The sequence below is a fragment of the Megachile rotundata genome, chromosome 7 (genome assembly GCF_050947335.1).
Source record: "Megachile rotundata isolate GNS110a chromosome 7, iyMegRotu1, whole genome shotgun sequence".
In the NCBI taxonomy this organism is placed as follows: Eukaryota; Metazoa; Arthropoda; class Insecta; order Hymenoptera; family Megachilidae; genus Megachile; species Megachile rotundata.
In genome coordinates this window covers 12,434,077-12,542,977 of record NC_134989.1, presented here as the reverse complement: position 1 = coordinate 12,542,977, position 108,901 = coordinate 12,434,077, and the positions used below count along the sequence as shown (strand labels likewise).

At 34.5% G+C, this 108,901-nt stretch overlaps 7 protein-coding genes and 2 long non-coding RNA genes across 22 annotated transcripts; 3 read left to right on the top strand and 6 right to left on the bottom strand.

Moving 5' to 3' along the window:
• Window positions 1-16,238: 16,238 nt before the first annotated feature.
• Window positions 16,239-27,150, bottom strand: LOC100878673 (glutamyl aminopeptidase). 2 transcript variants are annotated; one of them, XM_012286724.2, is made up of 16 exons: window positions 26,997-27,150; window positions 23,919-24,169; window positions 21,918-22,332; window positions 20,726-20,870; window positions 20,350-20,620; window positions 20,057-20,227; window positions 19,849-19,946; window positions 19,371-19,505; window positions 19,001-19,299; window positions 18,760-18,845; window positions 18,511-18,638; window positions 17,934-18,137; window positions 17,665-17,744; window positions 17,440-17,588; window positions 17,242-17,374; window positions 16,239-17,075 (listed from the first exon to the last, which is right to left on the bottom strand). In XM_012286724.2, exons 2-16 carry the CDS (start codon window positions 24,127-24,129, stop codon window positions 16,694-16,696), a joined length of 2,907 nt encoding a protein of 968 aa, XP_012142114.2. In that variant the 5' UTR covers window positions 24,130-24,169; window positions 26,997-27,150; the 3' UTR covers window positions 16,239-16,693. The 2 variants fall into 2 exon arrangements, with proteins under 2 accessions (XP_012142114.2, XP_003703933.3); XM_003703885.3 differs by lacking the exon at window positions 26,997-27,150 and adding an exon at window positions 22,468-22,667 and having other exon boundaries at window positions 23,919-24,060.
• Window positions 27,151-30,928: 3,778 nt separating this feature from the next.
• On the bottom strand, window positions 30,929-69,339 carry LOC100881498 (acyl-CoA Delta-9 desaturase). 3 transcript variants are annotated; one of them, XM_076533167.1, is made up of 7 exons: window positions 69,293-69,339; window positions 41,188-41,456; window positions 39,416-39,546; window positions 39,125-39,330; window positions 38,651-38,833; window positions 37,803-38,039; window positions 30,929-36,153 (listed from the first exon to the last, which is right to left on the bottom strand). In XM_076533167.1, the coding sequence occupies exons 1-7, from the start codon at window positions 69,322-69,324 to the stop codon at window positions 36,036-36,038; spliced, it is 1,176 nt and encodes a 391-aa protein (XP_076389282.1). In that variant the 5' UTR covers window positions 69,325-69,339; the 3' UTR covers window positions 30,929-36,035. The 3 variants fall into 3 exon arrangements, with proteins under 3 accessions (XP_076389282.1, XP_012142118.2, XP_076389281.1); XM_012286728.2 differs by lacking the exon at window positions 69,293-69,339 and adding an exon at window positions 55,999-56,176; XM_076533166.1 differs by lacking the exon at window positions 69,293-69,339 and adding an exon at window positions 51,271-51,420.
• A 3,475-nt stretch (window positions 69,340-72,814) lies between these two features.
• Window positions 72,815-83,547, top strand: LOC100878781 (acyl-CoA Delta-9 desaturase). Of its 3 annotated transcripts, none has more exons than XM_003703886.3 (6): window positions 72,815-73,175; window positions 78,092-78,365; window positions 80,680-80,810; window positions 81,841-82,046; window positions 82,168-82,353; window positions 82,845-83,547. In XM_003703886.3, exons 1-6 carry the CDS (start codon window positions 73,140-73,142, stop codon window positions 83,155-83,157), a joined length of 1,146 nt encoding a protein of 381 aa, XP_003703934.3. In that variant the 5' UTR covers window positions 72,815-73,139; the 3' UTR covers window positions 83,158-83,547. The 3 variants fall into 3 exon arrangements, with proteins under 3 accessions (XP_003703934.3, XP_012142117.2, XP_012142116.2); XM_012286727.2 differs by lacking the exon at window positions 72,815-73,175 and adding an exon at window positions 76,919-77,186; XM_012286726.2 differs by lacking the exon at window positions 72,815-73,175 and adding an exon at window positions 77,265-77,587.
• Window positions 80,482-82,800, bottom strand: LOC143264848 (uncharacterized). The gene is made up of 2 exons (XR_013038817.1): window positions 82,430-82,800; window positions 80,482-82,361 (listed from the first exon to the last, which is right to left on the bottom strand). It is a non-coding gene; the product is annotated as an uncharacterized LOC143264848 (long non-coding RNA).
• Window positions 83,548-84,919: 1,372 nt separating the features above from the next.
• On the top strand, window positions 84,920-89,183 carry LOC100881714 (acyl-CoA Delta-9 desaturase). Of its 2 annotated transcripts, none has more exons than XM_012286749.2 (7): window positions 84,920-85,069; window positions 85,763-85,926; window positions 86,499-86,629; window positions 86,699-86,904; window positions 87,134-87,316; window positions 88,300-88,498; window positions 88,831-89,183. In XM_012286749.2, the coding sequence occupies exons 2-7, from the start codon at window positions 85,803-85,805 to the stop codon at window positions 88,939-88,941; spliced, it is 954 nt and encodes a 317-aa protein (XP_012142139.2). In that variant the 5' UTR covers window positions 84,920-85,069; window positions 85,763-85,802; the 3' UTR covers window positions 88,942-89,183. The 2 variants fall into 2 exon arrangements, with proteins under 2 accessions (XP_012142139.2, XP_076389886.1); XM_076533771.1 differs by lacking the exon at window positions 84,920-85,069 and adding an exon at window positions 85,076-85,438.
• On the bottom strand, window positions 86,001-88,868 carry LOC143264847 (uncharacterized). The gene is made up of 2 exons (XR_013038816.1): window positions 88,777-88,868; window positions 86,001-87,941 (listed from the first exon to the last, which is right to left on the bottom strand). It is a non-coding gene; the product is annotated as an uncharacterized LOC143264847 (long non-coding RNA).
• A 230-nt stretch (window positions 89,184-89,413) lies between the features above and the next one.
• Window positions 89,414-95,410, bottom strand: LOC100881605 (acyl-CoA Delta-9 desaturase-like). The gene is made up of 6 exons (XM_076533768.1): window positions 95,265-95,410; window positions 93,356-93,578; window positions 92,204-92,334; window positions 91,885-92,090; window positions 91,493-91,678; window positions 89,414-91,174 (listed from the first exon to the last, which is right to left on the bottom strand). Exons 2-6 carry the CDS (start codon window positions 93,564-93,566, stop codon window positions 90,850-90,852), a joined length of 1,059 nt encoding a protein of 352 aa, XP_076389883.1. The 5' UTR covers window positions 93,567-93,578; window positions 95,265-95,410; the 3' UTR covers window positions 89,414-90,849.
• A 3,068-nt stretch (window positions 95,411-98,478) lies between these two features.
• On the top strand, window positions 98,479-101,191 carry LOC105662632 (uncharacterized). 7 transcript variants are annotated; one of them, XM_076533775.1, is made up of 5 exons: window positions 98,479-98,557; window positions 99,223-99,386; window positions 99,762-99,960; window positions 100,390-100,475; window positions 100,839-101,191. In XM_076533775.1, exons 3-5 carry the CDS (start codon window positions 99,950-99,952, stop codon window positions 101,051-101,053), a joined length of 312 nt encoding a protein of 103 aa, XP_076389890.1. In that variant the 5' UTR covers window positions 98,479-98,557; window positions 99,223-99,386; window positions 99,762-99,949; the 3' UTR covers window positions 101,054-101,191. The 7 variants fall into 7 exon arrangements, with proteins under 7 accessions (XP_076389890.1, XP_076389887.1, XP_012142132.2 ...); XM_076533772.1 differs by having other exon boundaries at window positions 99,223-99,394; XM_076533773.1 differs by having other exon boundaries at window positions 98,488-98,568; window positions 99,223-99,394.
• Window positions 101,192-101,421: 230 nt separating this feature from the next.
• LOC100881824 (acyl-CoA Delta-9 desaturase) lies at window positions 101,422-107,023 on the bottom strand. 2 transcript variants are annotated; one of them, XM_076533769.1, is made up of 6 exons: window positions 106,873-107,023; window positions 105,250-105,472; window positions 103,894-104,024; window positions 103,589-103,794; window positions 103,197-103,382; window positions 101,422-102,861 (listed from the first exon to the last, which is right to left on the bottom strand). In XM_076533769.1, the coding sequence occupies exons 2-6, from the start codon at window positions 105,458-105,460 to the stop codon at window positions 102,537-102,539; spliced, it is 1,059 nt and encodes a 352-aa protein (XP_076389884.1). In that variant the 5' UTR covers window positions 105,461-105,472; window positions 106,873-107,023; the 3' UTR covers window positions 101,422-102,536. The 2 variants fall into 2 exon arrangements, with proteins under 2 accessions (XP_076389884.1, XP_076389885.1); XM_076533770.1 differs by lacking the exons at window positions 105,250-105,472; window positions 106,873-107,023 and adding an exon at window positions 104,272-104,332.
• Between the last annotated feature and the right edge of the window lie 1,878 nt (window positions 107,024-108,901).

The following is a 108,901-nucleotide window of genomic DNA, read 5'->3' as shown; positions in this document are numbered from 1 at the left end:
AAACTTAAATTGGAGTTGTGATTTATGGTGATGTTTTTACTGTTTTTATTTGGTTTTTTGTTTTAGTAGGGTTATGGTATATGGGGATAATCTTTTTTGTGATTTATGGAATTTTTTGGGGGGTTTGAAGGTGAGGGGTAGGTTAGGTTAGGTACAGTTTTAAGGTTAGAGTTGGGTTTGGGGTCTAGGTTATTGGGGTGTATTATTGAATATGTTTGTATTGGATTTAAGTTTTAATAAATGTAATTCGTTGTGTTGGAATTTTTGAAATTGTGAGATTGCAAATTTGCAAGTTGAAAGTTTGTAATTATTAAATCTGTCAATCCCTAAATTCCAAATTTGCCATTTCCCAAATTACCAAATTCAGAATTTCTCAATTTCTCCAATTCCCAATTTCTCCAATTCCCAAATCCCCCAATTCCAAATTCCCCCAATTCCAAATTCCTCCAGTTTCAAATTTCTCCAATTCCCAAATCCCCCAATTCCAAATTTTCCTAATTCCCAATTCCCCCGATTTCAAATTCTCCCAATTCCAAATTCCTCCAGTTCCAAATTTCCCCAATTTCCAATTTCCCCAATTCCAAATTCCTCCAATTCCAAATTTCTCCAATTCCCAAATCCTCCAATTCCAAATTTCCCTAATTCCCAATTCCCCCGATTTCAAATTCTCCCAATTCCAAATTCCTCCAGTTCCAAATTTCCCCAATTTCCAATTTCCCCAATTCCAAATTTCCCCAATTCCAAATTTCTCCAATTCCCAAATCCCCCAATTCCAAATTTCCCTAATTCCCAAATCCCCCAATTCCAAATTTCCCTAATTCCCAAATCCCCCAATTCCAAATTCCCCCAATTCCAAATTCCCCCAATTCCAAATTCCCCCAATTCCCAATTCCCCCAATTCCCAAATCCCCCAATTCCCAATTCCCCCAATTCCCAATTCCCCAATTCCAAATCCCCCTAATTCCAAATTCCCCCAATTCCAAATTCCCCAATTCCCAAATCCCCCAATTCCCTAATCCCCCAATTCCCTAATCCCCCAATTCCCAAATCCTCCAATTTCCAAATCCTCCAATTCCCAAATCCCCCAATTCCCAAATCACCGAATTCCCAAATCCCCCAATTCCCAAATCCCCCAATTCCCAAATCCCCCAATTCCCAAATCCCCCAATTCCCAAATCCCCGAATTCCCAAATCCCCCAATTCCCAAATCCCCCCATTCCCAAATCCCCCAATTCCCCAAATCCCCAAACTCCTCCACCAATACCCTCAAACGTTTAACCCCAAACCGGCAATACAACAAACATACATCTAAAAATATACACCTTCCACAACAATCCAATAAAACTCTATTACTTCCTATAACACCCGTTTCTAAGAACATCAAAACATCTCCACGATCATCTCCATCAACCTCTAATTTTCAACCTGAAATAACTGTTACAACATCACACACACATTATGTACACATTATAACATGTGTATTCAGTACATGAATCGATAGTCACGCAGTCGATTCTTTCAGATACATAGAGAAGTGTTTGTCCCGATGCACTGTGTGCAACAGGTGACGTACATCCTGTGTCTCGAATTAAAACTCTCGACAATAGGTCGCCACGATTCTAGGAATCGAGGAAAATCGATCACTATCGTTTTGTCCGGCGTTCGGGGTATCGTGCAGCAAACGAGGGTAGAAACTCCTCACGGATGATCGCTTTTATTCGATAAGACTCGGTGTTAAAAATGAAACGGGGCCTTCGGACGTGCAACAGGTGCTGCAACTTCTTTCTTTAATCCTTCGTTAACACGTTGGGTGTCACGGTGAAAAATGAGGTTTGTTTGATGGGTTATTATAGTGATTGTTGGTATTGGAGACACGGTAAATAGTGATGTTTGTCGTGGGGTATACTAAGGGTTGACATAGGGGTTAAGAGGTAACATTAATAATTAGACGTATTATTATTGACTGAGACACTTAATCTTTCGATTTTGTTTTTTATTTGTCAGGTTAGTTTGGATATATTATTTTTAAGAGTTAGAATCCTCAAGTGTTTGTTTGGTTTTTGTAGAAATAATTAATGTAAGAGAATTTGTAGTGGCCACACGTGACCGCCATATTGAATACTGACGTCCGTGGTAGGACACATTATTATATAAATTAATAATATTAAGCACATTCAATATTTCAATGTTGTCTCTTAATTTGTTATTGTATATCAGTGTCAACATTAAGAGTCTTCGATTTTCTTCTTGCTCTTTTTATGAATAATTAATTTAACTAACTTAGCAGCGTCCATTTCATATGAACGCCATATTGGAACCTGACGTCGAGACCCACTACAATACAGGTTATTAATAACAAACATAGTTAATCCTTCAATTTTATTTTTAGTTTATTACTGTACATTATTATGAACATTAAGAGTCCTCAAACTTCTTCTTGCTTTTTTTAAAAACAATTAATTTAACAAAATTTGCAGCGTCGATTTTATATGGACACCATATTGGAACTTAAGGTTCAGACATACTATAACATTATTAGTAACAAACATACTTAATTTTTCAATTTTATGTTTAGTCTATCACTGTATATTATTATAAACATTAAAAGTCCTCAAACTTCTTCTTGCTTTTTTTAAAAACAATTAATTTAACAGAATTTACAGCGTCGATTTTATATGGACACCATATTGGAACTTAAGGTTCAGACATACTATAACATTGTTAATAACAAACATACTTAATTTTTCAATTTTATGTTTAGTCTATCACTGTATATTATTATAAACAATAAAAGTCCTCAAACTTCTTCTTGCTTTTTTTAAAAACAATTAATTTAACAAAATTTGCAGCGTTCATCTCAAATGACCGCCATATTGGAACTTAAGGTTCAGACATACTATAACATTATTAGTAACAAATATTCTTAAATTTTCAATTTTATATTTAGTTTATCACTGTACATTATTATAAACATTAAAAGTCCTTAAACTTTGTTTTTCTTTTCCCGCAAATAATTATTTTTATGAAACTTGCAGCGTCGGTGCCCATCATGGTAATTAAAATGCTGACCTTTAACTTCTCAACCGAGCAATTGTTTTCAAACAATATCAATCGTCCGAGAAGTGTCGAATGAGAAAAAATGTATGAAAGTTTCATGAATTCCAGTGCGAACTGATAATCGTTATTCAAATTAATTTGTCCGGTTTTTTTTAACACGTTTCAGTGACTGAAATGAACGTCCACTATGTAAAAGTGAAAAAAACGTATGAAAGTTTCATGAAGAGGTGACAGATCAATGAAATTGTGATTGAGTCCTTTCTCTTGGATTTTGACTTGGGATTTCTTGTTGTTTTGTCCTTTTTAATTTATCTTGTCAGGAATAAGTAATTGATGCGTAAAAATTGGGTAAAATTGTGTCACTCGTTATTTAAAGCTTGTCCTCGTGAGAGAATGTAGGACTGCTTTAAGTTTGCGTTTTGGTTATTAATTTATTTGATTAATAATTCTTTTATATTTTTACTGTTTTATTTAGTAGATTGTGAATTTGTTTACTGAGCAAATTAGGTATTATTTAAATATTGTGTACATTTTGGGATGCAATGTAGTTTAGGGTGAAAATAAATATGAGGTCTTCCGCCATTTGCTTTTGGTTTTGGGTGACGTGAACAAAATGGCGGCGTAGACGCTTCATCGATATTGTTATATGAAATTGATGCATTACTAAATATTTTCTATACTTTCATCTACATTATATTGAAATCTTATAGTAGTAATAATTATAATAGTAAATAATAATAATTTAAGAGTAGTATTATTATAAAATAGTAAGAATAGTAATAGTATGGCATGCTAATATGAATGATACTAAATTTCCAATTTAATGTACACTAACCTATTATACAATATAATATTATTACCACAAGCTGAGGTTAGGTTAGTTTAAGGTAAGTTAGGTTAGATTATGTTACATTAACTTATATAATAAATGTAAAATTTCAACTATGAAAATTTTTTACATCACTGAAACTATTAATATAACAAATTATCCTCACTATTATTACTTTTAGTCTTCCTAATAATAATTACCACGTATTCTCTTCTCTCCACGTAATTCTCACATCGTCAGATCTTCATCCGAAGGAAATATCTCACTAACGACAATAAACAAAAGAGTTTCGACAAATGCAATAATTTTTCCTCAACGACGAACTAATATTTCTCGACAAACTGAATACTTCTTCCTCTCTGTTTGAATTATCTGGCCCACTCGTGCGAATAACTACGACTCAAACGCGTTTATAATTTGATAAGAAAATTGGATCGAAAAGGTGTTTGCACAAAGTTTCTTCGTTATTTCGGTAGGTCAATATCGGTGCTACGGAAGCAGAAACGATTCGATAAACCCTATATTTTATTCTTTTCTTACCTAATAATCTGCTTCATTAAGTACACAAAATTCCAACTTCATTGCTAATAAAAATTCTACGACTTCAAACATTTTATCGATGTTTCTTAAACATTTGTTTAACCAAAGACTAATTTCAACCCTTTCTTACATGACTATTTTTTAATTTTTTGTTGTGCAATTTAAGAGATGATTATACTGTTATGTTGCACTCAGGTAATGATAATAAATAAATATTTTCTGTTGTAAAAATTTATTTGAAGAAGAATTATCATCTTGCAAATCTGCAATATATGAAGAGACTATAGAAGACTATACTCATAGTCAACAATAAATAGTTTTTACATAATAATCTCATTATGTAATGAATTTTGTAGACATTCATAAAGAATTTATAACACAAACTCGTTATAAATAACAAAATAAATAAGTTTATAATAAAAATTGTTTATTGATAAAGAAAATAAAAATTCATCTTCACAAATAAATAAAAAATATCTCACTCAACATACATTACTAAATATAAATTACTAAACACTATATAATACAAATGATCCTCCTAAGTAACTAAATAAATAATTTTTTAATAAAAATTGTTTGTTAATGAAAAAAATACAAATTCATCTTCACAAACAAATAAAAAATGTCTCACTCAACATACATTACTAAATATAAATTACTAAACACTATATAATACAAATGATCCTCCTAAGTAACTAAATAAATAATTTTTTAATAAAAATTGTTTGTTAATGAAGAAAATACAAATTTATCCTTACAAATAAATAAAAAATATCTCACTCAACATACATTACTAAATATAAATTACTAAACACTATATAATACAAATGATCCTCCTAAGTAACTAAATAAATATGTTTATAATAAAAATTGATTGTTGATAAAGAAAATAAAAATTCATCTTCACAAATAAATAAAAAATGTCTCACTCAACATACATTACTAAATATAAATTACTAAACACTATATAATACAAATGATCCTCCTAAGTAACTAAATAAATAATTTTTTAATAAAAATCGTCCTCCACTTGCAAAAGTCCTGAATCTTGTTTAAAATGAGTGGTTAGTGACGTCTTATGGAATAAGATAGAACGAGTTACAATTTCAGGAAAAATAGCCAAAAGGTCGAATTCGAAAAAAGAAATTTCTTTTTCTGAAATCCAACGTCATCTCGTTAACATTTCTCCACGCCCATTGTCGTGGTTTATCGATCGATCTGCTTCATAGTTCGCCGAGTCCTACGAAAGGTTGGAAGTTCACGCGTTTTCGCGTTGATGCACCGGATTTAGACGAACGCTGGCCGAAACAGCGATTTGTATTCAGGAACTATGACGAACAACGGCAAAAATTTCCACGCGAACGGAATCGGAACTGGCAACGATCGCGGAATCAGGTTGGAAGATAGTCGAGATCGAAAATTGCACTCCACGGATGGAAAAATTTAATCCTCGAAATATCATCAACACTTTTTTTCTTTAAAGCTTTTCATTATTGTTGGCTCGTAAAAGAGTTTGATAAATCGGAGATATAGGGAAAATGTTCAGTTCGATACGGAAAAGGTGAAAGGCAAACCTTTAAAATGTCAGTTCATATTTAATCGAAACGCGATTCTTTTTGAAGGAACATTTGCTTTGTAACATAGCACTCTTTATTACGGGAACATTTTTTAATTAAAGGACTCTTCATAAACGCTTTTGAAAATGTTAAATATTAAATATCCTTCAATTTTGAAATTCTCAAATTACCAAATGTCTCTGATTATTTTAGTAAGTTTTCCAAAATGTTGGAAATCTAAAAATTCATAAATTCTCAAAAATCTAAGACGTCTCCGAATTTTTTAAATACTCAAATTGCACCAATTGCACAATTTCCTTAAACTTAATAAATTCTTCGAATTATGTTAATCTCTCAAATTTGTGAAGTTTCCAAAATTCTCCAAATTTCACTAGCTGCTTAAAATTCCTAAATTTTTCAGATTCCCTAAATTCCCCAAATTCTCTAAATTTGCCTAATCTCTCAAATTTGTGAAATTCCCAAAATTCTCCAAATTTCACTAGCTGCTTAAAATTCCTAAATTCTTCAGATTCCCTAAACTCCCCAAATTCTCCAAATTTGCCTAATCTCTCAAATTTGTGAAATTCCCAAAATTCTCCAAATTTCACTAGCTGCTTAAAATTCCTAAATTCTTCAGATTCCCTAAACTCCCCAAATTCTCCAAATTTGCCTAATCTCTCAAATTTGTGAAATTCCCAAAATTCTCCAAATTTCACTAGCTGCTTAAAATTCCTAAATTCTTCAGATTCCCTAAACTCCCCAAATTCTCCAAATTTGCCTAATCTCTCAAATTTCTGAAATTACCCAAATTCTCTAAATTTGCCTAATTTCTCAAATTTCTGAAATTCCCTAAATTCTCCAAATTTGCCTAATCTCCCAAATCCCTCTAACTCCCCAAATTCCCGAAATTCTTCACACTCCCAAAATTCCCCAAACCTAAATTTCCCATGCCTCCAAATTTCCAATATAATCATTCACCGCCCTGTACGCTGTATATAGCCATACGCATATATCGAATTTCCTGCTGAGCTACAGCATGCGTCCGCAAACATTTACCTTAACCCGTTCTTTATGGCGTTGTTACATGTGCGTACACGTTTAAAGATATGTTGATGCAAACAACCATTCAATTCGTTTGACCGACGGAATTACAAAACAGCATCGCTCATTAAACATGCATAGGAGAATTGCACGTGTCGCTGATTGCATTAAGCGGGCAGGAAAGAGTAGTACACCAGAAACCGTTGAAAACAGTTTTTAATTAAACGGACAAGAATCATCAAACTAATTAACCGCGGCGCGAAATCGCTTGTGCCGAACTGTTGAATAATTGATGCAGCGTTGGAAATATGGCCAATTGAATGGGCAGTCGAATGGACTACGCTGGAGATAAGAATAAAACCGATCGTGTTGTGTGCTCTTGGTAATCAATTTCATTACATTTCGGTTCAATGAGAATATTACATATGTACATCTATGTATGGTACGTTGTACTTGGTTTATTTTTGGTTGCTTGTTTTTGTTCATTTATCATTATTGCTTTGTTTGGTTGTGAAAAATTTGCGGAGATGTAACGTGAAATTTGACGAATGATGATGTAACGCGTGGCGATATGAAGGGTGGCGATTCGATGCGTAGTGAAGCGAAGCGTGGCGATAAAACGCGTGGTGGTAGGATGCGTGGCGATATAATGCTTGGCAATATTAGGTATGGCGATATAAAGCGCGGCAATTCCGTGCGTGGCAATATAACGCGAGGCAATTCCACGCGTGGCGATATAACGCGAGGCAATTCCACGCGTGGTGATATAAAGCGCGGCAATTCCACGCGTGGCAATATAACGCGAGGCAATTCCACGCGTGGCGATATAACGCGAGGCAATTCCACGCGTGGCGATATAAAGCGCGGCAATTCCACGCGTGGCAATATAACGCGAGGCAATTCCACGCGTGGCGATATAACGCGAGGCAATTCCACGCGTGGCGATATAAAGCGCGGCAATTCCACGCGTGGCAATATAACGCGAGGCAATTCCACGCGTGGCGATACAATGCGTAGCAATACAATTGTGTAGTAGTTCCACGCATGGGGATATAACGCGCGGTAATTCTACGCGTAGAAATATAACGCGTGGAAATTCCACTCATGGCGATATAACGCGTGGGAATTCCACTCATGGCGATATAACGCGTGGGAATTCCACTCATGGCGATATAACGCGTGGCAGTTCACGCATGGTGATACAACTCTCAATAATACAATCGTGTGGTGATACAACGTGTGTGGCCATATAACGCGTGGCGATATAACACGAGCTAGTACAAAAAATGCCGATTTAGTGCGTGATAATATAGCTCGAATTTAACATGTAACAATACTCCATTTTATATTATTTCTGCATTTTTTCGACGTTTGGTATTTGAATCTTATTTAAAGCAACAACTAAACTAGACGAGGTTCATTTTGCTTTTGGATGTGGCAAGCAGCCAATTATAATGCGTTCAAGCAATATTCTCCTATCTCCTATTTCGAGAAGTGACTGCGTTTTACAAATTCATCGGGAATTTCAAGTGCACGATGGCGCAGCGTAATTAAACAACGACCGCATTGATACTTGCTCCCTCGTTTAGGAGATATTACGAATCGCGTAAACTGTGAAAACATCTTGTTTCTACAGTTTTAACGAAAAGGAACCATCATATTCATGATTTATTCATAGAAATTTGAAAACAATCGCTGCCTGTTTATTCGATGTCCGCCATCAAAATTCATGGTATGCTGAAAAATGAATCAAGGTTAAATGATTTATCAAGTTATTACACGCGACAATGTGCACGAAAGCAGAAGATGAGATTGCAGAATAACGAGTTACAAATTGAACATACCATTTATTTTTACTATTGTTTAGTGAAAACAAAAAATTAAGCTCTGTTCACTTTTTACAAATTTTACATATTTCACCTAAGAAACTAACAACTTGCAAGTTAAACAATTTTGGTTATTTTGTAATTTCTATGTGAATAATTTCATTGAATATCAATTATTAGCTATTTGTTTAGTTTTGTATTCAGAAATAATTTGTTGCTTATTTTTCTTTATGTCTTTTCAAGTTTGTATGAGTTAGAGAATGCAGTAGATTTTTCAGCGAAATTCGTTCCAACCACGTTCGCAAACGATAAAGTTCGATTAACGCGATAAGTAATCGGTAAATTCGTGGGTGTACCAAATGATTCTGGAAAGTGGGCAGCTTTCATGCTTTCTTTTATTCCTTTTTTATTCATAGAAGATAGAGAACATTGATAAGAAGGTAATTGGGATAGCTTTCAGCACTGAAAGCCAATTTGTCTCTTTTCCGTTATCGTTTATTGCGATCGCAATTCACTGACGAAATTTGACCATTTTCTGTTTAATACTGAGCTGAAAAACTGTCGGCCTCCTGTGGACCCGTTTACGAATTTTTAAAAAGAAATTTTTTACTGGAATAATTTTTTGTTTTATTTCATTCTTTTTTAACATTATTATGGTTCATCATTTCACTATTTTATTACTTTGTCACTTTATCACATTAACATTGTACCATTTTATCATTCTGTCTCCTTATCAATTTATTTTTTCGTCGTGTCATCATTTTACCGTTTTATTGATTTACAATTTTACTGATTTACAGTGTTATCACTATATTCAATTTTATCATACCCCGCCAATCTTTCACCGTCCATTAAACATACCCCGTTAAATTTATTCGCTTTAAGACACTGCGAAATAAATGTAAAATGTACGAAGAACGAATGGAGTTCGATGAAAGCGGAATATTGATTGAATGATTCATGAAAACTGGGACAAGTTATTATTTCTCTCATAAAAATGACGGAAAAACGTCCGCGACGATAGAAACTGAATAATTTGTCTGCCTATCGTGTTTTTTCACCTTAACTAACAGAGGAGTGTCTCTTATATTACAAAATCGGTATACACAGCTGAATTTATTCGATAGGACCACAAACAGGAAGTCCCGACGCTCTTTACAATTCTGAATTGATTATTCCGTTAATCGAACAATTATTCAAATCAATTTAATTGCGATTCAATTGGAATGGCAAATTTCAATAATAATTTCGTCGTGTTTGATTTGTTCTCAAAAGAACACTTTAACTTTCTGCTATCAGATATATCACTGAATTTCTACGCGAGAAATCACCACGCGTCGAATTACCACGCACCGAATTACCACACGTCGAATTACACAGCGTTGAATTACCACGCATCGAATTACCACGCGTCGAATTACTACGCGTGGAACTCCTGCGTATCGAATTACGACGCGTCGAATTACTACGCGTGGAACTCCCACGTATCGAATTACCACGCGTCGAATTACTATGCGTGGAACTCCCACGCATCGAATTACTATGCGTGGAACTCCCACACATCGAATTACCACGCGTCGGATTACCACGCGTCGAATTACTACGCGTGGAACTCCCACGCTTCGAATTACCACGCGTCGAATTACTACGCGTGGAACTCTCACGCATCGAACTACCACGCGTCAAATTACTACGCGTGGAACTCCCACGCTTCGAATTACCACGCGTCGAATTACCACGCGTCGAATTACTACGCGTGGAACTCCCACGCATCGAATTACCACGCGTCGAATTACTACGCGTAGAACTCCCACGCATCGAATTACTATGCGTGGAACTCCCACACATCGAATTACCACGCGTCGGATTACCACGCGTCGAATTACTACGCGTGGAACTCCCACGCTTCGAATTACCACGCGTCGAATTACTACGCGTGGAACTCCCACGCATCGAATTACCATGCGTCGAATTACTACGCGTGGAACTCTCACGCATCGAATTACCACGCGTCGAATTACTACGCGTGGAACTCCCACGTATCGAATTACCACGCGTCGAATTACTATGCGTGGAACTTCCACGCATCGAATTACCACGCGTCGAATTACTACGCGTGCAGTTACCACGCATCGAATTACCGCGCGTGGAATTGCTACGTGTTGAATTACCATGCGTGGAATCACCAAGCGTCGAAACTGTCGCTCTCTCGTCTGCACACGCGTAATCCTCGCGCTCTTATTGCTCTGTGTTTTTCCTTAATAATTCAAAATCGAAGCTTCAAGTCCCATTTTCGCAAAGGGAAATCTTATTCAAAATCACGTCAACAATAATTTCTTTGAATCGCCTATTTTAACGAATTAATAATTCCTACGAGTTCAAGATTTTGAAAAATTCTTTCAAGCATCTTCATAAATAACCTTGACAGCAACTTGTATCCTTGAAAAGCGAAATCAAATATTTAAAGAAATGTCCATACAAAGCTTGTGTTTTTATCATATGAATCAATATTGTAATACTTGCGTCAATTACCTACTAATAAGCGTCTCGAAATCAATGAATAATAAAAGGAAACAGGAAAAGTCAAATGAAAATGTTGAATATATGAGTTTCGAATCGAATCATTGGTTAATTAATATAAATACCGGGTGTACTATACTTAATAGCCAGGCGTCAAATTACAAGCTCCTATATTGCATTATTGGAAAATTAAAAATCTGAAAACGTCATAAATCTTATCTGTCGATAAAATCCAATAAGTGCTGGAGCTTTTAATCGCTTGGGCTACGTATGTACATTTCAGGCATAAAAATTATTATCTCAGATAACGATCTGCGGAGCGTCACATCGGAAGTTCTTCGAATCGATACAGGTGGTCTATTTTTGTAAATAGACAGTGTTCGAAGCTTTATCAAACCCCTTGGGCAAACGGTAGCAGAAAGTGACAACGAATTTCGAACTTTTTCTTCGAGTAAGGAGCTGCGAGCTTATTTCCGTGATGACGCGTTATTACAGCTTTCTGGAACTTGTGATACTCTACGGACATTTTGTTCATTCCTCTCCCGTTTCTTTAAGGAGCTTCTTTTCTATTCTTTTTCCAATATATCAGTTTCGCGTTTTATTAAGGAAACCTTGTAACTGTTCTATATTTTCTTACTTACTTCTTTTTTTCTTCTTCTATCTTTTTTATTTACTCTTTTTTCACAGTCGAAGCTTGTTATTATTAAAAAAGGTACATTTGTTGATTCAACAAATATCTGTTTAATGTTAACGAATTTTTTACGAATGATCTAAATAAAATTAACTAACTATTTAGAAGTTTTTAAACAAATTTCTCTCTCCAGAAAATTGACTGAAAATTTAATTATGTGAAAAAGGGAAATTTTGAAATAATACTGAAAGTTAAGATTAATTTTGGGACACCTTCTTTGTTTCCTTATTAAATCAATGTTTAATCCATCTGATGGAAACGAAGAGTCGCGAAGTCCTCTCGTGTATATTATAAATTTAATTAACGCTTCACCAGCTGGGGATTATCACGATTAAACTTTGACTCTTGGAAAGGATCTTAAGAACGAATTAACTCGTCACGCGCACGATCAATACGATTCAATAGAATTGTAAAATGCGAAAGTTTTCGTGTTGTAAAAACAAAGCTGTTATGACATTTTTAGGTGTTAGAACATTACAAAATCAAGTTTAATTCAAAACCTAATCTAACCATCATTCAGAATAAATGATGTTCCGATCAATTTATGTATCCACAATCAACGATCAAGTTTTAAAGCAACTTTGATTACTGTTTGAACTGCGAAAACGCTCAGATTCCTGGCAGAAGTCCAAAGAAATTAAAACGTAGATGCGAATCAGTTAATTTACCACAAACTAGACTGAAAACGGGAGCTAGATTTATTCGACACGCGATTCGCGAAAGAAACCGAAGAGTAAGATAATAGCGAATGAAGATAAGTGATGAATTGGATGAAGAGAGTCGTGACGTCAACACGATTCTTTAGTGAAGAAAACGTTCGTACGTCACACGTTCCTTGGATAGCGATGAAATTGTAGGCAGGAGGTTGGCGGCCGAGAAATTAGCTAGATTACAAAGGCGATCGGTCGATGCTGCCTTTATAAATTATTCTTATGATAATACTGCTCTCAGACGGATGAATGTGGCTGGTTTTTAGATGAACATTGTGTGTTGAAAACCTTTACCCTTAAACATGATTAATAATCTATGTGATTAATTTTGATGCGATTGATAATTTTATTTGATGATGGCGGCGGCCATTTTGTTGTATGTTCTATACGAAGTTAGGTACTTTTGGGACAAGTTACTTTTGTGGGTATTTATGTAATTAATTTTTATGTGATTAATAATTTCATTCGATGATTGCATGGCGGCCATTTTGTTGCACGTTCTATATGAGGTTAAATACTCATGGGATAAATTAATTTTGTGGAATTAATTATTATATGTTTATTAATTATATATATTCATGTCTATTAGTAGAAGAGTTTACTTATGTGAAATATTTGTGAGATTATTTTTTTTAATTTAATTTTTTAATATTATTTATTTTAATTGGGTGTCTTGTGGGACCTTTGTGGAATATCACTACAATAGTTTCTATAAACTGTTCATGAGACAACTTCTTGTAAGATACTTGTGGGTCAATGTACAACTATGAAATATTTATGAGATGTTTCAGTTTCGTGAGACGTTTAAATACTTCACTATTAATGGTTATCTAGTATTTAGTTCAATAAATTGCTTTAGACAATTAATTCATAAAATGTTTTCGACAATTTAATTTATGAAGTATTTTAGACAATTTAATTCAATAAAATATTTCAAACAATTAATTCAATAAAAATATTTTAGACAATTAATTCAATAAAATATTTCAAACAATTAATTCAATATAAATATTTTAGACAATTAATTCAATAAAATATTTCAAACAATTAATTCAATAAAAATATTTTAGACAATTAATTCAATAAAATATTTCAAACAATTAATTCAATAAAAATATTTTAGACAATTAATTCAATAAAATATTTCAAACAATTAATTCAATAAAAATATTTTAGACAATTAATTCAATAAAAATATTTCAATCAATTAATTCAATAAAAATATTGTAGACAATTAATTCATAAAAAAGTTACATCGACTGATTCATCTTTAAGTGACATCTAAATAATTTTAATGAATTACCATAAACTTTCAGTACTTTATAAAATACTTGTAGTTTAAGTAATGTATGTATGCGATGTTAAAAGCAATCATGACACGACTTAATTACAAACTTCTCCAAGAGTCCCTTAATTGTCGGTCTATCTCGGGTTTCGTCCACAAATCTCACGGTCGAAACGCTATTCTTGTACAAACGAAATCGATGGGTGTCAATTTACTATGCTAATCAAAGGTCCATTCAGTGTCTGAATGGAGACCGCCCAAAAGCAGCAGTTATGAAGGCTAGTTACCGGCTTCCATTGAAATCTTTAGATACTTGTTAGTCCTCAACACAAGCTATTTATTATTCGACGAAGACTAATCGCCGATAATGGATGACTTTTCACGCGACAACTTTTCGACGAAAAATATCTCTGATGGTCAAGCATATTTAACCTTTCGGAGGCAAAGTTTAATTCGGTTATGACGTACATTTATTATATTTAATTAAGGATCGAATGCAAATGAAACATTCGACGCAAAAGATATTTGCGGAATTCAATTTTGGTATGAAGAAGGTTGAACTGTTTTCTCAACTCTCTCAGATAGCCCGAGGTCCAAATTCAACTATTAAAAGTCGACAAGCTTTTGCTCTTTCCGAACGATTGCCTTTAGAAATCTTTTGTTTCAAGTCATCGAAACGTGACCGAAGGATAATCCACAAGCGTCGATATTTGCGAAAGCTCCATTTCGGATGGTTTGTTCAACGAATCAATTTACGTGGTTCGTTTTGTCAATGACGGATCAATTGGCGGATTATCAGGTCTCCCGTGATGACGAAGCAATCGATTGAAGAGGCGGACTATTACAACCGGATGATTTCAAGTGTCGAACGATTCACATTTATCTGTTTACCTGGTTTCGATCGTCCGATGCATCAAATTCAATTGTCTGGGAAAAGTGAACAATTGCGGGCACTGCATGATATTAGTTGCAGTGAATTCACAAGGTGATAATATTGATCTATGTTTAATACAAATGATTTGATCCGACTACCTCAACTGATAGTTGATTGATTGGATCTTCGATTGAAGATTAAAGTAGATCTATTGTCTGATTAATTGTCTGAATAGGGAATTAGAATCAAAATGTGTTCGAAAATATATTTCAAAAGTAAGGTAGAAGAGAAACAAATTACCACGCGTCGAATTACCACGCGTCAAATTACCACGCGTGGAATTACTACGTATTGAATTACCACGCGTCAAATTACCACGCGTGGAATTACTACGTATTGAATTACCACGCGTCAAATTACCACGCGTGGAATTACTACGTATTGAATTACCACGCGTCAAATTACCACGCGTGGAATTACTACGTATTGAATTACCACACGTCGAATTACCACGCGTCGGATTACCACGCGTCGAATTACCACACGTCGAATTACCACGCGTCGAATTACCACGCGTCGAATTACCACGCGTGGAATTACCACGCGTCGAATTACCACGCATCGAATTACCACGCGTCGAATTACCACGCGTCGAATTACCACGCGTGGAATTACTACGCGTCGAATTACCACGCGTGGAATTACTACGTATTGAATTACTATGCGTGGAATTACCACGCGTCGAATTACCACGCGCGGAATTACTACGTATTGAATTACTATGCGTGGAATTATCACGCATCGAATTACCAAGCGTCGAATTACCACGCGTGGAATTACTACGCGTGGAATTACCACGCGTGGAATTACCACGCGTCGAATTACCACGCGTCGAATTACCACGCGTCGAATTACCACGTATTGAATTACTATGCGTGGGATTACAGCGCGTTGAATTACCTCGCGTCGAATTACCACGCGTCGAATTACCACGCGTGGAATTACTACGTATTGAATTACTATGCGTGGAATTACCACGCATCGAATTACCACGCGTCGAATTACCACGCGTGGAATCACTACGTATTGAATTACTATGCGTGGAATTACCACACGTCGAATTACCACGCGTGGAATTACTACATATTGAATTACTATGCATGGAATTACCACGCATCGAATTACAACGCGTCGAATTATACTTGCAAATAGATTAGCAAAGAAGAAACAAATTATACCTGAAAGTAGATTATAAAAATAAATATGCAAAACAGAAACAAATTATGGGAGTTTTTGAGAAGAAACTAGATTTACTTGTACCGTGTTTTATTCGTCGAAAAAACATTACAAAGCTTCTTGTATACAAACATTCTTACAAAATGTGTGAAGTAAAAAAGTTAAATGCATGTTTTATAAAGCATGTTCCTCGTTGTCCTGAGAACAAATATTTAAGTATATCTGTTTCCAAAAAAAATTTTGAACAAAGCTTTGATTTTTAACCTCAACTCCCAGAAAATTATAATTTATATGAAAATTTCAGTAAAATATGATTTAAAGAGATCAAATTTATAGAATCTTTTTTACTACTATTTAACTTAACCTTCAAATGAATTGGCTGGCTGTATAATTTTCAAATTTTTGTATACTATTTTTTAAAAATATTTAAGTAACCAATTTCAGTCGATTCTCAGTAAATTGCCACAATTGCCATCCTCCGGTTAAGTTTCTGTAAATATTTATAATCTTCAGAAATCACACATCTCTTCAATCGCAATCACATTGTCCATAAGCTTTCAACCAATTGTCCAATTTCTCCCGGTTCTTCACCAACCATTTGATGTTATTCGATACAGTTTCCAAAGCTTTCGCTCGGTTCATGGCGCCAGCGCCAGCGTCTGGGTACTTCGCGAAGAACGCCTTCATTTCTTCCAAACGAGTCTCCGTCGCGAAGGTCTTTGTGATCGATGGAATCAACGAACCGAGGTATCGATCGTTCAAGGTGTACCTGTTCACTAGGAAGTCCCAGTTGGATCGTACCCAGTCCCACACCAATGGTGTTCCCAGAGGATTCTCAGATATGGCGGTTAAGCAGTTTAAGAAGTCCTGAGAGCGGACGTAGTTCTCGTCTGTGGCTGTTGTGATGAATCTGAAACGAGAGAAGGTGAGGATTTAATAGATGAAGATGTGACTGCTACATTTAAGAATGTTCTAGTTCTAAACTTTAGATGTAGACTTGAATTTTTATGTTTTTGAATCACTAAATATAGCAAAACAAAACCACTTAAATAAATATATATCCAAAACAAAATTACTTGTTCAAAATCCAAACAGATCGTATGGCAGTCAGTCCCTTCAGCAGCATCAGCTTCTCCGCAGCGTCGCTCTCAGCGACAAACTTCTTGAACACGATGTTCCACGAAGCTTCATCGCCAACGTGATGCATTCCTGAAACAAAGAAACCAATAATTACCTGTTCTTAAAACAATATCAGCGGACTATAAGCAATTCACCGTAATAATAAACTAGGCTGCGAATGTCAGGATGCGGACGAACATCCTTGGGGTTCTCTGTCCAGTTCTTGAACAATTTTCCAGCGTCCTCCAGGCACTTTCCGTGCTCCACCGAGCAGGCCAGTCCGAGAATCGTCGTTCGAAGTTTCCTGAGTAAGAACATAGATGACGTGATGGAATACGCTGTTTAATTGTTAGAGAATGTTTTTTTATAAGGAAACGTACAAATGAATGCGATCCTCGCTGCTGTCCACGGTCCACCCTACTTCTTCGTAGATGGAGCTCACCAAATTTCTTACGTATTGCTGAATGAAAAAGTTTATTTAAGATATAGTTTAAGAAGTTTAGGCCAACAAGTTTAATTTAGTTTAACGAATTTAGCTCAACAAGTTCAGCTTAGTTTAATAAGTTTAGCTCAACAAGTTTAGCTTAGCTGCACAGGTTTAGCTTGAGAAGTTTGATGTACGTTGAAAAGGTGTACTAGAAAAATGTACCTTGAATTTTGCTGAGGAGGGGGTTGACGACAATAGGGTGTCGATAGCAGTCAATTTGGAGGACGCAACGCTCCACGGAATGGGGTGGCTTTCTCTGGAGAGATACCCTGTCATATTCATCGCTATTTCATATTCGAGCTCTCCAGCGCTTGCTAAGCTGAAGGAGTCTTCCAGAAGATGCGCTCTGTCCGACACCGACAATCTCTGTAAACGAGTATCATTGTAACATTTAAATATTTCAATCATACCTAATTTTATTTAACATTGTAGCGCAAAATTTAGTGGTGAAACTTCAGAAAAATACCATGCTCTGATATCGAGTAAATTTTGCAAATAAGCTCTTTGTTACAAAAGAAGATATTTCTAAATGTTTGCAAAATTTGATCAGAACTGAAACATGATGGTATTTCAAAATTTTCCCAAGTTATGTACTATTAAATAATGTATTGTATTTATAAGAGACGTTCATCCTTTTCAACTGATTATGTGTAACTGATAAATATGTGAAAATATGTAACTTGTAAACTAACTTAACCTAAAAGATATGTACTGTTGGTAAGTTAGGTAGCTACTTTACCGTGTGAGCAGATTGGAGAAGTTTGTTGAGAGCGTTCCATTCGCTCGTCTCGTAATTCACTCGATAATAGCCGACTTCATCCGCATTGAACTTGATCCATTCTTGTGGCTCCTTAAACTCGATCAGTACTGCAAATAAATAGCCACTTTTAGTACTTCGTTATGTTTACTAGAGGAAAATTCCTTCAGTAGGAATATATAGATGAAGCTAAAATGAAATAGCAAGATTTGAAAGATAAAGAATAATTACAGTAGCTGGCATCCTTGTTGAACCACAGAAGCGCAGGTTTGGATGTTTTGTTGGAGATGTAAGTGATGGGTATGGTCCACTTGTACCTTTAAAGTCAAATAATTAGTTTTCAATTAATACGTAGTTTAACCAGTACTCATTGTTAAAAATATAATGTTGCATTTATAAATCTTAACAACTGAATTATCAAATGGTCTTAATAAGTCCATTATGGTTTTAATAAGTTAGTATTAAATCTCACCCGTATTCCGATTCTGAAACATCGAACTGAGCATCCGGATCAGCGAGGAATCGCTTCTGAGTCAGCATGTAATTATTGCCCGTTCTCTTCACGTTAACAACCGGAAATCCTTTCTGTCTGGTCCACGTATCCATGATAGCAGTTACGTTCAATTTATCCGGAGAAGAGTCTTGCAATATCTTGAAAAGATCAGCGGTCTCCGCGTTGTGATACTTGAATTTGTTCAAGTAGGCAGTGATGGCACCGTAGAACACGTCGGGTCCTATGAAATTTTCCATCATTCGAATGACCGAGGAACCCTTGAACAAAATGGACGTGCAATTTAGAGCAAGGGAGAATTATTTCATTTAATTTTGGTGGGTGGAGTTACCTTTTTGTAAGAGATTTCGTCGAAGATCGCTGTTATTTCGTCGGGGTTGCTGACTGTTTGAACGATCGGGTGAGAGCTTAATTTCGCGTCTGTTACGAAGACTGAGTGCATTTGTTCGACGAGGAACATTTCCATCTATAAATAGTAACACAATTTGTACACTTTTTGACGATTAGGTAGAACAAATATTATTTCGACTTGCAAAATATACTGATCGTAATGAAACTAGAGGTTAATGACTTTGAGATCTGCAAATTTTGCAGATTGCAACTTGAGATCTGACAATTAAATTTATTTGGAAGAAAATTTATATTCAAATATTTAAAAAAATTATTTGTACTCTACTTCTTGAATTTCCAACATTTTAGCAATATCTAAGGTAATCTTTTAAATAAATTATAGCAGCAGTAGAAAAAGAAACTGCATAGATTTACAATTTTATTAAAGCTTGACAAATACGGTTAAATAAATAACTAACCAGACCCCAACCAGGGAAAACGCCATCAGCACTTTTGTATTGCATGAAGGACGCAAAACCTTCGTTCAGCCACAAATCGTTCCACCAGGACATAGTGACTGAAAAATGACCACAAAGAATATGAAAACCCCTGTAGAAGTTTAACAAAAACAAGTATTTTTTAAGTATTAAGTATTTGGGATTCAGAGACTTGATTATCGATGCTCACCCAAATTTCCAAACCACATATGAGCAAACTCGTGACTAATTATAGTGAGGATGTCATAGGTCTTTGAAGTGGCACTCGACTTCTCGTCGAATAATAATCTTGCTTCTCTGTATGTGACAAGTCCCCAGTTTTCCATGGCACCGGATACGAAGTCTGGAATGGCCGCCATGTCTGAAAAGATCAAAGTTTAGAATAAACATCAATTTATATTTCTGTTACAATACAAGAAGAAGTACAAACTTATAAGTCAAACAAAAAATCAATTAAAAAACGAAAAGTAGAAAAAGACTCACCAAGTTTTGGCAAAGGATAATCGATGCCAAACAGCTTGATATAATATTCGATAATCATCACACCAACATCGAGAGCAAACCAGCCTTTCTGTTGCTGATCTCTGGTCGTATATACGCTAACCGGAAACTGACGGCCATCGAGACCGTTCGCCATTTTGGTGAGCGCCACGAAATCGCTGACTATAAAACAAGCTAAGTACGTGGACATCGGCACGCTTTTAGCAAATGTCACCGTTGTTAATCCTTGGGATGGTTGATTCATTTCTGTACACTGAAAATTGAAATAAATATTGAAGTAAATTGTTAAACGTAAGTTGATGAAAAATCATAAGTTGATATGGTTGAAAGAAATGATGGGGTAACATTGCTGGTGTACCTCGGAATTCATGTTTGATAAGGCATTGTACTCTCCGGTTGGATGTACTAGTTTCACCGTGAATTCCGCTTTGAACGCTGGTTCGTCGAAACATGGAAACGCTCTTCTTGCGTATGTTGGTTCGAACTTTGATGTGGCGATGTATCTGTTGAAAGAGTAGACTGTGGTGAATTTTCAGATTGTGGATTTGTTGATGATGTACATTTGAGAATTCTTGTTATTCGGAAATTTGGGAAAATGGATGCTTAGATATTCGGGAATTTAGGAATTTGGAAATGTAGAAATTTGGAAGTTTGGGAATTCGTGCAATAAGAAATTTGGAAATTTAGGAATTCGTCAAATTGGAATTGTTAAGGAAAAACACGGATCAATCAGAGCGCGGGGATTGCGCGTGGAATTACCACGCGTCGAATTACCACGCGTGGAATTACCACGCGTCAAATTACCACGCGTGGAATTACCACGCGTCGAATTACCACGCGTCAAATTACCACGCGTGGAACTACCACGCGTCGAATTACCACGCGTGGAATTACCACGCGTCGAATTACCACGCGTCGAATTACCACGCGTCGAATTACCACGCGTCGAATTACCACGCGTCGAATTACCACGCGTGGAATTACCACCCGTGGAATTACCACGCGTCGAATTACCACGCATGGAATTACCACGCGTCGAATTACCACGCGTCGATTTACTACGCGTGGAATTACTACATATTGAATTACTATGCGTGGAATTACCACGCATTGAATTACCACGCGTCGAATTACCACACGTCGAATTACTACTTATTGAATTACTATGCGTGGAATTACCACGCGTGGAATTACCACGCGTCGAATTACCACGCGTGGAATTATCACGCGTCAAATTACCACGCGTCAAATTACCACGCGTCGAATTACCACGCGTCGAATTACCACGCGTGGAATTACCACGCGTCGAATTACCACGCGTGGAACTACCACGCGTCGAATTACCACGCGTCGAATTACTACGTATTGCATTACTATGCGTGGAATTACCACGCGTCGAATTATCCACGCGCCGAATTACTACGCATTGAATTACCACGTGTCGAAATTCAGGAACTCAGCAAATTTGGAAATAAATTTGCAAATATAGAAATTTAAAAATACAGAAATTCATCAATTAAGAAACTCTTGTTCGACCCCAAAATCCTCACCTAGTCCTATTCTGCGAGTCAGTATATTTGCTCGAATAGAACCCAACAATTTTATCAGGTTGCAAAGCGCCATTGAACTCGATACTCAAATTATAAAGTCCCGTATGCAGTTCATTCTTGGTCCCCACCACGAACATCTCGTGTTTCGGGATCTGTACAACATCCAGCACCTCCAACTCATAATTTTCCTCCCTATCATATGTCTTCAACACCGTAGACGTAATATTCAGTTCCTTCTGATGCAGCGCTATGAATCTCCTTGTATCCAGAACATCAATCAGTATAGTGACTTTGCCCTGGAAGGTGCCCTTGTTCAAGTCCGGATGCAAATATACATCATAGTGCAAGGGTTTCACTTCCTTCGGTAAACGGAACGACAAATCGGAGATGGTGTCCTTGTTCATTGTGGTAAAACCTAAAAAAGAAATAAAAACATACGGGATAAAAATAAGAGTGTCAGCAGGGATATTGCTCGAAGAGGATCAAGTAGTGTTTTGCATTCTTGTCGCAAGATAAAAATGTTTGAACGTGTGAGATAAGCTGACAATACCGGTGGAAAATTCCTGGGCAATGTGTTTGCGGCAAAAATAAACGGCCGAAAGTATTCTGCCTCGGGGCAGAAAGAAACATTTTAAGCTTAACGCCATTTGTGCACTGGGTTTATGCGATTTTAATTATAGAATCCATTCGATTCGTTGAGGCTCGTTGGCGGGCAATTTTGTTCCATAGACTTAATTCGTTCTGTGATCGCTAAAATAAAAAGGGATACTTCTGCTTTACATTGCTGGTATTTATTATTGTTGTGACATAGGGCTGTAGGTATGTGTAGGCTGTAGATATTGAGATCTAGGAGATCTGGGGATATAGGGACTTTTGGTGCATCGACTAATCCATAGTGATCTATGTATTCGGATCGAGGGATGTAAGGACATAGGGATTTGAGAATATAAAGCATTGTGGATCTGGGATATTTCATAGCAAGTTTTCGTTCCTAGGGAATTTTTCTCCCTAGAGAAATAATTAGGATATTTTCAAGTGTGGATGTGGAAGTCTAGGGGATTTTAAGGTCAGCAAAAATTTGCACCACAGTTTAGGATTTTAAGGAATTTGGAAATCTAGAGATTATGATCTGGGAAATTGGATGATCTAGGGAATTTGTGAATCTATGGACTGAAGATTTGTGGAGGATTTGAATATCTAGGGAATTTGAAGTTTTAGAAGATTTGATGTCTGATAAATTTTGAAGTCTAATTTAGATGTGTGGTAATTTGAGAATCTAGCAGATTTAGGATCTAGGAAGAATATGACTCTAGATATATTGCATAATGCAAACTTATGGATTTAGAAATCTAGGGATATAGAGATATTTAGAAATAAAAATAGTAGAAATGTAAAGATCTAGAAATATAGACATAGGAGATAAGGATCTAGAAATATTGATAAAAATATATGATATGTAAATTTAGCAATGTAGGTCGTTAGACATAGAAAGGTATAAAAATCTAGGGATATACAAAATAGTGTTAAAAAGCATCGAAATTATTTATAAAACCAATGAACTATCATATGGAAGTATTAATATCGTTATCAACATTCAACGTGTTATCATTAAACTGCCAATTTTCGAGCGGTACTCGATATTGGATAATACTTGATAATTTCTAAAACTTCAATCTTCATAAACTGGAATCTGAAACTTTGTGTGATGTATTAAGAAATATTAAATCAACATGTACATAAAATATTAAATAATATTCTGCTATAACACATTAAATAAAAAATTACAAATAAATATATTACAGCAAGTAATCCCTTAATATTCGATATTTAATAACAACTTGAACTACAAGTTAATCACAATCAATAATTCATGTTTCGGATAATAGTTACAAAGACTAAAGTAGTAATGGGTTTAAACGACTTTAAATTTCCCGCCAATGACAGACCGGACTGTGAGTCATGAGTACACTAGGCACACTTGCCGACACAAAATTCACTCACGGTATTGAAGGACGGCTGCCTCGACTTTTTGATCGACAAGCACCAGCAACGTGGCCAGACATGTGCAAATTAGGCTGAGGATACAGCAAACGCTGCAGGTGAAGCAAACGAGACCACTTTCGCGATGCGTCGTTTTCCTTCTTGGAGTTGAGTAGGCGACACCGCGGTACTCAGCGCCACTCGAGCTGCGTTTAGTCGCTTTCGTCGCCATTCAGTGCGCATGCGTCACTTATATGGAAAACGAACTATACCTGGAACATTGCGTCTCGTCTTTAATTAATTTATCCACGAAGCATCAAGATCACTGGAGAAAAACGTTATTACAGTGTCGGTTGCTTTCCGAACGATTCTTTTCGAAGGAGAAAAGAAACCCCGACTTGGCGGGAAATTTGAACGTGCGAATGGTGAAAGAGCGCGGTGCGAGCGAAGAGACAGAAATTGGCAGTGCGTTTAAATTGAATTCATTCGACACCTGTTGCTTCGAGTCTTTGCAACATTTTTTTTTTGAATATACTTTTTCTCGAATATACTAATATACTTTTTGAATATACTTGAAGATAAAAGGTGTTATGATGAGCTCAGTTTATGATGGGCTCAGTTATTAGACAATTTTTTAATCGATCATCCTTGATTGTACAAGAGTTTATGATCCATCACTTTAAACCGGTTATTTCTGTTCTAAGCCGTTCAAAAGTAACGTAACCGGAAAAGGAGGTCGAGCAAACGAGTGTTATTTAGAGCAGGAAAAACAGAACGGAACATGCATTCCGGAAAACTCACGCACGAGACACCATTGACGCAACCGTGACTGTCAACACTGAACGAGTTCACTTTGATTATTGAATTAGTTCTCTCTTTTCTTGCAGGATGCGTGGCCTCCAAGGTGACCCGCAAAATTGAATAATCGTCGACGGAAGACGGTGAACTTACTCGTGAACGGTCGCGTGACACCGTCGGTATCGATTTTTTGTTTCTTCGCAGTTATTTTATAGCGTCGGTTAATTTGTTACTCGAGATCTGTATGGAGATGATGTATTTTTGGAATTTTAAGGCTATTCAATTATCGATGTTCTTGATTTTGATATTACCAGATATCTATACTATGACTGGGATATTGTTAGATTTATAGATATTGTTAATCCTGTAAGATATGGTATCTCTTTACGATATTCACATATTTCTGTCTTTATATTTTTACGTTTTTGATTTTCTGAATATTTATGTTTTTGGACTTTTGTTTCCCTAAATTGGTCTGTCCCTAAATCTGGGTATTTTTAAATTTTTACATGTTCTATAAAATTTAAATATTCATAAATTCCTATGTCAATAAACCCTATATACCCAGATCTCTATGTAACCTAATCTAAATAAATTATTATAACCTATAATAATTACTATTAATAATAATAACCTAATCTTAAATTACTATAACCTATAATAACCGAACCTTAAGTTATTATAACCTATAATAACCTAACCTTAAATTAATATAACCTACAACAACCTAACCTTAAATTGTTACATCCTATGGTAACCAAACTTTAAATTATTATAACCTATAGTAACCTAACCTTAAATTGTTAAAACGTATACTAACCTAACATTAAATTGCTATAACCTATAATAACCTAACCTTAAATTACTACAACCTATAGTAACCTAACCTTAAATTAATATAACCTACAATGACCTAACCTTAAATTGTTACATCCTATAATAACCTAACTTTAAAATATTATAACCTACAGTAACCTAACCTTAAATTATTGTAATCTATAATAACCTAACTTTAAATTGCTATAACCTATAATAACCTAACCTTAAATTATTACAACCTATAGTAACCTAACCTTAAATTAATATAACCTACAATAACCTAACCTTAAATTGTTACATCCTATAATAACCTAACTTTAAAATATTATAACCTACAGTAACCTAACCTTAAATTGCTATAACCTATAATAACCTAACCTTAAATTAACATAACCTATAGTAACCTAACCTTAAATTATTGTAACCTATAATGACCTAACCTTAAATTATTATAACCTATAATAACCTAACCTTAAATTACTATATCCTATAATAACCTCACCTTAAATTATTATAACCTATAATAACCTAACCTTAAGTTACTATAACATATAATAACCTAACCTTAAATTAATATAACCTATAATAACCTAACCTTAAATGAATATAACCTATTGTAACCTAACCTTAAATTATTATATCCTTAACCCCTGCAATCTCCATATCCATAAATCTCTATATCTCTAAACTCTAATATTTCAATATCCCTACATCCCTAAATCCCAATACTCAAATCCTTAGATTCTTCTCAAAGATATTAATACTAAAAAATTTCTCAACAATTTAACACTGAACACGCTTGAAATGTGTACAATCGAACGAAACTGCCTATTTGTTTTAAAGTCCTAGTGCGTCTCGGTTTTTGTCCTTCGAGTTAGAGTTTCACCGTCGTTTCAAGGATGCTGGTTAAAATTCCTGTCAACGCGCTCTGCCGATCCGTGTCATTGCTTTTTCTGTGACCTTTTATTTTGCAACATTCAAAGATTGACAAAAATTTATTGGTAACATTTGTCAATTTTTGTTGTTGCTGAGCACCGTTTTATTTTTGTGATTATATTATTTGACACGTTGCTTGAGTCACAGGTAAACTCCACAATAAATTAAATATTATTAAATGGCAAAATTAAAAAATGTGAAATAATTGTTCAATAATATCGTATACTATATTGTACTACTAATCATGCAATATAAAAAAATTTATTAAATTAAAAATTTGAAGAATAAAGTTTTCAAATTTTTTACCCTTTATCTACACAAGAAATTTTCCTGCTAAAATACAAAATTAAATATTTATAATCAATTCTATGATTAATAAAATAATTAATTTTTCTTAAAGAAATTAAACGTCTTCAGTTTTCGTACGTTTTAGTCACCCTCGATTAAAAATAAGACCCTCGATTATAAACAATTATAACAAATTTTAACAAACAACATAATTGTTAAATGACATAATTAAATGACTTAATTAATTGAATGCACTACCTGATCTTTCAAGAAGTGGAAAAATCTTCACACGTTGTTTCACTTTCAATCCGATCACGAAAGCGGAGAATCGATCATCACTTTCGTTGTTCTTCGATCGGTTATCGAACAAAGACTGCCATAAACTGACCGGTGGTGAAGTGACCACTTCTCTTGCTCTTAATTGAAAGTAACGGGAATACTAACTGCATGCATATTCTCCAGTTAATTGGCTGAAATTGATAACGCAAAGTTTGCGTTCATTAACCAGCCACCAGTGATGTCAAGTAAAAGAATAACCTTGCTCGCATTAATGATAACCTCGGTGCGCAGTCGGACTGCAAAATGAATCTTTCTACATTTATTTCTTTTACAAAAATAATCACTATTAATTACCTCGAAGAAATGCAAAACATTAGTACATACTTTAATTTATAAAACGCTGCTTTACGACGTTTGTTTAAAATTAATTAACCAAGACTGACAGTGTTTACGTTTGAAAAATAAAAGAACGAAGATGAATGTTTGTACGTGTTTCATGTTTCATTATAATAATATGTAACTGAGTAATTGACAAATGTTGATAATTACAAACGTGTGGTTCAAAGTGAGATGTAATGTAGGTTTGGTTATTTTTTAATGGAAAGTGTTCGTTTAGATGGTTAAGTGAGTTATATATATAATGAAAGGTGATATAATGTGTTATGACATTATTTGCGATGATATAACGGGTTGATTACTTGATGTGATGGGTGGACAACGTGCTGACAGTTTGATGCGTGGTCTAGACGAGGAATTAAGTAGCTGATGCATTGAATATACAATGCGACGAATGTGCAATGCGTCGACTATACAACGCACTAAATATACAACACACTGACTATTCAATGTGTCGATTTTACAACGCGTCGAATATGCAATGCGTCGACTATTCAACGCGTCGACTGTGCAACGCATTGACTATTCAACGCGTCGACTTCTCAACGCGCGAACTATTCAACGCGTCGACTATGCAATGCGCCGACTATTCACGCGTCGACTACGCAATGCGCCGACTACTCAATGCGTTGACTATACAACGCGCCAACTATTCAACGCGTCGACTATTCAACGCGTCGACTTCTCAACGCGCGAACTATTCAACGCGCTGACTATTCAACGCGTCGACTATGCAATGCGCCGACTATTCAAAGCGTCGACTACGCAATGCGCCGACTACTCAACGCGTCGACTATTCAACGCGTCGAATTCGCAACGCGCCGACTATTCAACGCGTGGACTATGCAACGCGTTGACTATTCAACGCGTCGACTATGCAATGCGCCGACTATTCAAAGCGTCGACTGTGTAATGCGCTGACTACTCAGTGCGTTGACTATGCAACGCGTTGACTATGCAATGCGCCGACTATTCATCGCGTCAACTATGCAACGCATCGACTATTCACGCATCGACTGTGCAATGTGCCGACTATTCAATGCGTTGACTATGCAACGCGTTAACTATGCAATGCGCCGACTACTCAATGCGTTGACTATGCAACGCGTCAACTATTCAACGCGCCGACTACTCAATGCGTTGACTATGCAACGCGTTGACTATGCAACGCGTTAACTATGCAATGCGCCGACTATTCATCGCGTCAACTATGCAACGCGTCAACTATTCAACGCGCCGACTACTCAATGCGTTGACTATGCAACGCGTTAACTATGCAATGCGCCGACTATTCATCGCGTCAACTATGCAACGCACCGACTATTCACGCGTCGACTGTGCAATGCGCCGACTATTCAATGCGTTGACTATGCAACGCGCCAACTATTCAACGCGCCGACTATTCACCAAGTCGACTGTGTAATGCGCCGACTACTCAATGCGTTGAGTATTCATCGCGTTAACTATACAAGCAGTGACTATACAACGCGCCGATATTCAACGAAACAATCAATTAATGTTAACGTTAATATTAAATAAGTGCATACAGAGTTAAATGTACATATAGGGACTTCATACGGCAATATAGTGAGACTTCACTATATCTGCATCTTGTGAATGCATGTAAAATGTAGAAATGGAACAGTGATTTATTTTTAGTGCAACAAATAGTATATTTTTGCAACAGGAAAGTGGAAAATTTAAGTATTGTTGTTTTGTTTAAAAGAAAGATTTCTAATAAACCCTTATTGATCTCGAACGGATTTATCATGATGAATGCGATATAAAAGAATTAACGTATCTTGAGAAAAACTTCCACACCCATAAAGAATGATAAGTTTCTTACAATTTCAAGATAAACTGAGATAAACTAGTTAATTATATCGTTTTCCAATTGGATCGTTAATATGAATTAACGACACGAGAAATTACTTGAACGATAAATTTAATACGTTTTCTAGTTTATTGATCTGGAAATGTTTAGCTTGGAACCATTGACGTAACTATAATTTTTTTGCAAATATAATTAGGTCTTTTACCATAATTTTTTACTTATAATTTAAAATTTGGATTTTTTAGCTATAATGTTAAATAAGAACAGTATTTTATTTTCTTTATTTTGTATCGATTGTCCCGGAATAATGGGTTTATTTGTATAACAAAATTTTACGGAATTGATTAAGGTTTGTTTAGCTACGCCAATGTTCGAAACTGTGAAATGAAAGTCACGCTGCGAGAGATCACCGCTTTATCTTTCAATTAATCATGTTTTATCGGGTGTTCGATAGCAGATAATCACAATTTGAATCTAAGTAAAAAACATCTATCTCAGTTTTCTAGATTCGTCTTCTATCGTTCAGTATTTGTCAATAAACTTTCTATCGCTGAAAAAGTTGGTTCACTTGCTTTTTTCCTTACTTCGTTACTTCACAACGTTACAAGTATCCAGGGAAAGTAATAAAAATACAAATTGAAACATTTGCAAGTGTCTGAAGACAAACACATAACTTCAAACATCATAGAGAAGTTTCATAACGTTGACATTCGTTTTGAGCAAATAAAACACATCTGAGTAGACACAGAAACTAATCCACGAATATTATGAAATCTTTAAAACTATAAATTTTTATTGTAAAATAAAGTTATTTTTAGCGTTGTTTTAGTTTTACTGAATTTATATTTAAAAATAAATATTTAGATAAATAAGTAAATATTTTAAAAGATAAACATTTGAATAAATATTTTAAAAGATAAACATTTGAATAAATATTTTCAAAAATAAACGTTTAAATAAATATTTCTAAAAATGAACATTTAAATAAATATTTAAAAATAAATATAGATTTATTGATAAAATAAATTGTTTAATCATAAGTACTGATATAAAATAATTCTACCTAGTAATTTATAATTTTGCAAATTTTATATTGCATCAGTAATGTGAATCTTCTTATTAAGGGATGAAAATTATAATAAATAAATGATACAAAAATTTCAAGTTACACAATGAGGAAAATCTGAATACATTTTTCTAATGAAATAAATTGTTCAATTACGTTTATGAAAATTAAAATTTACATTTTTATAAATGTTTCACCCCCTCTGTATCCACCCCTGTCAAAATGTTTAAATACGTAAATTTAATTGTTATAAAATTGCAAATGGTAATGATAGCCATTTTGAAAATTTTGGAGGACAGTTATTCATGTCGATTATGTATTATTTATTTTTAAAAGTGATCTAAACAAAAATTACAAAATAATTGGACTTCCTTATTATCAATTAATTCTACCAATTAATTTAATACTCTCAATTAATTCTATTATACCAAGGAATTTTTGAAAGCATCCGTAAATTGAATTCATGACGAAGACCATTATAGATCGAAAGTTAGGTTATGTTAATAATGGCGGCCAAATAGCTTCCAGATAAATCCACCATTTACAGCCTTCGCTATAATTATTTTTTTATTATGTCATTAAATAACGATTCAGATAAGTAAATAATAAACGACATTGATTTAACGAATTTTATTCAATAATCATATACAATAATACTCGTAGTAGTTTTAAATTAATAAAGTACCTTACGAAATCTTAATCGAAAACTTTGCCAATTACATCCAAACATAAAAGCTTTTTATTTCTTTTTCTCAATTCGTGCTCTACTTTATTCTCTAACCTTTGTACACCATAATTAAATAAACTAAACCACTAAATTACCAGAAATTTCTCTCAGGGCTCTCCCTCGTATCGATACCATAAATTATAATAAATAAACTAAATCGATACACTGTACTTTATACAAATAATATTTACTCTGCAACGCACGAAATTTTCGATAAACTAATATCTACAAATCCTACGTATCGATCTCATCGATAATAAAAATAAATCGTCAGGGTGAATAAATAATTCGTATTGTAGATCCAAGACTATTCCTGCGTTTATTCAGAGAAGAAATATGTTAGGTACGCGCAGAATACTCTCGACAAATTATTAGTTTTCAGTTAGAAAATTGAGGGAAGTCCTCGAGGAAGAAACTTGTGCGTTCCCTTCGTATATACATAAATTAAACCGCGATGTGCGATGTTTTAAGGCAACAAAATAAATAATCACCCGGTTAAGAAAGAGAAAAGGAAAGGCACACGTTCGCCATTTTACGCGACAGCCATTTTACCTGTCGCTGAAATTCGTGTGCGACGTAGAATTCTTTCAAATAATGCGGTAAGCGGAGAGAGAGGAAGCGGGAAGTCTACGAAATGATCCAAGAGTTTATACTTGTTAGAAACCTAATCTAATTTTATAATTGGTTTGCAAAATTTGGGACGATTTAGGAGGACATTTAGATGATCGAAATTTTGGGCATTCTTTTAGCAATTTTACAATTTGCAATTTCACAATTTTAGCTATTTGAAGATTAAAGAATTGGAAAGGCTGAAAATTTTGAAATTTTAAAAATCTGCAAATCTAGGAATTTGAAGATCTGAAAATGTGAAATTTTGAAAATCTGAAAATATGCAAATTTAAGAAATTGAAGATTTGCAAATCTGCAAATTTCAGAATTTGAAAATCTTTAAATTTAGAAATTTGAAGATCTAAAAATTCGGAAATTAAAAAATTTGAAATTTGAAAAAGTTGGAATTTGAATTTGGAAATTTGAAGACCTAAAAATTAGAAAATTTGAGGATCTAACAATGTGAAAATTTGAAAATCTGCAAATTTAGAAATTTGAAGAACTAAAAATTCGAAAATTAAAAAATTTGAAATTTGAAAAATTTGGAATTTGAATTTGGAAATTTGAAGACCTAAAAATTAGAAAATTTGAGGATCTAAAAATGTGAAAATTTGAAAATCTGCAAATTTAGAAATTTGAAGATCTAAAAATTTGGAAATGTGAAGACCTAAAAATTAGAAAATTTGAGGATCTAAAAAAGTGAAAATTTGAAAATCTGCAAATTTATAAATTTGAAGATCAAAAGATTTGAAAATTTGAAAATTGAAAAATTGAAAAATTCGAAATTCTAAAAATTTAAAAATTTGAGAATTTGAAAATTTTGTTTCGATCAACCACCTTCCCGGACCATTTCATAAAATACCATCAGCCTCCGATACGAAACAATATTTTACTTTAAATAGCTAAGGCAAGTCGTCGATGTTGGATTGTCGCGCTTGTGGCTATTGTTTTCATTAATCGATGAACGATTATTAATCGAAAGCAACGTTCGCATCGCGTTCGTTCGTAATCGCCACGATCTAATTGTACGTTTAATTTAATTGACGCTATTTAACGGCAAACGATCGCGATTTCACGTAGAGGTGCTGATATTATCGAATACTGTTTGAATACTACTCAAATTTTATTACCGACAATACTGAAATATTGGTAATCGTTGAGATACTGTACAATTATTAGAACTATAAATTTTATTGTTCAAATCAGTTTCTAATCTAACCTGACATGCATATTATATTTAATATATATAATTTTAACTTAAAAGTTAATATTCTTGTCTCAAGTTTAATTTCATTGCGTTTTCAAACAGTCATAAGTGTTTGGTTAGGTTAAGAATTTTGAATCAGGTTAGGTTACATTCAGTACAAATAAATAATGTATCCAGTTAGGTTAATATTCGAAAAATAAATTTCATATTAGGTTACATTCAGTAAAAATAAATAATCAATTTATGTTAATGTTTGAAAAATAAATAAATCTGAAATAAAGTTACAGCAACAACTTTTAATATAAATCTGAAATAGAATAAACTGACTCAAATTTGAAGTTTAAATAAAAATAAATAAATTTGAATGATATAAGGTTAAGTTGAAATGTATAAATGCAAATGATTCCTCCCATTAACCTAACTATCTCAACGATATCATTAATATGTCGTCAAGTATATTTTTCCATAATAGCACCTCCAGTTTCACGAACTCGAGCTCGATTTCGCGAAACACATTTTTATCGGAAGACGAAAGATCGAAGATCGAGCTCGAGTCTTTTCGACATCGAATTTCTCCAACGATTTTCGACGCTCGGATCAATATTAAATTAATCGATGGATTAATTGTTAGTAGTTGCTTCGCGAGTTTCCTTAATATATTAGGCACACATTTAACGCACGTATATAAAAAAATTCTAAAAGACACTAGTTATGTTTCGTAAAATGGAAGGACTGTTTCGTGATCCCGTTACGATTCAAATTCTCGTCCAGTATTATAAAATTAATCAAAATCAACGTTTGGCACAAAATCGACAAAAAAAGGAAAGGCTTCGATTTGAAGGCTGGAATTAAATATGAGCGGCATCTTTGAACGACGTACTGATCGATCTACGGATCAATCAATGAATCATTTTCACGGAAATCATTTTTAATAAATTTATAAAGCAAAAGCTTGTACAAGTATCATAAGAACTCCGAAAATTAAATAATAAGGGATTTTCGGATATTTTAAACTGAAAGTACTGAAAAGAAGTACTTAACGATTGATTAAGAGTTCCAAGACTGAATAAATTGTGCGTTCAGTTTAATAATTAGCAACTACAGGGTGTCTTACAAGTAGTGTAGGTCTCTGAAATGGTAGGTGACGTGATTCTGAAGAACATTTCCCTTTGCAAAAATGGGGTGTGAAGCTTCGTTTTTGAATTATTAAGGAAAAACATGGATCAATCAGAGCGCGAGGATTGCGCTGGAATTACTACGCATCGAATTACCACGCGTGGAATTACCACTCGTTGAATTACCACGCGTGGAATTACTACGTGTCAAATTACCACGCGTCGAATTACCACGCATCGAATTACCACGTATCGAATTACAACGCGTCGAATTACCACGCGTCCAATTACCACGTATCGAATTACCACGCGTCGAATTACCACGTATCGAATTACCACGCGTCGAATTACCACGCATCGAATTACCACGCGTGGAGGTACTACGCTTCAAATTACCACGCGTCGAATTACCATGTGTCGAATTACTACGCATGGAATTGCCACGCGTCGAATTACCACACGTGGAATTACTACGCATCGAATTACCACGCGTCGAATTACCACGTATCGAATTACAACGCGTCGAATTACCACGCGTCGAATCACCACGCGTCGAATTACCATGCGTGGAGTTACCACGCGTTCAATTACCACGCGTAGAATTACCATGCGTGGAATTACCACGCACTGAATTACCACGCGTCGAATTACCACGCGTCGAATTACCATGCGTGGAATTACCACGCGTTCAATTACCACGCGTAGAATTACCATGCGTGGAATTACCACGCACTGAATTACCACGCTTCGAATCACCACGCGTAGAATTACCATGCGTGGAGTTACCACGCGTCGAATTACCACGCGTAGAGTTACCATGCGTGGAATTACCACGCACTGAATTACCACGCGTCGAAGCACCACGCGTAGAATTACCGTGCGTGGAATTACCACGCGTCGAATTACTACGCGTCGAATTACCACGCGTCGAATTACCATGCGTGGAGTTACCACGCTTCGAATTACCATGCGCCGTTAGACTCGAAATTGTCGCTCTCGCATCTGTGCATGCGTAATCCTCGCGCTCTGATTGGTCCGTGTCTTTCCTTAATAATTCAAAAACGAAGCTTCAAATCCCATTTCTGCGAAGGGAAATTTTATTCAGAACCACGTCAACTACCCCCCATTTTAGGGACCTACACTAATTACTACTCTAGTACTACACTAGTTGTGAAACTAGTGCAGTCTCACTATAGTAGACCTTGTATTACAGCCACCCCACAGAAGAAAATTAATAGATTTCATTATCCCAGCTTCGATGAACAACATAATGCAGATCAATTCACAAAAATCGTTTCTAATAACTTTCCAAAACAACAGCTTGTGCAAGCATCATAAAATCCCCAAAAATAAAATAATAGAACGCTTTCTATTTTGCAGGTACCGAAAGTGAAAAGAACTGCCAAACGATTGAACAGTTCCGAGATAAATTGTGCGTTTAATAATTAACTGTATATATTGCAGCCATCCACAGAGAAGAAAATGGATGGATTCCACAATCGATCCCAGCTTCGACAACCGTGAAAATTCGACGACAACGCGTTGAGTGCCTTTCCCGTGTATCAAAGAACTACTCGACCGATATACAGTACACGTGCTTTGGTTACAATAATTCTACATCGCTGGAGATACAACAGGACCAGACGATTGATCTGTCCATGTATCGTACAGGTATCGATTCTTCGGACAGAGTCTCAGACAATACGAATCGAAAGGCCACGAATTCATTTGATTCCACGATCGAAGAGTCGACTGCAACAGTTCGATCATTTTTCTTCTTCCGTTGTGCTCGCTGTTACAGTTCGTTCACATCGAAGAATTCAAAGGTATTGCTCGTCTCTGCCCGATTTCCTGGTTCGATTTTTTTTTAGTTAGGAAGAATTTTCCACAACAGTCGACTCTCCATGGAAAAACGATAACAATAAGTTCCGATGACGCGTCCAATAAATATTAATTGACGTAGTGAACGATCGATCGCTGCTCGGTGAACGATCTATCGTTCAAATTCAATTGAAAAATCTTGCGATATATATATGTAGTAACGGTTGGTAGACGACTGGTGAATTAGTCGCATTTGTTGATGATCTCCACTTCTTGGATCTCTTCGGGCTTCATGTCGACGTCGCCCCAGCCCCATTTCATGTCCACGTGACTGTGGTCGGATGTGCCAGTTTGGTCGTACCTGGAAATTTATGGTGTTTTTTGTGAGATATTTGGGAGAGCATGTAGATATAACTCTCTTTTCTTTCTTTGATAATAGACATGTGGTAGACTCTTGGTATATTGCATGATTTATGAGAAGGTTCTTTTTCATGAGACTTCTATGTAAAAATTGTAATTCTAGAATTCTAAAATTGCCAAATATTTCAATTCTATTAAATCCTCAAATTCCTAAATCCCCAAATCAGCCAGTTTCCAAAATCCCAAACTCTAAGTATTTAAATTTCTGAATTTGCCAAATTTCCAAATCCTCAAATCTCCAAATCCTTAAACCTCAAAGTTTCCAAATCACTCAAATTTCCCAAATCAACTCTACAAATCCCCAAATTGATCTCCTCAAATTCCCAAAGTCCCAAAATCGAATTACCATTCGTCGAATTACCACATGTGGAATTACTACGCGTCGAATTACCACGCGTCGAATTACCACACGTGGAATTACCACGCGTCGAATTACTACACGTCGAATTACCACGCGTTGAATTACCACGCGTTGAATTACCACGTATCGAATTACAAGGCGTCGAAATACCACGCATTGAATTACCACGCGTCGAATCACCACGCGTAGAATTACTACGCGTCGAATTACCACGCGTCGAATTACCACACGTGGAATTACCACGTATCGAATTACAACGCGTCGAATTACCGCGCGTCGAATTGCCACGCGTCGAGTCACCACGCGTGGAATTACTACGCGTCGAATTATCATGCGTCGAATTACCACGCGTCGAATTACTACGCGTGGAACTCCCACGCACCGAATTACCACGCGTCAAATTACTACGCGTGGAACTCTCACGCATCGAATTACCACGCGTCGAATTACTACGCGTGGAACTCCCACGCACCGAATTACCACGCGTCGAATTACTACGCGTGGAATTCCCACGCACCGAATTACTACGCGTGGAATCCCCACGCGTCGAATTACTACGCGTGGAACTCCCACGCATCGAATTACCACGCGTCGAATTACTACGCGTCGAATTCCCACGCGTCGAATCACTACGCGTAGAATTACTATGCGTCGAATTACCACGCGTCGAATTGCCACGCGTCGAGTCACCACGCGTGGAATTACTACGCGTCGAATTATCATGCGTCGAATTACCACGCGTCGAATTACTACGCGTGGAACTCCCACGCACCGAATTACCACGCGTCGAATTACTACGCGTGGAATTCCCACGCACCGAATTACTACGCGTGGAATCCCCACGCGTCGAATTACTACGCGTGGAACTCCCACGCATCGAATTACCACGCGTCGAATTACTACGCGTCGAATTCCCACGCGTCGAATCACTACGCGTAGAATTACTATGCGTCGAATTACCACGCGTCGAATTGCCACGCGTCGAGTCACCACGCGTGGAATTACTACGCGTCGAATTATCATGCGTCGAATTACCACGCGTCGGATTACTACGCGTCGAATTCCCACGCGTCGAATCACCACGCGTAGAATTACTATGCGTCGAATTACCACGCGTCGATTTACCACGCGTAGAATTGCCATGCATTACCACATACTGAAAATCACCCCAATCTCTAAATTCAGATAGAAAAAATCTCTACAAGTTTGTAAAGAAAGCAACTATATACCTAGATCCATCACCAGTCCTGTTAGCACGTTTCTTCACAATATCAGCTGGAACAGCTTTCATGTCGTATGCCAGCCCTAGCCGGGCACAGAAATCAATGAACGCTGTAGTTAAATTGAGCTTGTAGTTCCCTAACTCGGCCGCTTTGTAATCCCATGGGAACACATGGTGATAATTGTGCCAACCCTCGCCAACCGCGCATATGGCTACACCGATGTTCTCCGTTGGTCCAATATTTCTGCAAATTTCATTTATTTGTTCATCCACTAATCCACTAATCTATTTACTCCATCATTCGTACGCGTTTATAAAAACAGAAAATTATTGCTCAAGTTTATTCGATACAAATTAATTGTTGCTACAATTACATATGAATTTGCAATTTTTTATTTTCAATTTTTACTACTATGTTTACTTTCTAATTTATCATGATCCAAGTTTAAATTTAGAATTTAGAATACGAATTTGCAATTTTTAATCTTTAATTGCTACTACTATGTTTACTTTCTAATTTATTATGATTCAAGTTTAAATTTAAAATTTAGAATACGAATTTGCAATTTTTAATCTTTAATTGCTACTACTATGTTCACTTTCTAATTTATTATGATTCAAGTTTAAATTTAAAATTTAGAATACGAATTTGCAACTTTTAATCTTTAATTGCTACTACTATGTTCACTTTCTAATTTATCATGATTCAAATTTAAGTTTGTGAATTCAATTGACTTAAATTATTAAATAAAATTTTTGTTGCAGGGTTGCTATTTAACAAAGCATCATACTGTTCTATCTAGGTAGAAAAGATCTAGTTACTAGAACCTAGGTAAGAAAGATCAAGTTATTTACTTGTCGTAAGGTTTCATGCCCCATATATGTGCAGCCGAGTTCACCAACCACGTGAAGTGCAAGTTCAATGTGTATCTCCACACTGTGCTGTACCACGCATTCAAAGGTTTCTCGTCCCAGAAATAGCAGGGTATCCACGTGGGCAGAACGAAGCAGAAGATCGGCATTAGTATAATGTACAATCTGCGAAAACGAGAAAAGAAAGTTGTATAATTATACGTTCACACTAGAGTTCTCATTTAGTTTAATATGAACAGACAATGACAATCTAATATTTACTGTGAGAGTCTTTTAACTATAGTACATAACTAGCAATACATATAATCAATTCAATTAACTTATATCGATTTCAGTAACTACTGTGGAATCTCATTATTTCCCTGCGTCAGGGGCTCCGCGTTGTATAACTACCCGTTAAGTCACCCGTCGTATTAAATTAATTATTCACTCGCTATATACATTCACTTATTGTACCTTTTTTGCCATAGAACGACAGGATCATTTATCACGTCGCTCATATCGACCGTGGCTCCCTTTCTGAACACATCCGGATGTTTTCGAACCAGAAGCCACCCCATGTGCGAGAAGAAGAATCCTCTCTGCGCGTTATGGGGATCTGCGTCGGTGTCAGTAAATTTATGATGTACCCGATGATCTCTTACCCACTCGTAAATATGATTCTGCACAAAAATAACGTTTCAAATATTTTCTAGAAAATCGTTGGGAAAATTTGTTGAATCAAGAAATGGAAATTTAATGACTCACTTGAAAAGCGATTGATTGACAGATCATCAGGAAAACACGCATTGGCCATTTTGCTTTATAGGATCGATGTGCCCATAGTCTGTGAGCGCCAGCTGTGATGCCCATTCCCGCCAGGAGCGTCACGAATACATCTGAAAATGAAAAATATATGAAATAAATAAAAGTGAAAAATTTATCCTCATTACATTTGTAACAATTATTGTATATAAATATGAGTTTTATAATGAACATTATGAACAGCTCGTGGAATTTCAGTGAGTTGAATTACAGCGCGTGGAATCATGGTGCGTGGGATTACGGCGCGTGGATTTACGGCACATGGAGTGGCGACGTGTAGAGGTACAGCGCGTGGAGTTTCGACGTGTGGAATTATAGAGCATGGAGTGGCGACGCGTGGAGTTAGGACGCGTGGAGATACAGTGCGTAGAATTGCGACGCGTGGAATTACGGTGCGTGGATTTGTGACGCGTGGAGTTGGGACGCGTGGAGATACAGTGCGTAGAGTTGCGACGCGTGGAATTACGGTGCGTGAATTTACGACGCGTGGGAGATACAGCGCGTGGAGTTTCGACGCGTGGAATTACGGTGCGTGGATTTTTGACGCGTGGAGTTGGAACGCGTGGAGATACAGTGCGTAGAGTTGCGACGCGTGGAATTACGGTGCGTGAATTTACGACGCGTGGGAGATACAGCGCGTGGAGTTTCGACGCGTGGAATTACGGTGCGTGGATTTTTGACGCGTGGAGTTGGAACGCGTGGAGATACAGTGCGTAGAGTTGCGACGCGTGGAATTCCGGTGCGTGAATTTACGACGCGTGGAGTTGCAACGCGTGGAGGTACAGTGCGTGGAGTTTCGACGCGTGGAATTATGGCGCGTGGAGTGGCGACGCGTGGAGGTACAGCGCGTGGAGAATCGGACGCGTGGAATTACGGCGCGTGGATTTGTGATGCGTGGAATTACGGCGCGTGGATTTGTGACGCGTGGAATTACGGCGCGTGGATTTACGACGCGTGGAGATACAGTGCGTAGAGTTGCGACGCGTGGAATTACGGTGCGTGAATTTACGACGCGTGGAGTTGGAACACGTGGAGATACAGTGCGTGGAATTATGGCGCGTGGAATGGCGACACGTGGAATTGGGACGCGTGGAGATACAGTGCGTAGAGTTGCGACGCGTGGAATTACGGTGCGTGAATTTACGACGCATGAAGTTGCAACGCATGGAGATACAGCGCGTGGAGTTTCGATGAGTGAATTTACAATGCGTGGAACTGCAACGCGTAGCATTCCAGTGCGTGAAATTACGACGCGTGGAGTTACGACGCGTGGAATTACTAAAATTGACTAAACCTAATAAAAAACAGTGAAGCTAATGTCTCAAGTAAAAATTTCTTAAAGTCCTCGAAGAATCATATTCAAAATGGAAGTTCAAAGAACGTTTCAACCAGGATTTCCATTGTTTCATCTTTTCTTGCACCTGACCCACTTGCAAGATTGATAATGACTATAATCGCAAGAGGTATTTAGAGATCTCAGCAGATCATCACTTTCGAAACCGACCAACATAGTCATGCACGTGATGCATACCGCGTAACCAGTTGTCCGAGCACGTTCCGTTAAAGATCGAACGACCATAAAAGAATTTCATTGATCGCTGACAAAACGAGGATAATTTAGCCCGTAATCGGGTCGTAGAAAATATTCTGACACCCGGTGAAATTTATGACAAAATTTATGACGCCCCAATTGCTTTTTGTTTAACGGGACTTACGCCAAATGAGCGTGTAGAATCTCGTTCCGTTGAAGAATAGATACATTCCGTAGAGAGATCCTATGTGAAGGTAGATAAAAGCGATCACGTTCCTCCAAACGATTTTCCATTTGTATTTCTGTTGAACTTTTTCGGGGGTCTTTTGTACTTGTACTGGCTGACTGCTCGTCTTCTCCGTCGTCGATTTATCCTGGTGCACACCTTGCTGGGAGGCTTCTAAATATAATGTGGAGGATGTACCAAACAAGTTCGGCGCCATCTTGAACAATCTGCAACAAATACTCCATTGTTACAGTAATATGTTTATTCTAGTATTTAACTTAATTATAAATTAATAATTTTTAATGTTATAAAGTATTAACCCTTAATGGACCAATGTCACCGTGCAACATCATACTTTTACATATTACAGTCATTTAATACAGTTAACTTTATTATATTCCAGTTTGATAAAAAATATTTTCCTTCTCATACATCATAAACAAAAAATTTAATACACAGTTACTGTCCGTATGAAAAATACTTTAAACGCAGCAACAAATACTCTTAAAATAGCTTTAGTCCATTAAGGGTTAAGTTAATGTTAACTTGTTCTTTAACAATAGAAATTATGCAACAATACTCCAACTTCACATTAAATTTAAAATTATTCAAGTAATAATAAGTATAATAAGATTCAATAATAAGAATGTTAGAGTGGGGCTCCTTAAAAATTATAGCATGAAAGTTTGTAGTGTGAAGAATTATAACGCGTGGAGATATAGCGCGTGGAATTACAACGCGTGAGAGTGCAGCACTATAAATAGAACGAATAAGATTACACAGCGTGGAACTAAAACACGTGAGAGCACAATGCGTGCAATTATAACACGTGACGTTACGGCGAGTCGAGTTACAATGCATGAGACTATCACGCGTCGCCCTACAACACGTGGGACTGCAGCACGTGGAATTACAGTGCGTGGAGTTACGGCGAGTGGAGTTACAATGCATGAGACTATCACGCGACGCACTACACCACGTGGGACTGGAGCACGTGGAATTACGGCGCATAGAATTGCAACGCGTGGAATTACGACGCGTGAGGTTACAATGCGTGGAGTTGCGACGCGTGGAATTACAATGCGTGAAGTTGCGACGCGTGGTAATACGGCGCGTGGAATTACAATGCGTGGAGTTACGGCGCGTAGAGTTGCAGCGCGTGGAGTTGCGACGCATGGAATTGCAATGCATGGAATTACAGCGCGTGGAGTTGCGATGCATAGAATTATAATGCGTGGAGTTGCGACGCGTGGAATTACAATGCGTGGAGTTACGGCGCGTAGAGTTGCAGCGCGTGGAGTTGCGGTGCGTGGAATTTTAGCGCGTGGAGTTGCGATGCGTGGAATTGCAATGCGTGGAATTACAGCGCGTGGAGTTGCGACGCGTAGAATTATAATGCGTGGAGTTGCGACGCGTGGAGTTACGGCGCGTAGAATTGCAGCGCGTGGATTTGCGATGCGTGGAATTAGGACGCGTAGAGTTGCGACGCGTGGAATTATGGCGCGTGGAGTTGCGATGCGTAGAATTGCAATGTATAGAACTACAATGCGTGGAATTGTAACGCGTGAAATTAAAGCGCGTGGAATTGTAACGCGTGAAATTAAAGCACGTAGAATAATAATGCGTAGAACTAAAACGCGTGGAATTATAACGTGTAAAATTACTGTGCGTGGAATTATAACGCAGTATAATATCTAACTAAACCATCCAAAGCGTCTTCACGATCGAAAATCCACTGACCTACTAACAAATACTTTCAAAAATATAAAAACGTCTGGCAATCGAGTCTCGTTCTACTTGTAATGTGTTTTTTAGTCACGTGAAAGTTTTCGTATCATTGTTCGCCAAGATTGTATGCAGAGTATTTCAATACATAATCACACAACTTAGGCCGCTGTCCAAACATCTATACATTTGTTCCAATTACCTCTTTGCTATTCAATTCGTATTCGATTCTTCATTTGTCATTGATATCACTCTATATTTTAAATTGCATCTCATATACATACATTAATAGGAATATGTATGAACGCGTTCCGCCTTTATGGCCTTCCACTGCATTTTATTGCATGCATCTGTGCTATTATACATTTCTTGACTTTTGTTGTTACCAATTTGTGTGGAAGCATTTTTTAATATTTCCTGGTACTTTGTGGTCTTTTTATTAGGGGTTTAAGAGGGATACTTTAGGATTGGAATGTTACGCAATTTTGTAATGGTGGATCTTTAGTTTTTATTTTTTGATTATGGGAAATTTGTGGATTTTGAAGTTTAATGAAATTTTTAGTTGATTTAGAGGTTTGTAAATTTTGAAATTTTCAAAATTGTAGATTTATAAATACGTGGATTTCTAGGTTTTTAAATTGTAATATTTCCTGGTTATCAGGTTTCCAAATTTTCGAGGTTCCAAAGTTCGAAATCCCCAAGTTTCTCAAATTTCCAAATTCTCAAGTTACACAAATTTCTCAAGTTTCCCAAATTCTCAAATTTTCCAAATTTCTCAAATTTCCAAATTCTCAAATTTCCCAAATTCTCAAATTTTCCAAAATTCTCAAGTTTCTCAAATTCTCAAATTTCCCAAATTTCTCAAATTTCCAAATTCTCAAATTTCCCAAAATTCTCAAGTTTCCAAATTCTCAAATTTCCCAAAATTCTCAAGTTTCCCAAATTCTCAAGTTTCCCAAATTCTCAAGTTTCCCAAAATTCTCAAGTTTCCCAAATTCTCAAGCTTCCCAAAATTCTCAAGTTTCCCAAATTCTCAAATTTTCAAATTCTCAAATTTCCCAAATTCTCAAGTTTCCCAAATTCTCAAATTTCCCAAAATTCTCAAGTTTCCCAAATTCTCAAGTTTCCCAAAATTCTCAAGTTTCCCAAATTCTCAAATTTCCCAAATTTCTCAAATTTCCAAATTCTCAAATTTCCCAAATTTCTCAAATTTCCAAATTCTCAAATTTCCCAAAATTCTCAAGTTTCTCAAATTCTCAAGTTTCCCAAATTCTCAAGTTTCCCAAATTCTCAAATTTCCCAAATTTCTCAAATTTCCAAATTTCCAAATGTCCCCAATTTCTATATTTCCAAATTTCCAAATTTCCAAACTTCCAAACTAAATAATCCCAAAATTCTGAAATTACCAACTCCCACATCCCCCACCCACACAATCCTAATTTCCCAACTTTTCCAAGCTTCCATATTTCCAAAATTCTAAATTTTCCAACTTTCCATCTCCCCAAAGTTCCACATTTTCATCCATTACACCTAAAACCCTAAACCAATATCTTAAACTACAATATTCCATAGTCAACACTTCTAGCACACTTCTTACAAAGATATCTCCTAATCAACAACGAATGTTTAATGCCTCCTTTTCTCTACATATGATCAGAACCATCTTTCGAACGGTAAAAGTAGAGAGAAAGAAATGTGGACTCTCAAGAGAAGGTCCATACCGCGCACATGATCACCCACGTGAGACAAAGTGACCCTGATAGAAGGTTAAGAGCACGTTCCAGTAAAAGTGTTCCTCCATCAGGCACGAAACGGTACATGCTATATCCGTGCGAGAGTATCCGCAGGAAAAGGGGTCGAAACTTGTAGGAAAAGAGAAGAGAAGAGAGAGGTGGGGTAACGAAGCAGGAAAGAAGCGAAGTTTCGAGCCTGGAACAGGTTTCCTCTGCAAAGGAGGTCAATGGCATGTTTGAGCTCATTACCGATCAATCTGAAAGAAGGCTCTGTGTACACTCGGGTGCAACGTATCCTTTCTCGGGACTATCGCTCGCGTGAACTTGAAGAATTTCCTTTTCACGAATTTTTGTTTGGTTGAATTTTTGAACGTGGTCTAATTCTTTTTTTAGGTGTGGTGGAAGTTTTTTGGGTTTTTGATTTGGGGGTTTTGTGGGATAGGGTTTGGGGTTTTTGAGTTATTGGGTTTTGAGGTTTTTGTGGGCGCAGGGTTGCAAGTTATTGAGGGCGTAGGGCTTCAAGTTTGTAAGTTCTTGAGTTTTCAAGTTTTTGTGGGTGTAGGGTTTCAAGTTTGTAAGTTCTTGGGTTTTCAAGTTTTTGTGGGTGTAGGGTTTCAAGTTTTTGTGGGTGTAGGGTTTCAAGTTTTTATGGGCGTAGGGTTTCAAATTTGTAAGTTCTTGGGCTTTCAAGTTTTTGAGTTCTTGGGTTTTCAAGTTTTTAACCTTTCAGGTTTCAGAGATTTCAAGTTTTCAAATTTTCTGCTTTCAAATTTTTAAGTACCAAAACTCCCACAGGCTTGAATATACAGATTCACCGAAATCCCTAGATTACCGAATTCCTAAATACCTAAATTCTTGTGCCCCGAAATCGCAGTCCCCAGATTCTAAATTGTCCGAATTCCTATATCCCCAAATTTCCTAGATCTCTAAATTCTCTAGATTACTAGATTCGTACATTCTCCAATCTCCAAAGACCCACCTCCAAACGTTTAAATCCTGAAGTCACACTTCCCAGATCCCAACATACCTAAATCCCTAAATTTCTAAATTCCTAAATTCCTAAATCCCCAAATCACTAAATCCCTAAATCCCTAAATTCCTAAATCCCTAAATCCCTAAATCCTTAAATCCCTAAATCCCTAAATCCCTAAATTTTCATACTTGTAAAAGCCCAATTACTCATATCCCCAAATGTCAAAGTCCTCGAAAGTCCGAAAAAGAAATGATCGATCGCAACGTCAGCTGTCGCTCAATCACGATATTTCTCCGAAGTAAGACATACTTTCTCTCCACTGTACACGTCCCGTTTTCTGCGGCGACAAAGATTGGCCCGCAGGAAATCCTCGTCATCCTGCCCGTACAGCATCGCACGTTTCTTCCATTAACGGGAAACGATATGTGACCGTTCGTCCAAAAGAAACGACTTTCGATAGATAAATACTTGGACAAGGTGTAGGCCACTTCGAAGAAACTCGTGAAACTTGACCCATTTGTACGAACTCTTCGACCGATTCGATCTCCTTCTGGGGGTCACTTTGCGTCGACGATTATGACGTCGGAACGGGTTTTAGATTATGACCGGAACATTTCGCGTTTGTTCCTCTTGCCTACATTCTCGTCTCGTGGCATAAATTGAGTTATGCTTGAGTTGATACGGTATCGAGAGGTGTATTTTGCAATTAGAAAATCATTCTGTTATATGTGTTCGATATGTTCAATTCAATATAAGACTTCGAGATGAATTGAGCAATGATCAAATTAATAAGCTGCTGACAAGTTGAAAGGGAAATATGTAGCATGTGTTGTTTTTGTTTGGACATGTGGAGAAAGGATGTTAATTATGTGGTTATAGATAATGATATGTTTAAATATATTATATGTTTGTAATGGGTATTAATATGTGTTATAATATGTGTCACATATGTGTAAGATGTATTAATATGTAGTATAATATATCTTACATATGTGTAGGATGTATTGATATGTATTATAATATATGTTACATATGTGTGGTATGTATTAATATGTGTTATAACATGTGACACATATGTGTAATATGAATTAATATGTATATAATATATGTTACATATGTGTAACATGTATTAATATGTATTATAATATATGTTACATATGTGTAGTATGTATTAATATGTGTTATAACATGTGACACATATGTGTAACATGTATTAATATGTGATATAATATATGTTACATATGTGTAATATGTATTAACATGTATTAATATGTGTTATAATATATGTGACATATGTGTGATGTGTATTAATATGTGTTATAATATGTGTTACATATGTGTAATACGTATTAACATGTATTATAATATGTTACACATGTGTAATATATATTAATATGTGTTACATATGTATAACGTGTATTAATATGTGTTATAATATACGTTACATATGTGTAATATATATTAGTATGTGTTACACTATATGTTACATATTTATAATATATATTAATGTGTATTACATATGTGTAGTACGTATTAACATGTATTACAATATATGTTACATATATGTTATAATGTGTATTACATACGTACACATGCAATATGTACCTATCAGAATATAAAACATTCAAATCTGTCACTCCTCGTTTCTCATCAACGAAACTCATCTATTTGATCAATTAAACAACCAAATTGAACAAACATCTTTTTCCGCTAAATAATTATATCTTTCTTTAAATAATTATATCTTCATTACTTCGACAAACGACTACGAATAACATTTTAATGAAACCCCTCGATACGATTAAGAATCGTTCGATTAATCTAATTTTGAACGAGCACATACTAATTATCAACACACAGATTAATTCGTTAGACTCGTATCACTGAATTTTACAAAATTTCATTGAACATGAAGAATTAACCAGCGATGTATCAAAAAGAATTCATCGAATTCGTATGCATCGTCGGAATGCATGCATTTTTCACTCGCGTCAGCGACTGGTGTTCAAAAAATTGCAACGTGGTTGAAACTTTCGAGGAAAGAATTTCTGTTACCTCTTGATCTTCGTGCGACAAGAAAACAACAGAAGTTTTATTATTATTTTTTTGCATTGTAACAAATGTTGTATACAAATGCAGTACAAATGTTGTTGGACAAGTTTCTGTTACAGAACACGTAATGTACAATTGGGGGTGTTAATGAAGAGGTTAGATCTTGAAACGAAAATCTGTGAATTTAACAACAAGATGAGTTTTTGGATTTTTGGAGTTTTGGATTTTCGGATTTTTGGATTTTTGGAGTTTTGGATTTTTGGAGTTTTGGAGTTTTGGAGTTTTGGAGTTTTAGAGATTTGGAGTTTTGGAGTTTTGGAGTTTTAGAGTTTTGGAGTTCTGGAGTTTTGGAGTTCTGGAGTTTTGGAGTTTTGGAGTTTTGGAGTTTTGGAGTTTTGGATTTTTGAAGTTTTGGAGTTTTGGAGTTTTGGAGTTTTGGATTTTTGAAGTTTTTGAGTTTTGGAGTTCTGGAGTTTTGGAGTTCTGGAGTTTTGGAGTTTTGGGGTTTTGGGGTTTTGGGGTTTTGGAGTTTTGGAGTTTTGGAGTTTTGAAGTTTTGAAGTTTTGGAGTTTTGGAGTTTTGGATTTTTGAATTTTTGTATTTTTGCATTTTTGCATTTTTACATTTTTGCATTTTTGCATTTTTGCATTTTTAGATTTCCAAATTTCAGATTTCTGGATTACTGAATTTCTATGTTTCTACTTCTCTAGTTTTTTATTTTTTTAAATTTCTAAACTTCTACAATTTTAAATTTCTACATTTCTACATTTCTAAAATTCAAAATTTTAGAATTTCTTCTAAGATTCAAAATTCAGAAATCATCAAAAACCCCCAAAAAGAAATTCCTAAATTACTCCTCCTACCATCTTTCGCATGAAAGATTTATCAATCTACCTGACCTACGACAAAACTAGCTATAAAGAACCGGAATGTCCCCATTTCAAAAACGGCATATTAACGAGATCGTCTGCCATTTATCGAACAATTTTTGTTAAACAATACATGGTATAGTCTCCCGTTTGAACTTAATATTCTAAGTGTTTACCTTGCTCGATTTAGCTGGTGTAATAGCCGTAGTGACACAAACAACTATGTTCAATATCACTTAGTGGATTATCGACTATTGCTTCAAGGAAAAAAAGTGATAATAGCATGACTTATTCAAATTTTATGCAAAAGCTGTACTAATACGAGTGTGACGAATGGCAGATAACAATTAATACGAAAAATATGAGTACCGTGAAAGAGCGGGAAAGTAGGTTTTTATCGCTTTAAGTGCACTTTCAATTTTTTGGTTGTTATTCACTAGTTGCATTAAATATTTTGTATAAAATACTTGAAGTTAGGTAGAAATACAAATTCATGTAAAAATACAAAAAAAAATGAAATTTGATTTTGATATTTATAATTTAAATATAGAAGACTATTGTATTTATGCAATATAAATTTGTTTATATATTAAATGTTATTGTATTGCTAAAATTGTTATCTGGTGATATAACAATTTGTACGACGTTGTTATACAAGGTTGTTATACAACTATTAGAGAGGAATTGTAATGTGCGTGATATTATCAGGTATGAAAATACAGCGCGTGGAATTACGAGGCATGAGTAACGCGTAGAATTATGTCGCTTAAGATTACAACACGGTGAATCATAAAGCGTGGACTACACGTGAAAATATGAAGCGTGAAAGTGCAACGCGTCGATTTCTAAAATATAAGAATACAAAACGCTGATTTATGAAGCGTGAAAATACTACACATGGAAATATAAAGTGTCAGAATACAATGCGTAGAATTATGAAGCATAACAATACAAAACATGGAAATGTCACGCGTGAAAGTAGAACGCGTTAAACTATAAAGTTTATGAATACAAAACGCTGATTTATGAAGTGTGAAAATACTACACGTGGAAATATAAAGCGTGCAAGTACAGCACGGAGAATTATGAAGCTTAAAAATACGAAACGTAGAAATATAAAGCGTCAGAATAGAACGCGTAGAATTATGAAGCATAACAATACAAAACGTGGAAATGTCACGCGTGAAAGTAGAACGCGTTAAACTATAAAGTTTATGAATACAAAACGCTGATTTATGAAGTGTGAAAATACTACACGTGGAAATATAAAGCGTGCAAATACAGCACGGAGAATTATGAAGCTTAAAAATACGAAACGTAGAAATATAACGCTTGGAAATAGAACGTCTTGAACTATAAAGCATTAGAATGCAGAACGTGGAGTTATGAAGCGTGAAAATACTACACGTGGAAATATAAAGCGTGAAAATACAACGCGTAGGATTATGAAATATGAAAATGCAAAACGTGGAATTATAAATCAGGAAAATACTACGCGTGGAAATATAAAGAGTGAAAATACAACGCGTGGAGTTAGACAGCGTGGAAATACAACGCGTGGAGTTACACAGCGTGAAAATACAACGCGTGGAGTAATCCAGCGTGAAAATACAACGCGTGGAGTAATCCAGCGTGAAAATACAACGCGTGGAGTTATACAGCGTGAAAATACAACGCGTGGAATTATCCAGCGTGAAAATACAACGCGTGCCAGTTATACAGCGTGAAAATACAACGCGTGAAGTTACACAGCGTGGAAATACAACGCGTGGAATTACACAGCGTGAAAATACAACGCGTGGAGTAATCCAGCGTGAAAATACAACGCGTGGAGTAATCCAGCGTGAAAATACAACGCGTGGAGTAATCCAGCGTGAAAATACAACGCGTGGAGTTACACAGCGTGAAAATACAACGCGTGGACTTACACAGCGTGAAAATACAACGCATAAAATTACGAATCATCAAAATACAGAATTAAAATTTGTAGAATTGCACCATATAGAATTATAACAATAAATTACAGCACACAGAATGAAAAAATATGTAACACCACTAGAAATTGTTTATAATCGCTTCTATTTACTAACTAATGAGCTTTCAACAAAACAAGCTAGATAAACGAAGTTCATTGAGCAACTAATCAAGCCTTCCTGGAAAAACTTTCTGAGTAATACCGACAATGACACTGAATATCGAACCATAAAATAACATAAGTAACGTTCGCTTGCCACAAAATGACTGCTGCTAAAATATCGAAAACGGCGAAATAACAAATGCTTCCTAAATTTTTTCTCTCAGTATATATTTTCGTGAATTGCATTTTCAAGCAAAGAATACAATTCACTGCAGTCGTAGAAATTGTTCAAATTAAAAATTATTTAAAATAAAAACATATTTTTCTTAAATCCCAGAAGTCATCTTGTGGCGCGTACACGGAAACCTAGCAACTTTCGAAAGCTTGAGTGATATGTACTATCACATGATAAAAATAAAAACGTATAGCCTTCTTAAATCCCAGAAGTCATCTTGTGGCGCGTACACGAAAACCTTGCAGAAACTTTCGAAACATTGAATGATACGTACTATCACATGATACGAATTATCACAGTGTTATTTAACATAAATTAACAAAAATAATTATATAAATTACAAGAGTGATTATTGTAAACTTCATGCGTCAACTCACGAAATCATCGAGGAGACAAACCGCGAAACGAACGAAGACGTCATTCTTCCGAAAGCACGTTGTCCCCTTTTCAATGGCACAGCAATTTACTAATTCGAATCTCGAATATCTCTTCCTACCCGGGCGAAAAACGGTCGAGGAAAAAAAACATGAACCGACTCACCAAAGAAGTTTGCGCGTTGTAATTTTCTACGCTCGGAACGGTGGTATTTAATACCACTCTACTAGCCAATGCCCACTGATAGCGGCCACACGTGTTATTTCCTTGTGTGTTAATATACATATTCCTCTTGACAAGTATTGTTATTCCTGTCGTTTTTAAATGTGAAATGCGTCGAACATTCGGAAAGTTACTTGTAACACCTGACAGAAGTACTGTCTTGAATGTACATTCGAAAATGCACATGAATCGATGTAAACATTATAAGTATACATTTTATGTATGTTGAATGTGTACGTTAAATATGTACCTTGGGAAAAGTTTGCGAGTATGAATTTATAAGATGATCATTATGTGTACACTGCATGTAGACAGTAGAAAGTGTACATGAATGTTCAAAACAAGATACAAATATTTAGGATACATATTTACAATAAATAAGATACATAGTGAGTGTATGCTGTAGTACACATATATTGCTTATGTTTATTTAATGTACTCTAAATGCATACATTAAGTATGTATATTAAATGTGAGCATTAAATGAGTATATTAGAGAATGTGTAAAAATGTAAATATTTAAAAAATAAATAAATTGAATTTTTCTATCAAAGTATCGAAGTGTGATAATAAAAGATGGGATGTCTGTAATAAATTTTGATATGGTATTTATCTTGACCTAGCTTAATCTAAACGTGACCGTACATCGGTTTGATCGAACGATGAACTATGCTGACCTAACCTAACCGTGCGTTGTTACATCGTATGTGTGTTATACGTGAAACGTTGGAGTTAGGAAGATTTTGGGGTATGGGAAATTTGAGATATGTAAATGTGAGAATTTTGAGAAATTTTGGAATTTGGGGATTTGGGAGTTTAGAAATGTGGAGTTTGGGAATTTCGAAATTTGGGAGAGGTTGAAATATGGGGTGGTGAGAATTTGGGAAATTTGGAATTTGGATATGTGAGAGTTTGGGAGAATTTTAAATTTGGGAATTATGGAATTGGGGAGTTAAGGAATTGGGGATTTATGGAATTGGGGATTTATGGAATTGGGGAATTATGGAATTGGAATATTATGGAATTGGGGAATTGGGGAATTATGGAATTGTGGAATTATGGAATTGAGAATTATGGAATTGGGGAATTATGGAATTGGGGAATTATGGAATTGGAGAATTATGGAATTGGGGAATTATGGAATTGGAGAATTATGGAATTGGGGAATTAGGGAATTGGGGAATTATGGAATTGGAGAATTATGGAATTGGGGAATTAGGGAATTTAGAAGTTATGGAATTGGGGAATTATGGAATTGGAGAATTATGGAATTGGAGAATTATGGAATTGGGGAATTATGAAATTGGGGAATTATGAAATTCGGTAATTGTGGAATTGGGAAATTATGGAATTGGGTAATTATGGAATTGGGTAATTATGGAATTGGGGAATTATGGAATTGGGGAATTATGAAATTTGGAAATTATGGAATTGGGAAATTATGGAACTCGAAAATTTTGGAATTCAGAACAATGAGAATTTGGAAAATTTGAAATATGAGAACATGAAAATTGCAAATGTTTGCAAATGTCAGAAGAGAAGAATAAACCCAAACACTTAGAAATTGAGAAAGTTGCTAATTTGAAAATTCAGAAATGCAAACATAGAAATTTTGAATAATGAGTAACTCTTCCTCTTATCCTAAGATCTTGTTGCGTCTGCAAGAATGTTGTATCTTGCTCATTGTATCGAGTAAATTGTTTGTGTATCTTACATCTTCGAGATGATTCAATTCCAGTCTAGTAAGCAGAGCTGTCACTTGAGAAAGTGTGCCGAGCAGAGAGCTGGTTGTACACACGTTCGGAACAAAAAGAAGATACGTTCGAAAATCGTTTATAAAAAGCCATGATTTTGTTGAATAAACGTGAAAGAATTTCACTGCTGTGTCTAGAAGAAATTCTGTTAAGCAATTTTATTTATAGAGAGAAAATGACAATCATCTGTTCACTATAAGAAATCTTTGTAAAATTAAATTGAAATCTTCATGAAAAAAGTTCATGAAGTAAAAATATTTCAATGCAATATTTTATAGTAATTTTCAGATAAAATTGTTAACAAAATTACTGTACGAAGATTCAGGTAATATTTTCAATAAAAAATGTATATAGTTTTTCTTAACAATTAATATTCTTGATTCTTTTAATATTGTTAAAGTTGTATTAAAAATATGAAGCACAAATTTATTATTACTGACAATAACTGGTAATAATACTTTTAATGAAAATGTTCAATAATATTTTTTTGAGTGTTATGCAACGATGTAGTTCTCGCACCTAAATGGATTCTTTGAAAAATTTAAACCAAGAAGTATAAAACGCGGTTCGAAAAAGTACAATTCCTGATATTATCCAAATTCTCAGACGAAATTACTCATTTTACTAAAAGTTTAAAAATTTCAGTCTAAAATTACTTACGAAATATTAGTTCTTTTGTAACTTGACATAGGGAGTGAAGTAAAAGAGGTGTAAACTCGACCTTGGAATTTCCTCCACTTCAATCGCGAAAATTATTTATACTTTTATTTATGTCACATGTTTGTTGTCACGTTATGTCTCCATCACATCAAACAACGTTTCATAAAATAATTTTTTTTTCGTAAATATTCTACGTTTTTTCCGGGATATTTCAGTAATGTCACATCGTGTACTGTACAGTAAAAATAAAAAATGTTAACACTGGTACTAAAACTTGAGTCGACTCAAAATAGGCAAAGTTTGTACTCCACTCAAAATTTTCCTGCAAGTCTAATTTCAATGCTCTCATAGAAATATACTAAGCAAAATTCTTGTATTTACACGAAAGTATACGAAGTGCAATTCTTCACTCGATAGAAATAACAAATGTTAGCACTGCTCATAAAATTTGAGTCGACCCAAAATGAATACTCCTCTGAATAATATATATTTCACTGAAAATATTCCTGAAACCTAAATGTCTATATCCTTCTATTACCACAAATGTATCTAATGAAAATTAACATTACAAAATGTTAACACTGCTCATAAGATTCGACCCGGCTCAAAATGAATACTGCACTGAATAATATATATCTCACTGAAAATGTTCCAAAAATCAAAATGTCTATATATTCCTATTACCATAAAATTGTAGCTAATGTACTAATATACTAAAAAAATAAAATTGAAAAATGTTAATACTGCTCATAAAATTCGACCTGGTTCAAAATGAATACTCCACTGAACCTGTATTCCACCGAAAATATTCCAACACCCCAAATGTCTATTCTCCTTCTACCACAAAAATGCATCTACCAAAAAATAAAAATAAAAATGTTAACACTGCTCATAAAATCCGAACCGGCTCAAAATAAGTCCTCCACTGAATAATAAATATTTCACTAAACATATCCCTACATCCCAAATATCTATTCTCCTTCTACCACAAAAATGCATCTACCAAAAAATAAAAATAAAAATGTTAACGCTGCTCATAAAATCCGACCCGGCTCAAAATAAGTCCTCCACTGAATAATAAGTACATATTTCACTAAAAATATCCCTACATCCCAAATATCATTTCTCCTTCTACCACAAAAATACATCTAATAAAAAATAAAAATAAAAATGTTAACACTGCTCATAAAATCTGACCCGGCTCAAAATAAGTCCTTCACTGAATAATAAATATTTCACTAAAAATATCCCTACACCCCAAACGTCTATCCATCTTCTACCACAAAAATGCATCTACCAAAAAATAAAAATAAAAATGTTAACGCTGCTCATAAAATCCGACCCGGCTCAAAATAAGTCCTCCACTGAATAATAAGTACATATTTCACTAAAAATATCCCTACATCCCAAATATCATTTCTCCTTCTACCACAAAAATACATCTAATAAAAAATAAAAATAAAAATGTTAACACTGCTCATAAAATCTGACCCGGCTCAAAATAAGTCCTTCACTGAATAATAAATATTTCACTAAAAATATCCCTACACCCCAAACGTCTATCCATCTTCTACCACAAAAATGCATCTACCAAAAAATAAAAATAAAAATGTTAACGCTGCTCATAAAATCCGACCCGGCTCAAAATAAGTCCTCCACTGAATAATAAATATTTCACTAAACATATCCCTACATCCCAAATATCTACCCTCCTTTTACCACAAAAATGCATCTACCAAAAAATAAAAATAAAAATGTTAACGCTGCTCATAAAATCCGACCCGGCTCAAAATAAGTCCTCCACTGAATAATAAATATTTCACTAAAAATATCCCTACATCCCAAACGTCTATCCATCTTCTACCACAAAAATGCATCTACCAAAAAATAAAAATAAAAATGTTAACACTGCTCAAAACTGCCCCTGAGCTCAAAATACCTCCACACTGCCTCTCATCCATATCCCAAACCCCGAAACCTTCATATTCTCGTACCACAAAAAATCAAAACCAAATATTACAAATAAAAAATCTGCAACACTGTTATCAACTCTCGGCAGTTGAAAAACCACAAAACTGATGAGCGAGCACTTACAGTTAAGTTCGCGTGACGATGGTACCCTCGTTCGGACGTCTTTAGTTTCCCAGGAGTCGCACTTAAAACGTGTTGCGGTATCGTAGCAGTGAAAAGTAATATATATTCCGCGGTGAGGCTCAGGTGATCGATCCAACCTGATGAAGAGTTCACTACGAAATACCGAGATGCAAGAGCCGTATGTCCCACTTATTAACCGAGCGCCGCCCCATAAAGCCCCACCATGACCAGCGTCGTTGGCCACAAAAAATGACAGAGGTCTCGGACGATGTGCCGTTCAACTGGCGGTACATTCGTTACATAAAATTAACGATTGTTTTTTACCGCGAAATTGACACCTGTGTTCGTATTGGATGTGCGCTCGAAAACAGTGTTGTACCCTTATTTACTTTCGTTCGCTACTTATTTAATTTTCACGTGGACGCGACAGGTCTTTTTGTGGGGTCTCGACGATTTTTGGGAATTTCGGATCATTTTCGGTGGTCGAAAGGGAGGTTTGGACGTTTTGTGAGTTTGAGAGTGAATTTGTAATAGTTTTGCTCGGGGAAATGAGAGATCTTTGAACGAAGAGATTATCGGTTAAGTTTGAGGCATTTTTGAGTGGATTTGGTTGATGATATTTGACCCCTTTTTTTGAATGTGGGGTACATTAGAAATTAGATAATTTATCAGTGAATTTATATTAGTAGATATTTTGTGAGTGAGTGAGTTTGCAAGTTGGTGATTTTTGTGAAAGGTGTTATTTCTACAAAAAACGTTAGCACTGCTCATAAAATTTGAGTCGACACAAAATGAAGACTCTATTAAATAATATATATTTCACTGAAAATATTCAGAAATCCCAGGTGTCCATATCCTCCTGTTACTGCAAAAGTGTACCTAATGTACTAAGAAAATAAAATTGAAAAATGTTAACACTGCTCATAAAATTTGAGTCCAGACAAAATAAAGATTCCATTGAATAATATTTCACTAAAAATATTCAGAAAACCCAGATATCTATAACCTCCTGTTACCACAAAATTGTAGCTAAAGTAGTAAAAAAAAAGAACTAAAAAATGTTAACACTGCTCATAAAATTTGAGTCTACCCTAAATAAATGCACTCCATTGAATAATATATATTTCACTGAACATATTCAGAAAACCCAGATATCTATAACCTCCTGTTACCACAAAATTGTAGCTAAAGTAGTAAAAAAAAAGAACTAAAAAATGTTAACACTGCTCATAAAATTTGAGTCTACCCTAAATAAAGACACTCCATTGAATAATATATATTTCACTGAATATATTCAGAAAACCAAGATATCTATAACCTCCAGTTACCACAAAATTGTACCTCATATACTAAGAAACTAAAATTAAAAAATGTTAACACTGCTCATAAAATTCCTAACAGTTCGTGAAGTTTGAGTCGCCCCAAAGTGAATACTCCCCTGAATACATCTCTCTGAGACATTTCGAATTTATGACTATGATATTGGAAAAGTTAATACCAGGAGTGAATTTGCGTCAATATCGGATTTATTGGAAAATTATCATCAGATGAATGTCAAATAAAAAATTATTGGGAATTTGCAAATATTTGCATAAGATTCATTAATATCTCAGTTGCAAGTACACGTGTTCAAAATAAGTCTCAACGGATGTTGAAACGTTCATTTTTTTGAGATCCATTTACATGCAATAAAGTTGTTTATCGAATTTATAACACGGGGAATGTACTTTAAATGTAAGAAATTGTCCATTTGTAAGTTTGCTTCATCTCAATTTTTACGATTAAAGTATTTACCGTGATATATACGTGAAGCATACATACACGAAGCAACAAAATGTATTTTAAATATATAAACGTGAGAATTTTGAGAAATTTTGGAATTTGGAAGTGTGAGAATTTGGGGATTTTGCAATTTAGACATGTTGAGTTAGGACATTTTGAAATTTAGGGACATTGCAATTTGGGTTTGTGAGAATTTAGGGGAATGTGGAAATGTGAGAATTTGGGGGAATTTGAAATTTGGGAATTATGGAATTGGAGAATTTGTGGAATTGAGGAATTATGGAATTGGGGAATTATGGAATTTGGGAATTATGGAATTGGGAAAATATGGAATTGGGGAATTGTAGAATTGGAGAATTGTGGAATTGGGGTATTTTGGAATTAGGGGATTATGGAATTGGGGAATTATGGAATTTGGGGATTGTGGAATTGGGGTATTATGGAATTGGGAAATTATGGAATTGGGGAATTGTAGAATTCGAGAATTGTGGAATTGGGGTATTATGGAATTAGGGGATTATGGAATTGGGGAATTATGGAATTTGGGGATTGTGGAATTGGGGTATTATGGAATTGGGAAATTATGGAATTGGGGAATTGTAGAATTCGAGAATTGTGGAATTGGGGTATTATGGAATTAGGGGATTATGGAATTGGGGAATTATGGAATTTGGGGATTGTGGAATTGGGGTATTATGGAATTGGGGGATTATGGAATTGGGGAATTATGGAATTTGGGGATTGTGGAATTGGGGTATTATGGAATTAGGGGATTATGGAATTGGGGAATTATGGAATTTGGGGATTGTGGAATTGGGGTATTATGGAATTGGGGGATTATGGAATTGGGGAATTATGGAATTTGGGGATTGTGGAATTGGGGTATTATGGAATTGGGGGATTATGGAATTGGGGAATTATGGAATTGGAGAATTGTGGAATTGGGGAATTATGGAATTTGAGGATTATGGAAATGAGGAATTATGGAATTGGGAATTACGGTATTGGGGCATTATGGAATTGGGGAATTATGGAATTGGGAATTACGGTATTGGGGCATTATGGAATTGGGGAATTATGGAATTGGGGATTACGGTATTGGGGCATTATGGAATTGGGGAATTATGGAATTGGGAATTACGGTATTGGGGCATTATGGAATTGGGGAATCATGAAGTTGGGGAATTATGGTATTGGGGAAATATGGAATTGGGGAATTATGGAATTTGGGAAATATGGAACTGAGGAATTATGGAATTTGGGAATTATGGAACTAGGCAATTATGGAATTGGGGAATTATGGAATTGGAGAGTTATTGAATTGGGAAATTATGGAACTGAGGAATTATTGAATTAGGAAATTATGAAATTAGGAAATTATTGGGAATTCGAAATATTATTTTATTCCAATTAGAATTAGAAAAATATTTTTCGCGAAAAGACATTTTTCAAAGCAACAATTTATTTATCGTCTATTAGCATTTGTGACAGACACATTTTGTTGTCCTTTCTGAAACGAATCACCGTTTCCGTTCGTTCCAAAGGTTCGTAAGTAACATTCTAAAGAGGCATATTTCTAGACAAAACGTTCAAGGAGAACGATTCCTACAGAATTTTATAAACCGTAACGATTTACGTATTCGTTTTGAAACGACCGTCTTGAAATATGACCCTATCAAATTGAGGATAACGATTAAAGGTAGATCATTTAAAGAAATTCATGTTTGTTACTGAAAGACTTCTTTTCTGTGAAACGCCAGTTACGGGTGCCATCTTGTACCACTCTGCGGGCGTCATTTTGTTTCTTTGTGTCGTCGAAAATAACTGATTTATAAATTTTTTCGAATTCTACATTTTTTATGAACTTCTCTTTCGAAAATCGTGCAAATTAGTAACTAAATTGGTTGAAATTAGTAATTTGTATAATTGATACAGTGTCTGATTCTGTATTTTAATTTTTGGGATTCAATAAATTTGAATTTTTCGGGTGACTAATGAAAGTGAAGAAATTTGAATGAACTTATAACTAACGCTACGGAATTACCAATCGAATACAATGACACGGGAAAACAATGGATGGGAATAAAGGAAAGAACAATGCAGATCTTACGTCAGTCGTAGATTTTATAAGAGATGTCAACAATGAAACATGTATTTCATTAAGAGAATTTGTTATTACTATTGATCGCGTTTCATTTTCATCGTTCATTTCTGAATTCTCAAATTTTAAAGCCTAGGAACCCCATAATTTTCAAGTTCTCAAGTTTCTAAATTCTCGGATTCTTAAATTCTTAAATTTCCATACCTCAAATCCTTGTATAGCTAAATCCTTGTATACCTAAATTCCTGAATAGCTAAATCCCTGCACCCCTAAATCCCTAAATTCCTGAGTAACTAAATCCTTGTATACCTAAATCCCTGTATCCCTAAATTCCTGAATAACTAAATCCTTGTCTACCTAAATCCCTGTGTCTGTAAATCCCTGTATAGCTAACTCCCTGTATCCCTAAATCTCTGTATACCTAAATCTCTGTACCCCTAAATCCCTATATCCCTAAATTCCTGAGTAACTAAATCCTTGTATAGCTAAATCCCTGTATCCCTTAATCCCTGTATAGCAAAATTCCTGTACCCCTAAATCCCTATATTCCTAAATTCCTGAGTAATTAAATTCTTGTATACCTAAATCTCTTTATTTCTAAATCCCTGTATAGCTAAATCTCTGCATAGCTAAATCCCTGTATAGCTAAATACCTGCCTCCCTAAATTCCTGTCTCCCTAAATTCCTGTCTCCCTAAATCCCTGCATCCCTAAATCCCTAATCCATAAATTCCTATATTTCTAAATCCCCAAATCCCCAAAATGTCCAACCCTCAAATTAAAAAATTTCCCAATTTTTCCCATTCTAACCCCGAACTCCCTTAATTTTACCAACACTGCTCAAAACCTCCCTAAATTGTTCCTAGACCTCTCAAAACCTCCCTAAATTCCTAGATCCCTCAAAACCTCTCTAAATTGTTCTCAAAACCTCCCCAAATTGTTCCTACATCTTCCTACAAATCTCTCTCTCTCTCTCCATAACCATATTAATTTTTCTCTTCTACAATTTTTCTCTAGGCTTTCCCCGGGAGACCTGTTGCAACGATTCCTGGAAGATGTACTCACATCGTGTATCTAAAGCGGAAGGTGCAGCCTTGAGCTGGCTAAAACTCGCGTCAATATTAACAGATGCACTGGAAGTTTATGTACGACAAATATTTAACCGATACTCTCCTTCGGTTTGCCAGATTTCTTTCTTCCTTCGTTCGTTCTTCTTGTCACATAGAAGTATTAATAACGGTTCGTTTGCAATTACTTCGGCCAAGAACATACTCGTTTTTCGATGGAATTTAACGATTAGGTAACTGTTCCTCAGCGGGTCAGTGGTACGGTTGTAAACCGATCTTCTTCTCCCCGTTTCCTTTTGTTTCGATTATAGAATCGCCATTTTATGACTTAACTGTGCACGCGTTTTCATAATTCGCGCGTTAACCTCGTCAGTCATTTTTTTCTGACAGAAGTCTAACTGTTTATTTTATTCTCGTTATTAAGTAAGAATTTAATAGGAAAAGATTGGCAGCAGTTTTTACTAGCATTTTAATAAACCTAGTTAATATACGATAAAAAAACGATGAATGTGTAAATGCTTATAATTATATAAAACGCAAATATGTAAGAATTTAATAGCAAAAGATTGGTTATTGTTTTTAATAGCATTTCAATAAACCTAGTTAATATACGATAAAAAAACGATGAATGTGTAAATGTTGATAACTTATAAAACGTGAATATGTAAGAATTTAATAGCAAAAGATTGGTAGCAGTTTTTATTAGCATTTCAATAAACCTAATTAATATACGATAAGAAAACGATGAATGTGTAAATGTTGATAACTTATAAAACGTAAATATGTAAGAATTTAATAGCAAAAGATTGGTAGCAGTTTTTATTAGCATTTCAATAAACCTAGTTGATATGCGATAAAAAAACAATGAATGTGTAAATGCGGATAATTTATAAAACGCAAATATGTGAAAAAGTTCATTTGTAAAACAAGTGTTAAAAGGTTGAATATTTTAATGAACCGTCCGGTAAAAAGTCGCAAGATAGCGATAAATAAACTTTATTGTTATCGTGCATACACCTACGCAGCTTATTTTTCATCTTCCACCAGAAATTTCAGATAATACAGACTTCACATCCTTTTATCTTACCGAAGACTTTATGATACGTAATTACGCGTCGTAAAGGAAACACCTTTAAACAGACAATCAACTCCCGTTTGTTAATAAATTATTCTCCTCTCGCTAAATAGAATTATCGTTAAACGAAATCCGAGTTCATGGTTAATTAATTACGGTTAGTTTTATTGGAGATAAAAGTAATATAAGAGCGATACACGAATTAGCATTAACATTTGTCTCCATCCAGCGATGTTAATCATCATTGTTTGTTCCTTCTTGTGTTCGCATGTTTCGATTCAATTTTGTTCTCTTTTATTCCTCTCACGTAATTCTGATTGTATTTTATATCGTTCTTGAATAAATAGTTTTTCTGTTTTGTACATAATTAATTACGACACTTTATTCGTCCACGGATCTCCTCGCCTTCAACAAGTTTTTTGTGTTTAAGCTAGTTCTTAACGAAGTCTTATTAATTAAGTACTCTTGACGGTAAAATGGCCAGTTTCATTTGATGGTAAATAACTTTTCATGTTCGAATTAAAACGAGTCAACCACCGATTTCTGATAACTACTTCTTGGAAGACTAAGTTTCTCCTATTAGCTTCAAACAACGCACATTAATTATCGATTATTCTACCAACGCGTCATTTCGATTATACGTCATTTTCAACATTGAATTTTAATTATTGGATTAATTGCCGAGATACAAGTATAAATTTAATTGATACAGCTTGATCTTACAGTTTTTATTATGACACAGTGCCATTAATACTGTGTGTAGAGGAATAATACTTACAATATTTTTGTAAGCGACAGTACCGGAAAATAGTGCAATTTGAGGGATGCAAATTGCATGTACACAATGTATAAAGAGCGATCGTGTGAAACTAGCATAATTCAGTAATCGAGTTTCAAAATTCAATGCACAGGAAATTTTGAAACTAGCGCTATATCCGTTCTTAGGCTTAATGGTTTCTTAATCGCGGTAATTGCTTAATTGCCTCGATAATGTCGTTACTCCGACGCTCCATGTGCACGAATATTCTTCTTTCTATTTTACTTTACACTGATAATATTTTTATTCGTGTATTTATATATTTGCATAATTAAATTCGAAGTGGCTGCGCGATTTTCTTGGAACTCGGCCATCTTGAAATTTTATAATTAAAATTAAAATTCAGTCTCCTTAAAATTTTCCAAAATCTTCAAATTAAAATTCAGTCTCCTTAAAATTTTCCAAAATCTTCAAATTAAAATTCAGTCAGTCTAAAATTTTCTAAAATCTTGAAATTAAAATTCAGTCAGCTTAAAATTTTCCAAAATCTTCAAATTAAAATTTAGTCTCCTTATAATTTTTAAAAATCTTCAAATTAAAATTCAGTCAGTCTAAAATTTTTTAAAATCTTGAAATTAAAATTCAGTCAGCTTAAAATTTCCAAAATCTTAAAATTAAAATTCAAACTCCTTAAAGTTTCCAGAATCTTAAAATTAAAATACAGTCAGTTTAAAATATTCCAAAATCCTAAAATTAAAAGTCAGTCTCCTTAAAATTTTCCAAAATCTTCAAATTAAAATTCAGTCAGTCTAAAATTTTCTGAAATCTTGAAATTAATCTTCAGTCTCCTTAAAATTTTCCAAATTCCTAAAATTAAAATTCAGTCTCTTTAAAATTTCCCAAAATCTTGAAATTAAAATTCAGTCAGTCTAAAATTTTTTAAAATCTTCAAATTAAAATTCAGTCGGTCTAAAATTTTTAAAAATCTTGAAATTAAAATTCAGTCAGCTTAAAGTTTTCTATAATCTTAAAATTAAAATTCAATCACCTTCAAATTTGCTATAAATACATGTATATGTTTATCTCTAATTTCAACTATTAAAAAATGACCTCGCAACAGTTCGAAACCATGAAACTTATTTGAGGTTAACCTAGACCCAAAAATGGCGGAGAAATGTCCTCAAAACGTGGAAGTGAGCATCGTAAATCAGTTACACGCGACTTTAGCAAAACCTAACCTTGACCTACAATCAAATCAAGCTAAATTTCAAAAATATATACAATTTTTTTAAATAATCAAATCAAGACCATGTATAATACTATATGAAACTATAGAATCAAGCACGAGAACTATAAATATATGAAATGTCGTAAAATAATCAAAACAAAAATGACCTCATAACAATCAAGAATGTCATAAAATAATCAGAGGAGGTTCGAGATGTCGTAAATTACTAAAAGTCCATAAAATAATCAAATCAAGTGCAAATGACACAAATATCTAAAATTCCATAAATAAAATCAGGCTTGAGATGTCAAGAATAATTGATGCTTTAAAAAACAATGAAATCGATTGCGAGATCTAGTAAATAACTAAAAATTCCTAAAAAAAATCCAATCAAGCTGGAGATCTCATAAAAAGCAGAAATCTGATAAAATAATCAAATCAGTGTCGAGATGCCATAAATAGCTAAAATTTCATAAAACAATCAAATCGATCTCAAGATTTAATAACTAAAACTTCCTGAAAAAACCTAGTCAAGCTCGAGATCTCATAAAACAAGGAAAAATCTCATAAAATAGTCAAATGAGTGTCGAGATGTCATAAATAACTAAAATTTCATAAAACGATCAAATTCACCTCCAGATCTAATAAATAACTAAAACTTCCTAAAAAAAATCCAATCAAGCTCGAGATCTCATAAAAAGCAGAAATCTGATAAAATAGTCAAATCAGTATCGAGATGTCATAAATAACTAAAATTTCATAAAACGATCAAATTGACCTCCAGATCTAATAAACAACTAAAACTTCTTAAAAAAAATCCAATCAAGCTCGAGATCTCATTAAAAGCAAAAATCTCATAAAATCGTCAAATCAGTGTCGAGATATCATAAATAACTAAAATTTCATAAAACGATCAAATTGACCTCCAGATCTAATAAATAACTAAAACTTCCTAAAAAAAATCCAATCAAGCTCGAGATCTCATAAAAAGCAAAAATCTCATAAAATCGTCAAATCAGACTCCATAAAATATCAGATACCACAAGATAGCTAAAATTCCGCAAAACAATCAAACCAAGTTGAAAAAAGACTAAAACACGACCGAACAAACTGCCTAAATCCATAAAACGATTTAGGTAAATCCATGAATAAATCCATAAAAGTCGATAAAGTTATCTCGTAAAATACGTGGCAACAGGATTCAGGGATGAGACCGTTGCTCTATTTGCCGAGTATCCTAACGGAGGACGTCGAGATACGACTTTCTCCCACGATCGAATCTGATTAAACCCATTCGAGTGTCTTCTTGCGGTAAAAAGAAACGCAAAGAGGAAAGGAAAGGAAAAAAAGGAAGGTGGAACGCGACGGCACGGTGGAAGCTCGGAGGTGAGGTTCCGTTTCGAACGAAACTCTCCGCTAAACTTTCGAAGCCCCCGGGCGATTATGGTTGTCAAACAAACGGTACCAGCGGCTAGACAGCTCCTCCGTACGCGAAAACAGCTGTTCGAAGACGCAAAACTAAAATGGTGAACGTGTAACACTTTTAGGAAAGTGGGGTGCGCGATAATGTAGCGAGTGCGATTTTACACGTAGTCCTACTGAAAATCGGGAATTTGTTATTTTTAGCTTTCGAAACTTCTACATGTCGAGATTTTGTGTTTTTGTATCCACACTCTGAGAGTGGAATGTTAGGACTGATTTTTGGAGACTCGGAAGTTTTAGAGCGACGACATTTTGGAATTTTGCAACCTTGCAGTTTTTGGACTTTGAGGAATTCGTGCTTTGAGATTAATTCTTTGCAACTGGGACTTCGAGATAATTTTTGGGGATTGTTGAACATTCACGCATTGAGATTTTGTGATTTGGTACTTTGAAATTTTTACGCTCTGAGATTTTTTATCTTTGTGTCGAGACACTGAGATATTGATTTTTAGAGAGTCGAATTTTTTTAAATAATGAGATTAGAGGATTTTGCAACCTTGCAGTTTCTGGACTTTGAGGATTTCACGCTTTGAGATTAACTCTTTGCAACTGGGACTTCGAGATAATTTTAGGGGATTTTTAAACATTCACGCATTGAGATTTTGTGATTTGGTACTTTGAAAATTCTACACTCTGAGATTTTCTGTCTTTGTGTCGACACTCTGAGATATTGATTTTTGGAGAGTCGAACTTTTTGGAGCGACGAGATTTTGGAATTTTACAACCTTGCAGTTTTTGGACTTTGAGGATTTCACGCTTTGAGATTAACTCTTTGCAACTGAGACTTCGAGATAATTTTTGGGGATTGTTGAACATTCACGCATTGAGATTTTATAATTTGGTACTTTGAAATTTTTACACTCTGAGATTTTCTGTCTTTGTGTCGAGACACTGAGATACTAATTTTTGGAGAGTCGAATTTTTTCAAATAATGAGATTTAAGAATTTTGCAACCTTGCAGTTTTTAGACTTTGAGGATTTCGTACTTTGAGATTAACTCTTTGCAACTGGGACTTCGAGATAATTTTTGGGGATTGTTGAACATTCACGCATTGAGATTTTGTAATTTGGTACTTCGAAACTTCCACACTTTGAGATATTGTCAATTTGCATCCAAACTTTGAAGTACCTATTTTTGCTAATATTTGAACTTTCAAGTATTAAGACTTTATAAATTTGAAACTCTGAAATTTTTACACTTTGGTAGTTTCTATTTTTGCAAGTTTTTGAAGATTTTTTTAACTTTCAAGCAATCGAACTTTATAATTTTTGAAATACTAATTTTTGAAGATTTTTAAATTCTCAAGCATAAAGACTTTGTTAATTTGAAACTGTGAAATGTTTACGCTTTGGTAGTTTCTATTTTTGAAAGTGTTTGAAGATTTTTTTAACTTTCAAGCAATCGAACTTTATAATTTTTGAAATGCTAATTTTTGAAGATTTTTAAATTCTCAAGCATAAAGACTTTGTTAATTTGAAACTGTGAAATGTTTGCGCTTTGGTAGTTTCTATTTTTGCAAGTGTTTGAAGATTTTTTTAACTTTCAAGCAATCGAACTTTATAATTCTTGAAATACTAATTTTTGAAGATTTTTAAATTCTCAAGCATAAAGACTTTGTTGATTTGGAACTGTGAAATGTTTACGCTATAGTATTTTGTATGTTTTGTATTTATTTTGCTTTTTCTATATTTTTTGTACTTCTTGTATTTAATGTTTTGTATTTCCTTTGTTATTTTTGGCATATTTTATATATTATGTTTTGTATTTATATTGAAATCCCAATTTCTTTTACTTTGGCAGACGTAGAAAATTGCAGTAAAGAGTCCTGGTGTGAAAATGCACGCTCACAAGTTTTAATGTTTTTAACGAGTGCTATGCGTGTCGCAAACTTTTACCCGTTTCAGCAAGTTTCTCTTCAAACAATTGTCACGATAACACACGCGTCAGAAATTTGCAACGTGACGACAACTAAGTGTGATTATGTTCTATAGTTCGACTAACGCAAATTAAATGAGCGAGCGGGAAACATTGTAAAAGAGAAAAAGAGAGAATGACAGTGAAAGAGATATGAAAATCAGAACGATACTGCATATTGTCACAAGCTGCTTTTGTTAAAAGAGAAAATACTGTTTCACTACGATACAGTGCGTATCAAAATTTCAGGTGCATTCTCTTATTTGTTAAATTCAATTTTCTAATGTTAAGAATAAATGTTCAATGTAATAATAAATTTTAGGTTCAGTTTGTCTCATATTTGTCTCATTTCATGGAGAGAAATTGAAGATTTAGTGATTGCATTTTTAGTTCACAAAAACAGGGCAGTAAAAGTGCAATTGTAGTCAATCTTCTCAAATGGCGCGAAATTTAAATGTTTTTTAAGAGAAATTTTAACTCTGCAAAGTATTTTAATCCTTCATCATAAAAAAAACACAAAGATTTATCAAAAATAGAATTTTCGTTTAAAAGAAACTGACAATAAGTTCCAGGAGTTGAGACGCACCCTGCTTTCTCAAATGGCGCGAAATTTAAATGTTTTTAAAGAGAAATTTTAACTCTGCAAAGTATTTTAATCATTCACCATAAAAAAAAACACAAAGATTTATCAAGAATTGAATTTTTGTTTAAAAGAAACTAACTATATGTTACAGGAGTTGAGATGTACCCTGCTTTCTTAAATGGCGCGAAATTTAAATGTTTTTAAAAAGAAATTTTAACTCTGCAAAGTATTTTAATCATTCACTATAAAAAAAACACAAAGATTTATAAAAAATTGAATTTTTGTTGAAAAGAAACTGACAATAAGTTCCAGAAATTAGGACGCACCCTGCTTTCTCGAATGGCGCGAAATTTAAATGTTTTTTAAGAGAAATTTTAACTCTGCAAAGTATTTTAATCCTTCACCGTAAAAAAAAACACAAAGATTTATCAAGAATTGAATTTTTATTTAAAAGAAACTAACTATAAGTTCCAGGAGTTGAGACGCACCCTGCTTTCTTAAATGGCGCGAAATTTAAATGTTTTTAAAAAGAAATTTTAACTCTGTAAAATATTTTAATTATTCACAGTGAATAAATGCAAAGATATATCAAGAATTGAATTTTTATGTGAAGGAACAGAATCTCAAGAGCTCAGACGCACCCTGTTTTCTTGAATGGCGCGAAATTTAAATACTCTCCGCGACAATTGCGTGCAATCTAACAACTCCAAGTATTTTAACACTACAAGCTTTTGATACGCACTATAAATATCATACTACGAAACCAGATACGTCAAAATGACAATTTTCACATTGAAACGAGTAAAAATAATTTTCCAAGAAAGTCATGTTGACGAATCTCGTAAAACTACGTGTACACACAAAGCTAGTACATCTAACACAAATTTCTGTAGTAAATTGGTATACCCACAGAAAAGCACCGTTCTTAAATTGAAGCAAATTCGCAATGATTTTCCAAACGTGGAAATTTTAATTTTTCAACACTCTCAATTATCTTGTACCATCGTTCAAATTTCACTTTCAATATTTCTCGCAATATTTAATAAAAAATTAAGAAAAGAACCCAAATCACGTGTCTCAGCACCGTTTACGATTATTACACAACTGAAAGGGTTATACAATGGAAAGAAGTTCACGTTCGATTGACTCGAAAGAAACGTAGAACGTAGCTTTTCGTGGACACTCCAATCGTAAATCGTACTACTACCACTTCACACCGATCAGATCGCCATGATGGATCGTGAAAAATGAACGAAACAGTCCACTAAATCTCGGATTTGAAAAGCAAAACGAGCATAGCTGTACCGATGAGCCAGGGGTTGCAGCCATCGAACCATCCCCAGGCTCGACTGCGGTTTTCCACCCCTGGATCCTCTTGCTGCCCCTCTTTGCCCCGTGAAATCATCGTATCACGCGTGTACCTTGAACAGCAGGCGTCGGTGCATGCGCGTCACCACCGCAAAATCAAAAATTCCCGAGCAACAGAAATTATTTAACGGAATTCTGAAGACACTGTACCCGGTTCGTTGGAGGACGCTGCGATTGATCCGTGGCGCCACCGCCGCCATTTTCGGGGACGCCGGGAACTATGTACCTTCGAGTCTCATCGATAATTAAGGAAGGTTGGGTTTACCTTCTTCAAAAAAATAAAAAGTTTTTTATATAACTGGGATTGTCAGTTTATTTTGGAAGTTATGATAATTTTGTGACGAAATATTTGTTGGACGAGAGATTGTTTTATTTGAATTGTTTTTGTATTTGATGCAGTTGAGTGTTTGAATTTTTAATTGTTTTAGTATTTGATGCAGTTGAGTGTTTGAATTTTTAATTGTTTTAGTATTTGATGCAATTGAATGTTTGAATTTTGAAGTATTTTACTGTTTGATGCAGTGGAATGTTTGAATTTTTAAGTATTTTAGTGTTTGATGCAATTGAATGTTTGAATTTTGAAGTATTTTACTGTTTGATGCAGTTGAATGTTTGAATTTTGAAGTATTTTACTGTTTGATGCAGTTGAATGTCTGAATTTTGAAGTGTTTTAGTATTTGATGCAGTTGAATGTTTGAATTTTGAAGTATTTTAGTATTTGATGCAGTTGAATGTTTGAATTTTGAAGTATTTTAGTATGTGATGCAGTTGAATGTTTGAATTTTGAAGTATTTTAGTATTTGATGCAGTTGAATGTTTGAATTTTTAAGTATTTTAATATGTGATGCAGTTGAATGTTTGAACTTTGAATTATTTTAGTATTTGATGCAGTTGAATGTTTGAATTTTGAATTATTTTTATATTTGAATTGTCGATGTTTGAATTTTGAATTATTTTTATATTTGAATTGTCAAATGTTTGAATTTTGAATTATTTTTATATTTAAATTGTCGAATGTTTGAATTTTGAATTACTTTAGTATTTAAATTGTTGAATGAATTCAAATTATTCGAATATTTAATTAATTCAAATAATTAAGTATTCGAATGTTCGAGTCGTTCAAAAGTATCCGAATATTCGAATTATTCAAAAGTATTCCAATATTCAAGTCATTCAGAAGTATCCGAATATTCGAGTCATTCAAAAGTATCCAAATATTCGAATCATTCAAAAGTACTCGAATTACCCATAATCCACCAAATTCAAACACTGAAACTTTTGAATACCAATTCAATTTGAATACCAAAAAGTCTGAATTATTCAAGCATTCGAATTTTTAAAATTCACTTCACATGTTCATTTCTTTTTATTAAAATAAAAAGATGCTTCAAATAATGATCGATAGATCCATGTTCTGCTGAAGTGCTGCCAATGTGCTGAACTCATACAACTGTTGGTAAAAAAGATCTCTATAATTAACAATGATTGGGTGCATTATATCAAACAGGGTAATATAGTAAAATAATAATAAATACTTTACAAAGTTTCGATTTTAATAAAATACAATAATTATTAATTTTCTTCAATCACCTAACTACACATATTAGTTTATTCTCTTTTTTGTCAACTACTGTTTACTTAATTCTCTTACGTGCTAGTCATTGATGAATCTTCGATTAACCCACCTGTTACAAGCACTGTCTACTGACATATAACAGCTGTTATATTAAATGAATTGTACTTAGATACGCAGTATCAAAAACAAGATCATTAACGCTCGATATTAATCAAAAGACACATGTGTATTACCTATACAGCACGTATATAACATAACTCGCAATACTACATTCATGAATCATCGGTGAGAATGGTTCATGCAACCAGCACTCCGTTCAATGTACGATAATTGATTAATCAGGAACTTTTTGCTTTGATCTAAAACCGATTACTCAATTTCAAAAAGATTTATGATTATCTAATTGCTCGCCGGAATTGATTACGCTTATTATACTTTCAGATCTGGTAAATTATGCACGCGCCCAATGTTCAGAACAAGTTTTTCAGCATAGCAGTTTTTATAATTGCACGACGGCGAATTGTCGAGAGGAAGTTATCGAGCGAGATAGGGCAGAAGGATGTTATCGGGAGGGATGAAACGAGAGGATGTTATCTAGCGGTAATTATTTGGAGGAGTAGAACGTAGAGGACGTGGTAGAATATGTCGAGTGAGGAATTATAAGGATTGCAATTTGGGGGTTTAGAAATTTTGGGATTTATGGATTTAGGGATATAGGGCTTTTAAGTAGTTTGGAATTAACAAATTGAATATTTGGGAATCTGAGGAATTGGGAATTTGGGGATTTGAGGATTTGGGAATTTGATGATTCTGGGGTTTGAAAATTGGCGATTTGGGGAATTATTGAGATGGGAAAATAGGGAATTGGGAAATACGGAATTGGGGAATTGGGAAATTGGGGAATTGTGGAACTGTGAAATTATGGAATTGGGGAGTTATGGAAGTAGGAAATTATGGAATTGGGTAATTATGGAATTAGGAAATTATGGAATTAGGAAATAGGAAATTATGGAATTAGGAAATTATGGAATTGGGGAATTATGCAATTGGGGAATCGTGGAATTGGGGAATTATGGAATTGGAGAATAATGGAATTGGAGAATAATGGAATTGGAGAATAATGGAATTGGAGAATTATGGAAATTGGGAATTATGGAATGGGGGGATTATGGAATTGGGTAATAATGGAATTAGGAAATTATGGAATTAGGAAATTATGGAATTGGGGAATTATGGAATTGGGGAATTATGGAAATTGGGAATTATGGAATGGGGGGATTATGGAATTGGATAATAATGGAATTAGGAAATTATGGAATTAGGAAATTATGGAATTGGGGAATTATGGAATTGGGGAATCATGGAATTGGAGAATTATGGAATTGGAGAATAATGGAATTGGAGAATAATGGAATTGGAGAATTATGGAAATTGGGTAATTATGGAATTGGTAAATTATGGAATTGGGTAATTTGGAAATTTCGGGACTTAGGGATTTGAGGATTTAGAAGAATTGAAGAATTGAAGAATTGAAGAATTGAAGAATTGAAGAATTGAAAAATTGAAAAATTGAAAAATTGAAAAATTGAAAAATTGAAAAATTGAAAAATTGAAAAATTGAATACTTGTAAACTTGAAAACTTGAAAATTTGAAAATTTGAAAACTTGTAAACTTGAAAATTTGAAAAATTGGACAAAGTTGACAAATCGACGAGTTATCAAATTAAGTAATTGAAAAGCTAAAAATTGCAGCATACTGCTACTATCTCGCAAGTTTGCTCTCTCATTAACCCAATCGCAAATGTTGCTAATATATACGAGAATTTGGCGTCGTTCCTCCTACGATCGCTGTTCACGCGACTCTAGTTCGCGCACGCAACGAACGGATTTAAGTCGTACAAGTTAACGTCAACAGCAGTGTTTACGAGACTTTGGGCGCGGAACTCGAGCGTGCGAGCGGTGAATAGGTGTTAGTTCCGTAAGCAGCAAATGTGTCAAACACCGTTGAACAGATGATCCATTCAAAGTCCATTGATTATAATTTTCTCACCTGTTTAACCTTTTTCTCCGATCTAATATGTAATCGTTCAGATACGTAATCTCGCAGCTGCGTTAATCGTCCGCGTAGACAACACGAAAGTCGTATATTGTTTTTGTTCGGGCACAATAAATAAATAGAGAATTACGTTAGAATTTCGATAACGAAGAATGATTCCATTGGATAATAACAACATCGATGACGAAGTAAGTCGATCGAAAATTGAGATTTAATTCTTTATAACTCTGTGAAAAGCTCGTGGTGTGAACTTTGGATACAGTGATGGAATAAATGATTATCTATTACGAACGGATTTTCGAGTATCGAACACCTGCGGAAATTGGTGCTGAGTAAATGTTCAAGTGGTTTTGCGCTTTTCTGCGAAAAATGGTTCCGTATTTCTTAATTTCTATCTTTTCGGGGAATTATTGAATTTTCAAGTTTTTATAGTTTCGGATTTTCAAGTTTCACGTTTCCTAATTTCTCATATTTCAAATTTTTAGATTTCTCAATTTCGCATATACCAAGTTTTCATATTTCTCAGTTTCTCATATTTCAAATTTTCACATTTCCCAATTTATCATATTTCAAATTTCCACATCTCCCAATTTCTCAGATTTCAAATTTCCACATTTCCCAATTTCTCATATTCCAAATTTCGAGATTTCCCAATTTCTCATATTTCAAATTTCTACATTTCCCAATTTCTCACATTCTAAATTTCCACATTTCCCAATTTCTCACATCCCAAATTTCCACATTTCCCAATTTCTCACATCCCAAATTTCCACATTTCCCAATTTCTTACATCCCAAATTTCCACATTTCCCAATTTCTCATATTTCAAATTTCTACATTTCCCAATTTCTCACATCCCAAATTTCCACGTTTCCCAATTTCTCACATCCCAAATTTCCACATTTCCCAATTTCTCACATTCCAAATTTCCACAATTCCCAATTTCTCACATCCCAAATTTCCACATTTCCCAATTTCTCACATCCCAAATTTCTACATTTCCCAATTTCTCACATCCCAAATTTCCACAATTCCCAATTTCTCACATTCCAAATTTCCACATTTCCCAATTTCTCACATCCCAAATTTCCACTTTTCCCAATTTGCCTCAACCTACTCAATCTTCCAGATTTTCAAATTCCCTTCCACATCTTCTAAACTTTCCACACCTCTCCAAGTTCAGAAATCCCAAAAATTGCCAGACATCACTATTTCTCCAACACCCCCAATTATTTACTCTTGATATTATTTACCTTCAATCTTAAACTACATAACACCTGAAGTCAAAAAATGTTTAAAAATCATTTTCAATTTTTTAAAGCAATCACCAATAAATTGTTCACATCCACCTACTCGAAATTTCAAAATTGCGCGTCCAATATGCTCCATACAGCGATCACAAACATTTATTTACAATGGAACTTTTTATTTCCTCGTCACAAGGTACAAATTTCGATGAGCAACGCGTTTCTCTTGAACGATGATTCATCTGGATCACATGTCACGTTAGTTGTATAATTCTCGAGTTCCATCGAGTGGAATATTCTTTAATAACGGCGAATAACCTCGAGGGAGAGTTAGACACATTTTTATGTAGGTTGATTCGGCTTCGGGCAACACGTGGCCTGGGCAAGTAGCCTGTTAGCGTTCGTGTTTCACGGTATCGACATTTGTCCTTGTGACACGGTGACGAGTGTTCAAATTATTTATAGGAATTCGTCGATGCTCTGAACTATTACATTCTACATATGTTTTATCGTTTCATTTTTATTTTGATGTATGATTATGATTCATAAGTTTTTGTTCAAGTATCAGATAGGTAGCTGCCATTTTGTTTTTTAGCTTATGGGGTACTTTAGGTAACGCTGCCATTTTGTTTTGCATCTTATGGGGTACTATGGGTAAATCTGCCATTTTTTCTATTGGGGTACTTTGAGTAACGCTGCCATTTTGTTTTCTATCTTATGGAGTATTCTATATAGAATACATTTGTACATTTTTATTTTGATGCATTATGATTCTTTCGTAAGTTTCCATTCAAGTATCAGATAGGTAGCTCTGCCATTTTGTTTTCTACCTTATGGGGTACTCTGGGTAACGCTGCCATTTTGTTGTCTACCTTATGGAGTATTCTATACAGAGTACATTTATGTATGTTGAGTATACATGTACATAAATACGTTTATTTCTTTTCGTGGTCAGTGGAATCATACTCAGGTAATGACATAATACACAAATGGAAAAGGCAAACATATTTAACAAGGTGAAAATGTGGTTATTTCAGTAATAATTGTAAGAAAGATATAGCATGCAGGCAAGTGCTTATTAGAAGTTAATATTTACAAGTTTGAATTGTTAAAGCTTTGAACAACAAAATTTGGTATAAATATTTTAAATTTATAATTAAAAATTTATATTAAATTAAATTTATATTAAAAATTTATAATTAAATATTCTTTTGTCTACACTATGAAGTAGAAATATAATTTGTTTCTCGAAAGAAAAATATGTATTAGTAAAATTGACTACTGTAAATGTATCTCTAAAAATAAATATAAAAATGGCGGTAAAATAAAGTGAAATAAATATGGCGGCATTACGATAAAAAATGAAGAAAATGTTCTGACAAATGATCAGTAATTCAGTAAACCATTTCTCGGCAATTTTAATAATGAATAAGCGACAGCATCTCTAAATAAACACGATCAAGAGGAAGAACGATTCGGCCATGAACTATAAATTCCTAACAATAAATCTTGATTGAAGACTGTTGCGTTGTAAACGAAATATACGATCGAGCATGGAAACCATGTGTCGTTATTGATAAAATCAGTATTGAGCTTTACTATCCGGCATTCTAATCGGTTTTTATAAAACTCAACCTCCGTGCAATTAGTTTATCAGAAAATATCTATTGTTTATTACTTTCAAATTACTAAGTGCATGTTTAATATTCATTATGAAACAATAAATTATTAACATTCGTATATTATGCTATTAAACATTACGTTAGAAATAATTTTAATGTATTATTGTACATAATAATATGTTATACTACTGTGCTACACTAGAGTAATTATAATAATTATTTCTATCATGAAGGTCACAAAAGAAGAAACTAAAAATACACTGCTAATTTAATAATCGTTTACTACATTCTGTTAACGGGTCACAAAGTTGTATTAACATAAGAAGTGTCTGTACTTCCTGTGGAGCTACAATATTACTTTGACCTCCCATGGCTAACCATGAGACACGTGGCGTCTTTCTCCTTGAAAAGAAACAACCTTCTGAACAACTTTCGAGAAAACTTTTGTTCATGTTCAGAATGAAACTTTGTCATCTTGACAATATTGCTATTGTGACGATATTAAATCCTTAATTTTTGAAGTGACGTGATGCCACATTTTGTTTCCTTCTCTTATGAGATGCTCTATGAAGTTATACATTAATACATTTATTTCTTCTTATGTATTTTATTTATTTTACTTTATGTACTTCATATACTTTCAATATTATATTACATACTGGATGCAGAATTGAGACAGTAAGAACAATAAGAAGGTTGCGATGACGCAGAAAGTTAGGTTAGGTTTTTTATTTCGAACAGATAAGGTACATTAATCATGTTGACAATACAGTTTCTTCCTATTGTATTATTTCACTACAATTGTCCACAAACACTCATATTATTCAAGTACCTATATATTATTTTATTCGTACATATTATTTCAGTACCACTTCCCAAAAACAAATATCTACCTTCAATTCTCCTTGCATATCTACAAAAACATTTCATTAAATCAATTTTTAAATAATTTTTGAATTACTTTCAAAACAAGACTTCCTCATTTTTTAACTCTGAATTATATTACGTAATAACACGTCAGATTTTTCCAAATGTATACAAAGGTGTGTACAGGAAAATATTTTCGTTCTGACGTATTTTCTGGTATCCCATAAGAGTCATTTCGCGGAACGTTATCAATGATCTAACACAGGTGAAGTATTTCCTACATCCAGGTGTACTTGTCGGGAACTATGATAAGGTGGCAGATGTAATCGGCTATCAGCGCGAAAGATCGCTAGATATACGACACGATGCTTATTATATTAAGAGCACTATCGATCGGGTTGCTATTAATGCGAATCATTTCGCACGAGCCGTTACGAAAGTGATCAATGCCCGAATCGCAATAGTGAGTATCTCAAAGCAAATAACTTAATCAAAGTGCGTAGCGATACCATAAGTGGCGGTCCTACGATCGATAGAGACCCTTTAACGTTCAGTCTCTCCCCGAAGCTCGTCGTGTTTAGTGATATCTATCTTTAAGTCCTTTATCGGTAGATGGGAATATAGTTCGGAGTAGAGATTTAATGTCTTATGGGTAAAAAGTATATGGGATAAATAAAATTGTCAACATCTTCATCTCAGATTTAACAAATTAAAAAGAGAGGATATTTATTGTAATTTATAGCAATTAATTTGTGGAGAATAATTTATGATCCATAGAAGAAAATTAAATATTTATTTTGATTTGGGATGTTTAAATTTTGTTGTTAAATTTGTTGAAACTGTGAGGAATGAGTGCAAATGACTGTAAGTATCATTTGACAATAATTTATTTTTGTTACAATTTTTATGAGAAACCGCGCATTCTCTTTACTGAATAAAATATTGGACAGCCATTTTTTAGAAACTTAGTATCGACAGTGTTTACACCCACTCCTGCATCGTTACATAAAAATTGTATATCAATTTAACGAATAAAGTATGAAATCAGTAAACATATACCAGAAGAGACTTTTATCAATTCTACCAACTAGCAAAATTACTGTAACATCTCTATTTGCAAGTACACTGCATTTCAAAATAAATTATATATTCGTAGAAACAATATTCAACACGTGACTCCGTTTAAATCTCACTAAAACGTCGATAATTAGTACAGTGTTTAAATTAGCATACTTCAACCCATTTAGAAAATTTTTTGAAGAAGAACAATTCAATTAAAAATGAATAAGTCAGGTTTAAAAACCATTAACTATAAATTTCATACAAGGTACTGAATTAACGAAAAGTGAATTTGTGTGATGATCAAAGAAAAGGAGAAAAATGGCGTTGGACAAGGAACGAGTGCCGCCGACGTCACGCCACGTGTTGGGAAGCGAAGAGGAGAAATTAGAAACGAAGAATGGTAGAATAGCGGTGACGGATGACTTTTTGGCAGCCGACGAGAGTTATCGCAGCAGTAAAACTGAATACGTTCCGCGGATCACGTGGCCGGACTTGATCGCGCAGATCTTCATTCATGCCGGCTGTGTTTATGGACTGTATCTCATCTTTGTGGAGGCGAAGCTTCTGACTACAGTTTGGGGTAAGTTTTTCATTTCACTTTAACGTCGAAGTTCGTTTGCTTTTTTATTTAAAATTAATTTAATATTTTTATCTTTTTGTACTGGACATTTAAAGAATTCAAGTCTGCAATTACACAGAGTATGGGGCACGTTTAGGTTTCAAATTGTACCAATTGATCCAAGAGATCAGTTTGGTATTACACTGAGTATGGGGCACGTTTAGGATTCAAATTACACCGAGTAATCGAAGAGATCAAGTTTCGAATTACACTGAGTGCCGGAGCGTTTAGGTTTCAAATTACATCGAGTGATCGAAGAGATCAAGTTTCCAACTGCGCTGAGTATTCGATGCGTTTAGGTTTCAAATTACACCGAGTAATCGAAGAGATCAAGTTTCGAATTACACTGAGTGGCGGCGCGTTTAGGTTTCAAATTACATAGAGTGATCGAAGAGATCAAGTTTCCAATTGCGCTGAGTATTCGATGCGTTTAGGTTTCAAATTACACCGAGTAATCGAAGAGATCAAGTTTCGAATTACACTGAGTGGCGGCGCGTTTAGGTTTCAAATTACACCGAATGATCGAAGAGATCAAGTTTCCAATTGCGCTGAGTATTCGATGCGTTTAGGTTTCAAATTACACCGAGTAATCGAAGAGATCAAGTTTCGAATTACACTGAGTGGCGGAGCGTTTAGGTTTCAAATTACATAGAGTGATCGAAGAGATCAAGTTTCCAATTGTGCTGAGTATTCGATGCGTTTAGGTTTCAAATTACATCGAGCCATCGAGGAGATCAATTTTCCAATTATATCAACTGATCCAAGCGTTCAAATTTCAAATTGCACCGAATATTCGACGTGTTCAAGTTTTAAATAGCACCTAATACTTGACGAGTGTGAATTTCAAGTTTATCATTTTTAATATGATTTTTAAAAATATACATTGTATATGAAAGTCGAATTGCATCAAGTACTTAATGCATATGGGTTTCAAATTGCACCTAATATTTGATGTGTTTGAATTTCGAATTGCATCGAATATTTTGAACAATGTAAATGTACAATTGCATCGAATATTTTGAATGATTCAAATCTACAATTGTACCGAATATTATGAATGATTTTAATGTACAATTTCATTGAATATTTTGAACGATTTAAATGTACAATTGTACCAAATATTTTCAACAATTCGAATCAGATTTAATTCGAATCTGTTTTAGAAACTTTGAATATTTCGAGCCACTTAAATCTACGATTGCTCCGAATGTTTCGAATACCCAACCGAGTCGAGTTACAAGAAATAAAACAAAAAATTACAGAAATTATATAATCAGTTCCAAGAATGATTGTCGTAACGGAAACACTTTGCGTGCCGATTTCTCGTAAGACACACATCATGTCTGCGTTGGAAAAATTGACACCAACGACAGAAATAACCTGTAGTCATTTCCTGCGCGATTATTATTAATCCATGACGTTGCTCTTGGCCAAGAATTTCATAAATTACAGGAACTTCTAGATCAATTCGCTGTCATAACTTGAACAATTATAAAGATAGTCGTTATCTCATAGTACCGAATAATTTCTACGCTTTAAATGCAATTATAATATAACCAATTCATTATCTGCTATGACTCACCTCTTTCTATTTTTGCGTGTGTTTCGCAGAAATTATTTCGAAGTGAATTTTTGAAGACTTTTTTTTAAATTCTTGTAATATATTGTTGAGATAAATTTAATGTAGTCGTTATTTGTAAAAAATAGACGATGGAAATGAAAGAAATTGAAAATGAAAGAAATTAAAAATGAAAGAAGTTGAAAATGAAAAAAATTGAAAATGAAAGAAGTTGAAAATGAAAAAAATTGAAAATGAAAGAAGTTGAAAATGAAAGAAATTAAAAATGAAAGAAGTTGAAAAGCTGTATATCGCCTCGGTCATATAATGAACCCCACACCTGACACGTGCTTATCTCAACTTAAATAAACACGACTATTATCAGATATTAAATAAAACCGAGATACCATCGATCTTAAAATTGCAATTACAAAAAAATTACAAAAATTCCATCTACTATTCTTCATTCATTCTTTAAACTTCTCCTCCTCCATAATACCAAAATGAAAACAAACAGAATTTATTTCGAGTAACAGGTTTATTTTCAAGAACCTCGGTTACGAAACCTCCGCTACATCCGGTGTAAGTCAAACTGACCTGCGAAGCAGTTAATTGACAAATCGACAACATTTTACGCGGTCAAGTTCTGAAGTATAAATACTCTACCCGTTCCGAGTTCGGAAACTATAAATACACCTGATCTACGTTCTGTTGCAGCATTCGTGATCGTGTACACTTCCGGTTTCGGCGTGACAGCGGGAGCACACAGACTGTGGTCCCACAGGGCGTACAAAGCAAAATGGCCCCTGCGACTGCTTCTGGTTTTCCTTTTTACTATAACGGGACAGGTTTGTGTTTCATAAGTACTTCTGTTGGCGGTGCGCCAGTTGTCAATATTTGAACGAGTGAATTCTTTGAAGGAGAAGTAGAATACATACATAGTAGAATACGTATAGAACTTGAGTATTCAAGGCAGTGTAGATGACTTATATACATGTGTATGTATACATATGATTGAAGATGTACATGTATATGTATGCATGTGTGGAAGATACATATGTAGAACTTGAGTATTCAAAACAGTATAGAAGATATTGTATATACATGTGTATTTGTATATATATGATTGAAGATGTACATGTATATGTATGCATGTGTGGAAGATACATATGTAGAACTTGAGAATTCAAAACAGTATAGAAGATATTGTATATACATGTGTATATGTATATATATGATTGAAGATGTACATGTATATGTATGCATGTGTGGAAGATACATATGTAGAACTTGAGTATTCAAAACAGTATAGAAGATATTGTATATGCATGTGTATATGTATATATATGATTGAAGATGTACATGTATATGAATGCATGTGTGGAAGATACATATGTAGAACTTGAGTATTCAAAGCAGTATAGAAGGTATACATTGTACATGTGTATACACATATGTACACATGATTGAAGATACACATGTGTATACATGTATAGAAGATACGTAGAATATATCAGAGTTAAATATATAAATAGAATTGATTAAGTATATCTAGTGTAGAACATAAATATGTAGAAGTTAAATACACATAGAATAACAGAATGAGAGAGGTTAAACAAAACGAGAAACACTTGATCATAAAATGGTGGATGATGGGTTATTCAAGATCCAAGAAAATGGAAACAATCTTAACCTACTATCAATACAGGATACACTGATTAGTATGAGTAATCACTAATATTAATTGCGACACTCTATGCACCCTATAATATATTATACAATCTCAATTTCAAGATCTTTTTTGTATCTTACTTTCACAGTAACATAAAGAAATTCTGTGTAATGCAAAAAATAAAAGTTTGATCTTTTCATATGTAGAGACACGTGTACGCGTGGGCACTGGACCACAGGGTGCACCATAAGTACAGCGAAACCGATGCAGACCCCCATAACGTGAAACGGGGTTTTCTTTTCGCTCACGTGGGTTGGCTCTTCATCACACCGCATCCTGATGTTATTACGAAAAGGAAGGCAGTGGATATGAGTGATTTGGAAGCTGATCCTATTGTCATGTGGCAGAAAAGGTGAAGTACTCTTGCTTACAGATATTTAGTTTTAATTAATTAATATATTGACATCAATGTTAATACATATAAAAAGAAGTGAGCTTCAGAATTGTTATGAATGACCATTTTCTATTTACAGACTGTACATACCCCTATTTGTTCTGCTAACCATCGTATTTCCGGTGGCAGTGCCATGTTACTTCTGGTCAGAATCACTATGGATATCCTTCTGGGTGAATTTCAACTTCAGGTTCTGCGTTACTCTCAACATTGCGTTTTTTGTAAATAGCGTTGCTCATATGTGGGGTCAGCGACCTTATGACAAGTAAGTTTCTGAAAAAGTAACAATGTATTAAATTTTTAAATACTTAAATTCCCAAACCCCTAAATCCTTAACTTACAAATTTCCAGTTCTCCAAATTACCCAAAATTCCAAGTTTCTAAATCCCTTAATTTCCCACGCCCTAATTTTCAAACTATTAAGTTCTTAAATTGTCCAATTTTCAAATATCTAAATCTCTAATTTTCAAGTCCCTAAATCCCTAAATTTTCCACGTCCTCAATTTTCAAACTTTTAAGTCCCTAAATTGCCCAAGCTTCAAATATCGAAATCCCCAAATTTCAAGTTTGTAAATCCCTAAATTTCTCACGTCATCAATATTCAAACTTTTAAGTCCCTAAATTTCCCACATCCTCAATTTCCAAATCCCACAACTAAATCTCCAAGTTCCCATATTTGGAGAATACTATTAAAACTGTAACTCTACACAAAACGTACCAAATTATTTTATAGCTAATAACTTCAATAAATTGCAGATACATCTCCCCGGTGGAGAACGTCGCAGTCTCAATCGCAGCCCTGGGCGAAGGCTGGCACAACTTCCATCATGTGTTCCCGTGGGATTACAAAACGGGAGAGCTAGGGAACTACTCACTAAACATCACTACGGCGTTCATCGACTTCTTCGCGTGGATCGGTTGGGCCTACGATTGCAAATACGTGTCGCCAGCGATGGTTCGACGAAGAGCGAACAGGTCCGGTGATGGCAGCCATGTTTGGGGATATGGCGACGCCGACATCCCACCTGAAGATCTTGAGGAATTAGAAATGATGAACAAGAAGCGATGACTGTGAACGTACAATACTACAACTTTCTTGTACTTGCAATTCTAACTTGCAATTTAAAAAATAATTCGGGGAATTTGTTTTGTTTGAAAAACAAAGTTCTGCGTGTGGTATCATGCTTCGAAGAGAATTAGTCAAGTGAACTTTTTATTGAAAGACGCTGATTTTCTTCGAGATTGAATGTTGAACTTTTGAGGAGTGACAGTGAACAAAATAGTTTATATTTTTATGTAGATGTGCATAAGAATTAGGAACGAACAATATTCTTTGGTATTATTTAAGGAGAATACTTGTGTCCACTGCCAGAGAAGTTTATGCAGATTGTAAGAAAGATACCTCAACAGATGTTATTTATTAAATTGTATATCTTTTTTATTAAAGGATTTTCTGTTACATACTGGTTTATTTATTTTATGAACGATTATTTATGACTATCGAAATTGTGGAGAATTTGATTTGAACAAAGCTTGATTTTCCTTTTTACATTTAAGAGATGTTCTGTTAAATACTGGTTTATTTATTTCAACTTTACGAGTGATTATTTACGGTTATCGAAATTGTAGAAAATTTGATTTAAACAAGCGTCACAAAGCTTTGAAAGTAGCTGCCTTTTGAAAATATTTATTTTGTGTAAGAATTTGATAAAACTCCGTGATGTGATTTTGAAGAGAAGTGCTCTTTTTGAAAAGCCCACCATAAAATTGTTATGGCTGCTATCTAGAAGCGAACTCAGAAACTAGTTAAGGTTATGTCGGTAAAATTCAAAGTCCAAATGTATTATTTTATAAATAACTTCTATTCAAGATTTTCATATTTAATTTAATGTATAGTTGAACAATAAATGTAATCAAACCCATAAAAAATGAATCGATAATTTATTAATTGAGTTATGGGAATACGATCGACAAATAGTTCACATTAAAATGGCGCCACTCAGCTTAAGAGCGGCAATTTTAAAAAATAATGTAAATCTATAAGACTAGAGACACATCTAAACTATCATAATGCAATTTTCTATATTTTAAAATAAATAGGAAATATCAATAACAAATTCTGAAGTATCAACATACTTAATTTTAAAGTATGTTAAGTAAATTCTTTAATTGAAATAATTACGAAAGAACTTCCACTAGTTTTCAAAAAAAACGTGAATAATTTCTCAGTTTATTAAAAATGTATTAGGGGCACTAGAATGTAATTCCAATGCTTTTATTTCGAATTCTAGTTCAAATTATTTGAAATGTATTACGTAATAGTAACGTAAGATTGGAGTAGTTCATGTCGTATCAATTATCATTTTATATTCCGAATGAATATTTCATGCTTTTCCAATAGAGAGTTTAACTATCGATATCAATTATGTGCAAGTAGGAATAGTTGTTTGTTCATTTTTTTTTTTGTTAATTTTATAAATTAATTTTTAATATTTGTAGGTTCGATAAGTTACGTTATTAAGTTCTTGTAGTGCCAAATTTTTACAAACATATATTTCTAAGTTGGCAAATTTTTACAAAAGCAAATTTCTGAGTTGTCAAATTTTTATAAAACTAAATTTGTGGTTTACCCAATCTTTACAAACCCAAATTTCTGCCCACCCAAATTGCTACCAAATCAAATATCTAAATTCCCCAATTTTTCAATTTCACAACTTCCGAATTTCGAGAAAACTATCCTCGCTCCAAGCTACATACAAAATGGCCGAAATCGCGTCAGAAGTCCATAGACATTTCCCGTAACGGAATTAACGAACGTGATTCTGTCAGCAAAACAAAGGAAATGACAGTGTGAAATGTTGAAGACTAATGAAATTCGAACAGAGGCCACGAGGTTGATCGGGAGGTCTGCGGCTAGCATTCGTTTAAGTAGTTTTCTTCGGCTCCTCTAGAAGCGTGTTTCGTGCCAGGGTAACAGTTAGGTAAATATACCAGAACAGTTCACTTACACTCACTCAAGTTCATCAACCACATTTCGATCTTTCAATCTCCAACAATCCTCTGTTGGATGCTGCAATCTGTTTGGATTGCAACAAATTCGGACGTTCATTGATCTCTGATTTATCGATATTCTTCATGGTCCCGTTTTCAAAAATGGCGCATGCATATTCTTTAACGTAGAATCTTCAACAAATACTTTATAAATATTTATAAATGTGTACTTTAATAAATAATATATATTAAACAGTTATAATATAACAAATCAGTTATAAAGTTCTTTTAAAAAAATTTCGAACCATGAATGAATTGGTGAAATAATTTGATCAATGATATTGTTTGAAACTCGTAAAGTAACTTAACACTAAACCTACCAGCATATGTGTACTTAATTTGAAATTAAAAATCAAGTTAAAAAATTAATAAACAATTGACATAAATTATATAAAACATAAATTAGTACAGTAAAGTACTACAATATGAAACATAAATTAGTATACAAATTTATTCTTTATCTTGAAAATCAATGCTTTCAAGGAATGTACTTTAACAAAACGTGTATCTTATAATTAATTAAAGAAACTTGTGGAGCAGTCATTTCGTAGTTTTATATCATCTTGATAGTTTTATAAATCCTTAATGTAAGAATTGATAATTGGTGTTTTCTTAACCGATAGAGGAACATCCGAGTGAAGTTTTGTTTGTGGTGAAACGAAAATGTCGGCCGAGAAGAAACCAGTGAAGTGGGCAGCCGTCTTGTGGTACATTCACCTACACATTCTTGGAGTCTATGGCGTATGGTTAATGCTCACTTCCGCCAAATGGATGACTGTGTTCTTTAGTAAGCAGTTTTGCTCTTTTTTACCAACATTTCGTCTTGCTTGATGGCGCAGTTTTTTACTTTCGGTCGATCAATTTTATTTCGTGTTGCTGGGTTTAGTAATGTAGTGTTAACGGTAGCTTTATGTTTCGGAATAATTTTATGTAAATGGGTTTATTCGAATGTTGGGTGGTTCAAGGGTCTAGGCAAAATTTTAATATATTTATGTTTTATGTAATATACGGTGGCCTTGAATGTTGATTTTGTTATTACTTGAAGAATAAGTTTCTTTATTTCTATATTTCTTTAATTCCAAATTCTCCGAATTGCAAATTTCCCAAATGGCAATTTTCAAATTCCCAATTTCCCAAATGCCAACTCTACAATTCCAAAATTCTCAAATCCCAAATTTCCCAAATGCCAAATCTCAAATTCCAAACTTCTCAAATCCCAAATTTCCCAAATGCCAAATCTCAAATTCCAAATTTCTCAAATTCCAGATCCCCCAAATCCCCCAGATCCTCCAAATCCGCCAACTGCCCCAAATCTCTCAAATTCCAAATTCTACAATTAATAATTACTTAATATTTCAGCGATTCTCATAACAGCAATCGGTAGCCTAGGAGTAACTATGGGCGCCCACAGGTTATGGGCCCATAGGACATTTGCGGCATCAGGAACCCTCCGATTGTTCCTCATGTTAGCGCACACACTTGCCGGAGTGGTAGATATGCTCGGTTCCTTCTACCCATAAAAAAATGATCAATCGATAAAACTTGATGACGATTCGCAGGGTTCCATATACGACTGGGTGTTGTACCACAGACTCCATCACAAGTATTACGGCACTGACAAGGATCCTTACAACCACAAGAAGGGGTTCCTGTACAGCCATTACATAGCCAACGTTCTTTCACCGATCAGTGATTATGAACAAGCGAAGATCGACATTGATATGCGAGATATGGATCTGGATGGATATATTTGGTTGCAGAGGATGTAAACATCGATTCGTAAACGTTTACTTTAACTAGAGATTATATTCGATATAATACTATATACGACGATATAAGAATATAGGAATACACATGTCTGTATAACACACACATGTTACTAATTGTGTCAATTTTTCAAAATTTCTATGTAACATTATTTTAGCAATTTTTCATTATTATATACACGAACGGACACTTTTGGTAATATACTTCTTTTCTGTTGATATGTCTAGGTTCTACTGGCCAATGTTCATAATATTCGGATTAATACTGCCACTGAACGTGCCACTGGCATACTGGGACGAATCGATGGCAATCACCATAGTGGTCACCGGACTGTTACGGTTCGCCATCACCGTGAACGTTTCCTGGCTAGTGAACAGCGCCTTGCTGGTTTGGAACATCCAAGGGAACAAGTTAATGTCCATTTTGCACACTCTACGTTTATTGTACACGCTCTTCCTTAACATGCCAAAGAGCCATGGCACCGTTGTCATTGACCATGATGGTATTCATACCAAATAAAATGAATCCTTGACAATTTACAATTTCGAGAGATTTCTGTTATATTGTCACTTTCGGTCATCTTCTCTTATATTGCCACTTTTGGTCATCAATGTACAGTAATGAATACTGAGATTTATGGAGATCGTTACAATATTGAACAAATAAAACTTCTCAACTGATCTTCTTCATTACCAACTATTTTGAGATATTCGACGTATATATAAATTTTGTGGCGATATAATAAGAGTGGATACAAATTTTTGAGATTCAAATTGTTGTATAACACTCAGAAGTTCATGTAACCCATTTTCTTTGCAATTAAAAATTTTAGTACTTCCGGAACTTTATTTTGTTTACAATGTGTAGGGTTTAATTAAACTTCTGTAAACATGAAGTTGTATTTGTTGTACGATTAACTAAGCATCAGATAGGTTCACATGTATCTTGTCCATCAACTCTGCTGACATCTTTCATAGATGAAACATTTCCAAGTTTGAGGATATGTATCCACCAAAAAGAATATTTAACTCCTTTCTATTAAATAATACTGTATATTATCGAACAGTTTGCAATCTTTTGTTTCAAGAACGTAAGAATATTAAACATCTAAATTCGCAAGATTTATCGCCATTATATATACAAAAACAGCAATTGTTTTCAGTCATACATTATTTATCGATTTTCGTTCATTATTCGTTGACATCAGATCATTGACAAAAGAATATATGCTAAAATGAATTTTCATATAATCAAGTTATGAAACGTTAAAACTTGAAGTGAATTTTTTGCTGAAAATTTACAAAATAAAGCAAACTTGAAAAGTGAACAGGAACAGAAGGTTAATTTGAGTCAATTATATTAAGGGCAGCTAATTTATGTGCAACGATTTCAGGGTTCCACCGGATAGCATCAGCGTGTTCTTCCTGACACAATCTTTTTGGCCCGAGTACCATTACGCGGTGCCATGGGACTGGAAGAGTGGTGAATTCGGAACCTACGGTTCTGGTTGCACTACGTTCTTCATCAAAATGTTTCACGAACTCGGTTTAATCAACGAATTACAAACTACGGAAACGGAAGATGTCAGGGAGGTTCGTATACTTATGTATATTCGTTATTCATTCATTCTTCACAGTTCAAAAAACTTGAACGTATTTCACCGCGACGAAGTATTTTCGAATAGTTTTTGTATTTTACGTCTGATTTATTTTGTGTGAAGTTGCAGAAATTTGAAAGATTAAATTTGAAAGATGAAAGATAAAATCAACACATCAATATTATATCAATAGTTTGACATAAGCTCAGTTAACAATATGAAAATATCAATATATCAAATATATAACATTAACATAGAAATAAGTTAACTTACACAATTCATGAAATATTATTTCCAAATTTATTTTCTGTCTTCCATCTTCTGCAGGTTCTCCACAAGATGGCGAAGAAAAAGCTGCCACTCAGCGAAGGTTTATCGCAGCTCAAGCAGAAGTCCGAGTACAACACGCTGAAAGAAAAACTGATGATTCGTCATTGAAGAAAAGAACAAAACATTTGTCGAAGTATCGAGATTCAATTTTACCGAGCTTTTGGTTATTGATGATTCAGACTGCATCGAGTATTACTTCCAGCACTATGTAGAAAGTCCATATGTCTTCCACTGAAATCTTTACATCTTAATTTTAAGCACCATCTGAAAAATATAAATCTGGAAACTATTTTATGATAGTACAAGAATAAACCCTTGTTACATAATAAATTATCGATAACCAATTGTAATTGAATTACTTTCGTGACCTTTATGAAATATAGTAAATTGTACAAATAAAATTGAGCCATGAATGAAAATAATTAATTCAGTAGAAGGGAATACAAAAGGAAACTCGCGTGATTCCGAACACAGTACCTTCGAAATCTTTATTGATCCATCAAGTGTTCCGAATAAAATACACTGGGCCGCATTCTGATCGATAAAACGGACGTATCTGGAAATAAATGATCCTCGACGATTTTTGGTAACAAAACATCATATATTTGTCTTTGAAAACATGGTAACAGCACACTTCTCTCTTTCCATAGAGCTAATCGCGACAATTTTCTTCGTGTACCAGTTACGCTTCATAGAAAAACGGATAAACATGCGTGTACACGTGTGCGTATTTTTTGTATACGGTATTACACATAGAATAATTTCGTAACTCAGGTCTTCTTTAAACCCGAAGGCATCGCGCCCTTTGAAAAACCGGAAACGCCCCGCGTAAAAGCTCTCCTTTTGCACGCTTATCTATTAAATATTTCTTGTAGACCAGTCATCGTTCAGATTGATTCACTGATACAGATTACCTAATCGAAAAAAAGAGGAATCGCCTCTGTATTTTATGCTTTCCAAGATTAAATTCGATACAATCATGAATAGAAGAAATCGATGAATGGATCGAGAATGAATGAGAACAGAAAAATATAAGGACAGGGAAAGGGAACAACATTCAACTAACTATTGTCTGACGACATTGTAGGAACAAAAAGAGAAATATATAAAACAATATTTACCTCGTAACTGTCTAAATGACCGGATGTGAAGAGGGATGAAAGATATACTGCAATGTTTTTTACTTTTCTGTTTTAATCTAGAGTATAGTAGCATTTCCGGGTCGTGAAGGAAGTCCTCAGACAAGAAAGAAGAAACACAAGATACAAGAAACGGGTGAAGAAATCCGACGTAGTTACACGGATCGATCTTCAACGATTTCATATCGACGTGTGGCAACATGTTCGGGGATCGAACGAATCCTCACTGTATTAAGCTTAATATACACATATACGTATATCCCATACTTAAATCGTTCGTTTACTAATTTTTTATTTCAACCGAACATCGATTTCCATCTCGTTCGATCTGTCATCGTTAAATTAACGATCGACTAGCGTTCACAGAATGCGTGTTTCGTAATTTGCCACCCTGCGCTGTTCAAACATTAGGAATATGCTAGCATCTACGGACAGCGTAAAATAGAATCTAAATTCTAACAGAGCCCACTACTACTTATTCAAGAATAAACTAAACCTTAAATTACGTACGGAACAGTCTAAACAGGTTGAACAACCGTCGACTAAAATCGGGAAGCCGATCCGGTTTGAACGCGATCAACGAACGCTAGTCCATCGCTGCAGTCTATGAACGTCGTCGAGGAAATGCGAAACGATGACTGATCGTGGGATTGTTTCACTCGTTTACACAGGGATCAAATATAATACATTTAGAACCTGCCAAATGATCAGATGTTGTTCCCTGAATAATAACAGTGTTCCCGCTTAGAAACGGATTCCGCCGGCATGTACAAAGATCCTGCATCGATATACCATCATACGAAAACAAAAAGAAGTTTGACAGAAAATAAACAATCGTTTGTGAACCGATGAAACCAAGATTCAATAGAATCGTTTTTTATTGCTCTTTTTTCAGACCATGTATTATCATCGTCTGATCCCTGTCATCCTGTGATTGGTCCTTGTCACCCCAGCCCCACACTTCGTGGCTTCCGTCGCCGGTTCTCTCCACTCGTTTTCTCACCACGTCGTCGGGAACAAACTTCAAGTCGTACGCAAGGCCGAGCTTCGCACATAGGTCGATGAAAGCTGTTGTAGGACTGTATCTGTAGTTGCCAAACTCTGCTGCTTTGTAATCCCACGGGAACACGTGGTGATAGTTGTGCCAACCCTCGCCGAGGGTGACGATGGACACCCCTTTGTTCTCAGCTGGATTTATGTACCTAAAACGAGTTGACAATTCGTTAATTTTTAAAACTGAACTAGATTTTAAACTTCTAACGTCAGGTTTCTAAACTTCGGAATTCTCTGATGTCTAATTTACTATTTAATGCACTCAAACAGTGACTGTTCTATTTACTAACTTCTACTATATTAATGCCGTATAAATAAAGTGCTCGAGGCACTAATTAGGTTTAAACTTAATAGGATCTTCCAGAACTTTGCAAAATTATAACCCACACGGTTTCGAAGTAAGGAAGATAGTTGTAAATATAGTAGTTGTAAATATTGAGCCCTTTCTTTTGGGTTCTGATACTAACTTGTCGTATGGTTTGAATCCATAGAGATGAGCAGCGGAGTTGACCAACCACGCCGTGTTCCAACCAACCACGAATCGCAATACTGCCGGTATAAAGTAAGCATTTGACCAGGTCTCGTTCCAGCCCACAACAGGTATGACAGTCGGCACAACGAAGCACAGTAAAGGCATGAGGTATTTGTAGTACCTTGAAAAAAAGTTATTATTGTGAAAACTGTTATCCTATTACATTAAGTATACAAACATAACTAAGACAATTTTTTCTCTGAAACTAAATTTGTAAAATTTAATTCTTTTGATGAAATCAAATTTCTAAACTTAACTTGCATTCTAGCATCACATAATTTGATAATCTTTTCGTGATTAAGAAACTAGCTAGCAAGAGACACAAACTTCTTTTGGAACGCAAGAATGCGATTATTCTTCAGGTCACTGAGGTCGATTCCTTTGCCCTTTTCTGAGATGTCAGGGTGTTTTCTGCAGAGTAGCCAGCCCACATGCGCAAAGAAGAAACCTCTCTTCGCGTTATGGGGATCTGCGTTCGTCTCGCTGTATTTGTGGTGGAGCCTGTGATCTCTTGCCCAGTCGATCGCTGCATCCTGTAACGAGAAGAAAACAAAGGTTAGAGAAGATTGCTTAAATTTGATCGTTTAAGCTATTTAATTGACTAGACTGTCTATATGAAAATACCATAACTATTGTCGAAGCTTACCTGGAAAGCCATGGTGTTGTTGATCATGAGGAACAACTGAAGCGGCCATTTTGCCTTGTACGATTTGTGGGCCCATAATCTGTGAGCACCAGCTGTGATTCCGAAGGCATTTACAACGTAGAGCGCGAGTGCTATCGAAAGAATATAAAAGGACGATTATTTATGAATTGTACCTTATTATCATAACAATAACAATAATTACTCTCGAGTTGTAAAATTAAAACGTTCTATTATAACGATATTATAGTCTTTTCACTACAACCCTATTCACAAGGAACACGAAGTATTTACGAAAAAGTAAATTTATTTTAAATTTTTGGCAACGATACAAGATAGAAATGGAGAATACAGAGGTCTGCAACAACTGGTTGAGAAATTCGTTACCCTTATTGTACATCAGTTTCTCTGAACAACTATGTAACAAGGACATCTTTTTTTCTTGCGTTTGATTGCACTGGATGGAGTTCGTTATTTATATTTATATTTTCAATTACTGTCACTTGATACTCAATTGGGGTAAAACTACGAATAAAGGGATTAATTGAATGATCAAAACTTCAAATTAAATCTATACAATCCTTGGCCGGAGAATTTTCGTCGTTTATAAATTGAATGTAATACGGAAATGACTATAATTTCTTCCATAAATCATTTACGTAGATTCTGGTATGACTGTAGTCTAATATCAGTTGGTAATATTATCTAACTATAATATTATAGCTATCAGTTTCATATGCTAAGATTAATAGTATTATTTAGTAATTAATAGTACACGTCATATATCATACACTCTACGAATCTCTGAACTAATATTTAATTTACGAAGATAAATATTATCTTTGCTAAAACGTTCTTTTGTTAACTTTGTCAAGATTCTTCTGAAATTTTGTGTACAAAGCTTTTTAAACGGAACAACATTTCATTGTTCAGCGAACTGATGAGTGACTATCAAATTTAATACACAGCAAGCGTTCAATCATTGCACGCTATAATAACTAGGGAAGAGTTATAGTTAATGACAAGTGACCATAATTGTCATATGATTATTCGTCGGATATAATGACCAGAAATGATTGATGACGAAAACCTTAATCGTGTCAAATCAAGCAATCAAAGAGTTAATGTTAAATAGAAAAATGTGTATTAACTCACTAAACAAGGTCGTTGCAAATTTGGCGGACGTAAACACTAGGTATAGTCCATAAACAGCTGCCAGATGAAGGTAAATGAAGATTATCACATTTCTCCAGACAATACGTCTTACATATTTTTGTTTGTCTGGTTCTACCACCACCGGGGTGTTCTCTAACGTCTCACCCTCGAACAGAACTCCCGTTGGAGAGCTGGTGCTGTTTGGCGCCATACCCGCTTTATTCTTGCAAGCAAATCATGCAAACCTTCCATTAAAAATCATATATTTTCAACGTCCTGAATTTCTATATTACTCAATCTCGAAAATATGGCATTGGAAATATTTGAATAAAAAATTTTGCACACTTAGAAATCTAATAATATGTCAATTTCTAAATCAGAAAATATTGCAAACATTCCCAAACTACTGTCACTCAAGAATTTGAATGACTAAAAATTAACATTTCACAGACACGAAAGTTCAATATCAAACACGATAATCTGTTTGTAAATGACAGAATTGTTATACAGTTAATATTTATTCAGTGAGACAATTTAATGTTACTGTCCATATATGCGATAAATAATGGTCAGTAAACAGATATGGTGTGGATGAACTTGAAAATCGAAAAGAAGGTACACGTGCGCGGCCATGCGAGGCTCTTGTCAGAGCCATATGATGTTCAAAATCTGTCCAGCAACCTCTACGCGGTGCATATTGGGTAATGCTAATGCCGGCGGTATATACCATAAAAGCGAGGGTTTCTTTAAAGTTATGTATCTTTGTATATACTATTTACACGCATTATATTGTCACATATTTTATTTACACACGCTATAACGCCACCAATTTCATTTCCCCGAGTGATATTGCCAATTCCATTTAGAAGCGTTATATTACCACTAATTCTATTTCTACACATTGTATTGCCACAACTTTTATTTCCACGCGTTCTGTTGCCACTAATTTTATTTCCTCGCATTATATTGCCACTAATTTTAGTTCCACGCGTTATGTCGCCACCAATTTCATTTCCTCGCGATATATTGCCAATTCCATTTGCATGCGTTATATTGCCATTTCTTCAGAAGCCATGCGTAATAACACTGTTATTTTAATTTCCATGTGTTATATTTCCATTATATTTATCTCATTTCCTCAAGTTATACCGCCATGCGGTATCAAGTCTCGCTATATTGCTACGCGTTAAATCACCACATGTTCTTCCGTACATTACATTAACACTTATTCCATTTCTACACTATAATTTTGCACTTTGTTATATTGTCACGCGAAATTTCTTAAACTGAAAATCTAAAAGTTGGATTATCAAACTTTAATTATTAATAACTCCATACATGATCAGTTCCGAGCTAAACTTGCAGAAAGTACTTTCAGTTACGAATTCCACCTTCTTTTACCGCCCGCAAGATTAATTAAAAGTTACGGAACATCTTGCATAACAAATATAATGCGTCGTATCTCGCCGCTTAAGTTGAAACGACAGGAGAAAAGGATGAACGCGAAAGATTTGAAAAATACGACCGGTTGCCATTGTGGTGAAATGGTGGTTGAAAGGGTGTAAGTTTGTGTACGTGTGCGAGGGTGAGCATTTACGCAGGTGGATATTGCGTACCGAAAAAGCATTCAGACAAGCAAAGAAAGAAACACTATACTCTACGAATATTATACTTCTTGTAGACGGTACGCTAACCCAAATTATCACTGCACAATTAATAGTATAATATTAATCATTAACTATTGATATAAAGTAACCTTGTAACAAAGTTCAAACTACGGAAATAAAATTCTTTAGAATTACGTACGAAGCAGGTTGATTATTTACCCCATGACACAAAACAAATTATTACAAGATTCAGTTCCTGTAATTGGTATAAAGAATATCGTAACTGGTCCTATATTGCCTACCTTACAATTTCTCCGCAAAGAATGTTACGAAGTAACTGTCCGAAGCGCCAAATCGAACGAAAGTTTGATTCAAGTATTACGATCGTTTCGTCGGATGAGATACAGAAAGAATGTCGTAGAACAGGTGGATGAGCTCCTTTTATATCGTCTACGACTAACGTAATTTATGCAATATGCATGCAACAATATGTAGAATTGTCCGCGATTTTTCTAGAAGGGGTACTTTCCGAACTCGATAAAACTTTATCAAGATACAACGTATCATTCTTTTCAAAAATTTCGTACACGAATATTCTATCAACCCCATTTTCATATCTATAAAAATATTCCTAAGAAATAACGATTCAAATACGACCGGCAACTTTGACCGTAAGTGAATGACGCATAGGTGACAGTGGACTTTGCGATGAACCAAATTATCCAGAAAGCAATAACAAATGGCGACTTGTTAACAGCGCAACACGTATTTAATATTCATTTATTGGAGCTCATTGAATTCCGTGATGTTACATGATTACGTTTCTGAGTAACTAATTGAGGACAAGATATTTTAAATAATATCCGAATTCCGTGTATGAAGATAAGGTGGATTTTATTTGAATTTTTGAATGATAATTCGGAGATGTTAGAATTTGGAGATTTGGGGATTTGGATGTTTAGGAATTTTGGGGACTTTCGAATTTGGAAATCTAGGGATTTACAAATTGAAAAATTTGGGACTTCGCAAATATAGTAAATTATGGGTCCACTTAAATCCCCAAGTGTCAAGTTTCTAAATCTCTAAATTTCTCACGTCATCAATATTCAAACTTTTAAGTCCCTAAATTTTCCACATCCCCAATTTCCAAATCCCAGAGTTTAATCTCCAAATTCTCAAATCCAGGAGAATACTATTAAAACTGTAACTTTATCCAAAATGTACCAAATTATTTTATAGCTAACAGCTTCAATAAATTGCAGATACATCTCTCCGGTGGAGTACGTCGCAGTCTCAATCGCAGCCCTCGGCGAAGTTTGGCACAACTTCCACCACGTGTTCCTGTGGAACTACAAAACGGGAGGGCTACGGAATTACTCATTCAACATCACCACAGCGTACATCGACTTCTTCGCGTGGATCGGTTAGGCCTAACCTAACCGATCGCAAATATTAGAGGTACCGAAAAGTAATCAAAATTTCTTCGATGACTTCAAAGTTTTTCAATGTAAAATTGAAGGACTCTTTTAAAAAGGGAATCAAACAAATTGCCTTTACGCTAACAAAAAGCGTTAGAAAATAATGGAAATTATTTTGTTGATTAGCATTTAATATTTCTTTAATAAATTAATGTTTTTCGAAAGCAAACGAAATTTTGATTACTTCTCGGTAGCCCTAATATGTGTCGCCAGCGATGGTTCGACGAAGAGCGAACAGGTCCGGCGATGGCAGCCATGTTTGGGAAAATGGCGACGCCGATATCTCTCCTGAAGATCTTCAGGAAATAGAAATGATGAACAAGAAGCGATGACTGTGAACGTACAATAGTACAACTTTCTTGTACTTGCAATTCTAACTTGCAATTTAAAGAATAATTCGAGGAATTTGTTTGGTTTGTAAAACAAAGTTCTTCGTGTGGTATCATGCTTCGAAGAGAATTAGTCAAGTGAACTTTTTATTGAAAGACGCTGATTTTCTTCGAGATTGAATGTTGAACTTTTGAGGAGTGACAGTGAAGAAAATAGTTTATATTTTTATGTAGATGTACATAAGAATTAAGAACGAACAATATTCTTTGGTATTATTTAAGGAGAATAACTGTGTCCACTGCTAGAGAAGTTTATGCAGATTGTAAGAAGGGTACCTCAACAGATGTTAAATGGTATATCTTTTTTATTAAAGGAGTTTCTGTTACATACGGGTTTATTTATTTTAACTTTGCGAGTGATTATCATGGTTATTAAAATTGTAGAAAATTTTATTTAGACAAAGCTTGATTTTCCTTTTTACATTTAAGAAATGTTCTGTTAAATACTGGTTTATTTATTTTAACTTTACGAGTGATTATTTACGGTTATCGAAATTGTAGAAAATTTGATTTAAACAAGCGTCACAAAGCTTTGAAAGTAGTTGCCTTTTGAAAATATTTATTTTGTGTAAGAATTTGATAAAACTCCGTGATGTGATTTTGAGGACAAATGCTCCTTTTGAAAAGCCCACAATAAAATAGTTATGGCTGCTATCTAGAAGCGAACTCAGAAACTAGTTAAGGTTATGTCGGTAAAATTCAAAGTCCAAATGTATTATTTTATAAATAACTTCCATTCAAGATTTTCATATTTAATTTAATGTATAGTTGAACAATAAATGTAATCAAACCCATAAAAAATGAATCGATAATTTATTAATTGAGTTATGGGAATACGATCGACAAATAGTTCACATTAAAATGGCGCCACTCAGCTTAAGAGCGGCAATTTTAAAAAATAATGTAAATCTATAAGACTAGAGACACATCTAAACTATCATAATGCAATTTTCTATATTTTAAAATAAATAGGAAATATCAATAACAAATTCTGAAGTATCAACATACTTAATTTTAAAGTATGTTTAGTAAATTCTTTAATTGAAATAATTACGAAAGAACTTCCACTAGTTTTCAAAAGAAACGTGAATAATTTCTCAGTTTATTAAGAATGTATTAAGGGCACTAGAATGTAATTCCAATGCTTTTATTTCGAATTCTAGTCCAAGTTATTTGAAATTCATTACGTAATAGTAACGTGAGATTGGAGTAGTTCATGACGCATCAATTGTCTTTTTATATTCCGAATGAATATTTCATGCTTTTCCAATAGAGAGTTTAACTATAGATATGAACTATGTGCAAGTAGGAATAGTTTTTTGTTCATTTTTTTTTTTAATTTTATAAAATTATTTTTAATATTTGTAGGTTCGATAAGTTATGTTACTAACTTTTTGCAGTGTCAAATTTTTACAAACATAAATTTCTACCAAATCAAATACCTAAATTCCCCAATTTTTCAATTTCACAACTTCCGAATATCGAGATAACTATCCTCGCTCCAAGCTACATACAAGATGGGCGAAATCGCGTCAGAAGTCCATCTATATTTCCCGTAACGGAATCAACCAACGTGATTCTTTTAGCAAAACAAAGGAAATGACAGTGTGGAATGTTGAAGACTAATGAAATTCGAACAGAGGCCACGAGGTTGATCGGCGAGGTCTGTGGCTAGCATTCGTTTAAGTAGTTTTCTTCGGCTCCTCCAGAAGCGTGTTTCGTGCCAGGGTAACAGCTATGTAAATTTACCAGAACAATTCACGAACCACATTACAATCTTTCAATCTCCAACAATCCTCTGTTTGGATTGCAAAAAATTCGAACGTTCATTAATCTCTGATTTATCGACATTTTTCATGGTCTCCTTTTCAAAAATGGCGCATGCATATTCTTTAACGTAGATTCTTCAACAAATACTTTATAAATATTTATAAAAGTGTTCCTTAATAAATAATATATCAAACAGTTATAATATAACAAATCAGCTACAAGGTTCTTTTAAAAAAATTTCGAACCATGAATGAATTGGTGAAATGATTTGAGCAATGATATTGTTTGAAACTCGTAAGGTAACTTACCACTAAAGCTACCAGCATATCTGTACTTAATTTGAAATTAAAAATCAAGTTAAAAAATGAATAAACAATTGACATAAATCATATAAAACATAAATTAATACAGTAAAGTACTACAATATGAAACATAAATTAGTATACAAATTTATTCTTTATCTTGAAAATCAATGCTTTCAAGGAATGTACTTTAACAAAATGTGTATCTTATAATTAATTAAAGAAACTTGTGGAGCAGTCACTTCGTAGTTTTATGTCATCTTGATAGTTTTATAAATCTTGAATGTAAGAATTGATGATTGATGTTTTCTTAACCGATAGAGGAACATCCGAGTGAAGTTTCGTTTGTGGTGAAACGAAAATGTCGGCCGAGAAGAAACCAGTGAAGTGGGCAGCCGTCTTGTGGTAGATTCACTTACACATTCTTGGGGTCTGTGACGTATGGTTAACGCTCACTTCCGCCAAATGGATGACTGTGTTCTTTAGTAAGCAGGTTAGCTCTTTTTTACCAACATTTCATCTCGCTTGAACAGTTTGCTATCTTTTGTTTCAAGAACGTAAGAATATTAAACATCTAAATTCGCAAGATTTATCGCCATTACATATACAAAAACAGCAGTTGTTTTCAATCATACATTATTTATCGATTTTCGTTCATTATTCGTTGACATCAGATCATTGACAAAAGAATATATGCTAAAATGAATTTTCTCATAATCAAGTTGTGAAACGTTAAAACTTGAAGTGAATTTATTTCTGAAAATTTACAAAATAAAGCAAACTTGAAAAGTGAATAGGAACAGAAGGTTAATTTGAATCAATTATATTAAGGCCAGCTAATTTATGTGCAACGATTTCAGGGTTCTACCGGATAGCATCAGCGTGTTCTTCCTGACAAAATCTTTTTGGCCCGAGTACCATTACGCGGTGCCATGGGACTGGAAGAGTGGTGAATTCGGAACTTACGGTTCTGGTTGCACCACGTTCTTCATCAAAATGTTTCACGAACTCGGTTTAATCAACGAATTACAAACTACGGAAACGGAAGATGTCAGGGAGGTTCGTATACATATGCATATTCGTTATTCATTCATTCTTCACTGTTCAAAAAACTTGTACGTATTTCACCGTGACGAAGTATTTTCGAATAGTTTTTGTATTTTACGTCTGATTTATTTTGTGTGAAGTTGCAGGAATTTGAAAGATAAAATTGTTTTCTTGCAAATATGCTATTAACATATTTTTTAATGGCTCTAAAAATTATTTATAATTTGTATCGTCTGATGACAAATTGTCAGACAAAATTTGGTTTATTGAGTAGAATTTATTTCATCTGAGGAACTTAATTTATGTCTGATTTATTGCTTGGAATTTGGAGAAAAGTTGTTTCACTGTAAATAACATATTACATTCGCTGAATTAACATATTTTAACATTCTTAGAGTTCTATTTTAAGGACTGATAAAAAGTGGTATGGTATTTGGGTAGAATTTCAAAAACTTGGAGGACAAGGCTATGGATAGAAGACTGTAATGGACTCTTGTTATATTGCCACACATGTAGGAGTCTTCAATGTATGGAAATTTGAAGTACAGTGATGTAATTAAATATCTAACAAAAATAAATAATTGATGATATAATGAAATAAATAGATTATGATATAGTCAGACAAATAACTAAATAAATGATAATATAAACAAATATACCTATCCTAACATAATTCTATAGTATTCTTATAACATACTATACCACATTATATCACATCAATATTTTCATATCAACACATCAATATTATATCAATAGTTTGACATAAGCTCAGTTAACAATATAAAAATATCAATACAGCAATAATATAGTTTTAACACAGAACTAAGTTAACTTATACAACTTATAAACTATTATTTCCAAATTTATTTCCTGTCTCCCATCTTCTGCAGGTTCTCCACAAGATGGCGAAGAAAAAGCTGCCACTCAGCGGAGGTTTATCGCAGCTCAAGCAGAAGTCCGAGTACAACACGCTGAAAGAAAAACTGATGATTCGTCATTGAAGAAAAAAACAAAACATTTGTCGAAGTATCGAGATTCAATTTTACCGAGCTTTTGGTTATTGATGATTCAGACTGCATCGAGTATTACTTCCAACACTATGTAGAAAGTCCATATGTCTTCCACTGAAATCTTTACATCTTAATTTTAAGCACCATCTGAAAAATATAAATCTGGAAACTATTTTATGATAGTGCAAGAATAAACCCTTGTTACATAATAAATTATCGATAACCAATTGTAATTGAATTACTTTCGTGACCTTTATGAAATATAGTAAATTGTACAAATAAAGTTGAACCATGATTGAAAATAATTAATTCACAAGACGGGAATACAAAAGTAAACTCGCGTGATTCCGAACACAGTACCTTCGAAATCTTTATTGATCTATCAAGTGTTCCAAATAAAATACAGTGGGCCGCATTCTGATCGATAAAACGGACGTATCTGGAAATAAATGATCCTCGACGATTTTTGGTAACAAAACATCATATATTTGTCTTTGAAAATCTGGTAACAGCACACTTCTCTCTTTCCATACAGCTAATTGCGACAATTTTCTTCGTGTACCAGTTACGCTTCATAGAAAAACATGTATACATGCTTGTACACGTGTGCATATTTTTGTATACGGTATTACACATAGAATAATTTATACATCTGTTATCTATACATCCATCGAGAAAGGACGTGCGAAACGAGTTCGCGAAAATACGTCGCCACGTTCGTAACTCAGATCTACTCTAAATCCGAAGGCATCGCGCCCTTTGAAAAACCGGAAACGCCCCGCGTTTCCGGTTGTAACCTCGTCGTTCGACGAAATTGTGCAGCGATCATACGATCGACGCGTTTCGCGTGCAACAAGCGGAGAAAGAAACCATTCTCGAAGGTGGAAAGATCGTTGGTCGGTTTAGGAGGGTGAAGGAGATGAAACGAGTAGAGACTTTGCTGGATTTCTCAAAGTTTTTGAAATTACTCGTTTGTTTTTTGTTGAACGAAACGGGCGAATAAGTTAGACGATGACATTTCTAAACGAAGTATCAATTTTCATTGGTGCTATAAAAGCTCTCCTTTTGCGAAACGATGACTGATCGTGGGATTGTTTCACTCGTTTACACAGGGATCAAATATAATACATTTAGAACCTGCCAAATGATCAGATGTTGTTCCCTGAATAACAACAGTGTTTCCGCTTAGAAACCGATTCCGCCGGCATGTACAAAGATCCTGCATCGATATACCATTATACGAAAACAAAAACTATACGAAAACATTGATGTCCATGTAACAACGATAACTGAGATTCGTTTTAGAAAAACTGGAAGAACAAAAGAAAACAACGGTACTCTTATACATCGATTGAAGATTGTGCAATGTTAATATTAGTAGAAGACAACGTTGATCGCGATCCTCGTACAAGCCGCGTGGTCGTATAATTAAATGACATTCCAACTAATTTTCGACTAATTCTCAGATAACTGTCATCCCGCCCCTCTCGTAAGAACCGTACAAAAAGACGTGATCGTTTGCAAATAGATGAAACCAACGATCGACTCCCCCTTACCAAGATTCAACAGAATCGTTTTTTATTGTTCTTTCTTCAGACCATGTATTATCACCGTCTGATCCCTGTCGTCCTGTGATTGGTCCTTGTCACCCCAGCCCCACACTTCGTGGCTTCCGTCGCCGGTTCTTTCCACTCGTTTTCTCACCACGTCGTCGGGAACAAACTTCAAGTCGTACGCAAGGCCGAGCTTCGCACATAGATCGATGAAAGCTGTTGTAGGACTGTATCTGTAGTTGCCCAACTCTGCCGCTTTGTAATCCCACGGGAACACGTGGTGATAGTTGTGCCAACCCTCGCCGAGGGAGATGATGGAAACCCCTCTGTTCTCAACTGGATTTATGTTCCTAAAACGAGTTGACAGATTGTTAATTTTTGAGTCTGAACTAGGTTTTAAACTTCTAACTTTAGGTTTCTAAAATTCGGAATTCTCTGAAGTTTAATTTACTATTTAACGTACTCTCACAGTGACTGTTCTACATATTTACTAACTTCTACTTTATTAATGCCGTGTAAATAATGTGGTTGACACCAATTAAGTTCAAACTTAATAGGACCCTTCAGAACTTTGCAAAATTATAGTCCACACGGTTTCGAAATAAGGAAGATATTAGAGTATGAAGTTTGATCAGTTATCGGTAGTCGCAAATATTGAACCTTTCTTTTGGGCTCAGATACTAACTTGTCGTATGGTTTAAATCCATAGAGATGAGCAGCGGAGTTGACGAACCACGCCATGTTCAAACCAAGCACGTATCGCAATATTGCCGCTACAAAGTAAGCATTTGGCCAGGTCTCGTTCCAGCCCACAACAGGTACGATAGTCGGCACAATGAAGCACAGTAAAGGCATGAGGTATTTGTAGTACCTTGAAAAAAAATTATTATTGTGAAAACTATTATTCTATTAAATTAAGTATACAAACATAACTAAGACAATTTTTTCTCTGAAACTAAATTTGTAAAATTTAATTCTTTTGATGAAATCAAATTTCTGAACTCAACTTGCATTCTAGAATCACATAATTTGAGAATCTTTTCGTGTTTAAGAATCTAGCTAGCAAGGGACACTAACTTCTTTTGGAAAGCAAGAATGCGATTATTCCTCAGGTCGCTGAGGTCGATTCCCTTGCCCTTTTCTGAGATGTCAGGGTGTTTTCTGCAGAGTAGCCAGCCCACATGCGCAAAGAAGAAACCTCTCTTCGCGTTATGGGGATCTGCGTTCGTCTCGCTGTATTTGTGGTGGAGCCTGTGATCTCTTGCCCAGTCGACCGCTGCATCCTGTAACGAGAAGAAAACAAAGATTAAACTTGATCGTTTAAGCTATTTAATTGACTAGACTGTGTACATAAAAATACCATAACTATTATCGAAGCTTACCTGGAAAGCCATGGTGTTACAGATCATGAGGAACAACTGGAGCGGCCATTTTGCCTTGTACGATTTGTGGGCCCATAATCTGTGAGCACCAGCTGTGATTCCAAAGCCACATACAAAGTAGAGCACGAGTGCTATCGAAAGAAAATAAAAGGATGATTATTTATTAATTGTACCTTATTATCATAACAATAACAATAATTACTCTAGAGTTGTAAAACGTTCTATTATAACGATGTTATAGTCTTTTCACTACAACCCTATTTACAAGGAACACAGAGTGTTTACGAAAAAGTAAATTCATTCTAAATTTTTGGCAACGATTCAAGGCAGAAACGGAGAATACAGAGGTCTGCATCAACAGGTGGAGCAATTCGTTACCCTCATTGTACATCAGTTTCTCTGAACAACTATGTAACAAGGACATCTTTTTTTCTTGCGTTTGATTTCACTGGATAGAGTTCGTTATTTATATTCATATTTTCAATTACTGTCACTTGATTCTCAATTGGAGTAAAACTACGAATAAAGGGATTAATTGAATGATGAAAACTTCAAATTAAATCTATACAATCCTTGGCCGGAGAATTTTCGTCGTTTATAAATGGAATGTAATACGGAAATGACTATAATTTCTTCCATAAATCATTTACGTAGATTCTGGTATGACTGTAGGCTAATATCAGTTGGCAACATTATCTAACTATAATATTATAACTATCAATTTCAGATACTAAGATTAATTTAATAGTATTATTTACTAATTAATACACGTTATATATTACACACTTTACGAATCTCTGAATTAATATTTAATTTACGAAGATAAATATTGTTTTTGCTAAAACATTCTTTCGTTAACTTCAAGAGATATTTTTCTGAAATTTTGCGTACAAAGCTTTTTAAGTGGGACAGCATTTCATTGTTCAGCGAACTGATGAGTGACTATCAGTTTTAATACACACCAAGCGTTCAATCATTGCACGCTAAGGAAGAGTTATAGTTAATGATAAGTAACCATAATTGTCATATGATTATTCGACAGATATAATGAGTGGAAATGATTGACGACGAAAAGCTTAATAGCGTATAATCAGAAATGCAATATTTGAACGTATAAATTAGTTATAAGTGATTAGTAATGAGTTTTCGATAATGGATAACTATTGGTCTACATGTGAAAAATATATGTTACATATGTATACGAAAATGTAATGTTCCATATGTATACAAGAATATGTGTTTCACAGAAAATAAAAATTATTATGACTGTACTCAGAACGAACGACTTCAGTGATATAAGAGAGTATCAAGCAATCAAAGAGTTAATGTAAAGTGGAAAAATGTGTATTAACTCACCGAACAAGGTCGTTGCAAATTTGGCCGACGTAAACACGAGGTATAGTCCATACACAGCTCCCAGATGAAGGTAACTGAAAATTATCACATTTCTCCAGACAATACGTCTTACATATTTTTGTTTGACTGGTTCTACCACCACCGGGGTGTCCTCTAACGTATCACCCTCGAACAGAACTCCCGTTGGAGAGCTGGTGCTGTTTGGCGCCATACCCGCTTTATTCTTGCAAGCAAATCATGCAAACCTTCCATTAAAAATCATACATTTTCAACGTCCTGAATTTCTATATTACTCAATCTCGAAAATATGGCATTGGAAATATTTGAATAAAAAATCTTGCACACTTAGAAATCTAATAATATGTCAATTTCTAAATCAGAAAATATTGCTAACATTCCCAAACTTCTGACACTGAAGAATTTGAATGACTAAAAATTAACATTTCACAGTCACGAAAGTTCAATATCAAACACGGTAATCTGTTTGTAAATGACAGAATTGTTATACAGTTAATATTTATTCAGTGAGACAATTTAATGTTACTGTCCATATATGCGATAAATAATGGTCAGTAAACAGATATGGTGTGGATGAACTTGAAAATCGAAAGGAAGGTACACGTACGCGGCCGTACGAGGCTCTTGTCAGAGCCATATGATATGCAAAATCGTGCATTACTATGTATACTATTTACACGCATTGTATTGCCACAAATTTTATTTCCACGCGTTATATTGCCACCAACTTTATTTCCTCGCATTATATTGCCACCAATTTTATTTCCACGCGTTATATTTCCACTGATTCTATTTCCACGCGTTATGTTGTCACCGATTCTGTTTCCACGCGTTACATCGCCATCAATTTCATTTCCTCGTGTTATATTATCACAAGTTTTATTTCCACCCGTTGTACTGTCACAAATTTTATTTGTACACGTTATATTGCCACCAATTTCACTTCCACGCATTATATTGCCACGTGAAAAATCAAGCGATACACACGCTATATTGCTGCGCATTAAATTGTCACATGTTTTTCCGTACACTACAGTACCACTTGTTTCATTTCTAGACTTTAATTTTGCACTTTGTTATATTGCCAGTTTCTTAAACTGCAAATCTAAAAGTTGGATTATCAAACTTTAATTATTAATAACTCTATACATAATCAGTTCCGAGCTAAACTTGCAGAAAGTACTTTCAGTTACGAATTCCACCTTCTTTTACCGCCCGCAAGATTAATTAAAAGTTACGGAACATCTTGTATAGCAAATATAATGCGTCGTATCTCGCCGCTTAAGTTGAAACGACAGGAGAAAAGGATGAACGCGAAAGATTTGAAAAATACGACCGGTTGCCATTGTGGTGAAATGGTGGTTGAAAGGGTGTAAGTTTGTGTACGTGTGCGAGGGTGAGCATTTACGAGGGTGGATATTGCGTACCGAAAAAGCTTTCAGACAAGCAAAGAAAGAAACACTATACCCTACGAATATTATACTTCTTGTATACGGTACGCTAACCTAAATTATCATTGCACAATTAGTATTATAATAACATTAACTATTATTCAGTTTCTGTAATTGGCATAAAGAATATCGTAACTCGTCCTTTATTGCCTACCTTACAATTTCTCCACAAAGAATGTTACGAAGCAACTGTCCTAAGCAACGAATCGAACAAAAGTTCGATACAAAAGTTACGATCGTTTCGTCGGATGAGATACAGAAAGAATGTCGTAGAACAGGTGGATGAGCTCCTTTTATATTGTCTACGACTAACGTAGTTTATGCAATATGCATGCAACAATATGTATAATTGTCCGCGATTTTTCTAGAAGGGGTACTTTCCGAGCTCGATAAAACTTTATCAAAATAGAACGTATCATTCTTTTCAAGAATTTCGTACACGAATATTCTATCGATTCCATTTTCATATCTATAAAAATATTCCTAAGAAATAACGATTCAAATACGACCGGTCATCTTTGACCGTAAGTGAATGACGCATAGGTGACAGTGGACTTTGCGATGAACCAAATTATCCAGAAAGCAATAATAAATCGCGCCTCGTTAATAGCGTAACACGTAATTAATATTCATTTATTGGAGCTCGTTGAATTCCGTGATGTTACATAATTACGTTTCTGGGTAATTAATTGAGTACAAGATATTTTAAATAATGTCCGAATTCCGTGTATGAAGATAAAGTGGATTTTATTTGAATTTTTGAATGATAATTCGGAGATGTTAGAATTTGGAGATTTGGAGATTTGGATGTTTAGGAAGTTTAGCAATTCTAACTTGCAATTTAAAGAATAATTCGAGGAATTTGTTTTGTTTGAAAAACAAATTTGTCCATTGCCAGAGAAGTTTATGCAGATTGTAAGAAGGGTACCTCAACAGATGTTATGCATGAAATGGTATATCTTTTTTATTAAAGGATTTTCTGTTACATACTGGTTGATTTATTTTATGAACGATTATTTATGGCTATTGAAATTGTGGAAAATTTGATTTGAATAAAGCTTGATTTTGCTTTTTACATTTCAGAGATGTTCTGTTAAATACTGGTTTATTTATTTCAACTTTACGAGTGATTATTTACGATTATCGAAATTGTAGAAAATTTGATTTAAACAAGCGTCACAAAGCTTTGAAAGTAGCTGCCTTTTGAAAATATTTATTTTGTGTAAGAATTTGATAAAACTCCGTGATGTGATTTTGAGGACAAATGCTCCTTTTGAAAAGCCCACCATAAAATAGTTATGGCTGCTATCTAGAAGCGACCTCAGAAATTAGTTAAGGTTATGTCGGTAAAATTCAAAGTCTAAATGTGTTATTTTATAAATAACTTCTATTCAAGATTTTCATATTTAATTTAAAGTATACTTGAACAACAAATGCAATCAAATCCATAAAAAATGAATCGATAAGTTATTGATTGAGTCATGGGAATACGATCGACAAATAGTTCACATTAAAATGGCGCCACTCAGCTTAAGAGCGGCAATTTTAAAAAATAATATAAATCTATAAGACTAGAAACACTTCTAAACTATCATAATGCAATTTTTTATATTTTAAAAGAAATATGAAATATAAATAACAAATTCTGAAGTATCAACATACTTAATTTTAAAGTATGTTTAGTAAATTCTTTAATTGAAATAATTACGAAAGAACTTCCACTAGTTTTCAAAAGAAACGTGAATAATTTCTCAGTTTATTAAAAATGTATTAGGGGCACTAGAATGTAATTCCAATGCTTTTATTTCGAATTCTAGTTCAAATTATTTGAAATTCATTAGGTAATAGTAACGTGAGATTGGAGTATTTCATGACGCATCAATTGTCTTTTTATTATATTCCGAATGAATATTTCATGCATTTCCAATAGAGAGTTTAACTATCGATATCAATTATGTGCAAGTAGGAATAGTTTTTTGTTCATTTTTTGTTTTTGTTAATTTTATAAATTAATTTTTAATATTTGTAGGTTCGATGAGTTATGTTATTAAGTTTTTGTAGTGCCAAATTTTTACAAACATATATTTCTAAGTTGGCAAAGTTTTACAAAAGCAAATTTCTGAGTTGTCAAATTTTTATAAAACTAAATTTGTGGGTTACCAAATTTTTACAAACCCAAATTC

Coding starts and splice junctions, on each gene's coding strand:
- LOC100881498 (XM_076533166.1), bottom strand. CDS start 51,314: ATGACGTCTTCGTTCGTTTCGCGGTTTGTCTCCTCGATGATTTC. Junction 39,547..41,187: donor ATTCTACACGCTCATTTGGC/GTAAGTCCCGTT, acceptor TTTCATTTTCAG/ATGTATTCGTGACGCTCCTG. Junction 39,331..39,415: donor GTCAATCAATCGCTTTTCAA/GTGAGTCATTAA, acceptor ATTTTTGTGCAG/AATCATATTTACGAGTGGGT.
- LOC105662632 (XM_076533775.1), top strand. Junction 100,476..100,838: donor CACATGTAGGAGTCTTCAAT/GTATGGAAATTT, acceptor CATCTTCTGCAG/GTTCTCCACAAGATGGCGAA.
- LOC100881824 (XM_076533769.1), bottom strand. CDS start 105,460: ATGGCGCCAAACAGCACCAGCTCTCCAACGGGAGTTCTGTTCGAGGGT. Junction 104,025..105,249: donor ATTTGCAACGACCTTGTTCG/GTGAGTTAATAC, acceptor TTCTTTCGATAG/CACTCGTGCTCTACTTTGTA. Junction 103,795..103,893: donor GTAACACCATGGCTTTCCAG/GTAAGCTTCGAT, acceptor TTCTCGTTACAG/GATGCAGCGGTCGACTGGGC.
- LOC100878673 (XM_012286724.2), bottom strand. CDS start 24,129: ATGGCGACGAAAGCGACTAAACGCAGCTCGAGTGGCGCTGAGTACCGC. Junction 22,333..23,918: donor GGCAGCCGTCCTTCAATACC/GTGAGTGAATTT, acceptor TTTCTTTTTTAG/GTTTTACCACAATGAACAAG. Junction 18,846..19,000: donor GTTTCAGAATCGGAATACGG/GTGAGATTTAAT, acceptor TTGACTTTAAAG/GTACAAGTGGACCATACCCA.
- LOC100878781 (XM_003703886.3), top strand. CDS start 73,140: ATGATTCCATTGGATAATAACAACATCGATGACGAA. Junction 73,176..78,091: donor ATAACAACATCGATGACGAA/GTAAGTCGATCG, acceptor TGATGATCAAAG/AAAAGGAGAAAAATGGCGTT. Junction 80,811..81,840: donor TTTTTACTATAACGGGACAG/GTTTGTGTTTCA, acceptor TTTCATATGTAG/AGACACGTGTACGCGTGGGC.
- LOC100881605 (XM_076533768.1), bottom strand. CDS start 93,566: ATGGCGCCAAACAGCACCAGCTCTCCAACGGGAGTTCTGTTCGAGGGT. Junction 92,091..92,203: donor ACAACACCATGGCTTTCCAG/GTAAGCTTCGAC, acceptor TTCTCGTTACAG/GATGCAGCGATCGACTGGGC. Junction 91,679..91,884: donor ATTCTTGCGTTCCAAAAGAA/GTTTGTGTCTCT, acceptor CTTTTTTTCAAG/GTACTACAAATACCTCATGC.
- LOC100881714 (XM_012286749.2), top strand. CDS start 85,803: ATGTCGGCCGAGAAGAAACCAGTGAAGTGGGCAGCCGTCTTGTGGTAC. Junction 86,905..87,133: donor TATATTTGGTTGCAGAGGAT/GTAAACATCGAT, acceptor TGATATGTCTAG/GTTCTACTGGCCAATGTTCA. Junction 88,499..88,830: donor AAACGGAAGATGTCAGGGAG/GTTCGTATACTT, acceptor CATCTTCTGCAG/GTTCTCCACAAGATGGCGAA.